The 124,535-nt window shown below is 40.8% G+C and overlaps 3 protein-coding genes across 7 annotated transcripts; 1 reads left to right on the top strand and 2 right to left on the bottom strand.

Moving 5' to 3' along the window:
- The first annotated feature begins 4,503 nt into the window (after positions 1 to 4,503).
- LOC131930335 (fibrosin-1-like protein) lies at positions 4,504 to 67,482 on the top strand. 3 transcript variants are annotated; one of them, XM_059286763.1, is made up of 17 exons: positions 4,504 to 4,946; positions 17,623 to 17,742; positions 28,093 to 28,284; positions 31,100 to 31,135; positions 39,651 to 39,677; positions 54,142 to 54,199; positions 54,310 to 55,351; positions 56,229 to 56,470; positions 57,023 to 57,225; positions 58,471 to 58,518; positions 59,598 to 59,693; positions 62,119 to 62,196; positions 63,889 to 64,090; positions 64,587 to 64,649; positions 64,798 to 64,878; positions 65,173 to 65,347; positions 65,468 to 67,482. In XM_059286763.1, the coding sequence occupies exons 1-17, from the start codon at positions 4,695 to 4,697 to the stop codon at positions 66,588 to 66,590; spliced, it is 4,038 nt and encodes a 1,345-aa protein (XP_059142746.1). In that variant the 5' UTR covers positions 4,504 to 4,694; the 3' UTR covers positions 66,591 to 67,482. The 3 variants fall into 3 exon arrangements, with proteins under 3 accessions (XP_059142746.1, XP_059142745.1, XP_059142747.1); XM_059286762.1 differs by having other exon boundaries at positions 56,226 to 56,470; XM_059286764.1 differs by lacking the exon at positions 62,119 to 62,196 and having other exon boundaries at positions 56,226 to 56,470.
- Positions 67,483 to 79,795: 12,313 nt separating this feature from the next.
- Positions 79,796 to 89,844, bottom strand: LOC131930334 (carboxypeptidase M-like). The gene is made up of 8 exons (XM_059286760.1): positions 89,674 to 89,844; positions 88,840 to 88,937; positions 87,940 to 88,109; positions 85,538 to 85,722; positions 84,906 to 85,067; positions 83,434 to 83,586; positions 80,917 to 81,074; positions 79,796 to 80,450 (listed from the first exon to the last, which is right to left on the bottom strand). The coding sequence occupies exons 1-8, from the start codon at positions 89,840 to 89,842 to the stop codon at positions 80,235 to 80,237; spliced, it is 1,311 nt and encodes a 436-aa protein (XP_059142743.1). The 5' UTR covers positions 89,843 to 89,844; the 3' UTR covers positions 79,796 to 80,234.
- A 10,019-nt stretch (positions 89,845 to 99,863) lies between these two features.
- LOC131930337 (carboxypeptidase M-like) lies at positions 99,864 to 120,281 on the bottom strand. 3 transcript variants are annotated; one of them, XM_059286766.1, is made up of 9 exons: positions 120,177 to 120,281; positions 108,857 to 109,054; positions 107,928 to 108,025; positions 107,158 to 107,330; positions 106,587 to 106,771; positions 104,211 to 104,372; positions 103,508 to 103,660; positions 102,037 to 102,194; positions 99,864 to 101,177 (listed from the first exon to the last, which is right to left on the bottom strand). In XM_059286766.1, exons 2-9 carry the CDS (start codon positions 109,041 to 109,043, stop codon positions 100,884 to 100,886), a joined length of 1,410 nt encoding a protein of 469 aa, XP_059142749.1. In that variant the 5' UTR covers positions 109,044 to 109,054; positions 120,177 to 120,281; the 3' UTR covers positions 99,864 to 100,883. The 3 variants fall into 3 exon arrangements, with proteins under 3 accessions (XP_059142749.1, XP_059142750.1, XP_059142748.1); XM_059286767.1 differs by lacking the exon at positions 120,177 to 120,281 and adding an exon at positions 116,375 to 116,408; XM_059286765.1 differs by lacking the exon at positions 120,177 to 120,281 and adding an exon at positions 112,613 to 112,690.
- Positions 120,282 to 124,535: the final 4,254 nt, after the last annotated feature.

Here is a 124,535-nt window from a genome sequence, read left to right as displayed (position 1 = left end):
ATATCGCTGTAGACCCAAATAATTTAGGCTCCCTAGAAGGATTTCCTTGTGGTATTTTTTCGGGGGGGGAGGAGATTTGAAACTACCGAGGGGCAGGGTGGGTGGAGGGCTAGAGAGAGAGAGATGGTACAGTATGTATGTTTTAAAAGTTTACTTGTTTTTCGATTTCTTGGGGCGTGTGTGTGTCGGGGGGGGGGGGGGGGTTGGAGGTTGAGGCACTGTCCCCGGAGAGATTTATAAAAGAAAAACTGGGCCGTATAATAAGCGACCAGGGGCATATTCAAGTTTCGATTATGGTGTGGTGGTTGTTGGTTGGGTGTATGTTTGTGAGAGTATGTTTTATTTTTTACTCATACGTTAAACAGTTATGTCTAGGGATTAATGTCCTACAATATGTTACGAGTGAATGTGTATGTGTTATCATGGGGTTGTTTGTAACACATCTGTAGCTGGCTAAAGTAAAATTAAAAGTTTGTAAAAACCACGCCCCCCCCCTTTTTTTAACCCATGCAACTCACCCCCCCCCACCCCCCCATCCCATTTAGCCCTCCCCCAGCGATCTCTCGCATTCATAACTCTACTCAATCTCTTATCGTTAAATTATTCTAGTCTCTTCGTTATACAGCCTGACCTCCCCCCCCCCCCCCCCCACGCCCCCTTTTCTAAGCGAGACTGATCCGGGCTGAATGCCCCCCCCCCCCCCTCCCTCAAATTACCACCCCCGCGGGTCACCCACATCGAGTACAACAATTACCCTATCATTTTACCACGTAACAAGCATCCCCTGACTTCCGGGCGGTCAATAGCTGAACCAATTCCGAATCGGGTCGAAACAGTGACAAGACGATTTAAGTAAGCATTTAGTTCGTACCTGACTTCGGGGCGGTCAATAGCTGAACCAATTCCGAATCGGGTCGAAACAGTGACAGGACGGTTTAAGCACGCATTGAGTTCGTATTGTTTGTGTGGTTTTCAAGGGTTTAACGCCTGTGAATAGGTTCACTCCCCTTAGTTACTGAATAAATTATGTGACGCGACCTTTAACCTTGAAACTCTGAATTTAATTGTGCTGTTGTGTGTGTGTGTTGTTTTTTAAAATAAAATTATAAAAATGAAATGAATTTAGTGGTTTAAAAAAAACGGGGATGGGTTAATACAGAAATAATTATTCTAATGCTCAAAACCAATGATTAGATATTGTCATATTGTGTAGCAGTACATGTTCGGGGGTAGTGGGTGGGGGGGGGGGGGGACAAAAGGCTGAGAGCTAGAGGCTATTTTCTAAGTTGAGTGGGGGAGATGTATATGTGGGGAAGGGGGGGGGGTCACTTTGTGTTGACTCTCGCCTTAAGTAGTTTGTATAGTTGACGGTCAAGCATGTCCAGTATTCAGCGAGTGGTTGCGTGTATGTAGACCTGTAGGCCTATACATGAGACAGGCTGTATGTAGACCTGTAGGGCCTATACATGAGACAGGCTGTATGTAGACCTGTAGGCCTATACATGAGACAGGCTGTATGTAGACCTGTAGGCCAATACACGAGACAGCTGTATGTAGACCTGTAGGCCTATACATGAGACAGGCTGTATGTAGACCTGTAGGCCTATACATGAGACAGGGTACACAAAGCTAGGAGTCTCAGATACTGAAATATTTAGGTTGGGGCTTGTTTGAATAATTGTGTTTGGTCCAGCAAACAATTTGATTGAGTCGCTGAATTAAGTTGGCATTATTTTTTTTTACCCATAGCTCAAATAAACGACAACAACCAAAAGAAAAAAAAATCCATTCCCCTACCCGATAAAAAAACAAACAATAATAATAAAAAAATCACGTTGTTGCGTTTTGCATTTGTGTTTGCATTGTGTTTGTGTTTGCGTTGTGTTAGAGTTTGTGTTTTCTTAAGTGTTTGTGTTTAGTTTGTTCTGTTCACAAGTTGTTACATTTAAAAAAGATTCACCGTGGCGGAGCATAATCAATAGGTTTACATTAAGTATCACCTCAGCCGTGTTTGAATGATGTTTTAAACGGTGCACTATTAATATAAGCATAATATATCAGCCAACTGTAACCATAATTTATTTCAATCATTATAGATCTAGCTGTAGTCCAAAGACGTGTGCTTTGTGCAGAGGCGTAGAGACCCTTCCCGGCGCTGAAATGACATTTTTATTTGTTTTTTACAACCCATTTTGGCGTCCCCTAAGGTCGGCGCCCGGGGGACATATGCCCCCCCCCATCGCTACGCCTCTGACATTGTGTTATACTTATGGTGCGTAGTTTAGACAGGGAGTGTGTGGGGGGGGGGGGGAGGGTTTCGGGAGCCTTTCTTCGAAACTCAGTGCCATCAGCAGTTGTTAGTGTATTTGCCCCCTCCCCCCCACCCATCTGGTCCCTTTACCTTCCTACATCTCTACAACCCGCTGCAGCGTTTGCACCCGCCACCCCCCCCCCACTTGTCTATCTCTCTCTATATAAATGAACTTGTGTCTGTCCTTTATGCATTACTATACTTTTCATCCTATCGTCTTGAAACTTTGGGAAGCTGTTGAGACGGTTTCTGAAAAAAAAGAATTGAATATATAGGCCTATATATATATATATATATATATATATATATATATATATATATATATATATATATATATATATATATATATATATATATATATATATATATATATATATATATATATATATATATATATATTCACATATTATAAACACAAGAACTGCAGCATGAATAGATTTGTATCTCTGAGTTAAGGAAATCCCTACAATGGGGGTACTATCCCAGCTATGAAGTATCAGTTTTACCGCTAGAGTTCTGTCGGCCAAGTTTCGCTTCGAGTCCTTTTCATAGCCTTAGTGTTCCGGAAAGAGCGAGAGTGTAGGCGAATGAATTTCACGCCAAACGATGAGAGTTCGTCAAGACCTGACGTGACCCGGTTTTTTTTTTTAAACTGCTGCTGCGATAGTTCGTGATGGTCAAAAATATTCTTAATTTTTTTTTTTTTTTTTACGGATGCAAGGATTGTATGCAGATTCGTCTAAGTATAGTCATGAATGTGGTTTATAAATAAAGCTTCTGTGAATAAGAAAACTTTTTTTTTTTTTTTAAATTTTAGGGCCTCAGATTTTTACATCTGAAAACTACTGCCCTAAGGGCTATTTCACATTAACTACTGAGTTGAATTAATTTTTTTCTATAATAAAATGGTTTTACAAATTAGACCAAATATTCAAATAATTAAATTTTGTTATATAAAAAAAAAGATAAAACCTTAAACCTAGTGTTATTTTGAAATAGTAATGGTTTTTTTTAAATAAAATATTATTAAAGTATCACTAGGACATTGTTAAAAATATAATTCTACTAATGAAGTGGGTGGGTCATTCATAAGTGACGTAACGCTTTTTTGACAGTTTACCCCTTACCCCCAATTGTAACAAAAGTTTGAACACCCCCCCCCCCCCCCCCAGGATAGCTGGTTTTATTTATCAACCTACAAACAACTCCTCCCCCCCCCCACCACCACCTACCGTAAAATACAACATATGTTTTTGAAACAACATGTAGATCTATCTGTAATATCAACAAAGCTGGGTAAATATTTGGTATTGCTAGATCTACATTTTTAAGTTACAATATACGTACATACTTTTAAAAATGCAATAAAATCACTTAAAAAGCTACTATTTAGACTATTTTACTAATTATTCATTTACTTTCATTTACCCCCCCCCCCCCCATCCCCACCCCACACCCCCTAGTCACACATTGTCATCGGTCCAATAGCCGTTGAAAAACAATGTTATTTTTCATAATCATTATATGGGCCAGGATTATTATTTTTACTGTTAAATTGTTAATTTTATTATAATCAATAAATTAACAAATTATTAACAAATAAAATGCAAATAAACAAAAACAGGTAAAATGCGATAAATATGCACTGTAGTATTAATCCTAACCCTGTTTTACTCCGCACTAATGACATATTATTTACAATTACATCATCACTAGTGCAAATGAGTAAGTTAAAAGGTTCAAATTATTGTATCAAGTATCTTAATTATTTCCCAAAACAATGCGAGCTATTAGCATCACGGCTAATTGATGTTACAACCATCTACCACGGCGAGATGACGCACTCATTACGCCTGCTTCAAGGGCCAATATTTGTAGCTTGTAATTCAGATAAAATAAAAACCTATTTCCCAATATTTCGCTAGTCGTTTCGCTATGCTCAGGCAAGATTTGCTTTATTCTTTAAATTATAGTCTACTGATATGAAAAGAGACAATTATTTAGATTTATATATTTATATTTACTATCAGTAAATGATTAATTAAATTTAATTTTTAAGTCGCTTAACTACGCCACTTATAATAATTCATTTGGAAGCAATGAAGTTTATCTCAGAACTATATTTCTGGGGCGGAGCAAGAATCTAGGCCAACTGGCGGTGAAGCGGCCATATTTGTGTGTCTGTGTGTGTATGCATGCGATCCGCCATTTCACCTATCGTTGAAGGGTTTTTGAATTGGATCTCTCTTCTTATTTTTATGATATTTATCACTGTGAGTTGATTCTTATTTACAAGGATTACTTTTAAGGATTCTATAAAGCTTGAAGAATTCATTTTAGGATATATATTTCCGGGACAGGCTCCATATGAAGTGAAATTTCGATGGAGGCCGACCCGGGCAAACAACGGTCTCGACAAAAGCGTCGAGAGCGAGCATTGCAGCTCCAACAGGAAAAACAAACCAGAGAGGAGGATGAAGCGAGTGGCCAAGATGACCAAGATGAGTCTCCCCCACGATCGAGTAAGGATAAACTACCTCGATCTAAACCTAAAAAGGTTAAAGGTGCTTTATTCGAAGAGGATATTATTGATGGATTTGCCATTATGAGTTTCAAGACACTTGAGGATCTTGAGGTTAGTTTTTTTTTTTGTATTTTTTTTTTTACAAAGAAGAGTCAAATATTCAAATATTGACTAGATTTCCAACTAAGCTAAACTAAACAATCTACTCACTAAATGGGATAAGAATAAATATTTCAGTAAATTCAGTGATCTAGATTCTTGTCTAAAAATACTAGATTTAGATTCTAGATCTAGATTCTAGATCTAGATTAGAATTCTAGATCTAGAGTCTAGATCTAAAATATAAATTAGTCAAATGATGAGGCAAAAAGACCCCTACTTCTAGATCTAGTCTAGTTCAGTACTTTTCTCTCACATTAGATATCTAGATCTAAATCAATTTACCCTAAATTTTAATTTTGGGAACAATGAGCAACTCACAAATCAAATCTAGATTCTAGATTCTAGATCTAGATCTAGAATCTAGATTAGATCTAGAAAAAGTGTGTCATGGTTTAATGAATTATTTTAAGGAGGCACTTGTCTTATTGTTGACAAGTCTTTGTAAACTTAAACTTGGCCTAGATGAAATATTTAAACCTGATCTAGGTCTAGGAAGATTCTAGAATCTAGATCCATGTGAGGATAAATCATAACTTCAAATTTAGTCATGATTTTGCAATTTTGACTTGGATCTAAAAAATTTACATTTATTACTAGATCTAGATCTACCTAAACATTTAAAAACCAAAATGCCTAGGCCTAAATATTATAGATTCTAAGTTGTTTCAATACCTATAAGATATTTAAAAACTTCATATAATGTCAAAAAAGTTGGCCTAGCTTATGGGGTTTCAGTATTTCCTATTTGTAGGTGTGATACATACAACTACAGTTATGGTGATACATAGCATTATTTATTTTTAAAGTTATTTTACTTATGACATGTGATTGTTTACACAATTTTATTTTAGACTCTTTTTTTCTCTCTGAACAAATTATCTATTTCAAACACTAGTATTTATTTTGGCTAGCAAAAAAAAAAGTTTGAGGAGAAAAAGGGGGCCTATGTATAGTTTTTTAATTCTAACTTCTTATGGAATAAAGTACAACCTTTTTATGTGAACGGTTATGTTCTCTGGTTGTCAAGATAAGCATGTATTCACTGTCTGGGTTGTGGGTCATAGAACAAGTGGCCCCTCATACAGTTCTCTGTCTAAATTTTAACATATGTATTCATGCATTGGAGCATACACCACTGTTAACATAACAATAGGTTATTTCTAATTATAGAGTTTTAATTCTGGATTAGTTAATTGAAATTCTAGACTGTATTTCTTGAATAGGGTAGTTTTGTAAAAATTATTTGGTGTATGCCTATGATTACTATAGTTGTTTTTCTTAAATAGTTTATATTTTTGTCTGTGAATAGTTATTATATTAATATATGTATTCTTTTCATACATTTTCCTTAACTTAAAAGGCTCTTACAATTAAGAATTCAATTTCTCTCTCTTTTTTTTTTACATTATTACATGGAAGGGCTTTTATATTGATTAGTTCTGAAAATATCTTTTGGAAAGCAGATGGCGATAAAGTTTTAAATCATTTGTTAGCATATATTTGTGATTGTAAAGATTTTTCAAGCAAAATAATTGAATGTATATCTAGTTACCATTCTTAGGGTTGTTAGCTGAACCTTATTATTGAAATAGGCGTATTACTGGTAGCATTTGTTGTTGCAAAGGCAGTTCTGTACTATTTTTTGTTGTGAATTTTGTATATGTGCCTGAATTTGTGGTTTAACGGAGTTTTGTATCTGTAGTTTATTTTAACTTTAACATGACCATTATACTGTCCTGGTATTGATTTATTTCACTTTTACATGGCTTTTATAATGTCCTGGTAATGCTATGACATTTAATGCACCCATAACCATATATGAGATCAAGATAATCCACACTAAAGTATATTTTTACACAACGCTTTAAAAAAACCTTTGTTGTGAATACATTGTGATCACATGAAGAGGAATCTATTTCATTACACATCCTCTTTTACTGTTCCGTTGTAATATATATTGCTACAAGAGAAAAAACAAATGATTTGAATAATTAATACTTTAAATTGACACTGATATAGAACAAAGAGTGTTGTATATGAGTCATGTGTGTGTTTCCCTGATACATTACAGGATGAAAGCTTTTGAACTTGAGTTTGTTTTAATACATCCTTTCTTAAAAATTGCTTGAGTGTTTAATAATACTAGTGACAGCTGTACACATGACAGGCCTTTAGTTTTGTATGTCCCATTTAGCAGTAGTTTACTTTTTTTTATTAGGTCAATAATTCTTTTATGTAATACTTATGCCATTGATAAACACAATTTATGGTTTTTTTTTTAAATTGAGGCACTCAAGCAGTGGGAGTGAAAATGGACTGGTTAATACCACAGCTTTAAGATTAAAATTAACAGATGAGAAACACAATTACTATGATTTTAAGTATTATCCTGTAGTATTCCTTCAGTATAGTATAGCAGTAAGCTCCTTCCTTCTTAGACATATGGATTTTATAATTAAGTTGAAGGTTAGTTAAATAGTAAGATTTAGTGAAAATGTTAAAATGTTTAAGTCCTAGTTTTAATAGTAGTTTTTAAATATGTTGCTAATTTTGTCAATACTTACTCCAGTGATTTACTTATTTTTTGTCATATTAAGTCTAAATTTCATTAACACCTTTAGTATGTCATGTTTAATGTTGTAGTGTCACAATGCAGAGTGCTGTCATTACCAGGTGACACCAAATATAATAATCATAAAATTTATGGTTAAAATAGTGTTTCATCCAATTCAAACAAATTAAAAAGTAGAGGATAATGGTCCAAATTTGCTATACTGTTTGATGTGTTTTGAAGATATCCTCAGAGACCTGACCAAGTGTTACCACCGGTTTAATGCTTATTCTGTGATTTGTTTAGGTTTAGCTGTTATTGACAATGACATGATTTTAAGCTGCTTGGTTATTACACTTATCAGGAGTTTCAATTTTCCTTTTGTTGTTTCAGCAACCAGTTAAACAGTTCAACTCATTTTATTTCTCTTGACATAAAAAGTTTTTATCTATAGAATGAGTTACACTATCTTTGTAATACATTAAACTCTAGAGTTATATTTCAATTACTCTTTATCTGTGTGAAGGCTAGGATATGAAGACTGGGTATATCTAAGGTTAGAAATACATGTTGATAGTAAACCCCTCATCATTAATGTTGACATAAACACAGCTGTAGACTATATAGCCAGTGTGGGCTTTTATCTGTAGCTGGTGTTACACAATCTGCTATCACAATAGGGTGTTAAATGATCTGTTGTAGGCAAGCTCAGTTACACCAGGGTTGTTGGGTTTTTCCTTTGTGTCACAGTAGCCCATGTACGCCCTGGCGTGGGTTGTAGTTAGTGTTCTTATGTGTGTTGTGGTTATGGGGTCTTTTTGTGTTCTTATGTGTGTTGTGGTTATGGGGTCTTTTTGTGTCCTTATGTGTGTTGTGGTTATGGGGTCTTTTTGTGTTCTTATGTGTTGTAGTTATAGGGTCTTTTTGTGTTCTTATCTGTGTTGTGAATATGGTCTTTTTGTGTCCTTATGTGTGTTGTAGTTATAGGGTCTTTTTGTGTTCTTATGTGTGTTGTAGTTATAGGGTCTTTTTGTGTTCTTATGTGTGTTGTAGTTATAGGGTCTTTTTGTGTTCTTATGTGTGTTGTGGTTATAGGGTCTTTTTGTGTTATTATGTGTGTTGTGGTTATGGGGTCTTTTTGTGTTCTTATGTGCGTTGTGGTTATGTGGTTTTTTGTGTTCTTATGTGTGTTGTGGTTATAGGGTCTTTTTGTGTTCTTATGTGTGTTGTGGTTATAGGGTCTTTTTGTGTTCTTATATGTGTTGTAGTTATAGGGTCTTTTTGTGTTCTTATGTGTGTAGTTATAGTGTCTTTTTGTGTTCTTATCTGTGTTGTGGTTATAGGGTCTTTTTGTGTCCTTATGTGTGTTGTAGTTATAGGGTCTTTTTGTGTTCTTATGTGTGTAGTTATAGTGTCTTTTTGTGTTCTTATCTGTGTTGTGGTTATAGGGTCTTTTTGTGTCCTTATGTGTGTTGTAGTTATTAGGGAACTTTATGCTGTTACTTGGATCTATTTTAGTCCTTGTGTCTATTTTATTTGCTTGGGCCCTTTTGCTTCACATAAATGAAAACAAACATAAACACAGGAGAATAAAAATAGTTAAATAAATAGTGATTACAATACACTTAGCGGTAGCGAGTCAAATCCTTAAATTAGAAGAAATATATCATACATTAGGAATAATAATGAAGAATAATGAGTTTTCTTAGGTTGATGGTGAGTCTGTTTAAGTTAACAGCTAGAGGTTAAATGCAGTGTTGATATATGTCAAATTTTAGTATCATTATTGCTACATTACTTACTAAATTTGGTTGGTGTGTTAGCATAAATTTTTTTTTTACTTTTTATTGTCTTGATAATATTGCATGCTTTTAGTTTAATTATTCACACCATGTAGCTGGTCTAAAAATATTTTATGGGCACTCATCAAAGCATTATTATTTATAATGTTAAGAGAACTGGTTATGTAAATGAGATCTAGCCTAGGTGTGGAGTGCATGTTTTATACAGTTTTTTTAGAATTTTTTGTGTTGGATTTAGCCTAGACAGAAATTGATTGTATGGGGGATGCACACTGATAATACTGACAGAGAGATTTAGTTCAGATAGTAAATGATTGTATGGGGGGATACACACTGATAATACTGACAGATGTTGTCAGACGAAAATGATTGTATGGGGGGATACACTCTGATAATACTGACATATTTAGTTCAGACTTAATGATTTATGGGGGGATACATGCTGATAATACTGACATATTTAGTTCAGACATAATGATTGTATGGGGGGATACACACTGATAATACTGACATATTTAGTTCAGACATAATGATTGTATGGGGGGGGGGATACACGCTGATAATACTGACATATTTAGTTCAGACATAATGATTGTATGGGGGGATACACACTAATAATACTGACATATTTAGTTCAGACGTAATGATTGTATGGGGGGGGGGATACACGCTGATAATACTGACATATTTAGTTCAGACGTAATGATTGTATGGGGGGATACACGCTGATAATACTGACATTTAGTTTAGACAGAATGATTGTATGGGGGGGGGATACACGCTGATAATACTGACATATTTAGTTCAGACATAATGATTGTATGGGGGGATACACGCTGATAATAGTTACATATTTAGTTCAAACATAATGATTGTATGGGGTGATGATGTTCATTGGCCCTATTGTTTCACTAGTTCTTTATGTCCAACACATTTCTACACCGGTAACCGATTTGTTTGTGCTAATCAGCCAGTTATGAGCTTGACCGTTGTTTTGAAGCGGGACAAAAGAGTCATTTGTGTGCACTGGGTTGCATTAGGGCGACAGTTGTGAGGTAAATACAGCGTTAGGTTTATGATCCTTCTCTTTGTTGCCGAGAGCACCAACTAACCAATCACAGGAAGGCTTTCATTGCTGTCCTGTGATTTCGAAATGTGTACGTGCTTATGGTTAGGTGGGCTACTTGTGTTCTGTCATACGTTAGGCCTACTTCTTAAAACACCAGACATTCAAACCCTGTTGGTGTGTGAATTTGTCCAAAAAATTAAGCGATAACACATGTGTATTGATGATGAATCGATAGATCTAGCTGATATTCTCTAGAGAAAAGACAAGCTAGACCATGTTACAAGAAAAAAAATATCTGAGCGAATGATTTATTTAGAATTTCTGTCCTTATTACATTGTTAATTATTAGGTATAAAACTCATAGCATCCTAAAACAAAAGCGGTGCGTACTTATCCTAGACACTGGCTGTAACGACACGGTAAAAAAATCTAACAAATGCCGCGCCGGTAATGAGTTTTGTTTTTCGGCACATTTGTTTGTCAACAGATAGACGAGGACCTGCCAGGGGCAAACTTGATCTATGTTTCATTAAGTGGATACCGTATTGACTTTGTTCTGTATGTCGACATCCGTTGCATTAGCCCTGGGATTAGTGTGTAACATGAGATAGACGGCTCACTTCCTTTCAGGTTTAGATTCAGCAGTATAAACCGGCTTTATCGTGTGTAGAGCTAGGTTACATTTTTCTCTGTAGTTTTGTGTTGTATTCGGCCAAATGGAAATTTTCCACTTTTTTATAGCATCATTTTCATCCATCGCCCATTGACAGTTATGTAATTAAGCAATCAACTTTAAAAACGAAATTTTTATTTCCTGAATATATATAAAAAAAAAGTTTAATGGATTTGTATTATTGATTGTCATATGACCGTAAATAGTTACCCTAAGCTGAATGATTTTCTCACCAAACTTTAAACTAACGTCTCTGTTATATTAAGCCTCTTAAATGGAAAACATCTCAGGTTACTACATCGATTCAGGACGGCTTGCCTGGGCAGGTCTATTGAAAGAGTAATAAAGTCGGTGGTTTGTTTTTTACCTTATGGTGTTAAACTACTCTACATAAAGTCCGTGTTTATTTTACCGTATAGTGTTCAACTGCTGTACATAAAGTCCGTGTTTATTTTACCTTATGGTGTTGAACTGCTGTACTTAAAGTCCGTGTTTATTTTAACTCATGGGGTTAACTGCTGTACATAAAGTTAAACTCATGTACATAAAGTCCGTGTTTATTTTACCGTATAGCGTTAAACTGCTGTATACAAAGTCAGTGTTTATTATACCTTATGGTGTACAACTCCTGTACATTGAGAGAACTGGGTGTAACGTTCAAGTATTATACAGTCAATGTTTATCTTGTTACACCTTGTACAACTCCTGTATGCCTACATTGACAGAACAGCCTTGAAGTATCAGTCCGTATCTAATTAAACATTGTACTATTTCTAAAACGACGGTTAATGTGCCTCATCCACCAGCATTGTTAAGGTTTTGTCTGTGTGTAAGCATTGAGTGAAAGCACAGCTTAATGCTCTGATAATGTTGGTATGTGGCTGCCGTATTTATTGATTGGAAGGTATGGTAAGTAGGCTCAATTCAAACGGTAGCAGCTCATTTCGTATTCTATTGTCATTTTTTAAATTATTTTTTTTATTGAATAGCTTGAGTTGTTTCTTATCAGCATATCATTTCCTTGTGTGTTGAACTTGTGTAAAATTATCACGTTTCATGGAAATTCATACCATAATGTGCGATTTATTCCTCATATCTTTGAATCGCGCTAATCTTCACAGCAAAAGCAGTCCTTGTTTTAAATCTAGAGCCTTTTCGCATTGCGCCTTTTGTTTTTAATATGATGAAAGATGTTCTAACCATAGAGCCTGTTGTTTAAACTAGGCTTGGGCAAAGGGTCAGTTTCCTGTCAGATTACAGTAGTGCTGATGTCAGGTAGTATCAGGTAACAAGTCAGTGAATGTAAACAAGATCACTTAATAGCCGGCAACTTGTTAGCTACACTTGGCTAGCTGCCTTTCATATCCACGCAGTCCCAGCCTTCATCGCATAGAAATGTCAACACTGGCATGTGATGCCCAGGTGCCGAGACGGTGTGAACGTGTAGGAAGCGGTGCTGCAACACTGGTCTAGAAGTGTCCCTCTGACTTGTTCGCGCCCACTGAACGTTGTTGTGCCTTTGTTTTCTTGTATTTCTTGTATTGTTGGGATAAGTGCCGGGGTTTTGTTATATACGCACAGTTGTGTTGTTGGGACAAGTGCCGGGGCTTTGTCGTGTTACACACTGATGTACAGTAGTTGTGTTGTATTAGACACACAGTCGTATTGTTGGGACAAGTGCCTGGGTTTTTTTTGTTGTTGTTGTTGTAGTTCATTGAGAACTTTTATTAGAACAAACTCTGTAGTTTTGCTATGTCTTACACACATTAACGATATTAACACATCTCAGTACTGTTAAATCTGCTTGCCACACCCACATATATGTTAAATTTTGTCACCACATACCACATATGTATCTGTTAAGCCTGCTTGCCACACCCACATAAATATGTTAACGTTGTCACACCCACATAGATGTCAATCTGTTTTTAACATTTCGGCCTACTCGCAAGTGCTAGTTGTTATTCTAACCGAGGAATTGATGAGCACTCTGTACCAAATGTAGGCTACGAGACAGCTATAAAGTGGTTGCTAAATGAAATCAATACAAGTTAGGTCACAGTAGTTGATAGAAAGTGATAGTTTATCAATAATTCATCTGTAACCTTATAAACCCAGTCAATAATTCACACTAACCTTCACGAAAAGCATTTGTATATTGTCCAACTATTGGAAATTAGTGGTGTTGATTAGTGTCAATTTTCATATAACTATATTAGATAATTGCCTGTTCCTAGTTGTTTATTTGTAGATTACCGTCAGTGAAATGTAATAGTTCTCATGAGTATCAGTTGAGAAATTAAGATATATATATATATATATATATATATATATATATATATATATATATATATATATATATATATATATATATATATATATATATATATATATATATATATATATATAACACACACACACTTAGAACTAGGATAGCATTAACCAAATTACCCAACCGTTATAATAGCTTAGTCCAGGTTGAAAGAGGCGTGTAAAAATATTTCCCTTACACAAATTCCTTGTCTTTGTATACCTCTTGAATAAAAAAAAACTGGTTGATTTAACTACTTGAAGTATTTTGACATTGCATTACATTGTATTGCTCAGCGGGGATTCTGATTCCATCCACAATATCTAAAGAAAGCGTCTGACGCACTGCTTCTTAATCGTAATCTAATCTACGTTTTACGCCAACACTTTTTAAAAAGAGATTTAACTAGACAGGCACTCAGTTCTCCTTGTGTGTTGTTTGTTACTGTAGTCTTAAATACTAAAAAAAAAGAAAAACTTCTTTCCTTTTTTTTCTTCTTTTTTTTAAAGGCGTGACTGCATTATATCTCATCTTTAAGGGTTTTTCTTTGGTAGAGAAGGGGTTTGTTGGAAAGGTTTGAAATTTAGTTAGGGTTACATGATTCGAATGCTAAGCCAGGTGATTGTTATTGTATGGAGTCCAACGAATTCGAATCCAACTAAAAGCATCAACTCATCACCGAGTTCCTGCACCGAATCAACATCGTTGTCAGCAGTCAGATTTTCACTGTGGCCTACACACTGGCGACACACTGACCCAATACACGGGGGCTATTGATTTCCTCCTCCTCCCCGCTCACCGTCTCAGTTTATTTAACCATCCCGCCCCTGATTGGAACGATCTGTTCGCTCATTGAGTGAAATAATCTCTGTTATGCTTTCCTTGGCTTTTCATACATAATCTTGACACGAGTCGGATAAGTATTGATGGTATAGCTCTATTTCAGACACTCCCCCCCCCTCTTAAAGGCATTTACATTGGTATGTAAAATATCTACACCGTTTTACATCCGTGCTGTGTGTCTGTACACAAACAAGCAGTGGCTTGGTATTTAAACAGTTACATCCCACGTCTCCAGCTTGTAGAACTGTCGGTGTAAGGTAGAGTATCGGAGCTTGGGTGTGAATTGCACCGGCTTATCAATCAAGTGCTTAGGGTGGGATATACCTGTTGGCTGAGTGGTGTGGATAGGTTTTATGTCAGGTGTGTCATATTTTATACATGACATGTGGGATCGGTTATACGTGGCAGTTTTATACGTGCTGGGTGTGTCATATTTTATACTAGTTTTTTTAATACATGTCAGATGTGTCATTTCGTACATGACAGGTGTATTAATAATGAAAGATGTCATACTTTATATATTTAAGGTATTATGTTTAATGCATGTGCCATTTATACATGACATGTTTATAATATGTGTGAAAGGTGTGAGGGATTTTATACATAAATGATGCGATAGACTTTTATAAACGGATTATCTTTTATTTATTGATCAGTTTTGATTACCAAAGGGAAAGTTCATGTGACTGATATGTTGATGTATGTGGGTCTTATTTTCTAGCTGTTGAAATGACTCATTCGTTTTCTGCCTCTGCTACATAAATGGTCTGGTATTAACCGTATTAAGTTGTGTTGATTCACCTCTCTATCTACACTAAAAACTTGCCCTGATGTTGGTGTCACATATTAGTCTTTTTGTTTAGATTTTTTATAACGTTTCTTTTTTTCTAAGAACACTGTTCAGTTGACGGCCTTACTTTTTATTTTTAAGACGTCGACGTGTTTGCTTACACTCGATTAAAGTCTTGAAATTTGAACAATGGAATGTGATGTGTACATAATAGTTCTGGTAGCGTCGACAGCCACTTCCCCTCACACCTCACAGCACACCAAAATGGATCGAATGTTTTGTTTGTATTTTTGTCTCAATTTAAAAAAACAAACTCGAAGTTGTTAAGTTGAAACCATAAGAACCCATTGTAGTTGAAATGTGTTCTAAAATATCGAACGGGCACTGAACTGCCCCGTTCGTTCTCGTATTATTGATTTGTTGTTTGGTATAAATCGATACCACTTTGGTTTATCTGAAGATCTGGTTATAGTGATGGGGTTTTTCCTTCTACTGCTCCCTATACCAGGCATCGTTTTTCTGGTTGCTTTGTCTGTGATATTTTTTTGCACCGCTGTTCGCTCGTGTTTATTCAAACCATTCAGACACATAACGAGATGATAGGCGAGGGCAGGTATCACCGTCGTATTCTAATTTGAACTTTAAAGGAGCACTACCTTTGCTTATCACCTGACATTCCTACCGCTATCTCATAGCCGTGGCGTCTTGGATCAGCCGGTTAAACTATTACATTGTTAAACGATTGTTTTTATAGTGAAGGGTGGGTTTAGATTCAGTTGTAGACAGACGCGTATTTTAAAAACATTTTTTCTTTCTTACAATCATAAACGTTCTGTTTAGTTTTAAACATTTGCATAGTTTACATTTGACGAGTTGGCACTTTCTGTAAAAAGCGAGGTACCCAATACACAGTCACTAAACATTTTTGTGCTTGAGGTACTAAAGCCTGTACCATCAATTTGACAAGACATATTTCATTTGTAGATATAGAATGGGGTAAAAAAAATTTTTTATTTCATTTCCATAGGCAGTTTGTGAGTGATTTATCGTATATTAGTTTCCAACTCCCCGGTACGTATGCTTGATGTACACTTGATTCGTCTACTGTTCAGAGGGCATATATTTTTTCTTTTTAACAATTGTTAAAAAGTTCGTTATACTCGTATAGTAATTTTTAAATACTACTAGAAATGAACCAACGCTGTAGTCCAAATTTATTGTCATTTCCTCAACTCGTTATTTTATGTGTATTTTAGCATCGTCGTGCGCCCCCCCCCCCCCCCCCCCTCGCGAAGCATTCCGTGTTATGATTTTTAAAACCTTTTATCCATTAAAATAGGATGAAACTGACGATTCATATTACTGTTAGTGTGTTTTTAGCCGTGATGTTTTATTTATGTCTGTCACACGCTGTTGTGTTAATTTCTCTATGAAGTACTGAACACCTTTTTTCTTGAGGCTGATATCAAAGGCATGTACGAGCAGCTGTTCCTTTGTGGGATGTTATCAACCTAGCGAGCGTGTACAGCGTACGCTAGTGTTATCATCCATACACGTATCAGTTATTCTATGCATTTTGTCTGATGTAAATGGGCAACACTTGGTCCACATCTCCGTTGTCAGGTGTTTCAAGGTAGATCTCAGCTAGCCTTTGTGGTGAACCTGACGGTTAAGTGTTGACTTACTGCCGTACCCCCACCTTCTCCCCCCCCCCCCCTACCTATCCCTTACCTTACAGTTTCCACCTCCCACGACGACCGCAGGTTTGTGTGTGTAGACGCTATGTACTACCTGCCGATAAACTGATTACTTTTAGAACGTTAACGTATGTTTGAGTGTATCAAATAAACATCTCTGGTTACACGTTTTTTTTTCTTTTCAAAACATAATTCTTATGATTAATGCTTGAGGAGGGTTGTTATGTTCAGGAATTGTTTGCTTTGTCCGCCAAATCAAAGCTTATTTTAGATCAGTTGTATAAAAAAAATGGGTTGTTGTTCTGCTTTAACCGGTGTATGTGTTTGTAATGAATAGACTTGGCACAGAGCGAAGCAGTGTATGACAGCGGTAGACGCTAATCCACTGACTACATAATGTTTAAACTCAATCGATGTGTCATATCCACCGTAATGGCTTTTTTTGTCCGCAGTCGTAACTTTATACCAAACCATTTCAATCGGGTCCCTGTGATTTATGAAAGGTCAAGTTCTCGTAGCAAATGTCATCAAGACATTCCTTGCACCGTGTTTTTAAGAGAATTTCATGCGCTCCACGCAAGTAGGTCATCGATCCAGTCCCACCTTTAATCATATCTGTAACGGTATTCATTTTAGTTTTGGTCCCGGCTTTTCTACTTGTGGTTTTTCCACCGTTAATCATTTCTCTAGTGGTATTCTTGTTTTTATTGGTGGTTTTTTTTTTAAAACTCGTAGTCGTTCCACCTTTAATTTTTTTTTAAATGCCGTTTTTTTTTTTACAATTGGTCGTCTCAATTTTTTTCTTTTGGTGTTTGTATAGTTGTAGATCTAGTAGTTATTAATAGTAGTAAGGGGAAAAGCTAATACGTTTTGTTTTCTTCTGTTTCAGGGTGTTTCAAAGAAAAATGGATGTATAAAACCCAAAGCGGTGAAAATCGAAGGGGATAAACCTTTGGATACACTCAATCACGAGGAGGATAATAAGCTCAAGAAGAAGAAACCCAAGAAGGTAAATCACATGCACCAGTGTTTGATCATCGCACACTACCCGCTTCCTGTTACTCGACACTTCTTGTCTAATTAAAGCTAGTCCCACTATTAAAATTGGGTATTCATTATTTATAAAAGCGCCCACAGCAGGTTATTTAAGGACAAGTAGCTTAGCGTCTCCTGCCCCACTCCCCCCACCTCCAGTGTTTTGTTCATATCTAGTGCCTGCCGTGTTGGCCGTGGTTTCCAGGTGAGGAACATGACTAATTGATTTGAACAGGCAGGTTTCTAGCACTAATTAAAATCAATTGCACTCGCTGGTTCCCCCGGCAGATTTGATCATCTCGTTGATCACGTGACCACGTGTTGTTTGTTGCTGCTGTAATCAATGTTTTAGTGGCCCCACACAGTGACAAGTATTAGCCAAGTCTTCTTGTTGTTTGTTTGTTTGTTTGTTTGTTTGTCTGTTTGTTTGTTTGTTTGTTCCTGCTGTAATCAATGTTTTAGTGGCCCCACACAGTGACAAGTATTAGCCAAGTCTTCTTGTTGTTTGTTTGTTTGTTTGTTTGTTTGTTTGTTCCTGCTGTAATCAATGTTTTAGTGGCCCCACACAGTGACAAGTATTAGCCAAGTCTTCTTGTTGTTTGTTTGTTTGTTTGTTTGTTCCTGCTGTAATCAATGTTTTAGTGGCCCCACACAGTGACAAGTATTAGCCAAGTCTTCTTGTTGTTTGTCTGTTTGTTTGTTCCTGCTGTAATCAATGTTTTAGTAGTCCCACACAGTGACAAGTATTAGCCAAGTCTTCTTGTTGTTTGTTTGTTTGTTTGTTTGTTTGTTCCTGCTGTAATCAATGTTTTAGTGGCCCCACACAGTGACAAGTATTAGCCAAGTCTTCTTGTTGTTTGTTTGTTTGTTTGTTTGTTTGTTCCTGCTGTAATCAATGTTTTAGTGGCCCCACACAGTGACAAGTATTAGCCAAGTCTTCTTGTTGTTTGTTTGTTTGTTTGTTTGTTCCTGCTGTAATCAATGTTTTAGTGGCCCCACACAGTGACAAGTATTGGCCAAGTCTTCTTGTTGTTTGTTTGTTTGTTTGTGTGTTTGTTCCTGCTGTAATCAATGTTTTAGTGGCCCCACACAGTGACAAGTATTGGCCAAGTCTTCTTGTTGTTTGTTTGTTTGTTTGTTTGTTCCTTCTGTAATCAATGTTGTAGAGGTCCCACACAGTGACAAGTATTAGCCAAGTCTTCTTGTTTGTTTGTTTGTTTGTTTGTTCCTGCTGTAATCAATGTTTTAGTGGCCCCACACAGTGACAAGTATTAGCCAAGTCTTCTTGTTGTTTGTTTGTTTGTTTGTTTGTTTGTTTGTTCCTGCTGTAATCAATGTTTTAGTGGCCCCACACAGTGACAAGTATTAGCCAAGTCTTCTTGTTTGTTTGTTTGTTTGTTTGTTTGTTCCTGCTGTAATCAATGTTTTAGTGGCCCCACACAGTGACAAGTATTAGCCAAGTCTTCTTGTTGTTTGTTTGTTTGTTTGTTCCTGCTGTAATTGTTTTAGTGGCCCCACACAGTGACAAGTATTAGCCAAGTCTTCTTGTTGTTTGTTTGTTTGTTTGTTTGTTCCTGCTGTAATTGTTTTAGTGGTCCCATACAGTGACAAGTATTAGCCAAGTTTTTTTTGTTGTTTGTTTGTTTGTTTGTTTGTTTGTTCCTGCTGTAATTGTTTTAGTGGTCCCACACAGTGACAAGTATTAGCCAAGTCTTCTTGTTTGTTTGTCTGTTTGTTTGTTCCTGCTGTAATCAATGTTTTAGTGGCCCCACACAGTGACAAGTATTAGCCAAGTCTTCTTGTTGTTTGTTTGTTTGTTTGTTTGTTTGTTTGTTCCTGCTGTAATCAATGTTTTAGTGGCCCCACACAGTGACAAGTATTAGCCAAGTCTTCTTGTTGTTTGTTTGTTTGTTTGTTTGTTCCTGCTGTAATCAATGTTTTAGTGGCCCCACACAGTGACAAGTATTAGCCAAGTCTTCTTGTTGTTTGTTTGTTTGTTTGTTCCTGCTGTAATCAATGTTTTAGTGGCCCCACACAATGACAAGTATTAGCCAAGTCTTCTTGTTGTTTGTTTGTTTGTTTGTTTGTTTGTTCCTGCTGTAATCAATGTTTTAGTAGCCCCACACAGTGACAAGTATTAGCCAAGTCTTCTTGTTGTTTGTTTGTTTGTTTGTTTGTTCCTGCTGTAATCAATGTTTTAGTGGCCCCACACAGTGACAAGTATTAGCCAAGTCTTCTTGTTGTTTGTTTGTTTGTTTGTTCCTGCTGTAATCAATGTTTTAGTGGCCCCACACAGTGACAAGTATTAGCCAAGTCTTCTTGTTGTTTGTTTGTTTGTCTGTTTGTTTGTTCCTGCTGTAATCAATGTTTTAGTAGTCCCACACAGTGACAAGTATTAGCCAAGTCTTCTTGTTGTTTGTTTGTTTGTTTGTTTGTTCCTGCTGTAATCAATGTTTTAGTGGCCCCACACAGTGACAAGTATTAGCCAAGTCCTTTTGTTGTTTGTTTGTTTGTTCCTGCTGTAATCAATGTTTTAGTGGCCCCACACAGTGACAAGTATTAGCCAAGTCTTCTTGTTGTTTGTTTGTTTGTTTGTTTGTTTGTTCCTGCTGTAATCAATGTTTTAGTGGTCCCATACAGTGACAAGTATTAGCCAAGTTTTTTTTGTTGTTTGTTTGTTTGTTTGTTTGTTTGTTTGTTTGTTTGTTCCTGCTGTAATTGTTTTAGTGGTCCCATACAGTGACAAGTATTAGCCAAGTCTTCTTGTTGTTTGTTTGTTTGTTTGTTTGTTCCTGCTGTAATCAATGTTTTAGTAGCCCCACACAGTGACAAGTATTAGCCAAGTCTTCTTGTTGTTTGTTTGTTTGTTTGTTTGTTCCTGCTGTAATCAATGTTTTAGTGGCCCCACACAGTGACAAGTATTAGCCAAGTCTTCTTGTTGTTTGTTTGTTTGTTTGTTTGTTTGTTTGTTCCTGCTGTAATCAATGTTTTAGTGGCCCCATACAGTGACAAGTATTAGCCAAGTCTTCTTGTTGTTTGTTTGTTTGTTTGTTCCTGCTGTAATCAATGTTTTAGTGGTCCCATACAGTGACAAGTATTAGCCAAGTCTTCTTGTTGTTTGTTTGTTTGTTTGTTTGTTCCTGCTGTAATCAATGTTTTAGTGGCCCCACACAGTGACAAGTATTAGCCAAGTCTTCTTGTTTGCTTGTTTGTTTGTTTGTTTGTTTGTTTGTTCCTGCTGTAATCAATGTTTTAGTGGCCCCACACAGTGACAAGTATTAGCCAAGTCTTCTTGTTTGTTTGTTTGTTTGTTTGTTCCTGCTGTAATCAATGTTTTAGTGGTCCCATACAGTGACAAGTATTAGTCAAGTCTTCTTGTTGTTTGTTTGTTTGTTTGTTAGTTTGTTCCTGCTGTAATCAATGTTTTAGTGGTCCCACACAGTGACAAGTATTAGCCAAGTTTTTTTTGTTGTTTGTTAGTTTGTTCCTGCTGTAATCAATGTTTAGTGGCCCCCACACAGTGACAAGTATTGAACAACCAGGTCGTTAATTCTCGCAGAAACTACCTGTCACAGGTAACACTTAAACCTGAGCTGTAGAAAGGGGGAGTAAGTTGTTTAAAGTCTAGTAATGTTGTCATCAGAACATAGAGCCCAGTAGCTTACAATATTTACACATTCCCTGGTATAGTGTTACTTGTACATATTGATGGTTTAAGGCATATTATTGTCATTGTAACAATACATCTTAACCTGTGTTTACCCTCCTTATAATTCCTTTAGGGTTAGTATTTTGATTGAAAGCCAAACACATAAGAAATTCAAAATCCAATGTGAGTGTGTTTTTTACATTTTAATTTCCAAAAGTGGATATTCGAGTCTTACTGAGCAAGTCGTCTACATGCTTAGGTGAATGGTAGATTTTGTATTTCAAATTACCAACATAAAGTTGTGTGATGGGCTTTTAGGACAGTGGTGAAACTTTGTAGCATTACTTGATTGATCAGCGTCTCAAAGCATGGTGGGAAATCGGCTTTAGTTAAAGATGACTATAAAATACAGTTTCAACATGTAGTTAGTCGACCCAAAGCAAGTGTAGTATATCAGCAGTTATGCATATCAAACAAAACGTTACACTACAGATTCTCTCTCTCTATTTATAACGGTAGCCTAACTACTTATTATTACTCAATTTAATATCACGATAAAAACTCCAAGCTAATTTTAGTTTTAATAAAAGAAAATTATCCAAATCTCGAAACCTGAGATTATTCAGATGGATTACTGTGCCATTTCAGAAGCTCTCTCTACTCTCTTGGAAAATGTGTTTTTAATCCCACCTTTCTGCCCATGCTCTTGATCACCATGGGTGAAATTCTGGCCGCATATTGATCTCATGCAGCTGGCTATTGATTTCATTAGACACCGTTTACGTCGACAGAGGGAAAAAAATCAATGTTTACACCGGCACAACTAGCTTTGCTCTAATTGTATTCATTTACAAGTTAAAAAATTATCACTGCCTAGGCCGACCGAGGAGGGAGAGAAAGAGACCTTTTGTCGGGGGAAAAAAGAAATAGTGCGCTGTCGTCCCTCTCGTATTACTACGCTAATCGTAGCATGTAACGGTAGTAATTGTGTGGATACGTGATAGATAAGAAGTGAATACCTGGTGTGTTTTTTTTTTTAAACTATCGTAGTTAATAAGTAAAACAGGCACATTAAATTGTAAATGTAATGCATTACATCTAATGCGTGGAGTGACGTTAATAGGACTAGGAACTCTTGCGAATAGGTGTTTGTCATGGTGTATGTGGCTCTTTGGGACGTGTTATGGACATAAAGTCAGCGAGTTGACAGACGACAATGGCTGTAAACCGCCTTCTGTTGACCTGACAGTTAACGCTATCGTGTCTCGTATAAACCTGTCTTAAAGTACATGTATACGCGCAGGTCTGTTGTCTGCCTGCGACCAAGTGTACACATAACATTGATCCATCAATATGCTAATGTTCAGGTAAAAGATAGTTTGACGAGAATACACACGATTTGCACGAGTTAAGACGTCTTTATGGTAATTGATAGCTTTGTGGCGTGTGGTGGAGGCATTTATTCAGAGGAGAGAGGTTATCGTTGTTATTGGACCTGTCAGGCTACCCCCCTCCCCTCACCTCACCCCCCGCTACCGGCCCCCCCCCCCATCCATGCGGGCACATGGATCAATAAAACGGTGCAAACATGGGGAATATTCAAGTCCCGCGTTAGGTGCTGCTTTTTGATAGTTCCATTATTGTATAACTTGAGCTCTCGCTGTTGTAGTGGTGCAGGTGTTCTGGCTGGCTGTCTTGGTCATGGGGTTATTCAACTGTCTGGACACGCGTACTGCAATGTCTCCATGTGCGTCATGGGTTTATTCAACTGTCTGGACACGCGTAATGCAATGTCTCGATGTGCGTACTGCAGTGTCTCGATTTGCGTATTGCACTGTCTCATTGTGCGTACTGCCATGTCTCAATGTGCGTAATGCAGTGTCTCGATGTACGTACTAGTATCTCGGTGTACGTACTGCAGTGACTCGATTTGCGTACTGCAATGACACGGCACGAGTACGTCTGTGTCTGGATGTGCGAACTGCTATGTCGATGTACTTATAGCCGTCTTGGCCTCTGTGGAGCTGGCTTAATGCATACGAGCCGACCCGCAGCGTATCATACGCCGCTATTTAGTTGTTTTAATTTCTACTTTTCAATAATTCATAATTTGTGAATTCGACAATACCAATGCTGCCACTGAAAATATTTGCTTTAAAACACTAACCCCCCCCCTTTCCCCTAACCCCGACCCTACACCCCCCCCCCCCCCCGTGAAAGCAGCCTCCTCTTAGTTATTTCTTAGTTACCTCCTGTAAGTTTAAAATCGAACTAAATTATCTGCCCCTAATAGAAACCCGGCTCTACGATTTGTAAACAATTAGCTTTGTAAACATTTAGCGTGACCACAGCTCACCAGACAATGTGGGGGTGGGGTGGGGGTGGTAGTGATAGTGATAAAGAGAAAGAGAGTGGACTGCAAGGAGGCGCTTGCAGCTTGTTTTCTAACGGCTCCCAGAAGAGAATTATATATATAGATAGATGTGTCCCAGAGTCCGTAAAGCGTGTTAAAAGTCCTGTTCGGATTAATAAACTACTCTGATGGTTTCCTTTTAGTTGTGTATATTTTAAAATTAGAAATGCTTTGAAGTATTCTCGATGTGCGTACTGCGATGTCTCGATGTGCGTACTGCGATGTCTCGATGTGCGTACTGCGATGTCTGTTTTGTGTATCCTATGCCTTTGATTTCTCCAGTATTCCAACTAGTCTGTTTTGTGTATCCCATGCCTTTGATTTCTCCGCCTGTGAGAAGGTTGATCTCCAGTATTTAGCTGTAACAAAGAGCAGAATGTGAGATATCCCTGACACAAAGCTTTAAAACAAACACCCGATACACCAGCAACACATTTGGCTGGTAAGACAGGGCATGGTATCTGTTTCATCATCAAGATTATGCAGCCAACGTTTTCATGCGTGGCGCTAAATTTGAGAAGAGATTATAAAGTGTGTATTTTAACACGTACCGTAAATATAAAGAGCTCCATAAAATGTTTAAAAAAAACGTGCCAGAAGGTTTAATAGTGTAGACAACGTTAAGCAACCGTCCAGGAATGGCGTGACACCCAGACGTCTAGCAGATGATGTGCCCGCGTACCGAGTGACGTAGGTGGTGTGTGAGAAAATCAATACGGCCCGGGTCGTGAATGGAAAGGGAAATAATCGACACATCTGGAAGCCGAGTTTCTGGAGATCCCAGAAAAAAGTAACCTGTCTTTATTTCAGGTCCCCGCTGTCGGCGAACTTAATGGCGATTTATGTGCATTCTTGGTTACTTCCCCAAGCTTCAGTGTAGTCTGGGAGATTATAAAGATGAAGTTTATGCCGTGTAATTCCAGTCTCGTAATCTGGAGTGTTTTTTTTTAAAGTTTTTCGTATTGATGTCGTATCCGGTTTAGATAAAGCGGAGCATGCGTAATCATAATGGCGATTAAAATTGTTTTATGACGATGTATTAGTTTCACAATATTTCATTTTTTTTGTTGTTGATATAAATAAATGGTGGATAGAATGTCAGGTCTTGTCTTCAAATATCGAGTTTTATAAATATCAACTTAAATTACAACAACACAGTTGAAACGTGGCGCTTTTCAAATGGGAATATGCGTTGTGAAATGTGTAAGTATATGCGTGCGTGCCTAGCATACGTAGACGGTGATGACTAGCACAGCTAAGAAAGATTTACCTACAGACTGGTTTTACTTTGTTGTCGTTGGGTCGTAGACTAGCTAGTGCTGAGCTGTTTATAGTTGCGACAACAGTTTACATTCGTAGCTTTTACCGATCTGACAAATTTATTTTCAGAAGAAACTATAAAATACTTTTAATTACCTTTTTTTTAAAAAAAAAAAAGTAATTTAACTTTACAATTAAGCGAAGGCGTTGAAATTTTTACTGTGATAATTTTGTCATCATTTATTCTTTAATGACCACCAAAATCAATGTTGCCAGTAAAGTGAGCCATTTTCTCACCTTAATGTCCGTTTTTAAAATCCAGTTAAATCTTTCAACTTTTGTTTCTTATCTGCACTGACCTGCTCTTACAGTAGATACCGCCACACTCCAGGCATAGGCTTGGGGCTTTAAGTATACTTATCGACTTGTTGAACGGGTATGTAGGTCTTGTTCATCGAAGCGTAGCTTTTTCATGGCGATTGATTTGATATGAACTTAACCGTTGTTCTTACCCTTTTCTTAAATAAACCTAACTAATACCAACTCATGACCTTTAAGCAGATCCATATTCTAACCTTTAAGCTTTTCTAAAAACTATCATTAAAACCCATTCTCTATCTAATTCAAACTCTTTAATGTTTTTTTACCACATGATAAATCAAAAGATTATCCAAATTGTTAAAAAACATGGTATGTCTGATGTGCTGTCGTTAGCTACGTACGACCGACCCACACCAAACCAGGTGTCAGAGAATATAATCGTCAGATAAAAGTTTGTTGACATGTTGAATCTAGCAGCCATTTATCAGCAACACTATCTGACTCTAGCGGTAAAAAGGTTACGCTATCACACGAAAGCTGATGTTCCCCCCATTGATTGATACGCTAAGCTGAAGCATATCAACTCCCCTAGCTTGAAGCGTCGAGCATTCATTGATCAGCACGTAAGACATTGCCTTTATGTGGCTCCACTCGAGACCGTCCCACTACTGTATTGACTGGTCCATTCAGGGGACCAGGGCTAGTAGTCGTAATTACAGATGGCTTTGGGGCGTCAACACTAAGGGTTATGTCTGTTGGATAGGTTAAGGGGGGTATTTAAAAAAAAAAGACAACAACCCATTGAAGACTTAATTTTTGAATTAGGAGTGCATGAACTCGTTACGCTACGGTGTCTCATTCATTATCTATCTTAATTAGAGCTTGTTTCATCGGTACTTAGTCATCGAGATTTTATGCCATTCGGTAATTCCCCGTTTTGTTTGAAAGCCTCCTTTCATCTCATCGTTAAAGAAAAAAACTGGTTAAAACAACAGCTGAAAGCCAAGTCTATTCATCGCATTTTTTTTCTTTCTGTTTGCCGTTGTTAATTATTTCCCTTTTTGTTTAAAATACTTGACATACCTGGCAGGCGAGTAGTGCAGGTAATTAAGATCTACTTAACAGGCAAAGTTAATTACTTTATAGATTTACTAGCTTTACATCTGAGAGTGTTTATTTTCTTAATCAGTTATCTGGAAAAGGGAGGAGGGATAGAGATAAATCGTCATTTTTTTCTTTTGGTGTGGGGGAAAATGTGTTTATTGTTAAAAGCCTAGTGCGGAAGTTTTTGATAAAAGATATTGATGGTCAGAATTTCTTGTTTGTAAACCTGCCGTGGGTTCAGCGTCGAAGGCAGGCAGCTGTACTCCAGGCTAAACCTGTCGAATTTAATATGACGCTACAAGTCCCCGGTAAATCACTGGCTAAAACATCAATAAAGGGGGAGGCTGTTTTAGATAACAACGTGCCAGAATATTATTATCATGTCAAAGCCATGTTTGGGGAAAAAATAGACGCAACTTTGTGAGGCACTATCAACACAAACGGTCGGCTTCCTCTCAGTAAACAATGACAGGCCCTCCCAACACCTGACTGGAGTTGCGCGGCAGGCTCGACATAGCAGCGCGACCCTTTAAGTTTTCGCGCAATTACCTCCCTTGTAACGTTGATCGAGAAAATTGCTCTCGCGTTTTTTCCCCCACTTTTATTCCAGATTTTCGTTTTTTTTTTCGTTTCTCTTTAAAAATTGTTAAATATAGTTTCTTGCTTCAATTTTCAAACTAAAAAAAACCTCCATACTTTATTGCTTTAAAAAGAATATAATGTTCTGAAACGAATATTTATTTAAATTTAAACAAACTTTTCTGAATTATGAAATTGGGTCTATTTATTATGCAATCATGTTAATTAGCGCGATGCTATCAGCAGTCGTGGTGTGAATTACAGGTGCATTGTTTTAATTAGCCGCTATGCTGGTGTGTTTTCTGTCGACTAATTATTCCAACACACCTACTCCTAACCTCCTGGCGCATCAGTTGGGCTAATCAAGTGGAACATTCCACCTTTGCTTGATAAACTCTCCTTGTGGGTTTATTTACCTGTCTGTGTGTACCCCCCCCCCCCCCCCCCGGGTCTCCCTTACAAGATGTGCGCTACCCGACGCCTGGACAAGCATACAAATGGCTTTTGTTCACAAGCCGTCATATGGCGTGCTGTTTACACTGGGAATCTCTTCCAGCACAACACCGCCTAGTCTACAACACTGGGCAAACACGGGCTGGCTTTATGGAGCCGGGGGGCGAGTAGAGTAGAGCCAGTTAGAGCTGGAGGCAAACAGGGCCGAGATGGGTAGAGCACTGGGAACATAGAGCAGAGCTAGATACACTTGTAGGCGGCTACAACAGCCTGGCGGAGTACAGAGAGTAGCCAGATACACTGGCATGTAGCATGACAATAGACATACTGGCATGAAGCATAAGAGACATAGAGGGGGAAAGTATAGAATAGCCAGATAAACTGTCATACGACAATAATAACCAAACACAATAGGGAAATAGAACACAGGTCAGAATAGTAATATATAGAGTAGTGATGTTAAACAGTAAGCAGGAATAATTGTCCATAGACGCTAACGTCCATATAGGTAACCCTGTAAGGTTGTTTTATTTTGTTTCTCACAGCCGTCTGTGCTGAACAGTTGTATCGAGAACAGCAATGGTGACTCGGGTGACGTTCCCCCAACAGCCTCGAACAGCAGCAACAAGACGGAACCTGTGGTCAACCATATGGTCAACAGCGGGGACCACCTGACCAACCATCACAACGGTCCTTTAGAACCCCCACGTTCTATATCCAGAGACCGCCTTAGTGATGTAAGTAGCCACTCTCGTTATGCGATTTTTCTTTTGGAATGTTGGAAGTGAGAACGTGTAAGGCGGGTCTTTCATTCTTAGGTTTCTATTGGCAGTAACACCATACATTGTTAGGGTAAATAACCATCTAAACTGAGAATATGCTTGATGCTGAACGTAAACACGTAAAACACTTAATTACCAACTAATCAACCCGCTAAGCACCACCCCACCCTCAAACTGCCTAGTACATAATCCTCTCTCCCGATATCCACTAGCCTAGCAATACCCCCTCCCCTTTTACTCATTTAGCACCTTCCCACCTACCACTCACTTAGCACATTCGCACCATCCACCCACTTAGCGCGTTCGCACCATTCACCCACTTAGCGCATTCGCACCATCCACCCACTTAGCACATTCGCACCATCCACCCACTTAGCACATTCGCACCATCCACCCACTTAGCACATTCGCACCATCCACCCACTTAGCGCATTCGCACCATCCACCCACTTAGCACATTCGCACCATCCACCCACTTAGCACATTCGCACCATCCACCCACTTAGCACATTCGCACCATCTACCCACTTAACACATTCGCACCATCCACCAACTTAGCACATTCGCACCATCCACCCACCTAATACATAATGCATCTCCCCATACACCCACTAAGCACACACCCACCCTCTACCTACCAAGCTCATAATCCCCCCCACCACCCACATATCACATACACCCCCCACCCACATATCACATACCCCCCCCACCCACATATCACATACACCCCCACCCTCCACCCATCGAGCATACATTATCTCCCCCACAACATCCAACATTTGACAAGCTAGAAGAACCCCTAGGGTTCAGGATACCTCCATAAATCTTCATACACACCTGTAACTTCATCCCCTGCCTCCCACTAGGTGAAACTATCGGAAATTATAGGCTCAAATCCTAAGCCTGTTTTAACAGTGCTTCTCGTCGTATCTAGTTTATCAGTACACTTTATGCTTTTATGTATTTAGTATACATGTATCTATACATGCTAGGTATAGGTATAGGTGTCGTGTAGTGTGCTGTGTTGTGTTGTGTAGTCTGTATATACGTCGTACAGTGTATCATTCTATACATGCTAGGTATAGGTGTCGTGTAGTGTGTGGTGTTGTGTAGTCTGTATATATGTTGTACAGTGTATCATTCTATACATGCTGGGTTAAGGTGCCGTGTAGTGTGCTGTGTATACGTGTTCTCAGTCACTTGCCGATGTACACACGTAAGGTGCACTGTAGGTGCTGGTGGCCTGGTTAAATAAGGTTAACACCTTACATCTTAGAGCAACAGTTCACGCTATTGCTTAAGGAAAGGGAAAAAAAATTGAACATAAAAACATTGGCTTAAGATAAGACGAATAGGTATCGTCATCTGTGTGATGTCATGACAAATATTTCTTTCCTTCACTTGCAACTTGTTTGCTCTCTACTTCCCACAACTTTCTCACTCTCTCGATCCCACATACAACTTGCCTACTCTCTACACTCCACAACCTGCCTACATCCTACAATTTACACTCTTCATCTCACCATTTGTCTACTCTCTCCATCCCACAACTTGCCTACTCTCTCCATCCCACAACTTGCCTACTCTCTCCATCCCACAACTTGCCTACTCTCTCCATCCCACAACTTGCCTACTCTCTACACTCCACAACCTGCCTACATCCTACAATTTACACTCTTCATCTCACCATTTGTCTACTCTCTCCATCCCGCAACTTGCCTACTCTCTACATCCCACAACTTGCCTACATCCTACAATTTGCACACTCTCTACATACCACAACTTTTCCACTCTCTCTATGCCACACACAACTTGCCTACTCTCTCCATCCCACAACTTGCCTACTCTCTACATCCCACCACTTGTCTACTCTCTACATCTCACCACTTGCCTACTCTCTACATCCCACCACTTGTCTACTCTCTACATCTCACCACTTGCCTACTCTCTACATACCACCACTTGCCCACTCTCTACATCTCACCACTTGTTTACTCTCTACATCCCATAACTTGCCTACTCTCTACATCCCACCACTTTCCCACTCTCTACATCTCACCACTTGTCTACTCTCTCCACCCCACATACAATTGACCATCTCTCTCCATCCCACAAGTTGCCTACTTTCTACGTCCCACATACACTTTGCCTGCCCTCGACATCCCCCATTCATCTTTCCCTGATCTAAATCCCTTCTACAACTTGCCAGTACCCCAGCAGCCCGGCTTACCTCCCCTTATTGATTCGATTAGCCCGCAGCAAGTAACATTTCAAAGCAATTTCCCTATAGCACATAACACGGTAGCACACAGAAAGGCAGGTAACGTCCATTGATCTCAGCACTAATTGAATTAACGCTGGCAAAGCAGCACACTTGGGCCGTAATGTTTGCAGAATGAAAACACTATGTTTCTTTAAGCAGGTAGATTGCATTAGCGGCTTTCTTCCTCCCTACTCAAAGACCTTTCCTTCTCGTGTGAACTAGGCGCCCCGGCGCTCCTCTACATGAACGCGGAGCCGCGATCTGGGCTGGGGTTTTTAGAAATAACCTTTGGGGTTCGTTATCACAAGATGCTTGTTATCTAGTGACACTTGCTTGAACAATCACAGCATGTGTCGGGGGTGGGACTAACACAACACGTCCGACTCTACGCTATCTCATATCTATCAATTGATCGCATGTTTAATTCATTAGAATATTCATTATAAATATACTGTTTGCTCATACAAGTGGCCAGGGTTTTAACGGCAATGTTTTGGTTTATTGCAGGCGAGTACACATTCAGGATCCGGTCAAGGCTATGTGGTATGTACCATCATGTTTGTTATTTTTTAAACTGTAGGCCGTTACCACAGTAGGTCACTGGACTAGCTTAAAACTGTAGGCCGTTACCAGAGTAGGTCACTGGACTAGCTTAAAACTGTAGACCGTTACCAGAGTAGGTCACTGGACTAGCTTAAAACTGTAGACCGTTACCAGAGTAGGTCGACTGGCTTAAAACTGTAGACCGTTACCAGAGTAGGTCGACTTGCTTAAAACTGTAGACCGTTACCAGAGTAGGTCGACTAGCTTTAAACTGTAGGCCGTTACCAGAGTAGGTCGACTAGCTTAAAACTGTAGACCGTTACCAGAGTAGGTCACTGGTCTAGCTTAAAACTGTAGGCCGTTACCAGAGTAGGTCACTGGCCTAGCTTTAAACTGTAGGCCGTTACCACAGTAGGTCACTGGTCTAGCTTAAAACTGTAGGCCGTTAACAGAGTAGGTCGACTTATAACTGTAGGCCCTTACCAGAGTAGGTCGACTTATAACTGTAGGCCGTTACCAGAGTAGGTCGACTTATAACTGTAGGCCGTTACCAAATTAGGTTGACTTAAAACTGTAGTCCCTTACCAGAGTAGGTTGACTGGCTTAAAACTGTAGGCCGTTACCAGAGTAGGTCGACTTATAACTGTAGGCCCTTACCAGAGTAGGTCGACTTATAACTGTAGGCCGTTACCAGAGTAGGTCGACTAGCTTAAAACTGTAGACCGTTACCAGAGTAGGTCACTGGTCTAGCTTAAAACTGTAGGCCGTTAACAGAGTAGGTCACTGGTCTAGCTTAAAACTGTTGACCGTTACCAGAGTAGGTCACTGGTCTAGCTTAAAACTGTAGGCCGTTAACAGAGTAGGTCGACTGGACTAGCTTAAAACTGTAGGCCGTTAACAGAGTAGGTCTACTGGTCTAGCTTAAAACTGTAGGCCGTTACCACAGTAGGTCACTGGTCTAGCTTAAAACTGTAGGCCGTTACCACACGACACGTAGGTCGCCTGGCTTAAAACTGTAGACCGTTACCACACGACACGTAGGTCGCCTGGCCTGGCGAGTCGTATGTAGGCCAGGAGCCACTTGTGCGTCTAGAGGGCCCCCACTCCAGCCAGAAGACAAACATTGGCAGCCAGTTAGTATCGATCGGGTGCCCGGTTAAGATGGGGGTCCTAAGATTTAGGAGAACACTTGATGGTAGGGCCGCGGCGATAAGGGCTGGAGGGTTTGGTGTGGATATGTAACACACCAGTTTATCATTAGCCCCTCTCTCTCTTTAAATATCATTAACCCTCTTGTTCGCATTGTCTTAACGGAGGTTCGATCTTGTTTAGTGTATGTGGTACTCCGGTCACGCTAGCTGTAGTAGGAGTCAGCCTTTGATACACTAAGCCGTTGTTATCGTTTAGACAAGAGTATCTTCTGTGAGCCCGAGCTGTTATTTTATTTAAGCTCTTGAGCCGCCGGTTGTCCTTGAGACGAGTGTACGTACCATGCCGACTTAAGTAACTCGAAGCGATCAAGTGGACTCTAGACGTTTGCTCATGTTAGTCACCAAAAGATCTTGTTGACCTTTAGGCACTTCCTCGTGTGCTGGGCCACGTATGTGCTTGCTATCAGTATCAATAAAACTTGATGCTGCTCTTTGCCTAGATTAGACGTCGTTATAAAAATACTTGTCGTTGCCTGGGCACTGTTGACCTACTCGTATGTAGGTCTACTCCCGTCTCCTCCAGCTAGTACTTTCAGACTGCGGGAAGCCGATGTGAAATTATCAAACCTATTTACATCCGGGTCAGCGGGAGTATAAATATTTTGCTAGTCTCCCTTGGGCTACGTGAGTTAACAACCTTGGTATAGTCTGTATCTTGAACCAAGAAAACAGGAACGGACATTTTCCTTCCTTTAGCTGGCTGTGTTAGACTAGCTAGGGACACTTTCCTTCCTTTAGCCGGCTATGTGTAAGACTAGCTAGGGACACTTTCCTTCCTTTAGCCGGTTGTGTTAGTCTAGCTAGGGACACTTTCCTCCCTTTAGCCGGCTATGTGTAAGACTAGCTAGGGACACTTTCCTTCCTTTAGCCGGTTGTGTTAGTCTAGCTAGGGACACTTTCCTCCCTTTAGCCGGCTATGTGTTAGACTAGCTAGGGACATTTTCCTTCCTTTAGCCGGCTATGTGTAAGACTAGCTAGGGACACTTTCCTTCCTTTAGCCGGCTATGTGTTAGACTAGCTAGGGACACTTTCCTTCCTTTAGCCGGTTGTGTTAGTCTAGCTAGGGACACTTTCCTTCCTTTAGCCGGCTATGTGTAAGACTAGCTAGGGACACTTTCCTTCCTTTAGCCGGCTATGTGTAAGACTAGCTAGGGACACTTTCCTTCCTTTAGCCGGCTATGTGTAAGACTAGCTAGGGACACTTTCCTTCCTTTAGCCGGCTATGTGTAAGACTAGCTAGGGACACTTTCCTTCCTTTAGCCGGCTATGTGTAAGACTAGCTAGGGACACTTTCCTTCCTTTAGCCGGCTATGTGTAAGACTAGCTAGGGACACTTTCCTTCCTTTAGCCGGCTATGTGTAAGACTAGCCCAGTACAGTGCCTTCTATCCCGCATCTATTTCACACACAAACAGGCGTCCAGGAAACTAGGGGAATCTTTGACTCGTCCAATGGAGAAATCAATACTGCCCGTGGTTCGTCTACAATCTCTTTTGATGCGCCTCATGGGAGACACAAACACAGCTTCTATTGGTTGACCTTTGAGCCCACCCCCCCCCCCTGTCTCTCACAGTTATCATAGAGCCGCTGGTGCAAATAGAGAAAAATGTAGCCTTCTTCACGTTTATCCTCTTCGTTTTGAAATAGCGCGTAAGGATATAGACACGTTTGTTTTTTTAAGCTGCCACTCTAGAATATATAAAGACGTGATAAGAAGCTTATGGTTTATCACTGGAGGCCATGGAAGCCGTTTGACACATGCGCCATAGTATGTTCTTGTGTGATTGTGTTATCCGCTTAAAATCTTTCAACCCAGTGGTCTGTTTTGACGAGGACAGTCATGATTGACATCTGTTTGATGTGCTGAATAGTACAATATCAAAGCTGGCATGCGGTTTATTATCCCCCTTCACTCCCTCAAGTTTAGATTCTTTGATAAAGTAGAACACAAGCGGACATACGTATTTATGCATCAACAGTGTATACACATGCATTTATGTATCACCAGTGTATACACATGCATTGATGTATCACCAGTGTATCTGTGCAGGTGTATTACTTCTGTATATGTACACACATCAATGTATTATTATCGTGTGTAATTCTTTGTTGGCTAGTGTATCTCTTTACTTATCGATCTAGTGTTTTTACTTTGTATCTCGTATTTTTTTCGAACCAATTTTTTTTTGTATTTTTGTTTACCTTCAGTAAAAGTTAACAGCGCATGATGTTTTTATGACGACATTATCAACTACTCAATCAAGAAACAATATTATTTTATTGTTGTTTTTATCGAATATCTGACTTTTCATCTCATGTTAGACTTTTCCCCACTCGCTTCGATGGCTGATGTTCGTTTTTTTTTTCTTGTTTTATTTTATAAAAAAAATTAATAACTTGGTACGGTTAAGTGAGGTTATGGTACTTGTTCTGATAGGGTCACAGTGATGGTTGGGGTACTAGTCCTGGTAGGGTCACAGTGATGGTTGGGGTACTAGTCCTGGTAAGGTCACGGTGATGGTTGGGATACTAGTCCTGGTAAGGTCACAGTGATGGTTGGGATACTAGTCCTGGTAGGGTCACAGTGATGATTGGGGTACTTGTTCTGATAGGGTCACAGTGTTGGTTGGGGTACTAGTCCTGGTAGGGTCACAGTGATGGTTGGGGTACTAGTCCTAGTAGGGTCACAGTGATGGTACTAGCCCTGGTAGGGTCACAGTGATGGTTGGGGTACTAGTCCTAGTAGGGTCACAGTGATGGTACTAGCCCTGGTAGGGTCACAGTGATGGTTGGGGTACTAGTCCTAGTAGGGTCACAGTGATGGTACTAGCCCTGGTAAGGTCACAGTGATGGTTGGGGTACTAGTCCTGGTAGGGTCACAGTGATGGTTGGGGTACTAGTCCTGGTAGGGTCACAGTGATGGTTGGGGTACTAGTCCTGGTAGGGTCACAGTGATGGTTGGGGTACTAGTCCTGGTAGGGTCACAGTGATGGTTGGGGTACTAGTCCTGGTAAGATCACAGTGATGATACTAGCCCTGGTAAGGTCACAGTGATGGTACTAGCCCTGGTAAGGTCACAGTGATGGTACTAGCCCTGGTAAGGTCACAGTGATGGTTGGGGTACTAGTCCTGGTAAGGTCACAGTGATGGTTGGGGTACTAGTTCTGGTAAGGTCACAGTGATGGTTGGGGTACTAGTCCTGGTAAGGTCACGGTGATGGTTGGGGTACTAGCCCTGGTAGGGTCACAGTGATGGTTGGGGTACTAGTCCTGGTAGGGTCACAGTGATGGTTGGGGTACTAGTCCTGGTAAGGTCACGGTGATGGTTGGGGTACTAGCCCTGGTAGGGTCACAGTGATGGTTGGGGTACTTGTTCTGATAGGGTCACAGTGTTGGTTGGGGTACTTGTTCTGATAGGGTCACAGTGATGGTTGGGGTACTAGTCCTGGTAGGGTCTCAGTGATGGTTGGGGTACTAGCCCTGGTAGGGTCACAGTGATGGTTAGGGTACTAGTCCTAGTAGGGTCACAGTGATGGTACTAGCCCTGGTAGGGTCACAGTGATGGTTGGGGTACTAGTCCTGGTAGGGTCACAGTGATGGTACTAGCCCTGGTAGGGTCACAGTGATGGTTGGGGTACTAGCCCTGATAGGGTCACAGTGATGGTTGGGGTACTTGTTCTGATAGGGTCACAGTGATGGTTGGGGTACTAGTCCTGGTAGGGTCTCAGTGATGGTTGGGGTACTAGCCCTGGTAGGGTCACAGTGATGGTTAGGGTACTAGTCCTGGTAGGGTCTCAGTGATGGTTGGGGTACTAGCCCTGGTAAGGTCACAGTGATGGTACTAGCCCTGGTAGGGTCACAGTGATGGTTGGGGTACTAGTCCTGGTAGGGTCACAGTGATGGTTGGGGTACTAGTCCTGGTAGGGTCACAGTGATGGTTGGGGTACTAGTCCTGGTAGGGTCACAGTGATGGTTGGGGTACTAGTCCTAGTAGGGTCACAGTGATGGTACTAGTCCTGGTAGGGTCACAGTGATGGTTGGGGTACTAGTCCTGGTAGGGTCACAGTGATGGTTGGGGTACTAGTCCTGGTAGGGTCACAGTGATGATTGAGGTACTTGTTCTGATAGGGTCACAGTGATGGTTGGGGTACTAGTCCTGGTAGGGTCACAGTGATGATTGAGGTACTTGTTCTGATAGGGTCACAGTGATGGTTGGGGTACTAGCCCTGGTAGGGTCACAGTGATGGTTAGGGTACTAGCCCTGGTAGGGTCACAGTGTTGGTTGGGGTACTAGTCCTGGTAGGGTCACAGTGATGGTACTAGCCCTGGTAAGGTCACAGTGATGGTTGGGGTACTAGTCCTGGTAGGGTCACAGTGATGGTACTAGCCCTGGTAAGGTCACAGTGATGGTTGGGGTACTAGTCCTGGTAGGGTCACAGTGATGGTACTAGCCCTGGTAAGGTCACAGTGATGGTTGGGGTACTAGTCCTGGTAGGGTCACAGTGATGGTACTAGCCCTGGTAAGGTCACAGTGATGGTTGGGGTACTAGTCCTGGTAGGGTCACAGTGATGGTACTAGCCCTGGTAAGGTCACAGTGTTGGTTGGGGTACTAGTCCTGGTAGGGTCACAGTGATGGTACTAGCCCTGGTAAGGTCACAGTGATGGTTGGGGTACTAGTCCTGGTAGGGTCACAGTGATGATTGGGGTACTAGTCCTGGTAGGGTCACAGTGATGGTTGGGGTACTAGTCCTGGTAGGGTCACAGTGATGGTACTAGCCCTGGTAAGGTCACAGTGATGGTTGGGGTACTAGTCCTGGTAGGGTCACAGTGATGGTACTAGCCCTGGTAAGGTCACAGTGATGGTTGGGGTACTAGTCCTGGTAGGGTCACAGTGATGGTACTAGCCCTGGTAAGGTCACAGTGTTGGTTGGGGTACTAGTCCTGGTAGGGTCACAGTGATGGTACTAGCCCTGGTAAGGTCACAGTGATGGTTGGGGTACTAGTCCTGGTAGGGTCACAGTGATGATTGGGGTACTAGTCCTGGTAGGGTCACAGTGATGGTTGGGGTACTAGTCCTAGTAGGGTCACAGTGATGGTACTAGCCCTGGTAGGGTCACAGTGATGGTTGGGGTACTAGTCCTGGTAGGGTCACAGTGATGGTTGGGGTACTAGCCCTGGTAAGGTCACAGTGATGGTTGGGGTACTAGTCCTGGTAGGGTCACAGTGATGGTACTAGCCCTGGTAGGGTCACAGTGATGGTTGGGGTACTAGTCCTGGTAGGGTCACAGTGATGGTTAGGGTACTAGTCCTGGTAGGGTCACAGTGATGGTACTAGTCCTGGTAGGGTCACAGTGATGGTTGGGGTACTAGTTCTGATAGGGTCACAGTGATAGTACTAGTCCTGGTAGGGTCACAGTGATGGTTGGGGTACTAGCCCTGGTAGGGTCACAGTGATGGTACTAGTCCTGGTAGGGTCACAGTGATGGTTGGGGTACTAGCCCTGGTAGGGTCACAGTGATGGTACTAGTCCTGGTAGGGTCACAGTGATGGTTGGGGTACTAGTTCTGATAGGGTCACAGTGATGGTTAGGGTACTAGTCCTGGTAGGGTCACAGTGATGGTTGGGGTACTTGTTCTGATAGGGTCACAGTGATGGTTAGGGTACTAGTCCTGGTAGGGTCACAGTGATGATTGAGGTACTTGTTCTGATAGGGTCACAGTGATGGTTGGGGTACTAGCCCTGGTAGGGTCACAGTGATGGTTAGGGTACTAGTCCTGGTAAGGTCACAGTGATGATTGAGGTACTTGTTCTGATAGGGTCACAGTGATGGTTGGGGTACTAGCCCTGGTAGGGTCACAGTGATGGTTAGGGTACTAGTCCTGGTAAGGTCACAGTGATGATTGAGGTACTTGTTCTGATAGGGTCACAGTGATGGTTGGGTGCTGGTAGGGTCACAGTGATGGTTGGGTGCTGGTAGGGTCACAGTGATGGTTGGGTGCTGGTAGGGTCACAGTGATGGTGGTGGTTCTGGTAGTGTCACAGTGATGGTAGTTGTACTAGTCCCGGTAGGGTCACAGTGATGGTACAGGTCATGGTAGGGTCACAGTGATGGTCGGGTGCTGGTTCTGTTAAGGTAGTGTCACATTTCATTTAGGGGTGGGGGGTGCCCGGTCCGATGAGGGTATTATTTCCATGATATTTACCATTATAGTACTTTAACATGTATTAGGTCATATCCATATGTTGTGTTGGTGCATACAGGCTAGCCATGGATTAGGGGGGAAAAAAGAGCAGACAATGTCATGTATGTTGAGCATGCACGTAGTTGTCGCTTAGACAATTGTGGACAGATGTGGTACCGGCTTCTTGTGTTACGCCTAGAGAGCAAGGATCACTGCACGGCGCTGTACGCCCCGCTGCCTACCATATGCAGACATGCAGGGGCGGCTTGATAGCTAAATGCACTAACCTTTATGTCATTGCACCTACATGCACGTGTACACCACATGGATGCATTGGGCTCACGTTTTACTTAAGTGGGTCTTAAAATAAATTGTTCCTTGAGTTGAAAGGGGGGAAATACCGCTAAGCAACCAAGATAAAGATACAAACAAACAAGTTTAGACTAAATAACAATCACAGACTTGTTTGATGTCTAGTGTAAACATTAGTTGTAAAAGCTGTAAAACAAGACGTGTGTTGTGGTATGGTGATTATTCTGTGCGTGTGTTACTCGAATACGCCATTAGCTTGACTTGACCTCTGTAACCCAACCAGCCTTCAACTTGGTCAGTCCGACTCGAGCATGGGAGTAGGCGTGGAATATGATTACCCTCCCACCGGCACGACCGTCAGAGCGTGTAAGCCGAGGTTTGCCTGAACATGGGGCACCGGCCGCTGGGGGCGGGGGGCGAACAATGAGTCCCATGCGACTGCTCGCCCGGCCGTGGGAGGAGACGTGCTCGACAACAACGGGTAGTCGTGTGTGTCGCGCTGGGGTGGGGGCTCAAGTTTCCTGGTCTGTGGGCCAGACCGTTTGTCCCTGGCACCTTGTACAAATGCTGGGGGGTGGAGGAGGGGGGGGGGGGGGTACTTGATTACAGGCCATGCGAATACCATTACAGGGGGCGATCAGCTTGCAGCAGGCGCTGGCGTGGCCCGCGAGACGAGGGTCCCCTTATAGCACGGTCATCTCATCCATCATTTAGCATGTGCTAGTGTGTGTGGCAGGACAGTGGGGTTATAACACTGCCTGTGTTTGTATTACGTATAGATGTATACAGTCCCAAATTTTCTCATTTTCAGTGTGACGTTGAAAGTGGAGACGATAAGGTAGGAAGTGTCTTTAATTATAAGCATGTCCGTGTCTAGCGCTTCTCTCTTCTGGGAGGGGGTGGGGGAAGTGGAATAAAGTCGTAAATTAATTGCATTTTTTTCTTCTGAATTTATTCAAGGATGTGCAGAAATTAATTTAGCATTTCGAATGTAAGCATGTATAGGAATACATAATTGTCAGATGATTGTCGTGTTTTGGAATGTCGTGTTGTGTAAGGATGTGCACATAAAACAATGTTTTCTAACGTGTCGAGGGGGAACGTGTGATGGCAGACGTCCGTTCGTCTGGTGTTTATCGCCTGTCTGTCGGGGGTGGGGGGGGGGAGGCTGCTCTAGACGTACGCGCAGGGAAATGAAGCTATTTACGCCTTGTAATTGGCTTTAATCAACACAATTCAGCTCCGTGAGAAGGTAAACATTGCACAACACAAAACGGTAAGGGGTAATTGGAGACGTCAGACACAACAGAAGCCATTTCGTTTGAACTCAGAGCCCGGGGGGAGGGGGGGGGGGAGGAAGTGCGCAGTGCTTCCAAGTAGTTAATTACAAACTTAGCCGTTTCATCATCGTTTACGATGTATGCATTTTTTTTATTAACGTATATAATAACAGATGATACTTGTATTTCAATGGTGTATTATTATAACTAATATAAAGGTTGCATTCCCCCCGCTATGGCTGATGCTCAAAGTAATGATAGCCTACTGATGTAGAGTTTATGTGGCTGTAAGATATCTGCCTGCTTACCTGATTACAGCTTTAATCTTTATTGTATTCTTTATGGCTGTTGGGTTTTTTTTCCTCCCACGAAAAGACAACACTAATTATCGTTTCCATCCATGAAATTGGTGCCTAGGTTCTTATCTTGGCTACATCATTCAACAGCCGATCCCGCGGGGTAACGAAACCTTTCCTGGGCGTCACAGGCCTACCTATCTCACACGGAGCCTTCTGTCAGTGTAGGGTTTCTTAACCTGTGCTCGTTACCAGCCCACCATCATTTTACCGGCCCACCAATCTCATGACACACACTAATCTTAATACCAGTCCACCAATCATTTCACCGGCCCACCATCATTTTACCGGCCCACCAATCTCATGACACACTAATCTTAATACCAGTCCACCAATCTTTTCACAGGCCCGCCAATCTTTTCACAGGCCCACCATCATTTTACCGGCCCACCAATCTCATCACACCCACTAATCTTACTAACAGTCCACCAATCTTTTCACAGGCCCACCATCATTTTACCGGCCCACCATCATTTACCGGCCCACCAATCTCATCACCCACTAACCATACTACCAGTCCACCAATCATTTTACCGGCCCACCAATCTCATCACACCCACTAATCTTACTAGCAGTCCACCAAACTTATCACCGGCCCACTAATACTACCACCGGCCCACTAATCTTACTAGCAGTCCACCAAACTTATCACCGGCCCACTAATCCTACCACCGGCCCACTAATCTTACTAGCAGTCCACCAAACTTATCACCGGCCCACTAATCCTACCACTAGCCCACTAATCTTACTGCCAGTCCACCAATCTTATCACCGGCCCACAAATATCACCACCGGCCCACAAATATTACCACCGACCCACCAATCTCATCACGGGCCCACCACTGGTCACCTTCTCAAGCCCTTACCCTCAGCTGGCCACCACCCACCGATCAATACCCTGTCTCTAAACCTTTTCTCGTCTCCCGTCCACCCAGACCCAAGCACATGAAACGTGTTTTATTTAATGGAGATAAAACTAGCAGGCAAATTGTCTCCCCGTCTCGCAGCACTGAGCGCTAGTTTTGGCTTTGATTCAGCTGGTTTGAGTGAGCCCAGGGGGATACACGCGCGGCCTTACAAATTCCATTTCTCGCCAGCTCTGATTGGAATTCCCATTCAATAACCCGGCTCCTCAGGGACTCCCCCCTGTATGGACCAACCTCCCCATCGCATGCTCGTGTTTCACTCTTGGCCTCAGACAAGTTTAGTTTGTCCATTGTAGAATGGTATTTAACTCGAATGTAATTATCCTACGGTAGCTCGGGTTTCTGTTCTCCAACACGGGCTAGGCTTCTGCTCTTGTTGCTGGGGCTCTTGGCTAGTCTCACGTGGCCGCAATCTTGTCGCCTCATGACGTAGTTTTTAAACCTTTTTTTTAACTCTTTTAAAAAAATGTTGAGTTAACAAGCATACCTGGATTTATTGAGTAACTACCCACTTATTTGTAGAGCGGCAAGTGTCGATAACGCTATTTTTACCCTTGGGATTAGGTTTGTATTGGTGTTAAAGACTTGAGTGTGGAGTTGGATTTACGTTGTAATATCGATACGGCGTTACAAGCGATACCATTGCGTGGCTAATCAAAGAGTATCGAATCGTTTTGTTTTGTCGCTGTTGGTATTGAATTTATAGATTTAAATTTAAACCTGCTTGTAGGACAATGAAGCTAAAATTGTAGTGGAGGGAACTTGTACACATCACGCTTTGTCAAACGTGGCATTCGTATCACTGCACTGTGTGTGTTAGCGGCCAGGCCATTGATGCCGTTATTAGTTATGTAAATGTCAGTAATTGGCTAAGTGGTGGCAGACGGGTAAGCGAGGGAGGGGCGGGCGGGCATTGATGTCATGGTGCCATTATTTCCTCGAGCGGCCATTCTTGTTGAGCCCGACCAATTGAACACTGCTATCTCGAGTGGCGTACAGCGGCTGTCGAGGGCCTTTAGCAAAGACAAACGCTATTAAAACGCCGGGCCAGAAAAGATCAAAGTGTTTTGTTTTACTGCGCTTAGCATCATTGATTTTCGGTTCGATTTGGGCAGTGAGCTTGTCTCAATATGGGCTTGGGGGAAGGGAGGGGGAGGGGGGGTGGTCAGCCACTTGCTAGATTTTAATACTCGACACCCTTTTAAGCAATCCTCCAATAATAGGTCCGCAATTATTGCCCAACGCTGCTTTTCCCCCTTTTCTTTCTCCCCCAACACAAACCCACTTTTTGACGCCTCCTTCACGCCGCCTTGTCAAGTCTGTGCAATTTAATGCTTGAAAAATATCGAGGGCGGGGTGGGAGTTAATTTGTATTTAATCATGACAAGCGTGAGGGAGGCGGGTGGGGGGGGGGGGTGTTGTTGATAGCAATTAGTATTGATTATCTGGCGAGCGTTGAGTGCACGAACGTGGTTTACATTGAAAGTGTGGCGATGATTCGTTGCCATGTACTTGAGAGGCCATTAATACCCGGGCCGGCTGGGTGGATGGGCCCTAATGCCCACCATTTATACCATTCTAATGGACGACACGGGCAGATAGGGGCAGGAAGTAAAGCTGGTTTTTATCTGACGTTCTATCTTTGTCTGCGTGTATTTGCTTTAGTTGTGTGTGTAAACTTGACTAGCCGTGAGACAACCGTCTCTTACCTGTTGTATGCCAGGACTTGGCTCAGGTTTACTCTGTCTTGAGTGGATCGTTTTATATCATAGGGGTCCTCTATCTGTGTTTTATTTATACCAGCTGGCGACCCGGACGTGGACCAACAGTGAAACACCAGGCACTTTGCCCAGCTCCCATTCCCAAGCCACCATTCCCTTGTCCGGTTTTCATTCCCTTGTCTAGTTATTCATTCCCCAGCCGAATGGTCGCATTCCACTCAGCCTAGCCATTCATTCGTTCAATTTTCTCTGCCCAATAGGGTATTAATGCCCACAGCCAGGGTCAGTGTGCTTGACCTTAACCCGCGTCCCCGTACATTCAAAGAACACCCCCCCCTCCCCCACGCCCCTCTTCACGCCTGTAATGATCACGAACACGACAGGGTCAGGGTTGATCAGCCAGAGTTTCTCCCCGGCAAATCTGTGGTTTCTCTGCTCGCGATGCTGCACCCCTCTGCATAATATACATCTCGTCCCCTCCCCCCGTCTTCACCCTCCCCCCGTTTGTTTTTCATTTTAGGCCAGCAAAACGCAATTCTTGATCTTGTCCCCGGGGCTAGAAAGGCTTAACATGTTAGCGCTTCCAGCGTGGCCACTAATTTGAAATTAACATTCCCAAGATGTTTTTTTTTAGTATTGATCTCCATTACTTTGTTCTCATCAGTTGACTCAAGAGCTCACGCACGCATTTCCATCTCTCATTGCAAATGTTCCCGCTTGTCATTTTAACCCCTCGACCCCCTCCCTCCACTCCACCCTACCTCCCTCCACCACTCCACCCTCCCTCCACCACTCCACCCTCCCTTCACCACTCCACCCTCCCTTCTCGCGGAAAGCTATAAGTAGACGTCTAGTTCTTGTAGCGGTCTTCAAAACGACAATAGCCCCGAGTCGACACACAATAAAACCTAGTTAACTCCCCTGGTACTCTGGGGGCAGGCCGTCTAGGGGCCATTAGTTCGCATGACGAGTTACATAAGGGGGAGGGGGGGGGGTTGGGGAGGGAAGAGATGGGGGCTCATTAATTATGCGGCTCACTCAATACGACTACCGTTCGTATCACGCAGGATCTGGCGTGCTGCTAGACTGTCACGTTTGATCTGGCGTGCTGCTAGACCGTCACGTTTGATCTGGCGTGCTGCTAGACTGTCACGTTTGATCTGGCGTGCTGCTAGACTGTCACGTTTGATCTGGCGTGATGCTAGACTGTCACGTTTGATCTGGCGTGCTGCTAGACTGTCACGTTTGATCTGGCGTGCTGCTAGACTGTCACGTTTGATCTGGCGTGATGCTAGACTGTCACGTAGGGCCTGGCGTGCTGCTAGACTGTCACGTTTGATCTGGCGTGCTGCTAGACAGTCACGTAGGGCCTGGCGTGCTGCTAGACTGTCACGTTTGATCTGGCGTGCTGCTAGACAGTCACGTAGGGCCTGGCGTGCTGCTAGACAGTCACGTAGGGCCTGGCGTGCTGCTAGACTGTCACGGTTGATCTGGCGTGCTGCTAGACTGTTACATAGGACCTGGCGTGCTGCTAGCTTGCTATAGACTTACATAGGGCCTGGCGTGCTGCTAGCCTGCTATAGACTGTTACATAGGGCCTGGCGTGCTGCTAGCTTGCTATAGACTTACATAGGGCCTGGCGTGCTGCTAGCCTGCTATAGACTGTTACATAGGGCCTGGCGTGCTGCTAGCCTGCTATAGACTGTTACATAGGGCCTGGCGTGCTGGCTAGCCTGAGCTAGAGCAGAAGGAGATGGTGCATGCCCCTGTTAGCTAACACAACTGATGTGTCGTATACTATTCCCACATCGATCTGTTTGTGTTTAGTCTGTTGGAGCCAATGTAAACATGAACTTTGACACCCTTGGATGATTCACCCAGTGCCCGCCTAGCGGAATTGTTTACACAGTCAATTAGCTACATTATTCACTCGGTGAAAACGTTGGCCTTTTTTTTCTCCCGTCAAGCAATCGTGTGTTATTAAGTAGAAATCGTGGCTTTATCTGGGGGAGTGGTTTTTGTGCTACAAAACGCTTGAAACTCAGCTGACTCGAATCGGCTCCCCATTATAGGATTTAAGGTTTTAATTGCGGCCTTTCAGCACAAAGCTTTTTTTTTTCTTCTTCGGCTACAACTCAGTGGAGGTGTATGGGACTTTTTCTTTCAAGCCGAGTTTGTGTTTAAGTGTGGTTCGTCTAACACCCCGGTGCGTGCTAGTAGATCAAACGTATGGCACAAACAACTTGATACAGGTCGGGTGGCGTTGTGGTACCGACACGGCTTGTAGTTTGTCTAGTGCTGTTCAGAATGTTCTTCGTGTACTAGATTGGTCTTAGAATTAGACGTCTTCGCGTATATATCACTAGATAGGTCTAAGAACTAGAGTAGACGTCTTGATGTTGTCTATATCACTAGATAGGTCTAAGAACTAGAGTAGACGTCTTGGTGTTGTCTATATCACTAGATAGGTCTAAGAACTAGATTAGACGTCTTGATGTTGTCTATATCACTAGATAGGTCTAAGAACTCGGGTAGACGTCTTACGTTGTCTATATCACTAGATAGGTCTAAGAACTCGAGTAGACGTCTTACGTTGTCTATATCACTAGATAGGTCTAAGAACTAGAGTAGACGTCTTGATGTTGTCTATATCACTAGATAGGTCTAAGAACTAGAGTAGACGTCTTGATGTTGTCTATATCACTAGATAGGTCTTAGAACTAGAGTAGACGTCTTGATGTTGCCTATATCATTAGATAGGTCTTAGAACTAGAGTAGACGCCTTACGTTGTCTATATCACTAGATAGGTCTAAGAACTAGATTAGACGTCTTACGTTGTCTATATCACTAGATAGGTCTGAGAACTAGATTAGACGTCTTGATGTTATCTATATCACTAGATAGGTCTAAGAACATGAGTAGACGTCTTACGTTGTCTATATCGCTAGATAGGTCTTAGAACTAGAGTAGACGCCTTACGTTGTCTATATCACTAGATAGGTCTAAGAACTAGATTAGACGTCTTACGTTGTCTATATCACTAGATAGGTCTGAGAACTAGATTAGACGTCTTGATGTTATCTATCCTGCTTGACAGCGTGATTAGCTTGTACTTTCTTTATGTCAACATTCCACGGTAAACAGTTAGGTTTTGTTCTCCCCTGTTGATATTTTGAGTAAGTCGATGATTAAACAACTAGGAATCTGATAGTGTTTTCTAATGGTTCGTGTACTCGAGACCCGTCTGTCTCCAGGAGACCAGCTAGTGGCAGCCACACACTGACTAGAGTTTACCCTGGTTACTATCGTCGAGCTGTTTGTCTGGTTACAACATGGAGCATACACCGTAACGTTTGTAGTAGGGTTGATACCAACTTGGGTGGAAATCCTCTTTGTTTACACTACCATAGGTCTTATATAAATTAAAAAGTTATGGACTGTTATTGGCAAGATTACATCTTGAATGGGATTTTTGTTTTTTCGCCACGAGCAGTATGTGTTTTACTTGCACGGGGTCTAGTAAGTACTGCTCCCCATATCTACATGACAAGAATCAGATGAAAGGTCTAGAAAACATGTTCACTATGTCAATTTTTGTATTGCCGCATGACGTCAGCTGACCAAGCTAGCACCAAATAATTTTTTTTTAAAATCCTAAATTAAAAAAAAAAATTCCCTCTTTTTCCCCATGTGAGGTGAAATGAAGGAAGAAAATAATTTCTTGACGCGTGCGAGCCCACGTGCTAGACCAGCGATTCCTGAATGGCGTGGAACAGTGTACCGCAGAAGTCAGCAAGTCTCCTCGCCCTATGGATCCCCCTCCATCGATAGTAATCACTCAATCTTGGCCAAGTGCTGCTCTGACATTTAGAGATCTCTCCAGTGCCCATGTCTCGTCCTTCGATAATCTACTCAATTATCCGCCCTTGGTGCGCCAATGTTTCTCTGGTAATTCCCTCCCCTTAGCACTCTGTATGGCCCCCTAGCGCCATTGTATCCCCGGGCTCGCCGAGGATTTATCTGTCTCTCCGGATAGCCCGTTCTCCTGAGGGTTCCATTCGTTCCCCGGCCTGATAAAAATGATGCAGACGACAAATAGGGCCAGGGTTGGAGTGGGGTTTCTCCTCACCTAAACCCAACCCCGCGAGGGAGAGAAGGACGAGATGACGACAAAAAATCACACGCTGCTGATGTGTTGTGATGATTGCATACCTAGATCAGGAGGGCGGGATAGGTTTAAATACACATACGTTTTTTTAGGGGACTCTTTAATTAGGTTAGTTGGGCTTGGAGAAAATCAAAGCACGCTAACAATAAATGAAGGCCTGGCAGCATGCAAACAATAAATAATGAAGATCACTAACATATGCAAGTAGTTTTAAATTCCTCACGATAATCTGAACCTTTTTTTTTCTCTGATGAATTTATCCAGTTCCCATTTTTCGTTTTTATCCCCATTCCTTTTTTTTTTCACTTGAAGAATAAAAAAAAGAAACAATTTCTTTTCATATTATCCCACAAACAGCCGCCAGATTTAAGGCGGGGGGGGGGGGGGGCGTGTTAAGAGAAGGGAATGTATAAAGCAGGGAATGTGGGAGGGGGAGAGGGGTGAGGAAGGGTGACTTGTCTGTCAACCAAGCTTTTCTCTGACAAGAGAATGCGCTGCCGTTATTTCATTAGCGGTAATGGACTGGTCCCCAGCGCTTGGCAAATGTGAGGGAAAATTGATGAAGTTTTTCCCTGTCCCCCTCTAATCCTATTTGTCCTCCACAACTCCATGGGGATGCAACACTCTCCTCTTCCCCGTGCCCTAAAATGGGGGGAGATGAGCCTGGGTCGGTTTTATCATTGTTAGAAGGAAGGAGGGCCAGCATTGACCAGTAGCTAGGGTATTGATCTTTGGACTGACAAATCCAAGAAATGTTTCATTTCTCCAGCAGCCGGCAATAGCTTCTAGATTGATCGTCAGAGGAGATGAGCATTTCAAGCAAGGAGAGAGAGACGGGCGTCTTCATGAATATTTCTGGTTTGATGACAGCAAGGCATTGATGCTGGTGGGGGGAGCTGGGCTGGGGAGTGGGGCTATTACTGAGGTTTATGGCTATTTTTACTTTGGTCATTTGGAGATTTCATCAATAAATAGACATTAGCTGAGGATTTTGTTGGTGCTAGCGTGCTATGAAAATATACTTTGAAATCCACGGAAGTCCCAGCAAGACATTTTGGGTTGTGTATTATATATAGCATACAAAGTTATGGAACAGATGTAAAATCTTGCGCAGAAAAATATTCACCAGACTCCCAAGATAGAAATACAGTCATGCTGATAGTTTAGAGAGAATCTAATCCCACTATAAGAGCTATGACAGTTATGTACAAAGGAAACGACAACAGCAATAAGTCAGGGGTTGAGCATAGGGTAGATAACATGGGTGATGTCTGAATGGTTTTAGAAAATATTGAAGGTTGTAAATCTTTTCAAGTTATTGTAAGACTTCTTTAATCGACTCCATGAATACAACGATAAAAATGACACTCCAATACTCTTAGGTAGATGGTGGATGATTTAGTACGACAACTGCTGTATGGCAGTTTATCAGCTCTAGAATTCTTGACACGGGAGACAAGAATTAGCAAATCAGATAGTCCCATTTGTCTATAGAACCAATATTTTAACTTCAACATGTACTTAAGCTCTGTATATTTTGGCCTTAAATCTTGGATCTCCTACCATTTCTCTCACACGTCAGCACTCTATAAAACTAACACCCGCCCTAGCCCCAACCACCTCGACACAAAAGCCAACCATTAGCATGTGCACACACAAGTATCCCCATAGCCACATGTCCACAGAGGCGTGGAGTGGAGTGGGGAGTTGATACAGGCGATAAGAGAAACCGATAAGACATTCCTGCTGGTCTGGCCAGACTTCTCCACGGACTCGCCCACTCCAGCAGACACGTTTGAAGAGCTTCCATAGAAGCCTTTGATGGTAGCATCAAGTGCCAGCACACCTTGAGCTTACCTTTGAACTCATGGGAGGGAGGGAGGGAGGGCTGGAGTTAAAGCCAACACTCCAGACCCTGTTTACCAGATCCGCCTTGCTACTCTTGTCCTGTCCTTCAAACATTTACAGCAATCAGTTCGTTTCAAAAAGTCCGGGCTTGAATACACGCCAATTCTTATGTATGGCCCCAGGGGAAAAGGCATTATTGGGTTTGCCGTCCTGTCCCCCCCCCCCCCCCCTTCTATTCACATTTTTCTCTTTCTTCAACCCGTCGCAGGGTAGCAAAGTTGACCCCAGTACATGATGGTCTCACAGTAACTGTCTTTAGTCCTCCCAGTAGCTGTCTTTTTTTTTCTCAGTAGCTGTCTTGTCCTCTCAATAGTTTTTTGTCCTCGGTAGCTCTCTTTTGTCCTCTCGATAGCTGTCTTTTACCCTCTCGGTAACTGTCTTTTGTCCTCGCTGTAGCTGTCTTTTGTCCTCGCTGTACTTGTCATTTGTCCTCTCAGTAGCTGTCATTTGTCCTGTTGTGATATGTTTGTTCCTCTGATTGGCAGCGAACCCAGCCTATTCAAATAGATCTTGTCAGCCAGTGAACACAACATGCCTGCTATTTTACTATCTACACCTACGACTTTTTCTTTATCAACATGTTTTAAATAATGTATTCACAGTTGATTGAAGACATGAATTATTAATGGTTGTTAAAGTTATCGCTGCGAACCAATGCAAACAAGCGTTTCTTGCAGCGGTGTTTACATTTAGCCAGAGCGCTCGATACAACAGTGTTGTCTAGCCTAGCTGCCGGGCGGCCCGCTGAAATAGCGGATTGACCTACCGGCACCATCAGCTAGTGGTGGAGCAGTCTGGGACGGGTGGGGGTGTCAACCAGCTGGTAACTCATATCGGGGTCTTGGTACGTCAATATTCTTTGTGTACAACTGGTCGGGGGGAGATCCCAAGGAAATCGTTAGTTCTCGTGGCTGCGACAAAGCACTCGGTGGGGCGTTATTCTACTTGAACTCTATGAATCTCCATTCTAAACATACCGACTTGCCCCTCTCACACGTCTCGTCCTCACATTTCACGCGGGAAAAGGGGCGAGCTTTCGCTTTGATATGTGACCGCCGGTAACCACACCAGCACACATGATAAGATAGAGGACTAAGTAGGCAGGACAGACAGTGGTAGCGGGTGTCTGTAGCCAGCGACTGTGTGGCCGCAGGCTGGGCCAGTGTGTGCGTGCACCGCCACGGCGAGGGAGTCTAGCCTACTTGCGGTTTCATAGCTCACTTGGAGGGCCGGCCGCCGCGAGATCTTTGCTCTACCGTCGTATGGATTATTTTTTCCCGTGTTCTTTGTGTGTCACACACACGCTCGCGTGACTCATCCGCACGGTGTGTCTGTGTGTGCATCTACTGTGTTACGTGCTTGTTCGTCTAGAGGATATCGCCTGGCGCTGGAGTAGTGTTGTATTACTTCATCACTGGATTACTTTCATGACTTTATGATTTTTGCTGGTGATATTTCTGCTTGCTGACAGTGGGATTACCATACACATTGGATATTGGAGTAGGCTGTGGACACCAGGAAGTGGCGGCTGACATATTCTTGTGTTTAGGTTTGGTGATTTACGCTTGTTGTTATTATTTTCACTGTCATCAACAAATAGGGACGTGTTGTACAGCTGGTATCGTCCTTGTATTTTGTTTTTATTTTCTAGAGACTTAATTCTGGACAATAGGGCCTAGTTGCTTTGTGATTAATGGATTATGTTCTTCAACATAGCTCTTATTAATTATAGATTCTAGTATGGGTTATAGATTCTAGTTATAGATCTAGACATTTTCTAGATTCTAGATCTATATTTTTTAATAATTTAGAGTGAAACATGATCTGATTTCGATTTATTTTTTATTAGTATGCGTTTTCCCGTCTGCTGTTAGTGATGCAACATTTAGCTATTTAATTGATATGAATATCGTTATCACTCAAAGACACTCAAAGTGTATTTTTAGGACACAACCAAATTGATCTCTCCACCCCCTCCACCAAAACTAACGGGCTTAGAAGCTGCTAGTGTCATACATGATACACCGACACGTCACGATCTACCCCTGTAGGTGAAGCCTAGTGTAACTCATTGACCGGGGGTGGGGTGGAAGATGACAGGTATTCGTGACTCTATCAAACTCTTCATATAACTTACTCTACCGATCGTTTCAAGTACGCTTCTGGATCTATTAATAGCAGCACCTAGCCTGACTTGTCGAGTAGAGCACAATGCTAATTTTATAGTCCATTTACACGCTAGAAGGATTATAGCGTCTCTCCATTTGGTTGGTGAGATCTTTGTTGGTGTCAAGGTGGATTAGCCAGGGCGGCTGTACAAGCCGTTAGTGGCTTAACGGCACACACACACCGTCTGGCTTACTTTTTTTTTGCAGGCGGGCTTTGTGCTACCGGCACAGGCGGCTTCACCCCCCCTCCCCCCTTTTTAAAATAAATCTTTTCTACAACTCGTGATACAAACGTAGTAAAGCAGGCGAGAGATAAGGAAATATTATTTCGACGTGTGGTAGGTAAGATGGGAGAAATGGGGTTAGAGTAGCAGTAACAGAGGTGTTAGTTTATAAGGACCTGTGTACTAGGTTGACTTGGTCCAACTTGGCTGGTACACATACCGTGGTAAAACGTCGCCGTGATGTGAGGCTAGTTTTATGTCATCGCGACACCAACCTCAACGCTGTCCTTAGTTCTGGTTCTCATGGCTAAACATAGCCGGAATCATTTAAAAAACAAAAACGGCGATTATGTCGGGGGTGGGGAGGCGGGACGGGACGGGGGAAATACAACCTTAATACTTTGTTGTCGTAACGGCGTTGTAACAAGAACCCATGCTCTAAGATACGGTGATCTTTTTTTTTAAACATTTGAAGTCATATTTTATTTTTTACCATTTTTATAAAAGAAAATTGATTTTTAAAAACAGATTATTAAAATTCTGTTTTCCGTTTGAAGATTATTTTTTTTTAAAGCTGGTATTTTTATATTAGTTTCATGACATTTGATAAGCAGTGGCATTTTAAAATTTAAATTGTAAATGTGTGTGTGGTGTTAGGAGCTGTGGTGTTAGAGCCCTCTAGCTCTGTGTCACGTGACACTGATGTATTGAAGCCCAGAGAAACACTTGTACCGTTGTAGAAATGTTGAGATAGCATCAGTACAATGCATGACTAGACCTTCCTCTATCATCCACCCACCTCTCAGTGGTCGGGCTCCACCCTCATACACTCGACAGTATTAGCGCAGTACCCCTGTGTGTGAGTGGCCTAAAGCACCACTTGATGCCCGCTGGAGAGGACTCGAGTGCTTAGTATCGGGAGTAGAAAAATAATTAATTTTTTTTTAACCTTTCTCCTGATAAGAGCCGAAGCGTAGCTCTCCCCTCCCCCCGTCCCTCTTCTCCCCCCTCCCCTCACACTTCTCCCCGAGACTAGAGCACTTGAGCCTTCTATCGTGTCTTCTTCAAAGCCCCTTCTATCTCACATAAGTAGAGCACAGCCTTGAGTGGACCCTTCAGCACAGAGGGACTCGAGAGCTGGTAAAGATTCCACTCGTGGCTGCAGAAAATAAATAGTCATAGGCCAGACTATTTTTATAGCGGTGCTCAATGAAACTTGAGACCGTGCCATAGCTTGTTGTAAGCACAAAGAGGCCATGTTTAGTGTATACCGCTCTATAGTCCCCTGTATGCATAGTTTTATCTTGTATACAATGTAAAAACAAAGCGTTATACAATGGTAAAAGGGGTTTTATATCATGAAAAAAGTGGAAGTCTGGCTGTTTAAAAAAAAGGGGTTGCCTGGTAGTCAGGGCCTGTTGACAGAGATTAAAGTTGACAATAGGGACTTGACTAACAAAGGAGGTCAAGCTTTGGACCTGTACAAACAATGGCTTGACCCGCAGGTCACACCAGCCTCCACACAAAGACACGCACTGACTAGCACTGACTAACTCTGTCAACGCTCCCGCTGGGATTTGTGATCAACATACAGCGCCAATGGCTACTTCCTTTTTTTTCAACATACAGCTCTGCTCCTCTTTTATCAACATACAGCCCTTTTCCCAAATTTTTATCAACATACAGCCCTATTCTTTTTTATCAACATACAGCCCTGTTCCCATTTTTTATCAACATACAGCCCTGTTCTTTTTTATCAACATACAGCCCTGTTCCCATTTTCTATCAACATACAGCCCTGTTCTTTTTTATCAACATACAGCCCTGTTCTTTTTTATCAACATACAGCCCTGTTCCCATTTTTTATCAACATACAGCCCTGTTCTTTTTTATCAACATACAGCCCTCTCTTTAACTTCCTCTTACCACAGTCCTGATCATGTTTGTATCATGATACAACCCTGTTCTCACCTTTCAATCCATACACAACTATTTCCTCACTTAAAAAAAAATAACATACAGCCCTGTTTGTTACTTCTATTTAAACATCTCCCAGCCCCTGTTCCCATCATGATCCACCCCCATTCTCACCTTGCTATCAAACTACAGCCCTGTCAACAAACAGCCCTGTTTGATGACTTGACCTAACACAGTGTGACTGAGCCATGTCTACATATCTAAGGCTGGAGCCATTGTTTTCTTACCCCCACTTGTCCTGACACGAGGGCCCCACTTGAAGTAGTACCAGATACTTGAGTCACTTGATTTATTTTTACAACACTCCTATCTATTGTTATTACTCTCTGAAATAACTGCCATGTTTTCCTGTTGTTTTAACTTGGGCGTTGTCACTTTATGCTGTGTGGATGTCACTAAGTTTATTGTCTGGCAAAGTTGTAGTGCCAGTAATCTTGTCACTTTATGTTGTAAATTTCACTAAGTTTAATGTCTAGCAAAGTTGTAGTGCAAGTAATGATTGAATGATGAGCTACTTGACTTGAGTTACATTGTGAAACATTAAACTCATGTTTTTTTTTGTTTGGTTTTCAGGCATCAGAATCCGGGTCTGACCTTTATTCTGGTATACCTTCAGGAGGGATTTTAAATGGTAAGAAAACAAAACTTTGAAATCTCATGTTTTAGCAGTACTTAGCTTGTTACTTGAAGATGTAACTCTACTGAAGACATGTGTATTAACTGTGTCTGGTTTTGTTTCAGATCTACCAAGCAATGGTATCAGCAACCCTTGTGTGGCACTGACAGCCCCAACACCTCCACCATCAACCTCATCCACCCCGACGTCCCTGTGTTCACCCTCGCCTGTACACCAAGTACTTGTAGCCAGCACCACCACAACCACCACCACCACCACCAGCAGCACCAGCCGGCCTGGTCTCAACGACTCACTCACAGCTTTAACTGCTGTCACAACCGCCACCCTATCCTCTGTGATACACTCGGCACAATCTGTGCCAGAGCGCTCGGCCACCAAACCGCCTCAGAACCATTTAAAAAGGTCGTTATCCCCCAGCTCTCAACAGCAACATGTAGGGGATAATTCAAGTTGTGCTAGATCCATTCAGTATTCCAAGGCTCTCAAAGCCAGTTCTGCTCACTCCAGTGCTAACAAAGGATTATCTCACAGCCACCACCAGCCCTCTTCTGATAATCCCCTGCAAAATGGGCCAGGTAACTTGATCCAAGCGCCGCCTGCCCAGCCTCACCTGAACAATCACTTCCCGTACCCCAGCCCGGGCGCCAGCTACCCATCGCCGTATCCACTTTACTCACCTCTTCGTCCGGATCCACGTCCAGTGGCTTTAGGAAGCAGCCCCCGGCCTGACCAAAGATGTAACAGCTTAACTCCGCTGAGTAACGGCACCCCAGTGACCACAACTCCCAGCCACCTGGGTAGGTCTGACCAGAACTCTAGCGGGCACTCGTCCCCTGGGTACCAGCACAAGACTCCGCCTACACCCTCATGGACTAATGACCCCAGGCAGAAGTTCACGCCTCCCCTACCCCCCAAATCTCAGAGCTGTAAGCCTGAGCAGTTGACATTCAGTGCCAGCAGCCTGGTCAAAGATTCTGATAAGGATAAAATTAAACACAAGGACAGCAGTGGACATCATCTCCACCACAGTCATCACCACCATCATTCTAAGGACAGAGAGAAGGAGAGAGAAAAACAGAGGACTCCGGTCAGCTCTTCATCCCTAACCTGCCCCACCTATCCAACTGCCAAACCCACCTGGCCAAGGTAAGTCTTCTGGCAATAGAATTTTAAATTATACATAATGATCAGTTCATGTATGCTGTTTATTGTATTGTGTACTTGTGTTTGTATTGTATACATGTTGTGTTTTGTATTGTGTACATGCTGTGTTTATTGTCTACATGCTGTTTGTTTTGTGTACATGCTGTATTCATATTGTACATGATGTGTTTGTATTGTGTACATAATGTGTATATTATTATATTCTGTGTACTGTGCACAAATTGTATTGTGCACAGGCTGTTCTTGTATTGTGTACAAGCTATGGTTGTGTACAAATTGTGTATTATGTGCATTTTGTGTTTGTAGTGTGTACAAGATGTGTATTTATTGTTTACATTATTTGAATTTTATTTTTGTACAAGATGTGTATTGCACTGTGTACATTCTGATTGTATTGTATAAGTATATGTGTTGTGTAGTGTGCACATGATTAGCAGTGTATTGTGTACATATGCATTGTAGTGATTATGTTCAGTGTATTGTATTGTGTATGTGCTGTGTATTGTAGTGTAAACACTGTATTGTATCTTCAGTATATTGTATTGTGTTCATATGTATTGTAGTGATTATGTACTGTGTATTGTATTGTATTGTGTACATATGTATAGTATTGTGAATGTGCTGTGTATTGTAATATGTACATGCTGTGTAGTGTGTATGTGCTGTGTTGTAAATGCTGTGTAGTATGTACGTGCTGTGTAATGTGTGTATGTGATGTGTATGTGATGTGTAGTGTGTACATGCTGTGTAATGTGTGTACGTGCTGTGTAATGTGTGGACGTGCTGTGTAGTGTGTATGTGCTGTGTAATGTGTGTAGGTGCTGTATTATTGACCCCTACATCTGGTCTCTTTCAGCAGCCAGGTGTACAGCCCCCTCCTACACCACCACAGCCCCTTGACACCAGCTCCACCCCAGTCCAGTCCATTATTCCCCCTCCCCTTGGCCCCACCACCCCCTCTTTTGGCAGCAGGACCATCTAGTCTGTCAGCAGGGATGTTTGCTCCCCCCATACCCCCTGCACCCCCCACCTTATCATCAGCACCCCTGCCAACCCACCCCACAGCTTCCAGTCAGTTTTCTGCTGAGAGTTTGATTAGAAGTGAGTAGACAACTGTCACACATTTTTTAACACATCTTTGGCCTCATAAACCTGATTAAAAACTCTTGGCTTACCAGTAGTATATCATAGTGAATTTAAGGGCTCAATTCTATAATAATGACATTTTGTTTGTAGATTTTGATCATTGATTACAAATGCCAATATATCAATATGGTAATATGATTAGATTTAAAACTCTTAATTAAGCTTAGTCCATCTTTAGCTGTAGCAGTTAATGTGACCACAGTCCATCTTTAGCTGTAGCAGTTAATGTGACCACAGTTCATCTTTAGCTGTAGCAGTTAATGTGACCACAGTCCATCTTTAGCTGTAGCAGTTAATGTGACCACAGTCCATCTTTAGCTGTAGCAGTTAATGTGACCACAGTTCATCTTTAGCTGTAGCAGTTAATGTGACCACAGTCCATCTTTAGCTGTAGCAGTTAATGTGACCACAGTCCATCTTTAGCTGTAGCAGTTAATGTGACCATAACCTGTATATAAAAAGAAATGTGATAGAGGTTCTCACTATGCCAGCTATTTGTTATTTCAGGTCCAGATTTCTTGCATCAAGATCTGAACAACCGCCTGTTGGCCCACAGAGAATCCAGCTCTATAGCTCTACCACCTACCCAGTTTGTGCGTAGTGAGACCCATCAGCATCAACACCAGCACCAACACCTACACAACCACATGCATCAACATACATATGGGGGCCTCAGTGCCTCGCCTCTGGTTCCCCCAGGACCTCCTTTAGTAAGTCACATGATATTTCTAGAGACCCTTCACATGTCAACAATGTGTCACAACTCTGAGCTGCATCCTAGGCTGTGTTGAGATAAATCTGGAAAATGTATTTTTTTAAAATGTCCGTTTTAAAGAAGAATCTGTCAAATGTTGATAGTGTTTGATTGTTTGGTGTAAACTTCAGTAGGGTTCAGCAACTAGATTAAAATTGGGAGTGTTTTAAAATGTACTCATCCAGTACAGGGGCAAATTGACTCAAAGTTGAGTTTCAATGTGGGAACAGTCTTTTTTGTTAGTGTTTCAGTTTGTGTTTCAGTTGAACACACAAGGCTAGGTTAGCACATGAAGAATAGAATCAGTGGTAAAGCCAAACCTGTCTGTACACATTTCTGTTGGGTGCTACCAAACCTGTGTACATACTTCTGTTGGGTGGTACCAAACCTGTAGCAAGCCTGTGTACACAATTCTGTTGGGTGCTACCAAACCTGTGGCAAGTCTTGTGTACACACTTCTGTTGGGTTGCTATCAAACCTGTGGCAAGCCAACTTCTGTTGGGTGCTACCAAGTCTGTGTACACATTTGTGTTGGGTGCTATCATAGCTGAGATGTACACATTTCTGTTGGGTGCTACCAAACCTGTGGCAAGTCTTGTGTACACACTTGTGTTGGGTGCTGCCAGTTGCTATCTCCCAGCACTTGAGATTAAGGGCAGGTAATAGCTTGCTATTTATTGCCTGGCTCTCAGGGGGGAGAATAAACAAGACACCACTGCATTCAAAGAATGGTGATAAGCGAGGGAGGGGGGATGTATAATCCACCATCTTGTATTACCTGAGGCAGAGATTAGCAGGTTGGTTTGTGAGACCCATATGAAAATAATATGTTGTTTATGCGACTGGTTTGGCACATAGGGGCATGCAGGCAGATAGGGGCTAACAAAGAGAGCCCTTGAAGATATGGGCTGCGTATTATCACACTGTATTCTATGTGAGATGTTGAACCTGAGCAGGCCCTTGTCTTTATTGGACTTGCAAATCATCTATTGTGATTTGTGTGTTGTTTGGTTAAGTGGGTTCCCGTCTACCTGCACTATTGACATGCAGGGCTGGTAGATGATTGACTTAGTACAGGATGTAGATGGATCTAAGTCTAGTTGTGTGGTTACTGTTGGGTCTGGTCTGAGTTCCCTAGTGTTGTACATCACAGAGTCTGATCCTGCTCTCTGTTTGATGTTGACATTTTGTTTTCTTTCAGTTTGAAAAAATGCCAAAAATGTTTGAGACAGCAGTTTTTAGGCCAAGTGTAAGTAGACTTTTTATTTTGTTATATAACTTTGAGCTTGATGGGATGTTTTAGGTTTTGTGTAACGTGCCAGTAATAGAGAACACCTTGTGTGAGATTAACATTTGTGTGTACTTAGTACAAATTACAAGTTATTCTAACATGATGGGATGTTTTGGGTTTTGTGTAATGTGCCAGTAATAGAGAACACCTTGTGTGAGATTTGTTAACATTTGTATTTACTTAGTACAAGTTATTCTAACATGATGGGAGAACACCTTGTGTGAGATAGTTAACATTTGTGTGTACTCAAGATAAATTATTCTAATGATTTAATACTGCTTTAAGTTTATTGTGGTAACTATACCAGCTGTCTAACACAAAAGTTGGGTTTGTTTTGGTGGTTATTCTATTCAGTGGAACATTGTATGAGTTTGTCTCTAAGCTAAAGGCCTGTTCTATGTGACACTGAATAGGTCCCTATGCTTGTATAAGTTATACCAGCTATGTGGCACTGAATAGGTCCCTAAGCTTGTATGGTATACAAGCTATGTGATACTGAATAGGTCCCAAAGCTAAAGGCTTGTTATAGTTATACCTGCTATGTTATACTGAATAGGTCCCAAAGTTAAAGGCTTGTTCTAGTTATACCAGCTATGTGGCACTGAATAGGTCCCTAAGCTTTTATGTTATACCAGCTATGTGATACTGAATAGGCCCCAAAGCTAAAGGCTTCTTATAGTTATACCAGCTATGGGACACTGAATAGGTCCCTAAGCTTGTATGTTATACCAGCTATGTGATACTGAATAGGACCCAAAGCTAAAGGCTTGTTATAGTTATACCAGCTGTGTGACACTGAATAGGTCCCTATGCTTAAGGTTTGTTCTAGTTATACCAGTTATGTGACACTAAATAGGTCCCTTAGCTTGTATAAGTTGTACCAGCTATGTGGCACTGAATAGGTCCCTATGCTTAAAGTTTGTATAAGATATACCAGCTATGTGGCACTGAATAGGTCCCTATGCTTAAAGTTTGTATAAGTTATACCAGTTATGTGGCACTGAATAGGTCCCTAAGCCCAAGGTTTTGATCCCCAGATTGTACCAAGCTACAGCTCCTTTAGCTCCCTTCTTCCACCTGGACCATCAGGCTCCACTATAGCATCCAGTCTCCAAGGGGCATTCCAACCTAAGGTCAGTCAGTGCTTGTACACAATCAGCCTTAATTGCTCTAATTAGTTTACCTACCACCTCATCTGTATTATCTCTTAAGTTATCATCATTTACACTCATCAGTAGATTACTTTAGCTAAACTTTTTTTTTTTCAAGTTTGCTGTTTCATCCATTAACACATTAACCCCCCCCCCCCCCCCCAGTCAGTGTAACACATTTTATTGTTCCTCTGCTTTGTGTGATTCCTCGCTGCTTATATAAAAGCTTAGAACTACTCAGCTAGCCTCCCCTCCTTTCATTCTGCCATTAAAGCTATACAAGTAGACTAGGCTTGTTTAAAAACCTGCGCGGGAGAGGAATTTGGCCAATGTACACAGGGAAATGGGAGTAATGAAAGGAACATTTGGCACCCATATTGGTGCCACAGTCTAGGTAGAGGTTTGGTGTTTCTAGATGTCAGGTGGCTGTGGTGTGCAGCTGGTATCTGTTAGAGCAGTGCTAGGTTTGTTAGTACTAGAGGTGCACTAATTCATTTTTTGTCTAGTGCAATTTTAGCAATGTGCACTAATCCATTTTTTGTCTTGTGCAGTTTTAGCAATGTGCACTATTCCATTTTTTGTCTAGTGCACGACACCATTTTAGTATATTGCACCTACCTTTTAGCCTAGTGAACACCGCCTTTCTAGCCTAGTGCACACCTCCCTTTTAGCCTAGTGCACATCACCCTTTTAGCCTAGTGCACATCACCCTTTTAGCCTAGTGAACACCACCCTTTTAGCCTAGTGCACGCCAGTTTTAGCCTAGTGCACACCACCCCTTTAGCCTAGTGCACACCACCACCTTTAGCCTAGTGCACACAACCCTTTTAGCCTAGTGCACACAACCCTTTAGCCTAGTGCACACCACCCTTTTAGCCTAGTGCACACACCAGTTTTAGCCTAGTGCACACACCCCTTTTAGACTAGTGCACACAACCCTTTAGCCTAGTGCACACCACCCCTTTAGCCTAGTGCACACCACCCCTTTAGCCTAGTGCACACCACCCCTTTAGCCTAGTGCACACCACCCCTTTAGCCTAGTGCACACCACCCTTTAGCCTAGTGCACGCCAGCCATTTAGCCTAGTGCACACCACCCTTTTAGCCTAGTGCACACAACCCCTATTTAGCCTAGTGCACGCCAGCCTTTTAGCCTAGTGCACACCACCCTTTAGCCTAGTGCACACCACCATTTAGCCTAGTGCACACAACCCCTATTTAGCCTAGTGCACACATCGTTTAACCAACGAAGCAAACCGGAAATGTGGAAGCTTTGATTACAAATTGACAATATCGGCCAGTATTGATGATTTGTTTAATGCCTAATACGGTAAAGGGGAAAAACTACAATTAAATAAAGAACGACTACTCTGGGGGGAAATGGTTCAATTTAAAAGCCCAAGTGGACAAAAGCTAATTAAAGAAGGGAGATAAATCCCAAATTGACGTGGACGCAATGAGAAAATGGTTTGATAAAACGATTTAACTTAATAACGTTTTTTCCCCCCTCCGGCATTTCTTCCTCGATTCATTTTCTTGGTTCCGCTCCCAGTTTGTTTTCATTTTCCTATGTCTGTTGTCCGCGGTGCCTGGCGTTAACTGAATCCATTTGTTGCCCGCGCTCCGGCCCTGTGGATGACAATCAGGACGGGGTTTGTGGCGCGATAATGAGGAGAAATTGAATTGAGTTTCAAAGCTTTGTGGCGTTAATGGCAGAATGAAATTAAAATCCGGGCTGTGGAGAACTATGATTACAGGGAGGATTACTCTCCTCCTCCCTCCCCACCTCTCTTATCTCCCCTACCCACCTCACAGCTATGTTGTAGAATCTTACCACTCTAACATTTTTTAGCCAGCCTCACTCCCCCCCCCCCCTCCTCCGCCCGCCTGTATTCACATGTAGCTGGTTAAAATGTTTGAAGTACTCTCGGCTCTCTGCAGCCTGGGACTGACAATAGATTAGAGGTTTTATCTTTGTTCACGTGATGGTGATTTGAGGGGGGTGGGGGGAAATCACAGGGTAGGAAGAGGGTTCTTATGTTGTTGGTTAGATGTCATGTCATGAGTTCGTTTGATGTCATGTTTGTTTAAAGATGTCATGTCTGTTTAAAGATGTCATGTTTGTTTAAAGATGTCGTGTTTCCCCTGTTGTCATTAATTATATGTGCCATTATGTCAAGTTTTGTTACATGTTAAGCTTTTTGGGATGTCATGTCCTAAAATGACATACTTAGATGTCATGTTCTGACATGTCGTTCTTGTCATGTCATCAGATGTCATGTGTTGCCACCCCCCCCCCCCCCCCTGTACCTGGCCTGTATACAGCTGTATAGTTTAGCTGCTTGATTGCCCTAGTTAGCTGCAGCATTGCTTTACTCCCCCATGCTAATGTCTTGTCCCTGTTCCAGAGCTTGGTGACCCCTGGACAGATGCTCGTGCCATTCCGTGACAGAGAGAAAGCTGTTCCTCCTCCTCCCACGCCAAAAGTTAGTCCACACTTGTAGCCTGGTGTTACATGTTTTTTTTTCTATTTACTCTCACACTTCACTGTAATACATGGCTACCACTGTAGGCTACATGTAGCAACACTGTCAAATATGTAGCCTTCAAGAAGCAAGACTAGCCCCTTACAACTGTAACTACCTTTGCTACATGTAGCTAGACTGTCACTGCTAAAATATACCATGTAGCTTTCTGCAAACAAGACAAGTCTCTTACAAACATGACTGCAGCCTTTCAATATGACTAGCACTACATACAACATGTAGCCTTCAACAAACTAGCTTTCAACATGACTAGCCTCTTACAAACATGACTAGCTTCTGACTAGCCTACCAGACATGGCTACCAGAGCATGTAACATGTAGCCACCAAGAAACAAGCCTGCAGCACCTGCTACATGTAGCCTTAGGTTCCCCCAGAATGACATAGTTGTCCCCCATTTACCTGCTCCATAAAAACACCTGCCAAGTTTTTAGGCTGATGAACCTGATGTTGGTCATGTCACACTGACACTCTCCCCAGCTGTGTACTGGTTGACCCCCACCCAGTCTTTACAGGACCAGGTGATCCTCCTTCAGGGGAGGGGGGAGAGAATTTGATGCCCCCCCCCCCCCCCCACAGGCAGGGGGGCACAACCCTCCCACTGTGGAGCACTTGCTACATTCCAGCTGGAGCTATTTCTAGATTTCCTTGATGTCAACTTTGACCTTTAACATGAAGTCATGTGACTGAGTGCTGTGCTCTCCTTCCCCCACCCCCCCCCCCCCCCCCACTCCTGTGTGCTTGTCCCATACCTAGCATAACCTTTTGCTTCTTAGCTTAAACTAATTCATTTTGCTAGTTGTAGCTGAGAGTATTCATTTATCATCACAAGTCATCAGTTGTACACAGCATCATTTATTTGTTTGTTCTTAGACTTTGTCACAAACACTAGCCATGTGGCATTGATATAGTGCCTGGAGAAATGTTAGCATACAGGCAGAGAGTGAAATTTACTACAGTAAGATTTCACAGTGAGATACTGTTTAGTTGTACTCTTTAGTTTATTAAAGGTACATCTATGAACTTGTAATGGGCCCCATTTGTGGCTGTTCTACTTGAATTCATTTACAAGTACTGTAGAGTAACTTCACAAAAACATATGTTTATAAAAGTATGTCTCTTTAAGGAAAATGTTTTGACAAATTATGAGTGTTATGATATAACTATATACAGAAGTAAGGCTTGATAGGAAATTGAATTGACAAATTTTAGGTGAAGTTGGATAATAGCATTAAAACAGTAGAGCTATAATTAGAAACATGTTACTTCACGTTCACAGAAAAAAACATCAACAGAAAACTGCAAACACAAATTAATGATACCAATACACTTCAATTTTTTCATATTTCATGGAAAAATGTTTTATATACATGACTGTGATCATTCTTTGCTAATGTCCATAAGAAAACATAGTGCTTTACTTGTATGGGTATTATCACTGTTCTAACATAGAATGTAGAAGCCATGATCACGTTGCTGGGTTATTTTAATGATGAAGATAGTGGACCTCTTGTACTGTTGACATGCTGCAGTTGGCTGAGCAGGAGACTGCCCCAGTCCAGTATACCTGCCCCCATACCTCCCCCCATACCTGATGAACTTGTGTACTAAGTCAAGTGTTTGTTTACTTACAGAAGCAGGGCAAGTGGTGTGCTGTACATGTGCGCGTGGCCTGGGAGATCTATCACAGACAACAGAAGCAGCCTGACCCTGGCTCCTCCAACAAGTCTGACTCTAAGCCCCTGGAGCCATCGCTCCGCCCACCTGCCCATCTCCTGCCCCCATCCAGACCCACAGATCTGGGACCATCAACACCCACTTCTTTACTAGCTTCTGGTGAGTTTTACACCTGGTTAACAACACTGTAGTAGATGTCCAGTTTTAGAACTTTATATGGCACTGTAATGTCCAGTTTTTTTTTTCAAACATGCATGACCCTGTGATGTCCAGTTTTTTTTCTACTGTATATGACCCTGTAATGTCCAGTTTTTCAACTTTGTATAACCCTGTAATGTCCAGTTTTTCAACTTTGTATAACCCTGTAGTGTCCAGTTTTTCAACTTTGTATAACTCTGTGATGTCTAGTTTTTCAAATTTATATGGCACTGTAATGTCCAGTTTTTCAACTTTGTGTGACACTGTATTGTCCAGTTGTTTTCAACTTTGTATAACACTGTAATGTCCAGTTTTTTTTTCCAACTTTGTGTAACACTGTAATGTCCAGTTTTTCAACTTCGTATGACATTGTTATGTCCAATTTTTCAACTTTATATGACCCTGTAATGTCCAGTTTTTCATCTTTATATGACACAGTTATGTTTGTTGTCCACAGTTGCCCGTAGTGTTCCTGAAGGCATTGTACACCCAAGTAGCAGCTTTTTATCTTCTAATTTAGGTATGTTTATTGGTGGGCCCCTTAATCACATAGAATTATAGTCATTGGTGGACCTCTTGATCACTAGATTAAATTGTCAGTGGTAGACACCTCATCAAACACAAAATACTCGACCAACTCACAATTGAATAAAACTTTATATTTTCAGTGTCTGGTATGTCAGGATTTCCACGACCTTCACCTTATCCTCCCCCATCTCTGCTGAACCCACTGAGTTTTAGTGGACTTGGTAAGGTTTAAAATATCTGTTGTTACTCCTTTAGTGCTCTGACTTCATTTTTTTTTAATCCTTTGATGATGTAAACTGTCTGACATGACACCAGCACACATGGTTTCTGACATGACACAATGAGTGTCTGACATGACACCAGCACACATGGTTTCTGACATGACACAATGAGTGTCTGGCATGACACAATGAGTGTCTGACAGCACACAGGTGTCTGATGTTTGCCATGGGACACCTGTAAACTGAGACCAACATGTACCTGGCCTGTAAAAAGATTCCCACCTGTGTTTCCAGGCAGCAGCATGTTCTCTCCTGTGAGGGACATGGGACCCCCGGGCCTACCCTCAGGCCTCTCATCACCCCATGAGTGGAACAGGCTGCACCGCACCCCTTCATCATTCCCTTCATGGCCCAAGTCTGAGCAGGACAGAGAGAAGGAGAGAGACAAGGAGAGGAAGGACGATGAAAGGTAGGTCTATAGGGATGTCAGGGGGGTTGGTTGATCAGCAGAGGGTTGGCATGAGTGGAGGGTTGGTTCCTTGTTTTCATGTAGCGGAGACCTTACAACCGGTTGTTTTATTTTTTGCAGGGAGAGAAGATCCTTAAATCATCGCCTACCTGGCACAGAGGACCCCAGACATTCAGACCCTTCCCGGCCAAGATCTAGGTCAAGGTCACGGTCACCTTTACGAAATGGCCGCCTAGAGTGTCATGTGAAGCCAGAGATGGGACACTATGACAGGAGACCCCTCTCTGCCTCCTCCTCAGATAGGAGACCCCTCTCTGCCTCATCCTCGGGCATGAAGCTGAAAGAGGAGGAGAATTCTATACCTCACCACATCGTGGAGAGGGAGAAGATGGAGAGAGAGAGGATGGAGAGGGAGAGGATGGAACGGGAAAGACTAGAGAGAGATAGGTTGGAGAGAGACAGGTTGGAGAGGGATAGACTTGAAAGAGACAGGATAGAGAGAGACAGGATGGAGAGGGACAGAATGGAGAAAGAGAAGCTGCTGCAGAATGCGGAGAGGGCGGAGCGGGAGAAAATCTTGCAGGCTGTGGAACAGAGGGAGAAATTTTTACAGAACAGCTACTTGAGCCTGAGTCCATTTCACACTCACCCTGGTCTGTTGGACCGCCGGGTCAGCTTCATGGCACCGCCTGGCTATCCGTTCTTGGACAGGCCCCCTGTCCCCACAACTATGTGGAACCCGTTTGATAAAACTTCACTGGAGATGGCCCATAGGCTGGAGATAGAAAGGGAGAGGGAGCGCATGTCCATGGTGTCCCGCCTCTCCAGTATCCCATCCCATCTGGCTGCTCTGGAGCAGGAGAGGCTGAAGGAGCAGATAGTCAGAGAGCAGCAGGAGAGAGAGTACGACCTGAGGCGCCAGTACCTGGAACGTCTTCCAGCGTTTACGGCGGACCGTCTGCGTGCCGCCGACCCCCTCGCTCTCAGCGGATACTTCCCACGAACAATCAGCCCCATGTTTGGGCCGGGGTCGCTGGCTGGGTTAAAAAGCAACTCCCCACACATGCCCGGGGTGCCGCCCCCCCTGATCCCGTCTAGCTCCTCCACCAGCATGCTGTCATCACGCAGCCATGACAACTCACCCTCGTCCTCCAGCAAGTCTAAAGGCTGCAGCCCAGCTGACAGCACCAGTGATCTCAAAGACAAAGGCAATTCTACTGACCCAGATGCTCATTCTAGATAAAGGATTCCTTGTTCTAATTATGGAATAAACATGACCTTTATAAAGGAATTCCCCCATGACCTATATTAAGGGAATTCCTGTGACCTATAATTAAGGAGTTCCCATGACCTATATTCATAAAAGGATATTTTGATCCCAATACTCAATGAGAAACTGGATATTGAGTGGATTCTATTCTTGAGATTGTCAGCATAATACCAGCTAGTTCATTCCATAGGGTCAGCCTTGGTTTTTACTTAGTGCAATTCTAGTCATTATGTGTCCAATGGTAGTGTGAAAGATTCTCTTGTCAACTGGTGCAGGATTACTGTGTTGTCTACTGGCTGGCATTGTGATATTTAGCTATGGTTGGTACACACTAAGTGTACCATGTGTTCACATTCTTACAGCATCTGTGTACGTGTACAAGTTCATTCTTGTAGTAGACAATGTTTTTTTTTAAATGGTTATGAAAAAAAAAAAATGGAGGATTATTTTATGAAAGAGAAAGCCATTCAGCAGGCACAAGTTTTATTTTTTGTGTCAAGAGTTGTCCCTTATGGCAGTGTGATTAGCTCCCTTTGTTGCAGGGATCACCTTGGCAACCAGGAGCCTGTGATATCTGTTGTCTGATGACTTCTGTAAGGAGAGAGCTTGGCTAGGATTTTTTTTTTTTTGGGCAATATTTATTTGGGAATGTTTTTTTTTTTTTTTTTAACTTTATTTATTTAGATTGCCTGAAGTAAACAAACAGGCAACAATTGTTTTTGTTCTTCCTGGAGTCTATGTTGGTTTTTATTCTTGTAAGGGATGAATGAGATTATCTTACCATTATGTATATAGAATTTCTGATTCCCCCAACCCCCTTAATTTCTTCAGTGTCTTGATGAAATAAATGCTTTTGTCACCCAAGCATTCCCTTGTTTCTTGTTCTACAGACATTTATGTTTTGTTGTGTTTGTTGTTTATATGTTATATGCTACACCATGTAATATGTCGTTATGTGATGTCTCTTTTTTATATTTATAACATTGCATGGTATTTAGTATGTTGAAACAAATATACATAAATACACATTCTTAACATGATTCTGCACTACACCATGTCAATTTGCTTCTATAGCTATTTTCAACTAGTCTAAAACAGAAGTAGGTCAATGAAACTTAGTGTAGGATTTTGTAATGAATTCATAAGACACAATTATCTTTTTTTAGGTTCAATTTTTAAGTTTCATGTTTATAAACATTAGACAGGAGTTTTTTTTTAATTCTAAGGATCCCGACACTGACTAATAGTCTTGACATTATATAGTATTGATATAAGTATTATAAGCTTAGACTGAATAGGATTAATATGTATAGAGCTAAACAGGCAGATTCAGATTTGAGACAGAGCTAGATATATAAATGCATATTATATATATAATTATATATACATAATTATATATATATAATTTATATATATGCCCTGTATATTATTTAAATATACATTATATATATAATTAATATATATAATTTTCATATATATTATTTATAAATATATATATATATAATTTATATATTATATATAATTTATATATTATATATAATTTATATATTATATATAATTTATATATTATATATAATTTATATATTATATATAATTTATATATTATATATAATTTATATATTATATATAATTTATATATTATATATAATTTATATATTATATATAATTTATATATTATATATAATTTATATATTATATATAATTTATATATTATATATAATTTATATATTATATATAATTTATATATTATATATAATTTATATATTACATATAATTTATTATTTATAAATATATTTATTTATTTATTTATTTATTAATATTTATAAATAGTAAACAAGTGTGATTAGTGATGAGGCTGGTAAAATTATTGCACCACTAAGGTCACGTGCACTTAGACCTCAACAGCTGACCTACATACAACCATGATTGGCTGGAGCTTGTAAATTAACTAATTAGCCCAGCAGTTAAACCATCACACCAGGGAGCCACACACTCGATGATCGGCCATGTTTGAATGAGTAAACCCTCCCCCTTATCTAGTGTTTTTAACATCCCCACCCCCCCCCCCCCCTGGGGTTTTAAATTTTACATCCCCTCCCTCATTGTGCTCCTCACCAGTTCTTATCCTCCATGTCGTCTATCCCACCCCACCCCCTCTCTTCTATTATCCTCTTCCTTCATACCACTTCCCCCCCCCCCCTTATTGCTATCGACCACTCGAAAAAAAATCGTGCCAAAGGACTATTGAGACGCGTGCTGGCCTATCATACTTGAGTGTGTGTGTGTGAGTGAGCCGTGTGGGGGAGGGGAGGGCAGTGGAGCCTGACTCACAGCCAGACCAGTGGTGTCACAGCCGCCTTCAGACCGAGTGTTACTTAACCACACATCCAGGTATTACTTCACCTCACATCAAGGTATTACCTAGCCACTTCCAGACATAACCTATCCATATCCAGTTATTAATATTACTAAGCCAAATCTAAGTTTTACCTATCCATATCCAGTTATTACTAAGCCAAATCTAAGTTTTACCTATCCATATCCAGTTATTACTAAGCCAAATCTAAGTTTTACCTATCCATATCCAGGTATTACTTAGCCTCACATCCATGTATAACTTAGCCTCAGACCGATGTGTGACAGCCACACCTAGGTGTAACTTAGCCACACTTAGCCTGCTTTGTTCCCAGCAAATAACCTACCACTCGATAGAACGACTGTTGTGATTTCGTCATCAATCATTTAGTCTAACTAGTCGATCGATAGATCGATGACCGACGCTTGAGTCTCTCCCTCCTTCCATTTTTTTTACACTAGGCCTGACATGGGGCATTGCCTGGTCTGTATACATTATGTGGGCAGATAGGGCATACAGCAAAAGACGGCAGTAAACAGAAACAGGGCAGTACACATGACACAGGGCAGAAGGCAAGACACAGGGCAGTCAGTAGCGTAGGCAAGGGGGGTTAACCCCTCCCTATATATATATATATATATATATATATATATATATATATATATATATATATATATATATATATATATATATATATATATATATGTATATATATATATATATATGTATGTATATATATATATATGTATGTATATATATATATATATATATATGTATATATATATATATATATGTATATATATATATATATATGTATATATATATATATATATATATATATATATATATATATATATATATATATATATATATATATGGAAAATATTTGAACCCCTCCCATGCCCGATTCCTGGCTACGCCGCTGAGGGCATTAGACAGAAACAGGGCAGTAGTATGGGACAAAGGGCATTAGACTATACAAATGGCAGAGGACAGGGCAGAAGGCAGGGCAGTAGAGGACCACACGCCTGATCTCACAGAAAAAAAAACGCCCCCACACATAACACTCAGCCATCCTGGCTTGGTCCCTGTTGACCTGGAAAAACTGAACACGACGGGGGGTGGGGGTGACAAGAGAGGGGGGGGGGGGTGCTGGCCTGCTTCATTCTCTAGTGCGGATTTGCTGTCCAATGGCCGCCGGATCGATTGAAGGGCTTCTACATAACATGATTGGGCCAAAGGGGAGGGAAGAAATGGCTGGCTCCATTTTTTTTTCGCTTTTACATTCACGGGGTAATGATGTGTGGTAGCCTACAACGGTTTGTTTTGTGTGGGGTTAGGCTACACGTGTGGGTGGTAGCCGCATAGCAGGATGTGGTAGCCACACGTCTGGATGTGGTAGCCACATGTCTGGATGTGGTAGCCACATGTCTGGATGTGGTAGCCACATGTCTGGATGTGGTAGCCACATGTCTGGATGTGGTAGCCACACGTCTGGATGTGGTAGCCACACGTCTGGATGTGGTAGCCACATGTCTGGATGTGGTAGCCACATGTCTGGATGTGGTAGCCACATGTCTGGATGTGGTAGCCACACGTCTGGATGTGGTAGCCACACGTCTGGATGTGGTAGCCACATGTCTGGATGTGGTAGCCACATGTCTGGATGTGGTAGCCACATGTCTAGATGTGGTAGCCACACGTATGGATGTGGTAGCTAAATGTGGATGTGGTAGCCACACGTCTGGATGTGGTAGCTAAATGTGGATGTGGTAGCCACACGTCTGGATGTGCTAGCCACACGTTAGGATGTGGTAGCCACATGTCTGGATGTGGTAGCCACATGTCTGGATGTGGTAGCTAAATCTGGATGTGGTAGCCACACGTCTGGATGTGCTAGCCACACGTCAGGATGTGGTAGCCACATGTCTGGATGTGGTAGCCACATGTCTGGATGTGGTAGCTAAATCTGGATGTGGTAGCCACACGTCTGGATGTGCTAGCCACACGTCAGGATGTGGTAGCCACATGTCTGGATGTGGTAGCCACATGTCTGGATGTGGTAGCTAAATCTGGATATGGTAGCCACATGTCTGGATGTGGTAGCCACACGTCTGGATGTGGTAGCCACATATGAGGATGTGGTAGCCACACGTCTGGATGTGGTAGCCACATATGAGGATGTGGTAGCCACATATGAGGATGTGGTAGCCACATATGAGGATGTGGTAGCCACATATGAGGATGTGGTAGCCACATATGAGGATGTGGTAGCCACATATGAGGATGTGGTAGCCACATGTCTGGATGTGGTAGCCACATATGAAGATGTTGTACTGATAATTACTGATATAATAACTGATATTTCAAAACCTGTATCTATCTATAGAACTATAGAATAGGCTACTGATAAAAAAAACCCATATACTTGTAGTGAGGTCATATTTCAACAAAACATCACCATGTCAACATAACTAAACACAGTATCAATATCTCCAACATTTTTAATCTACATTACTTGTTATCAACATATCGGATGAACCACACGCCAAAAATCATGCATCAACTTCACCAGCACAAAAGATAGAAGCAAAACTAAAGCAGCAGATAAATCAGATTTTCCCGCCATTTATTACACGCTGTTTTGTCTGTCAAGAACGTTTAAAATTCTTTCGGTTTTTATTATTTTTTTATTTTGCCTTCACAGGACTATAAAAATAAAAATCTTTCTTCAAACAAGACGAGCCGAACCTACCTGTGTTAGTTGTGTTTTCTTGCTACAGGAGAGTTAGGTTCAAGGAAGTTTTCTTGTTGCGAGAAAGCCGAGTATTAACTGTGAAAACATGAGAACATGTTCCGGCACATGTTCCTGTACAAATCTCTAGCAACGCTGTACAAATGTATAGGTTTACTTGCGATATGGTATGAGTGATCTGGGCGTCGTTTGTTTATCTGTAAAGGGACACTTCGCTGACATAAGTGGTGGTGGTGCGTTTATTGTGTGTGTATGTGTGTGTGTTTATATATGTGTGTGTGTGTGGGGGGGGGTGATTATTTCTAGGTGATCCGGGGTTTTAAAAAAAATATCGACACAATAATTTATGGAGACGTGTTTTTTTTTTTTAATTTTATTTTGATAAACGTACACAAGCATTTTTTGTAATCTTTCTACATTAATTAAAAAAAATATTTTTATAAAAAGCGAAAAATAGCGCAAAACATTTTTTTTGCAATTATTTATTTCATTCCGGCTTTTAATTATAATCTACCCCCCCCCTTTTTTTTTAGAAGACGCACTATCTTATCGTTGAGAAAACAAAACGAATGTTATGTATAATAAGAAAACTGAGCCGATATTAAAGAAGGGTATTGGGTGAAATTTCAAGTGCACCCCCCCCCCCCCAGAGAAAAAAGTCGGAAAGAAGCACTGCTCGGTTTACTCTAACAAAGTGTTTATCAACAAAGGTATCTTGCAACTATTGTGTCCTATACCAAATGTGTCCTATATTAAATGTGTCCTATATCCAGAGTTTCTTCCAGGCATCTCTTCGCCCCCCCCCCCAGAACGAAATGAAATTTATATAATTTATATAGAAAATATATACTTTTAACAGTGCCCCCCCCCCCCCGAAGGAAGTCTACCGCCCCCCCCCCCCCCTCCCGAAAATTTCAAGTGCCCCCCGGAGAAAAAAATCTGGAAGAAACACTGCCTATATCAAATGTGTCCTATACTAAATGTGTCATATCATATGTGTTCTTCATCAAATGTGTCCTACATCAAATGTGTCCTATATCAAATGTGTCCTACATCAAATGTGTCCCATATCAAATGTGTCCTACATCAAATGTGTCCCATATCAAATGTGTCCTACATCAAATGTGTCCCATATCAAATGTGTCCTACATCAAATGTGTCCTATATAAAAAGGTCCTATATCAAATGTGTCCTATATCAAATGTGTCCTATATAAAAAGGTCCTATATCAAATGTGTTCTACCAAGAAGTTGTCCTGCATGCGCATCAATATACTACCTACATTTTAAATGGCCAGAAATTAAATAATTAACCAACAAGTATGACAATTTGTCTAAACTAAAAATGTTGAACAAACTAAAAATAGTAAAATTTAGAAAACAGTTTCTAGCTGTTGGTTGGTGTGTGTGTGTGTGTGTGGGGGGGGGGGGGCACTACATAATCCAATTAAGTTAGAAATAAAAGTATTATTACCCAACCTTTAATTAAAACAGATTATTTAAAAAGTAAACAGAGCCGTCTGTAATTTATTTAACTAAACACTCATCACTCTTGAAACGAGCGACACTTCAAGTTAAATGATAAATCTTAACTACACACAACTGCACTCGATATACATTAAACGTACTTTTTTCCCCTCCCAGAGATAAACAATTTGCATGCGTGTTCAAGTGCGGGAAAAAAAAAACCCGGCATAATTTCCAACACACCAGCAACTAGATGATCCCCCCTGTTCGCAGTTAACGCCCCTATCAAGATTTATTTTTATAAACGTTTTCATCTCTTTGCTCTGAACTTGACTTCAGTTGCTATAAATATGGCGTGTTAGAGTTGCCGGCCCTAGGGCTCTCCCTGCAACTCGTAAAAGGGGAAGCAACTAGCCAATAATATCCAAAACTTTTTTTCGTCCTCAAAAAGAAATATAGGTTAAGAAAATCCAATAATACGTATACTTAAAATACTGGATTTTTGTCTTCAAAGTATTGTTATTCAAATATTCAAATTGCTACTTATATTTATATGTTAGATTCAGTTTTCAATCAACAATATTTTTCTTGTAAAACCTTTTGGAAAAATGAATTTTTCTTGCAGTTTCATAAATGCTTAATAATATTAAAATATTTTTTGGAAAAACATTTCTTTTGATAAAATATGCTCTCAAGTTTAAAAAAAAAATGTATTAACTAAAATGCGATCTCTCGAATGTAATGTTACGAAAATAAATGAGAAAAGCATTTATCTTCAAACAAGAAAAAAATAAAGGGGGAGGGGGTGGTCCATCATAGGGGGTTTACAAAAATATGTCGACATTTTAATCTTTATTCTTCTGCAGGCGATTAATTTTTTTTGTGTTGTAGAGCCGGCGACGTATCAATATTACTTTAAGGAAATGGGGGAGAGATGGGGTGTACGTTCGTTGGGGATTTGGGACGCGGGGGGGGGGGGGGGGGGGGGGGGGGGAGAGGTGGGGAAATATGGTATTTTTTAAAAGGTAAGTGTGTGTGTGTGGGGGGGGGGGTGTGTTAAACTAAGAAGGCAAATAGAATAATTTAAAACAGCTGTGGTTCAAACAGGAAATCAAGCTTATTATATATATATATATATATATTGTTACGTACCCCCTTCTCTAATCCTTTCGAACTAGTCAGGGGATCGTAAACAAGAAGAAGAAAAATAAAAATAAATAAAAGCCAACTTCAGTAATCTCTATTTATTCGCCACAAAAATACAACATCTAACATTAACCCGCCACCGAAGTACAACAATCAGAAATATACACAAGTAACTACAACAACTAAAGTTCTTAATACGACTGCCCTACTTGTCCCTAACCGTCTAGCCTAGCCTAAGTCTAAAACATGTCGTGGCTTTCCACCAGCTCACAGAGACGACCCCGGGTCTGTCTCCTCTAAGCCTAGCTATCCGAGACGTCCGTCCGTCTCCGTGTGTCTGTCCCGAGTGTCTGTCGAGAGTGTTCGTCTAGTCTCCGGTCTACCCTCCTAAAGTACTCAAGTCGTCCCTCGCTAGTGTGGGAACCTTGTTAATCGAGCCTGACCCTAAGGTCAGGTCAGGTCAGGACATGACCGTCCATCTCGGCCCTGTGCGAACTGGAAGGTTTTCCCAGCCGTAAAACACGGACCGTCACTAGCCTAGATCAAGCATCAACGGTCAGCCCGTGGTGTCACCAGGTAATTTATGGGCTGTTGGCCACGTTAATAGCCGAGTCCCCCAAGACACCAGGTATGCATTGCCCACAGCGTGGTAACCAATCCGGTGTGGCCGTCACGGCCCAAAGGTTCTCACGGCCTGTGCTGGCCAGTGCATTAACATGCCTAAGCATTTCATTTTAATTACCTGGCCCTCCTCGATGGGACCAAACCCAGGTAAAGTTCACTTGGGGTCGTAACACCCCCACCCTTCAAGAAATTAATTCGCCACCACATGGTGAATTAATTGAACATCTCTTACTAGACAACCATACCAATCTCACAATTCCTCAAAAGTCCCAGAATAAACCGAAATAGGACTACATCACTTTAACATCATCATCATCAAAAAGATAAGAAACGTGGATGATTTAGTCCCAATAACAAGTTTGACTAAATACACCAACCACAATGTCATCAAACATAGACATCAAAGTAAATAAAACCGCAAATCTGCAACACATATGTCACTGTCGCAAATAATCTTAATGTTGAAACCAACAGTCTTCGTTTTACTGATAGTTACGTCATCAGTCAACAAAACCTGTCAATACAATTAAAAACTGTCACGAATTCATCATCATGTAAAACAGCAATAACACATTTTTTTTTCAAACAAGACATGTATAAGGGTACATTCTTTAAGCCTGAAAATAGTTCATTTTGATTAGAACACTTGCATCCTGGGAAAACATGAAACAGTCAATATAGGAAACAGTTCTATAACAGGTTTGAAACACAAAGGTACACATTGTCATTATGTTTCCGTCTTGCGGGTCATCATGAGTCCGTAAATATAAATCTTTAGCCGAACTTTGTAACGTCGCAGCACAATTTTAGTGAGGGAGATATTATCCGCCCACAACAAATACACCGAGCCGCACAAAGAGAGGTCGATTTCACGCCCCGTCTCTGTGAAAGTGAGGTGATATGCGCTCACATGTACACATTCTCGGTTGACGGGAGAAGTGTGACCCGCTGAGGTCACATTACCGATCTTCCCCGGGTCGGTCAAAGAACAATAAATCAGCTCCGAGATAAGGGGAGGGAAGCCTGAGTTAGGCTCAACTCCTAAACAAGAGGTAACAACTACGCTTGTCACCGACGTTGATAAAAGATTCGTCGTCTCCTCAAACTCGGGATGTAGAACACCATCCACGTGACCTCCAGGTGAGGTCATGGCCTCTGGGTTGCTGGACTTGGTCGGGGAGAAATCAAATACTGCCGTGATAATGGGAGGACAGCCCGTGTTAGGCTCACCTCCAAGACAATGGGTAACAATTTCGTCTGTTACCGAGGCTGGCAGAAGATTTGTTGACTCGTCTAACTGAAGATGTGGGTCACCATCCACATGACCTCCAGTTAAGGTCATGACGCCTTCAAGACCACAAGTAGTAAGGTCTTGATCAGATACAGTTACTGGTTCAGGTTCAGACGAGGACAGCCTGTTCTCATGGGTATTCACTCTCTCGGTGGTTACCGTGATTTCAGCGGTGGTTGTAACCACTGGTTCTGATATTGACTGCCCCTTTTCATGACTGGTCAACATCAGAGTGGTTGCCGGGATATCATCGGTGGTTGTATCCACTGGGTCAGATATTGACAGCCCCTTTTCATGACTGGTCAACACCAGAGTGGTTGCCGTGATTTTATCTAAACCAATAACTTGCTGAATGCCTTCAGTACTTGTCGGCACACAACTCTCAACTCGTAAGCTATCAGCACGTTTTGACGTTTGTGCTGGTTCTGCTAGGTTAGAGTCGACTTCAGGGACTGAGCCAAAGCTAGTGGCAGCCTTAGTCTGAGACTGACAAAACTCACTACCTACTCTATCAGACAACAAACTATCTTCATCTCTATACCGATCCTCGGAAACTACTACACTGGCCTGAGAGAAAACAGAGACAGATTCTGGAAAGTCAAACAATCCACTAAGATGCGCCTCCTCCCATAGCCTAAGTAAATCCCGTTCCCTCCTGATCTCTAATAGTTTAATTTCATGTCCGAACAGTTTCTCTAAACTTTTAATGTTAATTTCCTTCCAAGATTCTGACATGAATATATCCCTCCTGATCTCTAACAACTTATCCTCTTTTTCTCGCGTGATCTCTAACAACTTAACTTGAAACTTTCTCTCAATTTCTTCTACTCTAATACGTCCTATCTCATAATATTCTATCGAGTCTAGACACTCCTCCTCTAATCTACCTGTATTCACTAACTCAACACAAATATGATCTCGTAGAACTCTATCTCTATCCGACACATCAACCTCTAGTCCTAGCTCCTCAACTAGACGCAACAACTCTACGCGACAAAACCTGTCTAAAACTTCTAGAGTTGGACACTCAATAAAACTCATTACGTCCATGATTCACACTTACGGAACTTATTCAGCTAAATGGTGGCGGTTAACTAACAAAAATGTGGCTCACAACAAACAACTTTAACTTAAACATTAAAAATAGGGCTATCACCTTTGACACTTGAAACAGGTAGACACCAGCTATACTGGGCCAACCAAACTAAGATATCCCGCTACACTGGATCACAAACGATTCACTCACGTATACTGGGAATTGACCCTCCAGCTATACTGAGCAAACCAAATAAAAATTACGAATTTATTCACGTACCTGGGAATTGACCCTCCAGCTGTACTGAATAAACCCGAACACTCCAGTTCCACTGGACCAAACAAAAACATTCGAGTATACTGGGCATTAATCCCTCCAGCTATACTGAATCAACAAAAAAAATTCCAGCTCTACTGGACCAACATAAAAATCAAGCAAAATAAACTCAGTGTCAATACAAAGGTGATAAGCTCGCTACTTACTCAATGTTTGGAAAACTCTCCTGATTCCGTGAACAACTTTACTCTCACTACTCATAAAACTTAAAATCAAACACTAGCTCGTGAGCCCCCAACTGAAAATGGCATCAAAAGAAACTATTCAACTCGTTGTCTGTCCTATCCCGGACTCTAGCCGCCAATTGTTACGCACCCCCTCTTCTCTAATCCTTTCGAACTAGTCAGGGGATCGTAAACAAGAAGAAGAAAAATAAAAATAAATAAAAGCCAACTTCAGTAATCTCTATTTATTCGCCACAAAAATACAACATCTAACATTAACCCGCCACCGAAGTACAACAATCAGAAATATACACAAGTAACTACAACAACTAAAGTTCTTAATACGACTGCCCTACTTGTCCCTAACCGTCTAGCCTAGCCTAAGTCTAAAACATGTCGTGGCTTTCCACCAGCTCACAGAGACGACCCCGGGTCTGTCTCCTCTAAGCCTAGCTATCCGAGACGTCCGTCCGTCTCCGTGTGTCTGTCCCGAGTGTCTGTCGAGAGTGTTCGTCTAGTCTCCGGTCTACCCTCCTAAAGTACTCAAGTCGTCCCTCGCTAGTGTGGGAACCTTGTTAATCGAGCCTGACCCTAAGGTCAGGTCAGGTCAGGACATGACCGTCCATCTCGGCCCTGTGCGAACTGGAAGGTTTTCCCAGCCGTAAAACACGGACCGTCACTAGCCTAGATCAAGCATCAACGGTCAGCCCGTGGTGTCACCAGGTAATTTATGGGCTGTTGGCCACGTTAATAGCCGAGTCCCCCAAGACACCAGGTATGCATTGCCCACAGCGTGGTAACCAATCCGGTGTGGCCGTCACGGCCCAAAGGTTCTCACGGCCTGTGCTGGCCAGTGCATTAACATGCCTAAGCATTTCATTTTAATTACCTGGCCCTCCTCGATGGGACCAAACCCAGGTAAAGTTCACTTGGGGTCGTAACAATATATATATATATATATATATATATATATATATATATATATATATATATATATATATATATATATATATATATATATATATATATATATATATGATGGATTTTCTCTGCCACATGAGCGAACACATTTGTTACTGCCAACAAGGCTAACCCTAAACAAAACCTCTTGAACCCTCTACATGTCATGTCATGTCACAGAGCCAATCGAAAACTTCAACAAATTTTTCATCAAATCCTGACTCAATTTTGTGGTTCAAACAATACCTACAACCTGATCCCCTCCTAATCCGTAACGTCATGTAGCTTTTTGTTTTAAACCTGCAATTTGAATCTAGCATATTTTGTAATGGCCGAGATTTATTTTGTTACATTAAAAAAAAAAAGAACAGAATAAAGACATAACTCTAGAAGTTAATACCAATAGTGCATGGACCACTGTCTATAATTGTGAGAATGTAAAAACATTATTTTTTTTCTATCCTTTTCTTCCAACATTTCAAACCTTTCTACTTTTTTCATGTACAGAAAGCATTGCATTATCTCCCCTACTAGATATAGAATCGCTAAAAAGTAGGGGCCCGAAGTGCTATAAACAGAGATACAGAAAAGTTAAAAATAGTGGGGTTTTCAAGGGAGGTAACAGTTCTATTTGTTTTCCTCCCTAGTCGGATAGGGATTCTCTCTCTTTTAGCATGCTTAAATAATTATTAAAGCTTAAAATATTTTAAAAATATTTAATTTAAGTAAACATATTTTTTGTACGTATTATTAATTGTTTTACTACCTTTTAAAAATGTATCAACGGTGCTGCAACACTAAATTTAGTTACCTATCTTAACTGTATGTTTCTGCCACTTAATGTGGTGACTATATATACAGCCTGAACAAAAAGTGAGAACAAAAAATAAACCCACTGTAAATGAAATAAAATATTTTGTAGATAGAAATTTATTCTTTTATAATACAAAATCTTATTCTTGAAAGTGATATTTTTAAATTAACATATACTCATCAATGATTTACATTTATTAAACAAGGGAAGTAACAAAGGTTTCTAAAAAAATACACTTGTATTTTAGCAGTTATTTCCCTTAATATTTAAAAAAACTGTCTAGTCACGAAATAGCAGAGATCGTGAATAATTAACATAATCTACTTGTAGACCCAACCATCGATTAATCCGTAGATAAGTATAAAGTATAAATAAACTACATCCTCCAAACTAATAAGTCAATAGTTATCTTTACTAACCCGGTAGAGGTTAGCGTGAAATTTGTGTAGCATAAAAACTTGACTTAACTTGCTGTGTACTAGAATATAAGTCCTGTACACAACCAAAATCATCGTACCATAAACACACATAACATCACAAATCAATGTCCAAATTTAACATAATAAAGCCAAGTACATAAGAAATACAAGTCTGACATGTACACATAGATAAACCAATATGTCATGTACACATAAAACACCATATTAGTTCATGTACACCATGAAGACCTCATACACGCGAGAAAAGTGTACACACGAGCCAAAGTAGACCCGTGTACACACCAATGTACACACGAGTGTACACATCCGTGTGGGGCGAGGGTGACTCGCTCTTGCTCAGCTGGGGGTCTGTGTTGTTTTCGCTTAAAGTCACGTCCATTCTGGTGACGTCATTGGGCTTGACTGTGACGTAGACGCGACTGGTGTTATAGTCTGGGTGGGACACCTAAAGTGACAATTTGCTGTTAATAGGTACATGTGTTAAAAACTTTACTTTCAATACATGTGTTAAAAACTTTTCTTTCAAGTACATGTGTTAAAAACTTTTCTTTCAAGTACCTGTGTTAAATACTTTTCTTTCAAGTACCTGTGTTAAAAACTTTACTTTCAAGTAAAACTGTTAAAAACTTAGCAAATGCCAAAAAAAAAAATATATTTTAAAATGTAAAAACAAAATGAAGTTGGAGGCTATTTTTACCCACACACCAACAAGTTGATTAACCAATTTAGGATATCTGATTGAGAAATTAAACAGTTTTTTAAAATTAACTAATTAATTACTGGACAGTATTTTAAAAAAGAATTAACCTAGACGTAGTTTATTTTATAAGAAAAGCAATTTTTACCTTAATAACTGAAAGCTACATAAAATATTTCACGTCAATAAACAAAAGCCACATCAAATATTTTACCACCATTTCATATTCGCCCGGCAACAGAAGTTTGTAGTACTCTCCCTTGTTGGAGGTCAGAAATTCGAAGTTCTCCTGCCCTACGATCACCACAGTGGCCGAGGGCAGAGGCTTTGCTATCTGGTCGCTTCTCTCACCCGTGACAATGCCCTTCACACCTTCCAGATTAGAACACATTAAAAGTTGACACAACAACATACTCTCCCATTAAAAGTTGACACAACAACACACTCTCCCATTAAAAGTTGACACCTCTTCTCTCCACCCCTCCATAAATGACGTCACGCTATTTGGACTTCTTCTTCTTCTTCTTCATTCTTAATTGAGAATATGGTGGAGGATTCAGACAACAAGTCCAACTTCGTGAACAAACCGGACTGTCGTCTCCAGGCTATTTTGGACGATTTTTACCTCCTCCCCTCCCCTCCGTCACACATCGTCACAAAAAGCCAGTCCCCCCCCCCTAAAATGACATCACACCTCAGCCTACAACCTCCCCCCCCCCTCAAAATTGCAGTTAAATTTTTCTTTAAACATCGATATTTTTCTAAAATCTTGTCTGAACTCTGTCAAAATAGAGTATTTTAATCAATTCCCATTAAATCAGTTTTCTAAAACGCGAAATAACGTCTAAAATTCGTATTCTAACATTGCTTTTATATAATGCAAAAATGTGAAGTCGCACCATCTGAACCCCCGCCCCCCCCCCCCCCCCCTCTTCACACATCCTCACAAAATTACGGATCCCTCCTCCCCCCCCCTGTGAGTTTAACGTCATTTATGGACGACCCCTTACTCAATGGCCACTAAACAGTTATTTCTTTTTCTTAAAACAAAAATTTAACAAAAGGGGAAACAATTTTACCGGGTCCCCAGAAAGTATAAAATCACATTCTAAAGAAATCCTTTAAAAAAAAAGAATGATTAATCAAGGGATAGGGGGGGAGGGGGGATGTAACATCATAACCCATGTTTTTTTTACTATATAAGTACAAATTTACCTACAAATATTGTGCCCAATTAAATAAAACTGCGCCGAGAAAAAAATTGTAATCATTAAAAAATTGCGCTCAATTAAAATAAAACTGTACCTATAATAACTGTACCCATCTAGAATTAAACTGTACCCTCAACTAAAACTCAAACTGTACCCATCTAGAATCAAACTGTACCCAACTAAAAAAACTGTACCCTCAACTAAAATCAAACTGTACCCATCTAGAATCAAACTGTACCCAACTAAAAAACCTGTACCCTCAACTAAAATTAAACTGTACCCAACTAAAAAACCTGTACCCTCAACTAAAATCAAACTGTACCCATCTAGAATCAAACTGTACCCTCAGCTAAAATCAAACTGTACCCAACTAAAAAAAACTGTACCCTCAACTAAAAAAAAACTGTACCCTCAACTAAAATCAAACTACCCAACTAAAAACCCTGTACCCTCAACTAAAATCAAACTGTACCCAACTAAAAAAAACCCTGTACCCTCATATAAAATTAAACTGTACCCAACTAAAAAAATGTACCCTCAAGTAAAATCAAACTGTACCCTCAACTAAAATCAAAATGTACCCGCAAGTAAAATCAAACTGTACCCTCAAGTAAAATCAAACTGTACCCTCAACTAAAATCAAACTGTACCCTCAAGTAAAATCAAACTGTACCCTCAACTAAAATCAAACTGTACCCTCAATTAAAATCAAAATGTACCCGCAAGTAAAATCAAACTGTACCCTCAAGTAAAATCAAACTGTACCCTCAACTAAAATCAAACTGTACCCTCAAGTAAAATCAAACTGTACCCTCAACTAAAATCAAACTGTACCCTCAATTAAAATCAAAATGAACCCGCAAGTAAAATCAAACTTTACCCTACTAAAAACCCTGTACCCTCAACTAAAATCAAACTGTACCCTCAACTAAAATAAAAATGTACCCTCAAGTAAAATCAAACTGTACCCTCAACTAAAATCAAAATAAACCCTCAAGTAAAATCAAACTGTACCCTCAAGTAAAATCAAACTGTACCCTCAAGTAAAATCAAACTGTACCCTCAAGTAAAATCAAACTGTACCCTCAAGTAAAATCAAACTGTACCCTCAACTAAAATCAAACTGTACCCTCAAGTAAAATCAAACTGTACCCTCAAGTAAAATCAAACTGTACCCTCAAGTAAAATCAAACTGTACCCTCAAGTAAAATCAAACTGTACCCTCAACTAAAATCAAACTGTACCCTCAACTAAAATCAAACTGTACCCTCAACTAAAATCAAACTGTACCCTCAACTAAAATCAAACTGTACCCTCAAGTAAAATCAAACTGTACCCTCAACTAAAATCAAACTGTACCCTCAACTAAAATCAAACTGTACCCTCAACTAAAATCAAACTGTACCCTCAAGTAAAATCAAACTGTACCCTCAAGTAAAATCAAACTGTACCCTCAAGTAAAATCAAACTGTACCCTCAAGTAAAATCAAACTGTACCCTCAACTAAAATCAAACTGTACCCATGTGAACCGGCAGCATGAAGTTGACCAGAGCGTCCTTGTTCCTGTCCCAGAGGCTCCCTATGTCTGCCTCAGGCGGAAACTTGCAGCAGGAAATCTTCAGCTCCACAGCGTAGCATCCAGCATACTTGTACAGGTAGTCCGGCAGCGTACCTGAAGCATACGGGAGAAGGGCGTTACCCCCCGTCTACTTGTACAGATAGTCCGGCAGCGTACCTGAAGCATACGGGAGAAGGGCGTTACCCCCCGTCTACTTGTACAGGTAGTCCGGCAGCGTACCTGAAGCATACGGGAGAAGGGCGTTACCCCCCGTCTACTTGTACAGGTAGTCCGGCAGCGTACCTGAAGCATACGGGAGAAGGGCGTTACCCCCCGTCTACTTGTACAGGTAGTCCGGCAGCGTACCTGAAGCATACGGGAGAAGGGCGTTACCCCCCGTTATCTACCCACCAGGTAATTTCCCCACCGGATCAATTATCTCAATTTTAATTACCCCCCCCCCCCCCCCACCGTACATTACCCTTCTCCTTATAAAATTTACTGTAGGACATAACCCCTTGTCAGTTGTCCTCATGTCATTCAGAGTTAGAGAAAGAGTGTATAGATGAAGAGCAGTGTTTCTTCCAGACTTTTTTCTTCGAGGGGGAGTGGGGGGGGGGGGGCGCACTTGGTATTTTCGGGGGGGGGGGGGGCTAAATATTCCAGGGGGGGGGGGGTGCGGACATTTGTAAAAGTATATATTTTCTAAATAAATTCCATTAAGATCGAGGGGGGGGGGGAGGGCGGTAGACCCTAACCCTAACCCCCCCCCTCCCCCGAAGAGATGGCTGGAAGAAACATTGATGTAGAGTAAGTTAGGGTTGTGTGTTCTAAATGGGGGGGGGGGGGGAGTTAACACATGGGTATTACCGGGAAGATGGGTAATGGCGGGGATAAACTGAGGGTAGTGATGGAGGGGGGAGTGGTGTAATGCCCTCTACCCAGAGGCGTAGCAAGGGGGGGGGGGGGAGGGGTGCGGACACCGCACCGGGTGACACCATTTAGAGGGGTGACACCAAGGCAAAAAATATAATAATATATAGAGAAAAACTTGAGGGGGGGGGGTAAAAAATCAAAAGTTTGAGAGGGGGGGGGGAATAAAAAGTTTGAGGGGGGGGGGGTGAAAATCGAAAATTTGAAAGATTGTCCCCTGGAAGGGTCGCTACGCCTCTGGTGGGTGACACCATTAAGTGCCGCACCGGGTGAGACCCGACCTCGCTACGCCACTGCCTCTACCTGAATCATGGAGTTGTCAATATATTCCAAAATATTCCAATTCCAAACTAAATAGACGATCATATTAAAATATTCTAAAACAACCTGCTAAAATGTATTTAAATAAATAAATAAATAAACAAAAAAAAAAAAAAATCATCAATACCTATTTATGACGGCCATATGCGGTCACTACTGGTGAACTTACAGTGACGTACCTACAGCGGGGAAGAAGGCGGCACCGTTGGCCACGCCCCCTTTAAATGCCCGACAGCACTCGCCCCTCTGGGACATAGTGGGGTGGGTCTGGGCGTACCGTGAGGCCAGGAACCGGTAGACCCCGTCGTCCGGGGGCAGGGCGTAGGTCTCCAGCTCAGGTGCTGGGTACGAGAAAAAACTGAGTAGATTTTGGGAGTAGGTAGCAGATGGAATAACTGATAGATGAGTTTTATGGCTCTTTAATTAAAGACTTGAGGTGAGATGGGAGGGGGGTTGGGCACTTTTTTGTGTGGAAGATTGAGGATATGGGGAAGATTAATTATTGCTTACAAATAAAAACGACAAAAAGGTTATTAATTTGATATTGTAAGTTGTTTTCTTTTGGTGGGTGGGGGTGGGGGTGGGAGAGAAAATTTGGTTAGGCTGGAGATAGTGACGTGATGTTAGAAATAAAGGGACAGGTAGGGGGGCCTTCAGGTGGAGTAAAAATCTGCTTAAGTTGTATAATGATATTAATGCTGCACTATACATAAATTAATTACCCTCCCCTGCCCCACACCCACCCCCTCCATCCCAATACGTCTCAATACACCTCTGCAAGTAAAGAAAGACATTCGAGAAAGTTCCTCACCTTTGGGGTAGGAGCTGAAGGGGTAGACGGCCACCACGTCCCCAGCCGTCAAGACGGCCGACAGAACAAAGTGTCTGTCCTTGACCCAGTTGATGACGTTCTGCGTCTCGGGCTGTGTGACGTCATCGGGTGGCTTGGGTTGATCAGGGAAGTTCCGGTTCAGGTCGACACCTATGGCGTTTCCACTGTAGTGAGGGGGGGGGGGGGGGAGGGGGGATAAAGCTGCTGCAAACTACTATTTATATGTGTCAAAGTTTCTAGAAACTATTGCTGAGTACCTACCAGAATAACTACCTGCAATAGTCACTACCTGCTATTCACTACATGCAAGAGTCACTATCTGCTAGAATCACTACCTGCAACAGTCACTACCTGCTAGTCACTACCTGCAAAAGTCACTACCTGCAACAGTCACTACTTGCTAGTCACTACCTGCAAAAGTCACTACCTGCAACAATCACTACCTGCTAGTCACTACCTGCAAAAGTCACTATCTGCAAGAGTCACTACCGGCTAGTCACTACCCGCAAGAGTCACTGTCTGCTGGAGTCACTACCCGCTGGAGTCACTACCTGCTGGAGTCACTACCCGCTGGAGTCACTACCTGCTGGAGTCACTACCTGCAAGAGTCAATACCTGCAAGAGTCACTACCTGTAAGAGTCACTACCTGCAAGATTCACTACCTGCAAGAGTCACAATCTGCTAGAGTCAGTACCTGCAAGAGTCACTACCTGCAAGATTCACTACCTGCTTGTCACTACCTGCAACAGTCACTACCTGCCAGTCACTACCTGCCAGTCACTACCTGCAACAGTCACTACCTGCTAGTCACTACCTGCAAAAGTCACTACATGCAAGAGTCACTACCTGCTAGTCACTACCCACAAGAGTCACTACCTGCTTGTCACTACCTTCAAGAGTCACTGCCTGCTGGAGTCACTACCTGCTGGAGTCACTACCTGTTGTGGTCACTACATGCAAGAGTAGCTAACCGCAAGAGTCACTATCTGCTGGAGTCACTACCTGAAGGAGTCACTACCTGCTGGAGTCACTACCTTGTCACTACCTGCAAGAGTCACTACCTGCAAGAGTCACTACCTGCTAGAGTCACTACTTGCTAGAGTCACTACTTGCTAGAGTCACTACCTAATAGAGTCACTACCTGCTAAAGTCACTACCTGCAAGAGTCAGTACCTGCCAACCGTTAGGTCACTACCTGCCAACCGTTGGGTCACTACCTGCCAACCGTTGGTCACTACCTGATAGAGTCACTACCCCAACCGTATGGTCACTACCTGCCAACCGTTGGGTCACTACCTGCCAACCGTAGGTTCACTACCTGCTAGAGTCACTACCTGCCAACCGTTGGGTCACTACCTGCCAACCGTTGGGTCACTACCTGATAGAGTCACTACCTGCCAACCGTTGGGTCACTACCTGCCAACCGTTGGGTCACTACCTGCTAGAGTCACTACCTGCAAGAGTCAACCTGCCAACCGTTGAGTAACTACCTGCCAACCGTTGGGTCACTACCTGCCAACCGATTGGGTCACTACCTGCCAACCGTTGGGTCACTACCTGATAGAGTCACTACCTGCCAACCGTTGGGTCACTACCTGATAGAGTCACTACCTGCCAACCGTAGGGTCACTACCTGATAGAGTCACTACCTGCCAACCGTTGGGTCACTACCTGCCAACCGTTGGGTCACTACCTGCCAACCGTTGGGTCACTACCTGCCAACCGTTGGGTCACTACCTGCCAACCGTAGGGTCACTACCTGCCAACCGTTGGGTCACTACCTGCCAACCGTTGGGTCACTACCTGATAGAGTCACTACCTGCCAACCGTTGGGTCACTACCTGCCAACCGTTGGGTCACTACCTGCTAGAGTCACTACCTGCAAGAGTCAACCTGCCAACCGTTGAGTAACTACCTGCCAACCGTTGGGTCACTACCTGCCAACCGATTGGGTCACTACCTGCCAACCGTTGGGTCACTACCTGATAGAGTCACTACCTGCCAACCGTTGGGTCACTACCTGATAGAGTCACTACCTGCCAACCGTAGGGTCACTACCTGATAGAGTCACTACCTGCCAACCGTTGGGTCACTACCTGCCAACCGTTGGGTCACTACCTGATAGAGTCACTACCTGCCAACCGTAGGGTCACTACCTGCCAACCGTTGGGTCACTACCTGCCAACCGTTGGGTCACTACCTGCTAGAGTCACTACCTGCCAACCGTTGGGTCACTACCTGCCAACCGTTGGGTCACTACCTGCCAACCGTTGGGTCACTACCTGCTAGAGTCACTACCTGCCAACCGTTGGGTCACTACCTGCCAACCGTTGGGTCACTACCTGCCAACCGTTGGGTCACTACCTGCTAGAGTCACTACCTGCCAACCGTTGGGTCACAGCCTTCCACCGCCACCGCGGCGCCGTCAGGGTTCATGGAGGGCATCAGGTGGACGGTGGTCTGGTCCAGGAAGTGCCGGATGGTGACGTTGTCTGCGTACTGCTGTAGGAGGTGCTGGCCCAGCAGGAGGAGCAGCTCCCGACCCACGGGCTGCCCGGGGAGACGAGGGTGGGGGGGGGGGTGTTAAGGACAGTCTAAACACGCGTACAACATAGAGGTGACAGCAGAGGCGTAGCGACCCTTCCCGGCGCCCGGGGACAAACTTTCAAATTGGCCCCCCCCCCCTCGTGAGCAACCTTTCAAGTTTCAAATTTACAATTTGCACCCCCCCCCTTAAACTTTCGATTCGCACCCCCCCCCCCCCCACCCATACATTTTTTATATTTATAATGCATAACTGCAGCTAAAATGAGATTTTAATTTGTTTTTCCAACCCATTTTGGCGCCCCCTAAGGTCGGCGCCCGGGGACATATGTAACCCTCCCCCGGCCCCCCTCGCTACGCCTCTGCGTGACAGATGCCATAAAATATGCAGCTGTGACTGTCTAGCACAAATGACAGATGACAGACAACATGCAGCTTTGACAGACTAACATACACTCAACACACGTGTGACATATGACAGACAACAGCTACGACAAACAATTATCTGTATACGAAAAAAAAAAAAACTACAACACGAAAGTGAAGCTCTAAATTAATGATAAATCTTCGCTCATTAATTATTTCTAATTAATTCCTTTTTATGTAAAAAAAACAACCTAATTACATCTTTACTTTTTCATACATTTTGTTACTGTAAACTAATCCGCACATTTTACCTACTTCTACAAGAAAAGTTACTTCCCTTTAAGAAAAAAAAAAGTAAAAATATTGTTACCTCATTCCCGTGTATGTTTCCTATGTACTGGACGTTGGGTACTAGTGGCTCCTGATTGATGGCGTGTGTGCCAATAGCCAGTACCCACATTTCACGGTCTGAGAAAATAAAAAGTTACGGGTTTCAAAAGTCGGATTGTAAAAGTTTTATATGAAACGATATTTTCGATAATGAAATTTGAGTTACTTATTATTTTTAAACAATTAATCACGATTACATTTTGGAAAGAAATACAGGTATTTTAATTTGAAAGTAGGACATTTTTACTTTGTTTAATTAAGCTAGGTCACCCAGGCCTACTTGACTTAACGGGACCTACCTTCGTTAGGTCACCTAGCCCTCCTTGACCTATGGACACCTACCTTCGTTGGGTCACCCAGGTCGCCTAAACCTCCTTGACCTATGAAAACGTACCTTCGTTAGGTCACCCAGACCTGCCTTCGTTAGGTCACCGAGACCTACCTTCATTGGGTCACCAAGACCTACCTGACCTAACGACACCTGCCTTAGTTAGGTCACCTAAACCTCCTTGACCTATGAAAAGGTACCTTCGTTAGGTCACCCAGACCTACATGACCTAACGACACCTACCTTCGCTAGGTCACCTAGACCTACCAGACCTAACGACACCTACCTTCGTTAGGTCACCCAGACCTACTTTCGCTAGGTCACCTAGACCTACCAGACCTAACGACACCTACCTTCGTTAGGTCATCTATACCTACATGACCTAACGACACCTACCTTCGTTAGGTCATCTAGACCTATATGACCTAACGACACCAACTTCGTTAGGTCACCCAGACCTACCTTCCTTAGGTCACCTAGACCTACCTTCGCTGGTCTTGCCTATGGAGTACATGTGCGTGATGGTGGGGTAGTTCTTGTGTAAGGTGTCGAGTGTGGCCTGGAGTTCCGTGGCCATGTGGTACCTCAGGTCAGCTTCCATCTCTCTGGTCTCTGGTAGCAGCAACAACAACACGAACAATACCAGTCGCTGCATTCAGCAGATCTGGGTGAGGGGGGGAGGGGAAAAGAAAGTTTCAGAAATTGGCTGCTGGGATCTCTAGCATTTGACTGTTCTGGGGAATGGGGTGGGAGGGGGTGGGGAACACGGGAAGAATTGGCGTGTCCATAAAAGACAGCATAGTAGTATATTAGGTCACTTTTGGGTCGCATGGGTGAGCAGGAGCAGGAGCAGGAGCAGGAGCAGGAACAAAGGCTATATAGGAAAATACTCCCCCAGCCTGGGACAATGACATATAGCAAAATACTCACCCACCTGGGTGAGCAGGATGGTGAGCCTGGGACAACGAGATATAGTAAAATACTCCCTGGGTGAGCAGGAGGTACACCGACATATAGCAAAATACTCACCCATCTGGGTGAGGGTGGGTGAGCAGGTGGCGCAGCCTGGGACAACGAGATATAGGAAAATACTCACCCACCTGGGTGAAGGTGGGTGAGGGTGGGTGAGCAGCCTGGGACAATGAGATATAGTAAAATACTCACCCACCCTAGGGTGGGTGAGCAGGTGGGGGAGTAGGTCAGTAGGTCACCACCGGTGACCTTGTGACGTAATTAGTAACATTATGACGTAATCATTGACCTAGTTACGTAATTTTAATGCGTTTTTTAATTAGTTTTAATGAGTTTTTTTAATTTTAATTAATTTTTGACCTAGTTACGTAATTTTATTGTTTTTTAATTAATTTGATTTTAATTACTTTGTTTGTGTTTTGTTTGTTTATTTTTAATAAGTTTAATTAATTCGATTTTTTATTTATTTTGTATTTGTTTGATTTTAACTTTTTAATTATTTTTATTTTGTTTATTTTTAATTTAATTATTTTATTTTTAATAAGTTTAATTAATTTGATTTTTATTTATTTTGTATCTAGTTACGTAATTTTAATTTTATTTTATAATTAGTTTGAATTTTTATTGACTAGTTATGTAATTTAATTACGTTGATTGTTTAATTAGTTTGTTTACTTGTTGTTTAATTTAATTACTTTGTTTATATTGTGTAATTTTTATTAACGAGTTACGTAATTTGCTTATTTGTTTGAAATTCATTTTAATTAATTTGATTTTAATTACTTTGTTTAATTTATTTATTTGATATATTTCTTTTCTTTGTTGTTTAATGTTGCTTATTTATTTGAATGTATGTATGTTTTAAATTCTCCCCTACAACGAACGTGTACAAAAAACAGGTTAAATTCTCCACCACAACGAACGTTACAAACATAGAACATCCATTAAAGATAACGATCAGCCACAGCTGTTACGTATCGACCCGCCCGCGAAGTTTTCTCACCGCTGCCCGTTTTAATGGGAATGTATTGATCGCAGCCGCTGGCCCATCACACCTAATTAAATTTTTGTTATGCTTCACCGAGTTTCCCCCGAGCGGTTGACAGGTTATGGTAATTAACGACATACATTAAGTAGCTTTCCGCGAAGCACTTAGGTCATTATGCAACAGCTGTTGTGCGACAGCTGGTGCTGTAATTAGGCCGTTCAACCGGATAAATGACCGCGAAAATTGTGTTCTAATCACTTCAACTTCGGACTTCAAATCAAGCGTCACCGCGACTTATCCAGCCTGCGACCTCTGTTGACTCCTGAGACTAAACCCACGCCAGCTTTACCAACCATCACATCCACCTAACCCTATACGGACCACATCTTTTGTGCGTGTTTATTCTATTAAAGGTAAGGTTAATATTACTTTTTGTTTTAAGGGAGCTAACCCCATTAAAATACCCTTTAAATAAATAAGTATCTAAATAAGTATTCATATGTATTCCTTTTAGTGTACAACCGACCCTACGAGACAGACTAACCATCGACCGAACCTATTGAGCTACCTACCCATCCCCGAGGCACCCACTGAACCAAACGTTCCAGCTACATCCAACTACACCATTTCGGATCTCCACACACAGCTAACTTCACGTTCAGCTTACGCGTTCAAACCCATAGGTACGTTCATTTTTAATTTTGTTTTAAGTATGATTTTTGTTTCATGCATTTTATTTTATGTATTTATTTTTATTCTACAGCCAGTGACCTACCCAGTCATCCAACTACTAGACACTTCGTCAATAATGCAAACCGCCCAGTCTACCACCCATCCAGCCATGAGCCGTAACAAGTGTGACATATGCAACCGTGTGTTCACCCGCAAAGACGGGTTGACAAGACATCACGACTCTGTTCACCGCCGACAAGGACATCTCTGTACAACATGCGGGAATCTATTTACACGACTTGACAATTTAACAAGACATTGTAAAACAACACACACCAACCAAACATCACCGACCGACACCCCATCAGCAACCGATAGACAAACTCCACAACCACTATACGTGACCGACAGACAAACCATGCAACCCCTAGCAGCGATCCAAACAACTCGTACCATGACCAACACTATTCCATTAAAGCGACATACGATGTATGACGACATAGCAAACAACAAACGCGTAAAGACTAACAACGACAGTAACGTTAATTCACACACCACTATTTTTCCTGTAGACGACCTACCCATGATACGTTATACATGTGACATATGTGAGCATGCATTCACCTGCAAACATGGTTTGAAACGACATCACGATACGGCACACAGACGACGAAGACATACATGTAGAGAATGTTTGCAAGAATTTACAAGAAAATATAATTTAACGAACCACTATAAAATACCACACACCATCAAAACATCACCAGACGACACATCAGCGACCGACACGAATATCCCATAGGATGACTTCTCACAGACATCTCCTTACACCCAACACAGAAACTCACGTTCTTACTTTTATATTAAAAGACAAGTAGACACAATGTGACATCTCCCCTAGACTGTAGACCGATGGGGTTGTTTTTATTCAATAAAAATTTATTATATATGGTCTTTTGTGATTTTTTAATGTGTTATTGTTTTGTTACTTGTCCCTGAAAGTTATGTAACTCGGTATCCTGTATAAGAGGTATGACTGGAATCAAAATCACGGGAGAGAACGTGACGTACATCGCGATATTTGAAAACAGGGCGATGTTTAACCTCAACCAAAAAAGACAATGAACCTAGAAGGAAGACGAATATATATCTTAGTCTTGCAGCAGATTACCTTCCCATGTTCACTTTAGTATTACAGTTTTCATCAAACTTCTTTTTGACTTGAACTTCGTTAATTTTTAAGAAAGTTTACTTATACATAATACATTACGTCTAATGACAATTTTTTATTTTTACCACTCAATGTATTTTCTTTTTCTATATCTTACATTGTCATCTTAATTTTTGATCACCTTAGTAAAAATTTGCTTAAGATTATAAACTTCAAGTTTTAAAAAACAACAACGTTATAGTACGTCGTGTCAAATGACACACCGTTTAAAATGTCTACATTTAAAGTTCACCAAAATAATGACGTAAAATCTAAATATGATATGACGTTAGCATACATATCATTCAACCTAATCACTCTAAAGTACAAATCAATAATTTTTATTGATTAAGGGGCTGGGTGAGTTATTTTTATCACTATTCGCCCTTCCCCTTCCCTTTGTCCGCAACCCCGTTCCCCTTCTCCCATCCAACCTTGCGTCATCACACTAACCTCAATACCAACCGTTAGATAAACAGACCGTACTACTACCCACACTATTCCATTTAAGAGACAAAGGCTGTATGACAATCCTACAGACAAATATTTATTCAACTAATATCACAACCCCCTAGAAACCACTCCAACAGACTGGGATACATAACTTGTAGACACCACTCCTCGTTGAATATCTCTTGCACCCTACCTACATCGACAAATTTGTCCGCCGCCCTCGCCCCCGTCCCTAGTATGAACTCGGTTACCAACAATTTCAAAACATGCATGTTCCGAGTTCAAAACCAACCTTCACCGACACTACTATGAACTCGGCCCCTAACACTTCCAAAACATGCCTGTACTAACTTTGAAACCACCATCGGTGAAAACTTCACCGACCTTAGTATGGACTCTACACCTACCGATTCCAAAACATGCATGTTCCGAGTTCAAAACCAACCTTCACCGACACTAGTATGAACTCGGCTACCAACAATTCCAAAACATGCATGTTCCGAGTTCAAAACCAACCTTCACCGACACTAGTATGAACTCGGCTACCAACAATTCCCAAACATGCATGTTCCGAGTTCAAAACCAACCTTCACCGACACTAGTATGAACTCGGCTACCAACAATTCCCAAACATGCATGTAACAACTTTCCAACCTGCCTCAGTGCTAACAAAATTCCCCGACCCTAGTATGAACTCGACTGCCATCAATTCCTAAACATCCATGTACCAACTTTGTAACCTACATCGGTGAAAACTTCACCGACCTTAGTTTAACTCTACCTAACAATTCCAATGATGCATATACGAACTTTGTAACCTGCCTCGGTGAAAACACCCCCGTCCCTAGTCTGAACTCGGTTACCAACAATTTCAAAACATGCATGCTCCGAGTTCAAAACCAACCTTCACCGACACTAGTATGAACTCGGCTACCAACAATTCCTAAACATGCATGTACCAACTTTGCAACCTGCCTCGGTGTTAACAAAAACTCCTCTGACCCTAGTATGAACTCGGTTACCAACAATTTCAAAACATACATGTTCCGAGATCAAAACCAACCTTCACCGACACTAGTATGAACTCGGCTACCATCAATTCCTAAACATGCATGTGCCAACTTTGCAACCTGCCTCAGTGTTAGCAAAACTCCCCGACCCTAGTATGGACTCTACACCTACCGATTCCAAAACATGAATGTTCCGAGTTCAAAACCAACCTCGGTGAAAACTTCACCAACCTTAGTTTAACTCTCCCTAACAATTCCAAAACATGCATGGTCTAGATTCGAACCCTGCCTCGGTGAAAACGTCACCGACTCGTGTATAAAATCTGTCCCAACCAACTCCAAACCTTCCCTGGGCACCCGAATAAAAATAACTCACCCAGCCCCTTAATCAATAAAAATTATTGATTTGTACTTTAGAGTGATTAGGTTGAATGATATGTATGCTAACGTCATATCATATTTAGATTTTACGTCATTATTTTGGTGAACTTTAAATGTAGACATTTTAAACGGTGTGTCATTTGACACGACGTACTATAACGTTGTTGTTTTTTAAAACTTGAAGTTTATAATCTTAAGCAAATTTTTACTAAGGTGATCAAAAATTAAGATGACAATGTAAGATATAGAAAAAGAAAATACATTGAGTGGTAAAAATAAAAAATTGTCATTAGACGTAATGTATTATGTATAAGTAAACTTTCTTAAAAATTAACGAAGTTCAAGTCAAAAAGAAGTTTGATGAAAACTGTAATACTAAAGTGAACATGGGAAGGTAATCTGCTGCAAGACTAAGATATATATTCGTCTTCCTTCTAGGTTCATTGTCTTTTTTGGTTGAGGTTAAACATCGCCCTGTTTTCAAATATCGCGATGTACGTCACGTTCTCTCCCGTGATTTTGATTCCAGTCATACCTCTTATACAGGATACCGAGTTACATAACTTTCAGGGACAAGTAACAAAACAATAACACATTAAAAAATCACAAAAGACCATATATAATAAATTTTTATTGAATAAAAACAACCCCATCGGTCTACAGTCTAGGGGAGATGTCACATTGTGTCTACTTGTCTTTTAATATAAAAGTAAGAAAGTGAGTTTCTGTGTTGGGTGTAAGGAGATGTCTGTGAGAAGTCATCCTATGGGATATTCGTGTCGGTCGCTGATGTGTCGTCTGGTGATGTTTTGATGGTGTGTGGTATTTTATAGTGGTTCGTTAAATTATATTTTCTTGTAAATTCTTGCAAACATTCTCTACATGTATGTCTTCGTCGTCTGTGTGCCGTATCGTGATGTCGTTTCAAACCATGTTTGCAGGTGAATGCATGCTCACATATGTCACATGTATAACGTATCATGGGTAGGTCGTCTACAGGAAAAATAGTGGTGTGTGAATTAACGTTACTGTCGTTGTTAGTCTTTACGCGTTTGTTGTTTGCTATGTCGTCATACATCGTATGTCGCTTTAATGGAATAGTGTTGGTCATGGTACGAGTTGTTTGGATCGCTGCTAGGGGTTGCATGGTTTGTCTGTCGGTCACGTATAGTGGTTGTGGAGTTTGTCTATCGGTTGCTGATGGGGTGTCGGTCGGTGATGTTTGGTTGGTGTGTGTTGTTTTACAATGTCTTGTTAAATTGTCAAGTCGTGTAAATAGATTCCCGCATGTTGTACAGAGATGTCCTTGTCGGCGGTGAACAGAGTCGTGATGTCTTGTCAACCCGTCTTTGCGGGTGAACACACGGTTGCATATGTCACACTTGTTACGGCTCATGGCTGGATGGGTGGTAGACTGGGCGGTTTGCATTATTGACGAAGTGTCTAGTAGTTGGATGACTGGGTAGGTCACTGGCTGTAGAATAAAAATAAATACATAAAATAAAATGCATGAAACAAAAATCATACTTAAAACAAAATTAAAAATGAACGTACCTATGGGTTTGAACGCGTAAGCTGAACGTGAAGTTAGCTGTGTGTGGAGATCCGAAATGGTGTAGTTGGATGTAGCTGGAACGTTTGGTTCAGTGGGTGCCTCGGGGATGGGTAGGTAGCTCAATAGGTTCGGTCGATGGTTAGTCTGTCTCGTAGGGTCGGTTGTACACTAAAAGGAATACATATGAATACTTATTTAGATACTTATTTATTTAAAGGGTATTTTAATGGGGTTAGCTCCCTTAAAACAAAAAGTAATATTAACCTTACCTTTAATAGAATAAACACGCACAAAAGATGTGGTCCGTATAGGGTTAGGTGGATGTGATGGTTGGTAAAGCTGGCGTGGGTTTAGTCTCAGGAGTCAACAGAGGTCGCAGGCTGGATAAGTCGCGGTGACGCTTGATTTGAAGTCCGAAGTTGAAGTGATTAGAACACAATTTTCGCGGTCATTTATCCGGTTGAACGGCCTAATTACAGCACCAGCTGTCGCACAACAGCTGTTGCATAATGACCTAAGTGCTTCGCGGAAAGCTACTTAATGTATGTCGTTAATTACCATAACCTGTCAACCGCTCGGGGGAAACTCGGTGAAGCATAACAAAAATTTAATTAGGTGTGATGGGCCAGCGGCTGCGATCAATACATTCCCATTAAAACGGGCAGCGGTGAGAAAACTTCGCGGGCGGGTCGATACGTAACAGCTGTGGCTGATCGTTATCTTTAATGGATGTTCTATGTTTGTAACGTTCGTTGTGGTGGAGAATTTAACCTGTTTTTTGTACACGTTCGTTGTAGGGGAGAATTTAAAACATACATACATTCAAATAAATAAGCAACATTAAACAACAAAGAAAAGAAATATATCAAATAAATAAATTAAACAAAGTAATTAAAATCAAATTAATTAAAATGAATTTCAAACAAATAAGCAAATTACGTAACTCGTTAATAAAAATTACACAATATAAACAAAGTAATTAAATTAAACAACAAGTAAACAAACTAATTAAACAATCAACGTAATTAAATTACATAACTAGTCAATAAAAATTCAAACTAATTATAAAATAAAATTAAAATTACGTAACTAGATACAAAATAAATAAAAATCAAATTAATTAAACTTATTAAAAATAAAATAATTAAATTAAAAATAAACAAAATAAAAATAATTAAAAAGTTAAAATCAAACAAATACAAAATAAATAAAAAATCGAATTAATTAAACTTATTAAAAATAAACAAACAAAACACAAACAAAGTAATTAAAATCAAATTAATTAAAAAACAATAAAATTACGTAACTAGGTCAAAAATTAATTAAAATTAAAAAAACTCATTAAAACTAATTAAAAAACGCATTAAAATTACGTAACTAGGTCAATGATTACGTCATAATGTTACTAATTACGTCACAAGGTCACCGGTGGTGACCTACTGACCTACTCCCCCACCTGCTCACCCACCCTAGGGTGGGTGAGTATTTTACTATATCTCATTGTCCCAGGCTGCTCACCCACCTTCACCCAGGTGGGTGAGTATTTTCCTATATCTCGTTGTCCCAGGCTGCGCCACCTGCTCACCCACCCTCACCCAGATGGGTGAGTATTTTGCTATATGTCGGTGTACCTCCTGCTCACCCAGGGAGTATTTTACTATATCTCGTTGTCCCAGGCTCACCATCCTGCTCACCCAGGTGGGTGAGTATTTTGCTATATGTCATTGTCCCAGGCTGGGGGAGTATTTTCCTATATAGCCTTTGTTCCTGCTCCTGCTCCTGCTCACCCATGCGACCCAAAAGTGACCTAATATACTACTCAGCATGCTTTTAAGAGTGAAAGGGTCAAACTGTTTTGATAATTAATTACATGAATGAGGGGGGTGTTAAAGAAAAACTAATTTTTTTTCTGCACTTAATTTTTATTTTTTTATTTTCCAAATTAATTTTAGTTTAGGCTTTAATTTAAGTATTTAAAAACAAAAATTGAAGCAGCTCAGTACAGTTGATGAAATCAGGTTCCTTTTTCCATCTCAGGAACAAACAAAATGGAAACTGCCCTCTCTTTGTCTAGTACAAGCCTGTATAATCTTATAAAAAAACAACAAACAACTTAGTATTTTTGAAATTCCACGTGATCGTGATGCCTTTGTCATTTTTAGTAAAAAAAAAGAAAAGAAAACAACAAAACTTTTTAGCATTCGTAACATTCATTTTCTTCTTCTTCATTGTGAATTATAATAGTTGTTCGTGGGAATTCCATCATCACAATAAGGTTTTACGTTGTATCAGCAAGTTATGTGCAAATATGACCCGTAGATTTGGAATGTCTTTTTGGATTTGATTCCATAGTTTTTGTCGACACAAAAACGATCTACAAGGCAGAAGTTGTCTGATTTTGGAGTTTTCTCTCCTATGGTTGCTTTCCCTAGCTAACGATGCTCATCTGCCCGGGGTTCGAACTCGGGACACTTGGAGTTAGATTTTTGTCTATTGCAATAATTATACGTAGAGCACTGGAACAGTAACCCGAAAGTGTCGAGTTCGAATTACGGGAGTCTCTGAGCCTACTCAGCTCTGGTGGGTACTTGACTTAAGTTGGGGGTACGTAGTAAAGTAAAACACCCACATACCCAACTTGCCTGGTTTGAAATGTAACTTTACTTACTTTATAAACATTAAATAATATAGATATACATCTTAACTCGGCTTTTCTGACCATACTCATACTAGAATAAACGGAGGTGTAATGGTCAACTGGTTTGGAATCAGAAACATATCCCAACAGTCCAAATACTTCCTTTCAACATGAATTTGCAATATTTTTGAGTAGGCTGTAGCTCATTTAGAGCACACACACACAAAATTTAAAAAAAAAATGGCGCACCAGAGAAGAAAAACAACGGGAATTTCCGAAATAGAAAACGCCGTGTTGAAGAAAATGCTGTGCAACTAATGGCTAGGTTAGTGTTTCTAGATGATTCGCTGTAAAACCACTATTGTTAGACTATAGATGGAGGAATCGCATTTTTTATTTGTATTTAAAAGTTAAATCTTAGTAGGGTTGATGTAAAGTGTTTCTTTCCGTCATTTCTCTTTCGGAGGGGGTGGGGGGTGGGGGACACTGGTAAAAGATTTTTTTCTGTAAAAATTCTATATAGTTCGGTGAGATGGGGCAGTGATTTGTAAACATTCGAATTTGATAATACACGTTATCTCCCTTTTAGTGATTTAATATGGTAATCTTTTAATCAATTTTCAATTATTTAATATCTGATGAGATTAAAAAAAAAATAACATTTTGAACACAATCATTCCATTATAAATTGGTATAAAATCAATATTTTCACAAACAGCCATATTTATGATAGTCCCAACTATGTATACTAAGAAAAAAGGTGACAAACAGAAAAGGGAAACAGTTTTGTGGGAAAAAATATATTTCTTTTTAATTTTAACTTTATAAAACTGGCCATTTGGTTTAGCTTGAGTAAGGTTTACAACAAGATTTGACACAAGTAGGCTATATCAGGATATATGTAGCAAGTTTATAACAAGTTCATAACAAAATAACACACAGTTCACATTCAGTAGAATCTTGGTCTTTTTGAGCTCAGTGATTTGTACCAGTACAGCACACAGTGATTTGTACCAGGTACAGCACACTGCAGTTTGAAGCAGTACAGCATACTGTACCAGTACAGCACAATGTAGTTTGTACCAGTAAAAACATGCAATATTTTCACAGTTCAATATTTTACATTTCAAAGATTCTTTCCTGCATAATAAAAAAAACAACATGCAACATAGTCACCTGTTTCAAAGTTGTACACTAGAAATATTGGTGCCAGTATATTAAAAAAAATGAATAATTTCAATTCTTCAAAAATTCTTCATAAAAAAAAACAACTAAACATGTATATATTAATTTTAAGTAATAATACTTATCTTTTAAAATACAGTGAATATTTAACTGTTAAGTATAGAGTTTTTAAAAGTAGTTTGTAGATAGTGGTTAAATCCAGAAAAAAAAGTAAATAAAATAAAAATAAAACAACTAGACACCACTTCAGCATTTATACAAGTTTGCACCATCATCATATTATCCCTGATTGTTACTACAAGGCACTGGGGAGTTAACTCTAACAAGGTAGTTCAGTGGCGTCACTAAGTGGGGTGTTACCCAGTGGGGGGCGTCACTCAGCCTGGGGCATCACCCAGAATGGGGGCGGGTCACCTGGTTTGGGTTGCATGCACAAGCCCCTTTTCAATATCAATGGTAAATTATTGTCATTAAAATATGCTTGGTAATAATCTTTACTTTATTGCTTATACATTAGATGATTGTGGGTTTTAGTATTCTTCCTTTAAAAATTCAGAAAAACCACATAATGTAGAATAAATAATTTCACAAGCAGATGGCATAGAGTGAATGATAAGGCACTTGGAATGTTTTCACATCTTTGAGTACATATGACAAATTAAAAGCATAACTATGGTAACCATTAAACTGGGGTGTAAAAATGGCATCATGTTCCCAGCTTCTTGGCTATCAAACTTTATAGGGGCTTTTGTCACAGTCACATCATCTCTTAATCTAGTGACGTCACTAGTGATGTCACTAGTGACAGGAGTAGTTGTGGTTGAGTCAGTGCTGGCGACGGCTGAGGTGAGCGTTATATCCTGTCTGGTGACGCCCTCGCCAACTGTGACTTTCACTCTGGTGGTGAGGTAAGAAGGGTGTGACACCTGAAACACAAACTTGACCTTAAGCTCAACAGCTGCTGGGGTAGACTTGACAGTTTACTTAATGTTCAACTTTATGTTTAGTTTAATATTTATATGGTTTCTGACAATACTAGTATTTGGCTCAACATCTCTCTCTCTCTTATATATATATATATATATATATATATATTTCCATTACCAGTTCAAGCTTGTGTTCATTAGCCAGGCAGGCCGGAGTAGGGTTAAGAATCAAACATTTCTCTCACAAGCCACTAGGCATGTGGGTTTCTGCCAGGCTTTTGCTAGCTAGTGCGTTACACCACCTGGTTTGGACATGAGGGGGTAGTTTGGTCAGGGGACAGACCATTCAGAATGCGAGACTTTAAGGTTAGCTAGCCAGTGTTCTAGCACCCTAGACCATTTAGAGCAAAAAGTCTAGATGAAATATTTTATGGTCTCATGCCTGGATTTTGAACTTGTAACAGTCTACCACTCGACCACGCCACTCACTGGTGTAGACTCAGTTTTCAACTTTATTTTTGTTTAACATTTAGGATAAGAGTTAGGATATTGTGTGGGGATAGTGTGGAGGTAGAGGCTATAGACTGTTAACCCATCTCATATTCAGATAGCAAACTTATCTATGAGGGGTATCTGACTCATGTTATGGAATATAAAGCCAGGCATAGAACTGACTACCCTATCCAATGAAATCACAGAAAAGGTAAACTCTACTTCATTTATCCCATGGACCATCTGATTTGAAAAGGGTAACTTTCTCTATTTAAATTCATCAAATGTTTGCACGGAATTACATATCAATGTGTAGCTGATAAAGTACAATTAATTAAGAAAGTAAATAAAAAAAATTGGTTTCTACCTCAATCACATAATCTCCTGGCAACAACAGTTTGTAGTACTCTCCCCTTTTTGAAGATTTAAATTTGATTTCCTTTCTTCCTTCCACAACCACAACAGCATTAGCAACAGGTCTAAGGGTCCCATTTTGTGTGGGTGTCTGGATTAGACCTTTGACGCCTACAATAAGAACAATAGTTTAGTGAATTAACAACAGGTCTAAGGGTCCCATTTTGTGTTGGTGTCTGGATTAGACCTTTGACGCCTACAATAAGAGCAATGGTTTAGTTGGTGAATTAACAACAGGTCCAGGGGCGTAGCGAAAGGGGGGGGGGGGGCGGGGTGACACCATTAAGTGCCGCACCGGGTGACATCCGACCTCGCTACGCCACTGAACAGGTCTAAGGGTTCCATTTTGTGTGGGTGTCTGGGTTAGACCTTTGACGCCTACAATAAGAGCAATGGTTTAGTTGGTGAAATAATTAAGCTGGTGACACTTAGAATTGGGTGAGTGGGTGGGTAAAAATTAGGGTAACACTTTCAGCAAATTAGTTCAGTAAATACAGGTGCAAGGAGGGCAGGCTTATTATTTCATCTACAATAAGAGTATTTGGTCAGTAGCAGGAGTGGGTGTGAGGGGGAGTAAAATAAGAGTGTTGGTTTAGCTTGTGCACTAGTTAAGTAGGAGACACCTAGGAGCCTGTGCAGGGTGCCTAATGATTAGGACATGATTATTAAAAAATCTGATCTACTGGTTATGTGGGGACAGAACAGACATCATGTTTACATTAAATATGGTTAAACTCAGAGAGCTGTTGCTCACATTTGCTACAATCTGCCTTATCACTTTCTGTAGACTGATTTATCTCCCATGTAGGCAAGATTAGAGTAGTGTCCCTTTCACTTTGCATGTTAGAATCATATTAATGCACAGACACCCATGCATTAATAGCTTAATAATTTTTAAAAAGTATAAAAGTACAAGTTATTTCCTTTTTCTTCTTGGTTTTTAATTGTAATGTTGGACAGGATTTCCTTCAACACAAGTAAGTATACGTGTCAACCTGTTATGAGCCATATAGGCCATTGACTATGATTTCAGCCTGCTTTTCTTTTTGAAATTTATTCGATAGCCTTTCCCATCCAAGAACAAGCTACCAGGCAGCAGCTATGTTCCCTCTAAGCTGAGCGATTGCACGGCCGCGCAGTAGTTTTTAACTGCCGCACAGTCATTTTGTACAATACATATATCCTTGTATAAGACTTTTAGAACACCGCGCACACAAAATGCACGCTGCACTTGATCTTTTTTCTGCTTAGAGGGAACATTGGGCAGCAGTTGTTTGATTTTGGAGTTTTCTCTTCTAGATGGGTTGCTTTCCCCTCCTACAGGGGTCTGAACTTAGTACTATTCAGTTTAGCAACCATAAGCTTTACCGACCAGACCAGCCAGTTACTTCCTGGTTTAGTATAAAACCAAGAGCTATCATTACCCATATGTACAGCAAACAGATAGTTGATCAAGGCATCCTTGTTGAGCTGCCACTGGTTCTGCAGCTCAGCAGCCGGGGGATATTTACAACACGACATCTCTATCAGCACTTCATAGCCACTGGCAAACCTGTACATGTAGTCTTGCATACCTCCTGAAACAGGCAGGACAAAAAATTATTAGCTTTTTCTTGAGATAATCTGTGTAAGTGGGTGGGTTTACTTGTGGTCAAATCATGTGACTTTGAACTGTAGCTAATTACGATTTCTGATGACAATGCAAGAATATATGAAGTTAAATCTAATTAGATAGTAAATTAGTAATTAAAAATGAACTTATTAACAGCATTAACTAAGAGATTTAATGAACAACCAATTTCTTTACTATTATTTCTTAAGAAAAAGAATTGATTTCTTTTTATAGTTTTTTTCAAATACATGTTTTATTATACTGAAAAGAATGTATTAATAAATTTTAGGCATACAATTTTTTTACCCTTTTATCGCATGAGATATTTTACAAAAAAAGTAAGTTACTTACAACAATAGAAAATCACTTACCATGATTTGAGTACCACTAGGCACCCTTAGAAAAACCATTTTACTCACCAGTAACAGAATACCACTTGGTGCCATTAGAAAAACCATCTTACTCACCAATAACAGATTACCACTTGGCGCCATTAGAAAAACCATCTTACTCACCAATAACAGAATACCACTTGGCGCCATTAGAAATGCCATCTTTGAATGTCTCCCCACAGTGGCTGTCTCTGTGCATGGTGGGGTGAGACTTAGCAAAGGTCAAGGCCAGATAGCGGTAGACATCGTCATCAGGTGATGTGGCATAAATGTCCAAATTTGGGGCTAGCCAAAGGAAAGGGTAGGAAACATCATTGACATAAGGATGATATAAGGGTAGGAAACATCATTGACATAAGGTTGATACAAGGGTAGCAAACATCATTGACATAAGGTTGATATAAGGGTAGGAAACATCATTGACATAAGGTTGATATAAGGGTAGCAAACATCATTGACATAAGGTTGATATAAGGGTAGCAAACATCATTGACATAAGGTTGATATAAGGGTAGGAAACATCATTGACATAAGGTTGATATAAGGGTAGCAAACATCATTGACATAAGGTTGATATAAGGGTAGCAAACATCATTGACATAAGGTTGATATAAGGGTAGGAAACATCATTGACATAAGGTTGATATAAGGGTAGCAAACATCATTGACATAAGGTTGATATAAGGGTAGGAAACATCAATGACATAAGGTTGATATAAGGGTAGGAAACATCATTGACATAAGGTTGATATAAGGGTAGGAAACATCATTGACATAAGGTTGATATTACGGTAGGAAACATCATTGACATAAGGTTGATATAAGGGTAGGAAACATCATTGACATAAGGTTGATATAAGGGTAGGAAACATCAATGACATAAGGTTGATATAAGGGTAGGAAACATCATTGACATAAGGTTGATATAAGGGTAGGAAACATCATTGACATAAGGTTGATATAAGGGTAGGAAACATCATTGACATAAGGTTGATATAAGGGTAGCAAACATCATTGACATAAGGTTGATATAAGGGTAGGAAACATCATTGACATAAGGTTGATATAAGGGTAGGAAACATCATTGACATAAGGTTGATATAAGGGTAGGAAACATCATTGACATAAGGTTGATATAAGGGTAGCAAACATCATTGACATAAGGTTGATATAAGGGTAGGAAACATCATTGACATAAGGTTGATATTACGGTAGGAAACATCATTGACATAAGCACATTGACTTAAGTCTTCAGTTTGGATGCACAGTTCAAGTCATCAAGACATCCTTGAACCCACTTAGTTCTGATGGGTACCTGACTCTTGTTCAGAATTAATTTTCCAGTGAGTGGACTTGGTAAAAAGTATATATTTTCTACATGAATTCTATTTGGTTCAGCAGTAAAAAGTAGTTTGAATATAACTTGTACTTATCAATATTGTGCTTAACACCTCAACCACTGTTTCATTCAGGCATCTCCCCAGGACAAAATGGAAAAATATGAATTGAATAGAAAAATCATACTTTAACAGTTATCCGCGGACCTAGGAAGTTTCAAATGCCCCCCCCCCACTGACCCTTAGAAAAATAGCAGAAAGAAACTCGAACCTCAACTCAAAACTGTTAAGAAAATTGACCACTGTGCAGGCCACACATGATGCACTATCATCCATCTGGATTTAAAGGGTAACTTTATTGTTACTTTTTTTTGCAATCATAGAACTGACCACACTATTAATTCATATGCTGAGAACATAGAACAAGGTAAACTCTACTTCACTTACAAAGGTAATTTTATGAAAAAATTGTAAATTAAAATAAACCGGGAGTGATCTCCCCTAAACTTTCTCGAATATTCTTATATAAAATAACAGGGGATGGGAACTCGGGCTATAGACATGATTTTTAATCCATTTTAAATACTTAAAGTTTTAAAAATAGAATGTAGACAAAAGAATTGCACACCAAGTGAACGCCAAATAAAAAAGTGCATTATAGTGCGCAATATTATTAGTACTTTAAAAATTTACATTAGTTTTTTGAGAAATCTGAAGTAGCGTAAATTACTACTTCCGGTCAACGGAAATTACTCAAAATTTAACAGAAGGTAGAGAATTAGATCTTTTACTTACATGTGAAATTTCATTTATCTATCTGAAATAGTACTCAAGTTATAGGCTTTTGAAAAATTCAAAGTAGGAAAAGTACCACTTCCGGTTATCGGAAATCGCTCAAAAGTTGATACAGATCTACAATTTTGATAAAATACTTATATATGAAATTTCATCAACCTAGCAGTAACGGTGCTCAAGTTATCGTGTTTACACAAGGACACACAGACAGACACACAGACATACGGACAAGATTGCAAAATTATGTTTTTCCGTATCAGTGAGGTGTAAAACGTCGAGATTTGTAAAAATCTCGATTTTTTTTTTTGCACGATTACAAGACTTTTTCTATACTTCGTATATACGAGAAAGTAAAAATCTAAAGTACCTCCAGGAACAGAGTCAAAGGGGTAATTGACAACCATGGCCCCACCGTGGAGGTTGGCTGATAAAACAAAGTTGGTTGAGAGAATCCACGCCATGATCAGCTTTGTCTCTGTCTGTAAGGGGGCAGGGTTGGTGTTTGGGCTGTCTGGAAAGTTTCTATTCAAGTCATGGCCTCGGGAATTAAATCTGAAATTTTGAAATTTTTACTTAGACGTTTCAGTTATAATTTTTAAAACATTATGTACAAGTACATGGAAGTTAAATCTAAAAATTAATTTTTTTTCTTCACTTAGACCTATAGTTTGAAAAAAAATTAAATTAAATGGGAATTAAACCGGCAAAATATTTACTTTTCTTTAGAAATTCATTTATAATTTCGATAACTTTTGCACAAAATAAGGAATATAAGAAATGATTTGAGTTTTTTTTTTGGGGGTGGGGGGGGTGGGGGGGGGGGGGGGGGGTGGGGGTCAATTTTAAACAAATTTTTGTTCCTTAAGTCCACTACATTAACAAAGAAAATGTATAGAAACAAATGAACTGTCCACTACACTAACAAAGAAAGCACTCACCTCCCTGTAACAGATGTACAATCTCCTTCTCTGGACACAGCAAAGCCATCAGGATTCATGCAAGGCATGAGGTGAACTGTTGTGGTGTTGAGGTACTGCCTGATGGTGCTGTTCTGGTGGTACTGGAGCAGGAAGTGCTCAGCTAGATGCAGCACCATTTCCCTGCCTACCACCTGCAGAGAACAGAACCATCTTTGAAAGTGACTCGTATTTTTCATATGTAGGTATCGTTAAAATCATATTCATTTATATGCCGAGGGAAACAGAAACAGGTAAACTCTATTTTACCTGCCCAATCGCCCATCTGATTTGAAAGGGTAACTTTAGTGTTACTGCTATTGCAATCATAAAACTGACCACACTATTGATTCATATGCTGAGAACTTAGAAACAGGTAAACTCTGCTTCATCTGGCCATCTGAAAGGCTAGCTTTACTTATACTTTCATCATTACCAACCAGTATTATGCTCCTTGTAGTCTAAGTTGTTAACATAGTGGTACCTTATTTCCATACATGTAACAACATCAGTAATAACACCAGTAATAACAACAGTAACAACAACAGTAACAACAACAGTAATAACAACAATAATAACAACAGTAATAACAACAGTAACAACATCAGTAATAACAACAGCAATAACATCGGTAATAACAACAGTAATAACAACAGTAATAAAGTCAGTAATACAGTAATAACAACAGTCTGCTGTAAACATAGTCCAACCTATTTGCCTGTTATAACCACAGTACGTACAAGCTAGTTTACCTCATTTCCATGTATGTTGGCCACATATTTGACATTAGGGACAAGTAAACCTCCAGATGCTGCATGCTTGCCAATAGCCAGAACCCACAGATCTCGACCTAAGAAGATGATATAGCAAGTATTTTTTTAATACAAAGATTCTATAGACATGGTGTCAGATTTTTTGTTCTACACCCTAGCAATAACAACATCAGACAATCTGAAAAGACATAGTGTGGGGTAAACCTGTATATGCTATATGGGATAACCATCGACATAGGATAGACTTGTTTGATATATGGGATAATCCTGTGCATGTTAAATAGGATAGTCCTCTATATGTTATATGGGATTACAACATGCATGTTATAAGGGATAACCCCATAACTGTTGCACTTAATACATGTAAGACCTTGATGTTTGTAAGATGTATATCCCTGAAGAAGAGCCACATAGAAAATGTTTTATTATTTAAGAGACAATAATGATTGATACACTAGCTTTATGTACAACTGGAAGACCAACTCACACAAATGTACTTTTTCTACAGGATTATATACACATTTAATATCTATTTTAAGGATTTATCCATACAAAATGTACATATTTTATTGACTGACATGTAGATTTTATGTCAATCGAGAAGACAGCCCAATTCAAAATGTATATAATACATTATATGCAGGTGTATTTAGGTTGACCTGGATGAGTGCCCATACATTAACAAAATGTCCATACAACAACAAAATGTCCATACAACAACAAAATGTCCATATAAGAACAAAATGTCCATACAACAACAAAATGTCCCTACAACAACAAAAAGTCCATATAAGAACACAATGTCCATACAACAACAAAATGTCCCTACAACAACAAAATGTCCATATAAGAACACAATGTCCATACAACAACAAAATGTCCATAAACAACAACAAAACGTGGCTCACCATGATTGCTCTTCCCAATTGAGTACAATCTAGTGATCTCTGGATTCTTCCGACAAAAATTTTCCAGCAAAGATTTCAGTCTCAGCTCATCGTGGTAGTTAAAGTCCAGGGCTTCTATCAGTGCCAGTGGTACTAGAACCAGGCCCACCAGAATCATTTGCAGCAACTGGCACTTTAGTGCAGGCATTCATCAGCCGTCTGTAACAACACATACTACATTTATAAATATATTGGCTCCGTACATGAAGAGTTAAAGTATTTCAAATTCTAACTGGATCGTGTTGCAAGGTAATGTAGAGTTTTTTAACCCTATATTGCATACCGTTGTAATTTAGCAACATTACTTTAGAATAGTTTATTAATATTTAATATAGACTTACAGCTATAAACTGTCCGGTAACGGTAGAACGCGCAAGCTAACCCGAATGGTCTGTCCCCTGACCGAACTGCCCCTCATGCAGAGTTTCTTCCAGGCATCTATTCTGGGGGGCAAAGCCCCCCCGAAATTTTTTTACCACCCCCCCCCCCCGATCGAAATGAAATTTATATAGAAAATATATACTTTTAACAGTGTCCGCCCCCCTCCCCCCCCCCCGAAGAAAGTCTACCGCCACCCCCCTCCCCCCCCCCCCCGAAATTTTCAAGTGCCCCCCCCCCCGGAGAAAAAAGTCTGGAAGAAACACTGCCCTCATGCCCAAACCAGGTGGCGCGTGATACTGCAGAGGAAGCAAAACCCTGGCAGAAACCCACGGGTCTAACGGCTGGCGATATGGGTGAGAGAAATCCTCGATCCTTAATTAACCTTGCTCCAGTCGGCCTGGCTAATAAGCACAAGCTAGGGTCGGTAAAGGCCGTATACAAGAACGAGTTTCAAACGTTCTAAAAGTTAAATTTAAAAAAAAATTACGATGGTAATTCAAAATAGTTGGACTACATCTATTTAAGGCTGTGGTTAAAACACTCCGAGATATGCAACAACGCCATTATTGGGTTTGTTTAAACTTTAAATAAGGACCAGTAGGCCTAGAGGGCTACTTATGAATCAGGGTTCACAAAATGTTTCTAGTTTTACTGGGTTCAAAGGCACGCCGTGTTTGTAAAATATCTTCCATTTCAACGTTGTTGTCTTTAAAAAATACGATGTTTATTTCCGACTGAAACGGCATGTTTGCCGTTTGGTTTGCCGTTTGGTGGCGGGTGTCGTTGGTTGGGCAGTAAGCCGCTGAGCTGACAAGGTCAGTGGTGAGGCTGATGTGTTGGTTTAAGTGGTCAACGCCGCCGGTATTTGACGGGAGACGGCTCGTTAGAAAACTCGCACAAACACGGCAACTGTTGCCAGGGGCACTCAAGACTAGTACAATTTCAGGGGCTGTGTGCATAGCAGCATAGCTATTCGAAAGTTTGCAGTTTGCATCGCTTTGATTAGACTGAGGGGAGTTAGAGAAGAAAACTTGGGGTGTAGCTGTATCAGTGGTTTTTTTTTTTGGGGGGGGGGGGGCGGTAGAATTTTTTCGGGGGGTGGGAAGAGATGCCTGGAAGAAACTCTGAGCGGTATGGTTCGACAACTCAATTTAAAAAAAAATTACATTCATATAAGTCAGTATGACACTACACACTGAACTAGACATTAGTCAAAGATTGGCGCTTCAGTCAAGTTGTCTACACAATCCGAGTGTTCTTAAGGCACATAGGTCTACAGCAACATTTAGGAAAACAGTTTAGAAAGCGGCAACATTTAGGAAAACAGTCACAGAAAGCGGCAACATTTAGAAAAACATTCTCAGAAAGCGGCATCATTTAGAAACATAGTCTCAGAAAACGGCAATAAATAAATTTTAAAAGTCGGCCATGACGAGTTGAGTATCATTTGAACGTTGAACAGCTACCTTCATAAATCCAACCTTAACGCTTGCCAGATGTTTTTAACTAGATACCAAAATTGAGAGAGCGACGTTTACACTGCCTGCTAATATATCCAACGTCACTCAACCATTTACCTATATGCTATGTGTACATGTATTAGCGTTCTGTTCGGATATTATGTTAAAGTAATACAACAGACATTTATGTTAAGGTATACATCAGGTTTTTGCCTACATTTTCTTGAAGGGGGTAACACCAATTCGAAACATCGTTAAATGTACTGTCAAAACCATGGTTTTTTTTTTAAAGCAAAAACAATAAAATAGGGTGACACCTAACCGAGAATACAAATTTTTCTACAGGAGACACCGCGTTACCGCACCGGATGACATCCCACCTAGTGACGCCACTGGGTGGCATCACAAAAATATTGGGGAAGGGCCAAATTATATCATACAAATCACACACACACACATTAGAGCCCATTTCTCTGACCAAACACATTAGAGCCCATTTCTATGACCAAACACATTAGAGCCCATTTCTCTGACCAAACACATACACCTCACCCTACTGTCCACAAACATTAGAGCCCATTTCTATGACCAAACACATTAGAGCCCATTTCTCTGACCAAACACATTAGAGCCCATTTCTCTGACCACACACATTAGAGCCCATTTCTCTGACCAACACTATAAATCACCCTACCACACACAAAACCCCACTAACAACACATTCATCCAACCTATGGTTACCTGACTTACAAAGTAAAACAAAATACCACCATATCTTAATGAAAGACAACAAGACAAACTACCACGCTTTGGTTACGCTAAGCCGAATCCACGACATTCTAGACCCAAAGTTTACCAGTGTACATTCCATCTCCAGATTCCTAGGACCAAATCACCCCCCCCCTCCAACCCATTTTTTTTTCTTCATAAGTGCAGCTATTACAATTTTGTGATTCATATTGCCTTTTTTCTTAATCTATTGCCTTTTCATTTGAAAGAAATTGCTACTCCAGTTAATGAGTTTTGAAAGACCCACTTGAGGTATAAATCATTGGCGTTTTAAAATCTACTGTTTCCAATTTCAGAGGTAGGAATTTGTCATGTACATTATTCCTCACACACATATACATATAACTAAATAAATAAATACATTATATATATATATATATATATACATATATATATATATATATATATATATATATATATATATATATATATATATATATATATATATATATATATATATATATATATATATATATATATATATATATATATATATATGTATGTATGTATATATATATATATATATATATATATATATATATATATATATATATGCCAATATATATATAACAATTTTATCAACGTAAAATAATTGTTTTCATAACATTCAAAAGTTTAAAACTGTATCTAACGTACATCGACAGGCAGCACACGTTCGCCAAAAGCTGTAACTTGATGTGTGACGGGTCTCTAACCTCTTTGACCTGTCCACGCTACTAATTCTACTCAATAACTCAATTTTAACACACTAGTAAAGTACACGTTCCCTTTACGAACCAGACTGCCCATGGGGTAAGTGAAGTAGAGTTGACCTTTTTCTGTGATCTCGCCATATGAAGAGAAAGTGTGGTCAGCACTACGCCCCCACACTACTTTATGATGATTAAACTCAGGGTTCTAAAATACAATAGCTTAGCCCTCAACGTATCTGATTGTACAGCTATATAATGTATCAAAACATGTTCCTTTAAGTATTAACCCCTATCTTTACATAACCTTTACATAACCTAAACCCATCAAACTTTCAACTAAACATCCTTGTATGTTGACATCCTAAAACATTCAACACAAAGTAAATAAAACAAACAACAAAGCCCGTAAAGTCGACTTGAAAAAAAAAAGTAACGAGAAAATTATCTCCAGTTAAGTGAAACACTTGAACTTTGTTTAGCCCTCGGGCCCGCACTGCCGGGGAGTGAAGCATGCACGTAGATAGGTGAAATCCTGCGCGGAGTCGTGAGTACAATTTTTGTGTTTTTTTTTAAACACCGCGAGACAGGCGATGCGTTGTGTCATGTTGAAATGTATATCAATCCCCCACTCAGGGTGTTGTAGTGAAAGACTGTCTGTCCCGCTAAACTTCAGCGAGAAGCGAACATATGGAGTGGGTTTAACTTGTGCTGCACCGTCATCAGGACCGCAAACAAAAGGGCTGCCTTGTGGTGTCTAAATATAAGCATTAGATCTATAGGTCTACACTGAATTTAATTTGTTATATGTCCTTAAAGAAAACGAAGTAAATACACATATTTTATTTAAATAACTATTTACTCGCCATTGTACATATTCATTTGACTAAAAAAATAGCCAACCACCATACTGCAACCTATATATATATATATATATATATATATATATATATATATATATATATATATATATATATATATATATATATATATATATATATATATATATATATATATATATATATATATAAACCATTTCGTAAAAGTATAAACGATTTTTCATTATAAAGACATTTCCAAACAGGAGATTCGATATTTAATTAGAAACACAAAAACTATATATTCTCGTTGGTAGAATAACAGAGGAGTCAACAGTACAAATAGCTGAAAAAAGAACAGTTAACATTACTTATAGCTGATAAAAGAACAGCCAACATTACTAATAGCTGAAAAAAAGAACAGCCAACATTACTAATAGCTGATAAAAGAACAGCCAACATTACTAATAGCTGAAAAAAGAACAGTCAACATTACCAGTAGTTGTAAAAAAAAAAAACAGCCAACATTACCACTAGCTGAAGAACGAACAGCCAACATTACCAGCAGTTGTAAAACGAACAGCCAACATTACCACTAGCTGAAGAACGAACAGCCAACAGATACGAGTTGAGGGTGCAAATTACAAACGGCTGTAGCAGAAAAACAACCATAACAGAGCATGTTTTGAGAGATTCCAAAGACAAAAATGTTTAAAAAATCATGCTGCCAGAAGTAATTTAATATCTGCGTATCAGAGGGCTCTATTGCAGCGGAGATGTGTCAGGTAGGAGTTTCAATACATCAGGGTAGTATGGCTGTGTTAGGGTAGGGAAGTATGGCTGTGTTAGGGTAGGGTAGTATGGCTGTGTTAGGGTAGGGTAGTATGGCTAGGGTAGGGTAGTATGGCTGTGTTAGGGTAGGGTAGTATGGCTAGGGTAGGGTAGTATGGCTGTGTTAGGGTAGGGTAGTATGGCTAGGGTAGGGTAGTATGGCTGTGTTAGGGTAGGGTAGTTTGGCTGTGTTAGGGTAGGGTAGTATGGCTGTGTTAGGGTAGGGTAGTATGGCTAGGGTAGGGTAGTATGGCTGTGTTAGGGTAGGGTAGTTTGGCTGTGTTAGGGTAGGGTAGTATGGCTGTGTTAGGGTAGGGTTGTTTGGCTGTGTTAGGGTAGGGTAGTATGGCTGTGTTAGGGTAGGGTAGTATGGCTAGGGTAGGGTAGTATGGCTGTGTTAGGGTAGGGTAGTATGGCTAGGGTAGGGTAGTATAGGTTGGTATGACATGAAAACAGAATGAAACCAGTTTGCATAAAAAAGTCTGTTTATAATTATTTTGGAAACTTTTAACGACGGACACTTGGTGTTAATTAAAAGGGAACGATTCACTTTTTAAATTAGATTGAAAACAGGTGTAGACCTTATGCAGAAATGTACCTCGTTAAAACAGGTGAAGAACATAGGTAACAACTGTCGGCTATAGAACCAGTGTGTTACACCCCAGGGGCGGATCAAGCTAGAGTGGGGCCTGGGCTCGAGTCGTCTGGACGTCGCTGGGTATGCCCAACCCTGAAGAGTACTTGACTCACCGTTAGGGAAAACCACACGATCCCCTTGTATGCCGAGGTTTGAACACAAGTGTCTTGGGCACACACGAGAAAATATGATTATATTCCTATATATAGATCTAATAGTAATCTCATATTCGGAGGCCCTGAGCGTGTTTCGCTATCCACCCCCTCCCTAAATCCGCCACCTAAACCCCACTGTTAGAATAAATCTGAGCCACTTACTTAACCCCCCCCCTGTTAGAATAAAACTTACGTATCTCCCGAGTAACAAGCATTGTCTTATTACCCAAGCCAGCAAGTTTAACCATACTCATAATGACAATTTTAAAGATCTTCAAGTATTTACATATTATAAGGATGGAATGTGTTCAAGAGGACCGGAGAATTGAAGATTGAAATTTTCACTGTGCCGTTTTTCTCAACGAAAGCCTGAATTTTACGCCTTGACACGAAATAATGGTAAAATAATCAAAATAAACCGGGAGTGATCTCCCCTAAACTTTCTCGAATATTCTTATATAAAACAACAGGGGATGGGAACTCGGGTTATAGTTATGATTTTTAATCCATTTTACATACTTAAACTTTTTAAAATAGAATAGAATCTCATAAAAAAATAATTGCGCACCAAGCGAACGCCGAATAAAGATGTGTATAATAGTGCGGAATATTATTTGTACTTTATAAATTCACATGCGTTTTTTGAGAAATCGGAAATAGCGTAAATAGCGTAGTGCTTCCGGTCAACGGAAATTACTTAAAATTTGAAAGAAGGTAGAGAATTAGATCTTTTACTTACATCTGAAATATTTCATTTATCTATCTGAAAAAGTACTCAAGTTATATGCTTTTGAATAATTCAAAGTAGAAAAAGTACCACTTCCGGTTATCGGAAATCGCTCAAAACTTGATACGGATCTACGATTTTGATAAAATACTTTATATGAAATTTCATCAACCTAGCTGTAACGGTACTCAAGTTATCGTGTTTACACACACACACACAGACACACACACAGACATAAGGACAAGATTGCAAAATTATCTTTTTCCGTGTCAGTGAGATGTAAAACGTCGAGATTTGTAAAAATCTCGATTTTTTTTTTGCACGATTACAAGACTTTCTCTATACTTCGTATATACGAGAAAGTAAAAATCAAAACACTGCTAGGACTATTAAATGTACTACAGAAACGTTCATAGGGGCCCACCTAGTTATTTTCCTGGGGGCTCACCGAGTAATTTTCCTGGGGGCCCACCGAGTTATTTTCCTGTGGGCCCACCGGTATTTTCCCCGGTGGACCGGTGCGCCAGTCCACCACTATTTACAGATGACCATACGCCTTACGCAAAGCTTACAATATAATATCAGCTACAACTCAACTACAGCTGCAGCCGCGGAAGTGTACACTAGACATGAAGGAAACCCTGTGTGCTTTATCTACCTCTCTACACTACCGTTTGTTGACGTACGTGCAGCTAAGTGAAAAACTCAAATCTCGACTTCGCATCTAACTCATTACTTTTACACAAACAAAACAAAAAACCCATTTCCTATGCTTTCATTTTCAATAATTACGAAACTATCAAGCCATCTCAAAGCAATTCAATTTCGTTTAAAAGAAAATATTGAAAAACAAATTCTAGTTTGAGTGTAAATAACAGAAAATATTGAAAAACAAATTCTAGTTTGAGTGTTAATAACAGAAAATATTGAAAAACAAATTCTAGTTTGAGTGCAAATAACAGAAAATACATACTTTATTAAATGTGGTTTACCTTAGTAAAATACATTAACATACAGCCAATGAGAGTTGAGACACAATCATACAATCAGTCAACGACAGCTGCCCAGTTATAAAACAAAGTGCCCGCGTGAGGTCTGCTGACAAGCACACTGACCTTTTTACAACGGTTGGCCCAACAAATTGCACTAAATTATTTGATGGTGTTAAAACAAGCTTTACTGACGTGAAAAGTGCTCACGCTAATGGTGTTGAAATAGAAAAAAAACTACCAACGGGTCAAACCTAGACCGTACTCACTGACTGTAGGGTTACCGAAATGTAAAAAAAAATATGAGGATTCTCGCGTGTAGACATATGCAGGGGAAAAAAACAGGGGGAAATTGTATGAGTGCATATCTTGTGAATTCTTGGTGCAACCTATGACGTCACAACTATACGCACGTGGCCGAGTAAACCAGCGAGGAAAAAAAAAAACAACCCCAAAAAATAAAAACAACTTGGCTGAACTAGGCCTTTCAAACGTTAGATTTATGTAGAGCGGTATTAAATATGTAACGGAATGGTAACCACTTTGTGTAGACTTATTCACAATTTAATTAGGTTAACCTGCACGCGATATGTGAACTATGCATTTGAAAGTTAGATTAATGTAGAGCAGTGTTAAATGTAACGAAATAGTAACCTTTTTGTGTAGAGTTGTAACAATTTAATTAGGTTGCATGCACACGAAGAGCTGTATATTTAACCGCCGTTATAAACGGATGACGGTAACCATTGAAACGGTACACGAACATCAGTAAATATCTTACCTCACTAGACGTGTGAAGAAGGTTAGCCGTATCAAACTTTACCACCACCCGCTGGACTCCCTTGGTGTGAGTGAGGCTAGGGTGTCAGGTTACTGTGTGTGTGTGTGTGGGGGGGGGGGGGGGTAGGGTGTCAGGTTATGTGGGGGTAGGGTGTAAGGATATGTGGGGGTAGGGTGTAATGTTATGTGTGGGTAGGATGTAATGTTATGTTGAGATAGGTGTAAGGTTAAGTGAGGGTAAGGTGTAGGTAGAGGCGTAGCGACCCTTCCCGGCGCCCAGGGACAAACTTTCGATTTGCACCCCCCCTCGAACTTTTCATTTGCGCCCCCCTCAAACTTTCGATTTGCACCCCCGCCCCTCGAACTTTTCATTTGCACCCCCCTCAAACTTTCAAGGTCGGCGCCCGGGACATGTCCCCCCGCCCCCCCCCCCCTCGCTACGCCTCTGGGTGTAGGTTTACTGTGGGCGAGAGTAGTAGCTGTAAACTAATTGACGGGCTTGGCTACCTTTAAACCGGGGGAGGAACAGGGTGAAGAAAGACGCGGACGCCCATGGTTTAAGCATCAAGATGATGAGGTTGAGTCAATAAACAAAATTGTGCTAAGTCAAGTAACATTCCAGTTATCAGGGGGGAACAGGAACTCAACGATGGTGGAGAGTACAAAACTGACCTCAGTCGTGAAGAAGTAGTCAACTTTAGAAGTGGAGAAATAAAGAAATCTTTGGTGATGAAAAAATAAACAGTGGCGGACAAAATGAAATGAACGGTTCGGGAGAATATATCACCGAGATAGATGGAAAACAAGGATGATGATATTTATGCGTGTGTGGGGTTTGGGGGGGGGGGGATCAAGACTTAGTGAAAAAATAAAAATTGGTGGTCAAATAAAAATAAAAATTAAAATATTGATGGCGTTGATGGCTAAAAAAAAAAAAAAAAAAAAAAAAAAAAAAAAAAAAAAAAACGATGTTGGAAAACATCTACGATAGTGAGGAAAACAAAGATCTAAGTTGAAAAAAAAAATATCAACCTTGGTGAAGAGAAAAACACCAAAAAAAAAAAAAACAACATATGAACGTGGGTGAAGAAAAAAAAACAGCAAGGTTGCAGATTTAACTGGGTTACATGTGCAGAGGATGTCACTAGATTAACTATCGTCCACCGCTGACTGGCAGGGGGGTTAGAGGGTAAGTCTAGAACTGGAGGCGAGTACATCGTTTATCTACACGTAATTGGTTCACTAGCGGGAGCAGGGGTGTTAAATTTAATAGCAGGATACACGGTTTTAAACTACTTAGTTCTATATTAAATCAGACATCACGGTGTAGAAAATAGGACGGTCATCAAAATTATAATTACTTTTTGACTCAAAGTTTGCATGGGTTAATGCTTCATTTCTAAACAATAGAAATTGTTTAGATATTTACTTTTAAAATAGGACGGTCATCAAGATTATAATTACTTTTTGACTCAAAGTTTGCGTCATTTAACCAAAGCTACGACGACCACTATGTCAGGTAACAAAAGCAACCACGACCCTTATATCTTATAACAACAACGACCCCTATATCTTATACCAACAACGACCCCTATATCTTATAACAACAACAACGACCCCTATATCTTATAACAAGAACAACGACCCCTATATTTCAAAACAACAACAAAGACCCCTATATCTTATAACAAGAACAATGACCCCTATATCTTATAACAAGAACAACGACCCCTATATTTCAATACAACAACAACAAAGACCCCTATATCTTATAACAAGAACAATGACCCCTATATCTTATAACAAGAACAACGACCCCTATATTTCAATACAACAACAACAAAGACCCCTATATCTTATAACAAGAACAACGACCCCTATATCTTATAACAAGAACAACGACCCCTATATTTCAATACAACAACAACAAAGACCCCTATATCTTATAACATAAACAACGACCCCTATATCTATAACAACAAAAAAACGACCCCTATATCTTATAACAACAACAACAAGGACCTCTATATCTTATAACAACAAAAACAAGGACCTCTAGATCTTATAACAAAAACAATCACGACCCATTAGTCTAATGACAACTCTCACAGTTCACGACCTAAGTTCTCCTGACGGTGAAGACCGAGATGTCGAGATAAGAAGACCAACAGGGGTGAACAAATAAACGGTCGACTGTAGACAAAATAACTGAGCCAGTTTACTTATCGAGTTACGGAGGCACCCCACACGCCTAATTAGTTTTGCTTGCAAGCAATGCTCTAATGTTCAGTCCATGTTCACGATCGTATTGAAACAATAGGTAAACATTAATTTAGAACAATAGTTAGAGTGTTGCTTTTTGTCTTAAGGATAGTGAAAATAACCATTTCTGTAACATATACAAAAGCTAGATATTTGGAAGAAACCTTAAAAAAAAAAACCAAGCAAATTTGTAGAAAATTATTATAGATTTAAAAAAAAATTTTTTTTGGTGAATAAGAAAACCAATGATAAAACTCTCTTTAATTGGAGTCGCAGCGAGGCGCTTTGAGAAACTGCATGTTGTAATGTTGTGTTATCAAATTATTATAAAATACATAAGTACACTGTAGAACTAGTTCCATTAATAGATTTTTACTTTACTATACTTAACTATCAAGAAATAATGTAACAACACTAAGATAATAATTGAATACTTGATGAAAAATTAAAATAATGGGTTAACATTGTGATACTTTGATTGATATAACTAGCTTTGCCTAAAAGAGGAAGACTTTTAAATCAATATTTAAAAAAAATAAAACACTAGAAATGCAAATGTGTAAATCTAGTGTTTATGTAATAATATATTTAATTTATTTCATAATTTTTTTGAAGCCATATCCCGAGCAGCGCTGGGTATTTCATCTAGTAATAAATAAAAACCGCCCGTACAACATGCATAGGACTTCACAACGCCAATACCAGAAAGAAAGAAAAAAACCCACCATACCAAGCTCCCACATCAAAGAGTAAATGAACGTACCTTCAGAAGGCGAGCGTAGAGTACCGCAGTCAGTGGCATCCAATGACAGCACCAAGGAAATCTACTGAAACGGAAGGAGCGGGTGACGAGGCGGCTACCTTTCCCTCTTCTCCCCCGCTCCAGATCAGAACCGCACGGTACAAGAACGTGAGGGGGGGGGGGGGGAAAGGGGAGAGGGGTATTACAACCGTACAACCGAGGGAGAAAAAAAACCGACAGTAAAAGTTTATAGTAGGTTGAGCTCAATTAAAAACCCAATGCAACCGGTTTATGTTGTGGGTGAGTTGTGTATAATAAGATGCTGGGAGATAAAGGGTCGAGTCGGTACGCACGTGATAACGGCGGGTATACAGAAGGGATGTCGGCAAACCGGCCTGTTCTCTCACGGTTGTACTTTGTATATAGGGACCGACTCATCTACAGGGCGCTCTATTGTGGGAATAGACCGGCACATCAACAGGGTCAGTGAATGGTGTTATCATATGGGCATGTAAAGACAAAATATAAATTGTAATAGAGACATATGTCCACTTGCTAAGTAGTAAATCGTCACACTTCGGCTAATCCAGGACAAACCCTTAACATAATGTTATTTTTTCTCCTTAACTTATTACTTCATTAGCATTAAAGGAATTTTTATTAAACGTGTTATGGAACTGTTTGACAATAGAACCTACAGTAAATTATTTTAATCTATATTTGAAAAATTGTGTGTGTGTGTGTGTGAGGGGGGGGGGGGGTTGTCCATTAGCGAGGTAATAAAATGGGGGTGGGGGTGTATCTGGTGATGTATTATCATTACGAATGCTCTCCATGCCTCAGGGTCAAAGTGGAAGGGTAGTTGAGTGCTCACCCGATACAGCTGACAAAATCAAAACTTCTAGATTCTGCTAGCGGTGCTGTATCGCACATTCCCGTTAAACTCACGTGATTGATGGTGCGACGAGATATCACGGTAATTACTTAACACACATGGGCAGTGTGGTTAACACACACCAAAGGCTAGAACTCACTCCGTACAGCACCGGACAACACAAATGTGCAAACGTGTAGATTGTAATCAAGTAAACATTTTGTGATTTGTGAAGCAGTATTAATGATTGGACGGTATTTGACACACCCAAAGGGTTAAAGTAACTCCATATAACGACAGACAATATCTACATACAAACGTATAGATTGATATCTCATATTTTACACGTTATGAATGGTGTAGCTATACAGGGACGGGTCTAAAATCACTCCATATAACATTGTACAGCACCCACGTATGAACGTGTAGATTGATCTCTCATATTTTACACATTTTATGAATGGTGAAGCTATACAGGGACGGGTTTAAAATCACATTGTACAACACCCACGTATGAACGTGTAGTGAAGATTGATATCTCACGTTTTTAAACACCGTGCGAAGCTATGGCCATAGGCGCAGTAATACATTAAGCCGCCACACATGTATGTTTATATAAAAAGAAGTGCCGCCGTGAGCAGATCCAGGGAATAATCAGCCCCGCCGGAAAGAACCGCAACGGAAAAAAGCGCAACGGAAAAAAGCGCAAATCAAAAAGCGCAACGGAAATAAGCGCACACGGAAAAAAGCGCAAAGAGAAAAAAGCGCACACAGAAAAAAGCGCAAAGAGAAAAAAGCGCAAACGGAAAAAAGCGCAAAGAGAAAAAAGCGCACACAGAAAAAAGCGCAAACAGAAAAAAGCGCAAACGGAAAAAAGCGCAAAGAGAAAAAAGCGTACACGGAAAAAAGCGCAAAGAGAAAAAGCGCAAACAGAAAAAAGCGCAAAGAGAAAAAAGCGCACACAGAAAAAAGCGCAAACAGAAAAAAGCGCAAACGGAAAAAAACGCAAAGAGAAAAAAGCGCAAACGAAAAAAAGCGCAAACGGAAAAAAGCGCAAACGGAAAAAAGCGCAAACAAAAAAAAGCGCAAACGGAAAAAAGCGCAAACAGAAAAAAGCGCACACAGAAAAAAGCGCAAACAGATAAAAGCGCAAACGGAAAAAAGCGCAAACAGAAAAAAGCGCACACAGAAAAAAGCGCAAACGGAAAAAAGCGCAAACAGAAACAGAAAAATGCGCAACCAGAAAAAACACAACGAAAAATGTGCAAAAGAGAAATTTAGCACAAAGACCATATGGACTAGATGACACATTTATACATGACTGTTAGGGCTGCTGTGAGAGTGTCGTGTTTGATCACGTGATCTACTACCATTTAAAGCGTACCACTACCATCTGCATTCCCATCACCACGATACAGGCGATAATCACTTTACACAATGCCTATTATTTTCTTGGTCAATAATTATTCAACTACTATTCTCGTATAAACATAAAACTATCGACATTACACGAAGTATCTTTCACATTCTCCCTAGTCCGAACTACCTAGCTTGCATACTATAACAACCCGTTCCTATGGCAAAACTTCACTCTCTTTCATCCGCGTCATCAAACATGCATTCGTCATATCTCTCGTAACAACATTCATTCGCACCAAAATAACAATTTTGTATTTAATATTTTTTCACATCATGACGCACCTACCTACCTACCTACTACCCACCTACCCGCCTACATACTTACCAAACTACCCACCAAAAAAGTATCGGCGAAGTTCGTAAGTTTCGTAAACTGTACTAGACATCTTTTTTTTTAATGAAAATTCATTGACATCATTGACATATGTTACATATATGTTACATTTTGCGACAACCTTAATTAGTGCGTTGGGCTTGTATGAAAACTCACTTCGAACTAACTCAATTACATGCTATTTATTTTAACATTACACGGTAAGCGTCACCCAACTGTTGTGATGTGAGGTGAGGACAGGTTCGACAATAAACCAACACGAAAGTACGAAAGAGACATAGATTGCCTATTAGAGAATGGACCCCTTAACTTTCCTAACCCCACCATTTATTATACCCTACCTAACCTCTAAATTTACTGCGCTCAATGTCACTTCCCTCCCAATCGTTCCTATTCTACAGAATTGTGTATACTATTTATTTACATTCTTTAATCTCAATATAACTAAAATAGACTTTTGTTTGAAGGGTAATGAAAACATGTAAACAAAAGGGACGCTACTCTAAATCTATGCGAATACTTAAATGCAGTGGCGTAGGCAGGGCGTAGGCAGGGGGGGTTTATGGGGGGTCATAACCCCCCCCCCCCCCATAGACCCCTCGGTGGGTAGTAGGTAGGTGGGTAGGTGCGTCATGATGTGAAAAAATATTAAATACAAAATTGTTATTTTGGTGCGAATGAATGTTGTTACGAGAGATATGACGAATGCATGTTTGATGACGCGGATGAAAGAGAGTGAAGTTTTGCCATAGGAACGGGTTGTTATAGTATGCAAGCTAGGTAGTTCGGACTAGGGAGAATGTGAAAGATACTTCGTGTAATGTCGATAGTTTTATGTTTATACGAGAATAGTAGTTGAATAATTATTGACCAAGAAAATAATAGGCATTGTGTAAAGTGATTATCGCCTGTATCGTGGTGATGGGAATGCAGATGGTAGTGGTACGCTTTAAATGGTAGTAGATCACGTGATCAAACACGACACTCTCACAGCAGCCCTAACAGTCATGTATAAATGTGTCATCTAGTCCATATGGTCCGTTTGCGCTTTTTTCTGTTTGCGCTTTTTTCCGTTTGCGCTTTTTTCCGTGTGCGCTTTTTTCTGTTTGCGCTTTTTTCCGTTTGCGCTTTTTTCTGTTTGCGCTTTTTTCCGTTTGCGCTTTTTTCTGTTTGCGCTTTTTTCTGTGTGCGCTTTTTTCCGTTTGCGCTTTTTTCCGTTTGCGCTTTTTTCTGTTTGCGCTTTTTTCCGTTTGCGCTTTTTTCCGTTTGCGCTTTTTTCCGTGTGCGCTTTTTTCTGTTTGCGCTTTTTTCCGTTTGCGCTTTTTTCTCTTTGCGCTTTTTTCCGTTTGCGCTTTTTTCTGTTTGCGCTATTTTCTGTGTGCGCTTTTTTCTCTTTGCGCTTTTTTCCGTTTGCGCTTTTTTCTCTTTGCGCTTTTTTCTGTGTGCGCTTTTTTCTCTTTGCGCTTTTTTCCGTGTGCGCTTATTTCCGTTGCGCTTTTTGATTTGCGCTTTTTTCCGTTGCGCTTTTTTCCGTTGCGGTTCTTTCTGGGAACCCAGCCCCCACACCCCCATCTTTCACGACACGTGTCTAGGTAATTACCCAACGGCCATTACCCCCTGTCAATCTCACCTTAAATTTTGTTTACCCCTTCCCCATCTAGAGAATGCCTATTATACATGTTACAAGCAAAGTGAAAACACAGGAATTTTAAAGAAGGCCTGAAATGGATTGACAGAGTAGGAATTATACAGG

Source organism: Physella acuta, unplaced genomic scaffold (genome assembly GCF_028476545.2).
Source record: "Physella acuta isolate Inbredline_101_S28 unplaced genomic scaffold, ASM2847654v3 ptg001758l, whole genome shotgun sequence".
Taxonomy (NCBI): Eukaryota; Metazoa; Mollusca; class Gastropoda; family Physidae; genus Physella; species Physella acuta.
The sequence above is the reverse complement of the archived record's forward strand: the minus strand, read 5'-3'. Positions and strand labels throughout refer to the sequence as shown.

Coding starts and splice junctions, on each gene's coding strand:
- LOC131930335 (XM_059286762.1), top strand. CDS start 4,695: ATGGAGGCCGACCCGGGCAAACAACGGTCTCGACAAAAGCGTCGAGAG. Junction 58,519..59,597: donor CAGCAGTTTTTAGGCCAAGT/GTAAGTAGACTT, acceptor TTTGATCCCCAG/ATTGTACCAAGCTACAGCTC. Junction 64,879..65,172: donor ACTGAGTTTTAGTGGACTTG/GTAAGGTTTAAA, acceptor CTGTGTTTCCAG/GCAGCAGCATGTTCTCTCCT.
- LOC131930334 (XM_059286760.1), bottom strand. CDS start 89,842: ATGCAGCGACTGGTATTGTTCGTGTTGTTGTTGCTGCTACCAGAGACC. Junction 85,723..87,939: donor TGTGACCCAACGGTTGGCAG/GTAGTGACTCTA, acceptor CCCTCACTACAG/TGGAAACGCCATAGGTGTCG. Junction 83,587..84,905: donor CGCCTTCTTCCCCGCTGTAG/GTACGTCACTGT, acceptor CGTATGCTTCAG/GTACGCTGCCGGACTACCTG.
- LOC131930337 (XM_059286766.1), bottom strand. CDS start 109,043: ATGCCTGCACTAAAGTGCCAGTTGCTGCAAATGATTCTGGTGGGCCTG. Junction 106,772..107,157: donor TGTACATCTGTTACAGGGAG/GTGAGTGCTTTC, acceptor TCAAAATTTCAG/ATTTAATTCCCGAGGCCATG. Junction 103,661..104,210: donor CAAGTGGTATTCTGTTATTG/GTGAGTAAGATG, acceptor TGCCTGTTTCAG/GAGGTATGCAAGACTACATG.